At 41.4% G+C, this 143,848-nt stretch overlaps 5 protein-coding genes, 1 long non-coding RNA gene and 1 pseudogene across 15 annotated transcripts in view; 4 read left to right on the forward strand and 3 right to left on the reverse strand.

Moving 5' to 3' along the window:
• Window positions 1–7,458, forward strand: part of ITM2B (integral membrane protein 2B) — a 21,467-nt gene extending 14,009 nt beyond the window's left edge. The window contains exons 4-7 of one of the 2 annotated variants that reach the window (XM_015851794.2): window positions 1,201–1,404; window positions 3,519–3,629; window positions 6,042–6,192; window positions 6,732–7,458. In XM_015851794.2, the coding sequence (XP_015707280.1) occupies window positions 1,201–1,404; window positions 3,519–3,629; window positions 6,042–6,192; window positions 6,732–6,820 (555 nt within the window). In that variant the 3' untranslated portion in view covers window positions 6,821–7,458. Of the gene's footprint in view, window positions 1–1,197; window positions 1,405–3,518; window positions 3,630–6,041; window positions 6,193–6,731 lie in introns of both variants that reach the window. The other variant, XM_015851793.2, reaches the window with a different exon arrangement.
• A 2,856-nt stretch (window positions 7,459–10,314) lies between these two features.
• LOC107308154 lies at window positions 10,315–13,903 on the reverse strand. The gene is made up of 3 exons (XR_001552664.2): window positions 13,724–13,903; window positions 12,881–12,987; window positions 10,315–10,658 (listed from the first exon to the last, which is right to left on the reverse strand). It is a non-coding gene; the product is annotated as an uncharacterized LOC107308154 (long non-coding RNA).
• A 97-nt stretch (window positions 13,904–14,000) lies between these two features.
• Window positions 14,001–79,597, forward strand: RB1 (RB transcriptional corepressor 1). The gene is made up of 27 exons (XM_015851795.2): window positions 14,001–14,217; window positions 14,314–14,431; window positions 18,296–18,408; window positions 20,493–20,627; window positions 22,638–22,676; window positions 23,784–23,851; window positions 24,822–24,932; window positions 26,728–26,876; window positions 27,861–27,935; window positions 29,963–30,072; window positions 30,907–30,984; window positions 33,408–33,495; window positions 34,108–34,224; window positions 34,519–34,575; window positions 34,658–34,689; window positions 34,768–34,844; window positions 35,023–35,225; window positions 70,249–70,367; window positions 70,643–70,788; window positions 71,816–71,961; window positions 72,645–72,749; window positions 73,679–73,792; window positions 73,883–74,049; window positions 74,795–74,825; window positions 75,296–75,438; window positions 76,038–76,087; window positions 78,043–79,597. The coding sequence occupies exons 1-27, from the start codon at window positions 14,123–14,125 to the stop codon at window positions 78,114–78,116; spliced, it is 2,760 nt and encodes a 919-aa protein (XP_015707281.1). The 5' UTR covers window positions 14,001–14,122; the 3' UTR covers window positions 78,117–79,597.
• On the reverse strand, window positions 48,192–50,495 carry LPAR6 (lysophosphatidic acid receptor 6). 2 transcript variants are annotated; one of them, XM_015851812.2, is made up of 2 exons: window positions 50,034–50,495; window positions 48,192–49,903 (listed from the first exon to the last, which is right to left on the reverse strand). In XM_015851812.2, exons 1-2 carry the CDS (start codon window positions 50,233–50,235, stop codon window positions 49,014–49,016), a joined length of 1,092 nt encoding a protein of 363 aa, XP_015707298.1. In that variant the 5' UTR covers window positions 50,236–50,495; the 3' UTR covers window positions 48,192–49,013. The 2 variants fall into 2 exon arrangements, with proteins under 2 accessions (XP_015707298.1, XP_015707299.1); XM_015851813.2 differs by having other exon boundaries at window positions 48,192–50,494.
• On the forward strand, window positions 76,412–76,473 carry LOC116652802 (annotated as a pseudogene).
• An 892-nt stretch (window positions 79,598–80,489) lies between the features above and the next one.
• On the reverse strand, window positions 80,490–105,129 carry LOC107308152 (RCC1 and BTB domain-containing protein 2). 8 transcript variants are annotated; one of them, XM_015851803.2, is made up of 15 exons: window positions 105,016–105,107; window positions 102,845–102,892; window positions 101,953–102,105; window positions 98,768–98,831; window positions 96,824–96,982; window positions 96,248–96,398; window positions 95,394–95,560; window positions 94,608–94,766; window positions 92,815–92,922; window positions 91,668–91,810; window positions 89,784–89,974; window positions 89,085–89,211; window positions 87,455–87,591; window positions 86,730–86,860; window positions 80,490–83,466 (listed from the first exon to the last, which is right to left on the reverse strand). In XM_015851803.2, exons 3-15 carry the CDS (start codon window positions 101,958–101,960, stop codon window positions 83,326–83,328), a joined length of 1,686 nt encoding a protein of 561 aa, XP_015707289.1. In that variant the 5' UTR covers window positions 101,961–102,105; window positions 102,845–102,892; window positions 105,016–105,107; the 3' UTR covers window positions 80,490–83,325. The 8 variants fall into 8 exon arrangements, with proteins under 8 accessions (XP_015707289.1, XP_015707282.1, XP_015707290.1 ...); XM_015851796.2 differs by lacking the exons at window positions 101,953–102,105; window positions 102,845–102,892 and adding an exon at window positions 100,314–100,408 and having other exon boundaries at window positions 105,016–105,124; XM_015851804.2 differs by lacking the exons at window positions 101,953–102,105; window positions 102,845–102,892 and having other exon boundaries at window positions 105,016–105,129.
• A 36,197-nt stretch (window positions 105,130–141,326) lies between these two features.
• Window positions 141,327–143,848, forward strand: part of CYSLTR2 (cysteinyl leukotriene receptor 2) — a 9,649-nt gene continuing 7,127 nt past the window's right edge. The window contains exons 1-2 of the mRNA XM_015851814.2: window positions 141,327–141,654; window positions 141,770–141,844. The gene's annotated coding sequence lies outside the window, so the exon portion shown is untranslated. The remainder of the gene's footprint in view (window positions 141,655–141,769; window positions 141,845–143,848) is intronic.

The following is a 143,848-nucleotide window of genomic DNA, read 5'->3' on the forward strand; positions in this document are numbered from 1 at the left end:
CTCTTGCAGAAGCTGTGCTGAGTTGCAGGATTCACAAGGTCAGAAAGGGTGAGAGCATCAGCAGAATTTGAGTCCTTCCAGCCCTCTGCTCAGTGCATGCAGTTTTAAGGTAGAAATTATCTTCTTCCTGTTGTTGAGATCTTCCCCCCTCTATTTTGCTGGTTGCTGATGTAGAAAGCTGAGTGATTGAACATGAGAAACTCCAGTGTAAATTGTGTTTTATAGGCTCTCAGGCTATGAAGTTAATGTGTTTTGCAGGGGAGCAGCGGTGTTGCAAACAACACTCAAGCAGCATAGGGCATCTGGGTGAATTAGCAGGCTAAGAGCAGCTGAAGGCCCACTGCATTGCTAAGTCCTGTTTCATCAGCACTTAGCACCTGCTCCACCTCTCACTTGCTTGGTAGCTGAAACTGAAAGTGCCTCTTAACTCAGACCTGTGGTGCTTGTTTGTGAGATCTGCGTTAAAGGAAAGATTGAGAAACTGAGCTAACTTTGCACCGAAGATGTGCTGGCTTGTGCATATGTATATGCTGAATGTGGTTTATGGCATTCAAGGCCAGGCTGGATGTGGCTCTGGGCAGCCTGGTCTGGTGGTTGGTGACCCTGCACACAGCAGGGGGGTTGAAACTTGAAGATCATTGTGGTCCTTTTCAACCCTGGCCGTTCTATGATTCTTTAAATCACAGAATAATTTAGCTTGCAAAGTACCTCTGGAAGTCATTTGGTCCAACCCTCTGCTCAAAGCAAGGCCAAATGCAGAGTGAGATTTACATTTTCAAGCTGACTTGGATGACCAGTTTCAGTGTCTTATGTTGTAGCGTTTGGCTGCAGTTAAATCATAATTTAATAATAATAACTTGCATGCATGCAAGCTTAAGAATTTCATATCCTTTCTAAAAATAATGCCACGGATAATGGGAACAAAGCAGAAGATGACACTTTAAGAAGTTGCTTTTAGGATCCTGTTTTCCTTGAACTCGAGAGAAGGGCTCCCGCTGGGTTCAGCAGAACAGAGACTTTACCCATAGTCCTGTTGTGGATAGCAGCTGTCTCTGACTTTGGTCTATGCGTGAGAATCAAATCAAAGGGAAAACATTTTGTCGAGTCTGACAAGTTTTTCTTCTCCATGGTGCTTTGAGAATATTAGCTTTAAACTTCTAACAAGGTTATTGATGCTTTTTTGTTCACTATTTTTAGCAGGGCGGTGTATATTTCTGTGGAATAAAATACATTGAAGATGGCTTAAGTTTACCCGAGTCTGGGGCAGAGGCTCAGAGCGCTCGCTACCACACGATTGAGCAAAACATCCAGATCCTGGAGGAGGAAGATGTTGAGTTTATCAGTGTGCCGGTCCCCGAATTTGCTGATAGCGACCCTGCTGATATCGTCCACGACTTCCATCGGGTAAGGAATATCACTGAGGAAGCAGAAGGCATTTAACACCTGAGAAATGCTCCCCTTCAGTCATCCTGATAAATGTACTCCCAAGTTATTTTGGTGGGGGGAGGGAAACAGAAGGCGGAGGAGGCAGTAGAAACATTTTGATCAGCAGCAAGCTGGAAGCAATTATTAACCAAGCATACAAAGTACAGTGTTATACAATCATCATGAGGTAGCATGTAAACCACCATTTCTGTTTTTAGAAAGGGGAAAATCTTTGAGCCGTTTCCTTTCCTCAGAGTGAGAAGATAAAAATGTACTTCTCAACGTGTTAACTCCATCACAGCAGAATGTGACCAAGCGCTGTGGTGGTGAGGAGAGTACGGAAGGACTTTGGCTTCAGGTTGGAAGGGTTGATTGCATCTGAGATCAGTAGGGTTATGTCCCAGTGCCCACAGAGGTGCTCTGCTATGCACAGCTCAAGAACTGTAAAGCTGTGGGACAAAAGGAAAGGAGCTTCCACGTGACTGTGGAAGAGAGCTCATTTTCCAGATACAAGGAGCCTAGCAGCTCCATTTTCCTTAGGCAGTGCAGGCCACCCTAGAATTATACAATCACAAGATTGGAAAGGACCTACAAGATCACCTCGTCCAACCGTCCTCCCATTATTGTAGCTACAGCAAACCACTAAACCATATCTCATAGCTCCTCATCCGGACACCCTGTTTCTTAAAGGCACTGAACCAGGGTAGCAATGTGCTTTGAGCTGTCCCTCCCTTTATTTTTGTAAGAGACAACTTTAAGGGGAGTCTTGGCAATACATTTTTGGTAGGAGAGCTGGCAGGCCTGCAGCTCTCAGTAGTAATGACAGAGCTGTAAAACAACTAGAAGCCCTTTTCTTTTACCAGCTCGATGGACCAGTGATAGCTATGAACTGTTCTGTAGCCGGCTTCCAGGAAGCAAAGTTTCTGTGAACATTTGAATATTTCACTGAACTGATCTTATTTTTTTTAAGCGGGTCTGAAAAAGAATAAGGAAGTGTCCTATTTTTTATGTGCACTTCAAAGTTTGAAGTTTTTCCATGCACGAAGAGTGCTATCTATCAAATATTCATAACCAGATTTGAAAGAAAACATAGCTTGCTTAAGCTGTGTCACTTAAAAATATTCCTGAATATATTTAGGGAGCTTCTGTTAAGAATTAGAGCAAAATCTTGAAGCAGGAAAGACCATCTTGGGGGGAAGTGAATGGGAACAATGTAGTGTTAGAAACTTACTTCTTAATTTAAGGTTTTAGAGTTAACTGTGCATCCTTAGCGCTCTGCTCTAAAGGTCACTGCGAGGAGCATTTGCCATGGGCACATAGTCCCATGTAATGAGATTATGTGCACTAAGGATTGCTGTCCTGGTGCTATTTTGACTGCTGGGCTCGTGGTGCGCTCAGTGTTTTACATGTGTCTGCAGCCTTGGAGCTTTCAGCAGCTTGAGATGTCTTCTTCAGCAAAAACAGATGCAGTGAAACAGAACAGTGAGCAGAGCCCTAGGATTCTTCAGGATAATTCCTGGGAGTTCTATATCTGTTTATTTTCCTCTTAATAAAACAATGACAGATATAACAACTCAGGTACTATGAAGATGATAATTCAGGTATGAATAATCATTAACACTTCAGCTCAGCAGTGTTTTGAACAAAGGGATTTCTATTTGTTGCATTACTTAGAACATTGTATTTTTGTTCCTCCTCTATGTTGTTTTCTTTTTCCTATTGAACAAAATAAAAACGTGAGTGAGTGAGCAAGACTCTGTTACTTCCAAAAGCAGGCAGTAGGGGTGACTGAATGCTGTAGTTCATCTGCTAGTGGTTTAGGTGGACCTTTGTAGTTCCATTGTAGTCATGCATTTGAACTGCTTATTGCCTGCTACCTTGCAATAGTCCCTGTAATAGATGCAGATGCTCATCAAGAATGCCTCCTATCTCTGTGTTGACCTGTCCTCAGACTAGGCTTTGTTGGACAGACTTGAGATAGAACAAAGCAATAACTTGAAGAAAAACATGAGGCAGCAGGAACTTACCAACACTGTTAGATCATTTTTCTGATGCTGAGGTGATTTTGATTAAAATAAATATCTCTTCACCAGAGACTGACTGCTTATCTTGACCTGAGCCTGGATAAGTGCTACGTGATCCCTCTGAACACTTCAGTTGTGATGCCACCAAAAAATTTCTTGGAGTTGCTCATCAACATCAAGGTATGGTTCAGTCTCCAATGATTTGGTCTCTGCGCAACCTATTTGCATGATATGACTAGCAAAGCCTGTTGAAATTGAAAGCTTTTTAGTATAGTCAGATCCCTGGGTCTGTTTCTTGGGAAGGAGAAAGAAGCACCAGACCTTCAGAATAAGGTTTCTGGGCCCTTAATAACAACGATCCCAGAAGGGCTGAGACACCACAGTCTCCGAACAACTGAACAAGAGATTTCAGTGAAATGTCATGGGAACTCCTAATCGCTTCCCAGCAGGGTTTGATAATTGAACAGTGCTGGCTGGCTTGGTGCCCCCACAGGGAAACACTGTTCTCCCAGTAATAGCAACTGGGTGGAACGTAACAGCCTGTGAAATTGAGGAGGCCAAAGTAGATAATCTCGCAGGGTCTTCTGTTTTTACTAATCTAATATGAATTGGGAGAATTAAGTGGTGTCTGTAAAAACTCACTGACCTCGTTGTTGTTTTGTTTTGTTTTATGCTTCGTGTATCCTGTTTAGTTTCCTTTTTGTCGGTTTGTTAACTTGGCTTTTTCAGACCACACAAAATCCCACTGTTAAAATCTGTCGCTTTTCTAGTTTGCGTTTGGTTCTAAATCAGATGTGCTCGGTTTACAAGTAAGAGGATAACCAGGAATCGTGTATTTAATTGAAAATCTGTGCAGAAGCAAACTGTTCTGATCACCGTCCCCAAAGCGAGTGCCCTAATTTTATGAGACATCTGTTTAATTCCCATTGTATTAACAGAAAGCTGTGGGCACTTGATGTCTCAGAAAATCAGGCTAAATGTTTTGCAGCTGAAATGTGGGAAACTGTCTTGCAGATGCATGAAATGAGCAAAATTGTCTTTGCTGTCCTGCAGTCACACTGGTTGCACATGGGAGGAAAAAACCATAAAATTAAAATAGTTGCTTCTTTAAAATGAATTCTGAATATATACAGAGGGCATTTTATGGAGATAGAGGTGTTTTGGGGCTGTTTTGCTTTTAAAAAGCCATTGAAAAGCCGTAAAAAGCTTGAGGGATAACATTTCTATATGTTGATACGGCTTGCTTTAATATGCAAATAGCGAAGGGCTTCCTTTCCTTAGGGAGCAAGGCTGAAACCCAAGTTTGTTTGTTTGTTGACTATAGTTGAGCCAAGTGGCCAATTCTAACCATATGTGACGCAGAAGGCATCTCTAAGATGATTACATTTGTGGCTGTGCTGGATCCCAGAGTTTGGGAATTGCTCCTACAGTGCCTGGGCAAAGGAAATGCCTGCAGTTCTTCCAGTGAGCTCTTCTTCCTATAAACCCAAGGAAGGGCTGAGTAGGTCTGGGGATGTCCTGTAGTTTGGGTGGCACAAACCCAAGAAGGTCTCCCGGAACTGTAGAGATGGGGGTTTAAGTTGCACATACTTACACTGATTCACCTACCAAGCTTTTCACCAAATAACAAGTCACAGAATCACAGAATGAGCCGGGTTGGAAGGGACCTCAAGGATCATGTAGTTCCAACCCCCTGCCTGGCAGGGCCACCAAACATACACCTTTACTAGATCAGGTTGCCCAGGGCCCCGTCCAACCTGGCCTTGAACACCTCCAAGGACGGGGCATCCACAACCTCCCTGGGCAGCCTGTGCCAGCACCTCATCACTCTCCTAGTAAAGAACTTCCCAGTGTGTAGCCTTCTTACTTAAAAGGAGAATATTTGTTGCGGCTTCTTTCCTCACAGTGTACATACTGATGACGATTCTCATAATTTCAAGGCACGTAGAACGTTCACTTTCTTTCTTTATTGGACAATAGCATTCAAGCAGCTTCTTTTCAATGTGTGTTGTTTGGGCTGGAAAGACAGTCGTCTTCTGTAATGGAAATTCCAAGTTGTTTATTGACAATGGGAAGTGCAGCGATCTTTTGCTGCAGAAGATGGGTTTGTTTTCATAATAACCAGTCCTATTTTTGGAAAGCAAGCAGTGCTTCTGTACTGACACAAATAAGAAGCTTCAGGATGTGCACCTGGCATGTTCCAGAAGCAAGAGTACGCTGAGGTAGAACGTGCTTCTGCAGCTCTTGTTTGGGGAGAGCTCCCTCTGATGTCTGTTAATTAAGTGGAGACTTTGTATGAGAGCTGTGGGATTTGATCCATGGTGATGGGTTCTACTGGAAGAAAATGTGCCCATGCTGGAGACTGCTCTTACTGTAGTGGGAGAGTGTGGAAGTTTTGAATGTAAGCATTATGTACTTGCATAGCGCAGTCATGCTTGCACATCTATAATAAAATGCTGTAAGTATTATATATTTTGGGGAAAAAAAGAAAAGAAAATAATGCCATGTTAAAGAATCACAGTGTTCCTTGTGTACTTTGTCAAAAGCCACCCATCCCTTCATCATCTGAGCTGTTACATTTTTATTCTATAGGCTGGAACATATTTGCCTCAGTCCTATTTGATTCATGAACAGATGATTGTTACTGATCGCATTGAAAATGTGGATCAGTTGGGATTCTTTATTTACCGCCTCTGCCGTGGCAAGGAAACCTACAAGCTGCAGCGCAAAGAAGCCATGAAAGGTAATTGTTCTTCCATGTGACCCTTTGTGTTGGGAGGAAGTTCTGTACTGCTCGAGTTCAATAAGTGGGCTTGATTGTATTGAAAGGAATGACTTTGTTAAAACAAGAGTTGTTCGTTGCAACTTTAAGGGCTTTAAGTGTGTCTGAGGTTTTCCATGTAGGCACAGTGATTAGTTTTATTGATGCTCTACTTGAATCTTGTTTCTTGACCCACTCCCAGAAGCAAAGAACTCTTTAGAAGGAGAGAACCCATAGCGTTGTAGTCCAGGACCAGAAGGGCACGTTCTCATCATTCAGATCATTTACAGATTAGACCACATCAACTATTTATATCAGTGCAGTGTGAGGAAGAGTTGTATTCACAAGAGGATTGTAGCTCTAGGTACTCATTCATGGAAAGCTGCTGAGGTTGGCAGGTATCATTGGGTCTCTCTCCAGTTCTGGTAGTGAGGTGTAATGGGAGTGGATGTGAAGCTGTTACTCCTCTGATATACATCACCCCCGTTCTGTTCACCTTCCTTTGTTCTTTACTAACACAGGCATTCAGAAGCGTGAAGCTGTCAATTGCCGGAAGATTCGACATTTTGAGAACAGGTTTGCTATGGAAACGCTCATCTGCGAACAGTAAGGAGAAAAGTTACTGTTACGGGAGACTTTAAACTACAGTATGACCCCACCCTTTGTATCGTGTGCAGTGATTATTTTTTTAAATCTTCTTTTATGTAAGTAGTGGACAGGGCTTTACTGCTCAACACCTTCCATACTTTTCATCTCATGAGACACGTGAAATCAATACGTTTTAGGGTTTTTTTTTCCTTATTTCCAGGCGTGGTGTACTCCTTATCTTTGAATAGCAATTGTATAAAGACTTAGTTGCTAGTGCATTTCATGGGATGAATCTCGAATACTCGGAAGAAGAGAAAGTCTTTGAATTATCCACCAGTTTTTAAGTAAAACTGAAAAGAATTGTTAATGTACAAACGGACTGCAAGAGCTACTTCTAACTGTAATATTACCTGCTATATAGTTTGTTACAGCATATAGACAGACCTGTATTTGACTCCCTAACTAAGTGCAATTTGTTTCCTTTTTAAAATATCGTCACATTTACCTTTTTAGACTTGATTTCTGACTTGATGTTTCCAAATGGCGAGTGTTTGCTGTAACGATCTTTTAGACTATTAAGCAGTAACTTATGTTACTAACTTGTATATAATCCATGTATGTGCAATGGGAAATAAATCTTATAAACCTGTTTGTCTAAAAGACTTGTATTTTCTTTTGCTATGACTGCTTTGTGAAGGAGGAGAGGAGGAGGCTGAGGTTAAGTTCGATGTTAAAATTAATGCTTTTTCACAACTCATCCATGCACAGTGGATGTCCAAAGCTGACTGACGTATCGTGAGAGCTGGTCTCCTTCTGCTTTACTAAAATAAAGTTAATATCCAAAACCCCTGTTGTATTTCCTAAGCTACATACGTTATTAAGAGTGTGCTGTGAGTCAGGCTGTGCCAACACAAAGCGCAGATTATTGAAGCAGGTGATGCACTGGAACATGTTGCCCAAGGAGGCTGTGGATGCCCCATCCCTGGAGGCATTCAAGGCCAGGCTGGATGTGGCTCTGGGCAGCCTGGTCTGGTGGTTGGTGACCCTGCACATAGCAGGAGGGTTGAAACTGGATGATCACTGTGGTCCTTTTCAACCCAGGCAGTTCTATGATTTTGCAGTCAGGCATATATGCAGGTGGATGAGAACCCCTGAGCATCCTCCAAGCTGAACAGTCCCAGTTCTCCTTCTCCTCTCATATGTCAAATGTTTGAGTCCACCTTCATGGGCTTTTGTTGGATATACTCTAGGATGTTAATGTGTACTTGTACTGGGCAGCCCAAAACTGCACTCGCCACTCTAGATGTGCCAACTGGTGCCAGTTCTCCAGCCTTTCTGTCCCTCTGGTGGCAGCACACCCATTTGGTCTCTCTGCGTCACATCTGCAAACTGGCTGGTGGTGCATTCCATCCCCTTGTCCAGGCCAGTAGTCACGATACAAAATGGTACTGGCCTCAGTATTGAACTCCTGGAGTGCTCCACTAGGGACTGCCCTGTGGTCAGACTTAATACCACTGATCACAAACCTCTGGGCAGATTGTTCAGCCAGTTCTCAGTCCACCTTATTGTCTGTTTAGCCTGTACTTCATCGCTTTGAATGTTGGAAACCTTGATAAAATCAGCGTGAACAGTATACGTTGCTCTCCCTTCATCCACCAAGCATTTTGTTGCTGAAGGTAATCGGGTTGGTCAGACATGATTCCCTCATTTGTAAATCAATGCTCTTGAGCTACATATGTTCAGAAATGGCTTCCGGGGGAATTTCCACCATCAGCTTCCCAGAAATTACTGGAACCTCCTTCGTGACTTTTCATATAGTATCAACGTTCGCTTTCTTCCAGTTTCCAGGGAACTTGCTCTATCACTGACCTTTCAAAGATTATCAAGAACCACCTCACAATGTCGTCAAGCCCCTCAACATTTAACAGGTGCATCCCATCAGGTCTCATGAAGTTTAGTTCGAATGCTTTGTAACCTCATCTTCCTTCTACCAAGGTTAAGTCTTCCCTGTTCCAGACTTGACCGTTCTGTTGTGGGAGCATACAGTTCCTGGATGCAGATGTTAACACTAAAGACCAATAAGAAGGCATTGAGTGCCATAGAAACATAGAATATCCCAAGTTGGAAGAGACCTACCAGTATCATTAAGTGGCTCCACAAAGGACTGCTCAACATTCAAACCCTATGTCTGAGACAGTACCCACAGGTATCGTGCCATTTGCACTTAAAACTACTGTTCTTAAAATGAGTTCAGTTTTCTTTATGTGGCTGGGATCTTTGTATGACAACATTTGTGGCGAAGTGTGCAGGTTAAGGTGCATGATATTAACTATTGTTTCGAAGCTGGTTGCTGGAAAAATTATGGGAGAGTTAAAAATAGAGTAGCATTCAAAAACAGGGCTGGAAATTCTCCCCTGAAATCCACTTCTGAGTTTCAGCATAATGGAACTAACCTGCCCTTCTAACCGTTCTCAGTGTTGAGGTATCAGGAAAGTTGAAATGTTGAATAGAATATTGGCTAATTCAAAATAATATGCACTGTGTGTGCCCAAGTCTTCTGTCTTACATGGATTTAGCCAACAGGCTTTGAACTATTCTTATTTTTCATCTTTCTGAAGGATCTTTTGTTAATGTAGTGGGAGAATGCCCTTCTGGTTTTGGAGCTATTATACAATTATAAACACATTATCCTCCAGTTTCCTCCTATTGTGAATGTTTGGATGGAGATAAAACGATTCGCTTTAAAGGAAGTTTCTTAAATACTCATTTTTCCTTCTTCTTTGTTTGGCTTAATTTACAGTTCAGTCTCGATAGAGGTGTATTATATAAAAATTTGGGAGCATAATTGCTACATTCTGAAAGGTGAGCTTATTTATTCTTGATGGCGTATGGCAGTCACGAACAACATCAAGTAGAAACTCACATAGATGTAGGCTGGATGTTTATGTACAAATTGCATTTCTGTGGCTACGCTTTGGTAAAGGTCTAAGCAAGCTGGAAAATCCACTGGGAAAACTTCAGCTGCAGACATTCAGGATGTTGAAATTGTGTGTTCACATAAAGGTCAAAGACATGTCAAGAAACAGTTCCTATTTTTCATGAGTTAAACATGAAGTGTGTTATTTTTCAGTAAGCCTTGCACTGCCCTTGTTTTCAAAATAAAACTCAGTGAGAAACTTTGTGATCTATTTTGATTGAGACACCAGCCAGCCAGGCTGCTGGAGAGGAGAGGTCGGATCGGAGGGAGATAGAGAGTAGGAGGAGATGAGCCGGAGAAGGAGGGAGATGAGAGGAGCGTGCAGAGGAGAGGAGAGGAGAGGAGAGGAGAGGAGAGGAGAGGAGAGGAGAGGAGAGGAGAAAGGGTGCAGGAATGCAGGTTGTGATCATTGGAGGAAAAAAATCAAAGAAGTGCCACTATCCATAAGTACCATAAGTACCACTAGTTATTTCATGCAGAAGGCTGTGTGCTCTTGAATGTGTGCCATGCAGCCTCTGATGTTCAGTAGGTCTTGGTGTGTGCAAGGTTATTGTTCCCTGCTGGTGCGTGTGACCTGGGTTTGCAACATGCAGAAGGAGCTCTAAGTCTTCCTTCATTCTCTTGTTGAAGTGAAGAGCCCAGGGGTAGGTCTTGGTATTGAGAAAGCCTTGAAGGTCTGAATGACAGAAAACACATGAGGTTGGTTGTGTGTTGGAATGAGATGCTATGAGCTTACCTGAAGCAATGACATCTGCATGTGCACAACAAAAAGCAAGGGCAGGATCCAGTTGTTCAAAAATGGTTTCCAGTGGAACCACTACTGTGATGGTTTGTAATGACACGCATCTGAGAGCTGTGTTCTCTGGAAGATGAGCTTTTGTTGCTACAAGAGATTACAGGTAGATTTAATTCAGATAAACATCCATGTCTGTTGACTATAAAGGCTGAAATCACTAATTTTCAGTTGGTATGGTGTTGCTGGTTGAAACTGAGCCCCGAGATACTGCTTTTAGCAGGGTGCTTTCTGTCAGCTTTGGAAATCTTGGAAGAGAAGGCACGAGAAACATCCTTGCTGCAGACAGGGTGTTCCCCATGCCTGAGCACACTTTCTCACACTGAAAGAGGAAGCAGAAGCTGGGACTGAGCAGGATGGGAAGGGAGGGATTGGGATGGGGACTTGAATAGGGCTGCATGGCTGCAATCTAGATAGGGTTGTGGTTTGTTTGCCAGCTGACCTTTATTTGTATTTAATTATCAGTACCAATCAGGATGAGCTGTACTCCAGAGGCAGTACAGGATGCCCAATGTGTCCCAGGGACAGGATGTGCCTGGGGTTAGCAGCAGTTTACCTTCATGTTGGCACACAGTGTCCTGTATGTACCTGTGTAACAAAACTGTGTCATGTAGCTGTGCAGGCAAGAGTATGTTTTGTACTAAGATGATGAAACTTCCACAAGCAAGGAAAACCAGGATCAATTAGTTTCTCTAATGTAGTTGCACTTGCTCTAAGGCTTCTTTTAATAAATTACATCACTTGGGGATTTTACTTTTTAGTACCCTGATCCTCAGTGCTAGCGCAGATCTGTAAAGTAGACAACAACCCAGGGTGCAGTTTTTACTTAGAATGTGCAATACAGGTTCTTTTCCAACCTGGGTAATTCTATGATTCTATACAGAAAGGGTAGTTAGGAACTGGAATAGGCTCCCCAGGGAGGTGGTTGAATCGCCATCCCTGGTTGTGTTTAAGAGCCGTTTGGATGTGGTGCTCAGGGATATGATTTAGCAGAGGGTTGTTAGGGTTCTGGTTAGGCTGCGGTTGGACTTGATGATCTTCAAGGTCTTTTCCAACCTGGGTAATTCTATGATTCTATACATCAAGTCCCTACACGTTTAGAGATTATTGTCTCTAAATAGATACCTGCAATTATCTGAGTAAAAAGAGAGGAAAAAAAACAAGTCAAACTCAGGTCAAAATGCTTGATCAGTACAAAAGCTCTGTAAATTGATCTCAAAGGGAGAGAACCAGAGGTATCTGTGCAACACCTGGCTTGTGGGTTTGCATCTAGGTGCCATTACCTGTGCAGGCACTCAGTGGGGCTCATACTGGCCCAGCTAGAGGTGATTCAAACCTTTTGTGCCCTTGAGACTCTCTTGACACAGGACTGTCATTGAAGTCCATGGATGCTCTTCATGGCTGCTCCAAAAAAGCATCACTTCAGGCCTGGAATATGCAAGGCTGGAGAGGAGCTCCAAAATATAGCATCATATCAGACACTATGAAAGAAAAATCAGCTCCATTCTAGCTGAAACCAGGACACCTGTGGGGAGCTGGTACATAATCACTGGTACTTGTACTGGCTCTCTGAATTTTACAGTCTATGACCTGTATTCAAGCTAATAATCTGTCAGTAATTAGTACTTGGAGCTTCCGCTCAATGGTTTCCATAAATACATTGAGTTCATCCACCTGCAGAAGAAATGGTTTCAATAGACTTGTAACACAGGTGTTAGAGGTCCGCGCTAATGTGGACATAAGCAGCAAGGCTTTGTAGGCCGCGAGGTGCACTCAAGTCAGGTCACTCTATCACAAAAACTACCTCATATATTGTGCACTGGGCAAAAAGGAGCAAGCTTCTATCTCATCTGAGCAGTCAGAGCCACCATAAAAAGGCTTGGCTTCATTTGCAATGAAAGCATGACTTTCCCATTGGCAATGACTGTGAAACTATAGCAACGCTTTTAAACAAAAAAAAGATTCAAATAGCAAAATTACTTCAGGTTGTTCAGCAGCTGGGAGCAATGACTCAGGCCTGCCTGAGTGGGGAACATTGCACAGAGGGCTGCTTGTGTGTGACCTGCAATCTATAAGCTGTTGGAGCGAGATGTTTAGAACCAAATTATGGCCCGATCTGATGAGAAAAAATAATTAATACTTTATTCTTCTTACCTTTGTCATTTTAATCCAAAAGCAAAAGGCTACACTTAAAAGGGGATGTTTTTAAATACAGGACTAAAACACTTAGATATCTAGGGAGGAAAAAAAAGAAAAGCAGCAATTTACATATAGCTTTATGTATGTATCTCTCTTATGAAGTACATACATACCCATTAGATCTTGCTGCATTTTAGGTGTAGTCACTGTAACCGAGGGATGGATTAGAGGTTACTGTAGTTCATCTGCTGCTCCTCTTCTCCTTCCGGTTCTCTGTAAGCTGTAGTGTGAAGTAATAAGGATATTTTTTAGTTGTTTCTGTGTATGGAAGAGAGCCCTGAGTGCCTTGTCTGATGAAAAGCTGCATACATTGACCTGAGCTCAGGCTTGGCACACTGAGGTTAGAAAAGCAGTATTTACACTGACACTGGTTGTCAGCTGTTGAATAGGATACAATATTCCCTAAGCGTTAACACACAGGGAGTTATGAGAGCAACACAGATTCTTTGCTTATCATTAGGGTGATCTAGAGCCTGGCTCCAAAAGCAGCTGAAGCAGCTGTGAGTGAACTGCCCAGGAGGGTGTGTTCCTCCTTGTTGACAGCTGGGAGGGTCATGACCAAGTTTTCTGAGATGCTTTGCTCTGGTTTTGAGCTCCTCTGTGCTCTTAACACCAGTTGTGAGGAGAGGGCAATGTTATTTCACAACGTTATGAGCACACTTGGTGAATATGTGGTTCTGACAGGCTGAGGGAGCCGGGCTTGTTCAGCCAGGAGAAGGCTGTGAGGAAACATCATAGCAGCCTTCTAGTGTTTAAAAAGGGATTATAAACATGAGGGGAACCAACTTGTGTAAAAGGGTAGACAGTGATAGGACAAGGGGGGAATGGTTCCATTTCAGAGAGGACTCAGGTCCTCTCCAGTACCAGTAAGGTTTGGTGTTAGAGAAAACTGGTTTGCAGCAGGTTTGTGCGGTGTGAAGACTGGGATTATGCTATGATGCTGTGTCCTTTAATACCTTCATCAATGATATCAACAGCGGGTTCGAGTGCACACTCAGCAAGTCTGTGGGTGCCATCCAGCTGTGTGGTGTGGCTGATACACCTGAGGGATGAGATATCCCTCAGAGAGACCCACGCAGGCTCGAGCAGTGGGGTCCAGGAGAACCTCACGACCGAATGGCCTTTAGGGGTCCTCAAATGATTGTACGATCCGAATTAACCCCTTCAGGGCAGCACGGAGCCATGTTAGAAGCGGAATAACGCTGACGATTATACGATCCGGAAGTGACGGCGTGTTGCGTGCGGGCCTTGACGCGATTTTCCCGCGGTCTGGGCTCTGGGAAGGGAAGGGAGGGGAGCGAAAAGGAGCGGGGCCCGTTGGTGGCCGCTTGTTCGGCGGGGGCACAACGGTCACTATGCCGCCCAAGCCCCTTCGCAGGGCGGGCGCCGCCAGGAGCCAGCGCACCAGCCCCGAGGGCGGCGGCAGCGCCTCACCGCCCGGCGGCACCCGGTAAGCGCAGCGCTACGGCGCCGGTATCGCAAACACGGCCCGCGCGTCCCCGCCGTGAAGCGGCCGGTGGCAGCGTGTTCCGCAATGCTTTTGTAGGCTGGAAGTGGGGGAAGCGGAGTTCGTGGCTCTGTGCGATGCGCTGAAGGTGCCGGACAGCGTGAGGGAGAAGGCCTGGAGGACGTACGAGAGCTTGGCGGCCGCCGACGGGGCTCCGGTGAGTGTGGTGACCGCTGTGGGGCTGCGGGACGGCGGAGTGACGGAGCACGAGTGGTTCGGCCCTGGAACAGGCTGCCCAGGGAGGTTGTGGATGCCCCGTCCTTGGAGGTGTTCAAGGCCAGGTTGGATGGGGCCCTGGGCAACCTGATCTAGTAAAGGTGTATGTTTGGTGGTCCTGCCAGGCAGGAAGGTTGGAACTACATGATCCTTGAGGTCCCTTCCAACCCGGGTCATTCTGTGATTCCGTGAGGCTGCAGTGTCTACTTTGGATGTGTGTGTGACCCGTTTGGTCGCTTTTCCGTGTGAGCCGCAGTAGGGAACCTGCTTTGGCAGGGGGTTGGATTGGGGCACCTCTTGAGGTCCCTTTGATCTGTGAAAGCAGCAGCCTGTGAACATCTTTATCCAGGTCACCTCCATGTGTGTGTGCGCAGCTGCCCACCGCCTCTCACTGTGCAATAAAGCCTATCCGAGAGTCTCTCAGTGTGTAGGAAAAGGCCTGTGCTGTGTTTTGGCCCAATCTTGTCCATTTTCCTCAGACTTCCTGACAGACCAGCAAGGTGTTGGGATAGGGATGCTGGCAAGTGTGTGCCTCCAGCAGGTGCTGGGGTTGCTGCTTGTAGCTGACACTAATGCAGGCTTCATTATTGATTTAGCAGAGGGTTGTTAGAGTTAGGGTACTATGGTTAGGCTCCAGTTGGACTTGATGATCTTCAAGGTCTTTTCCAACCTGGATAATTCTATGATTAATTTGAGCCTGAAATCCAGCAAATTAACAGCCTGGCTAATTGCTGCTTCTCTTCCCAAGTTGAGCTGTTACCATGTCTTTGCACCACGACTTTTTGCAGTAGCTAGTGAGCATTCAGGGTAAGGCTCTACTTAAATGCCAATCCTCTGAGGGACAACTTGGAGGGCTAATGAAGAAGCAGCGTGGCCCTAATGTAAGATGCTGTATAACTGGATGGGCACTCAGGGTGTGAATATGGGCTTAGGCCTGATCTGAACACCTGATGTATCCTTAATCAGTGAATGGTAATAAAAATAACTAGTATTAGCTGTCACCTAGGGTACGTGTAGCTGTCTGCAAAGAGATTCTGCAATCAAAGCTTATTCATAGAATCATAGAACCACAAGGTTGGAAGGGACCTATAAGATCATCTAGTCCAACCATCCTCCCTTTACCATACCTACAGAAAACCCCCAAACCATATCTCCTAGCTCCCTAAAAGATTATATATATATTATATATATTATTACTGTTTTGGAAAGTGCATACCAAGATAGCTGGGATACAGGGACCTATGAGCCTGGGTGTGCTTGTGCTCCACTAAGATACCTCAGGGTGCCTGGCCAGGCAGGCATCAGCCAGTGTGAAAAAGGCTGGTATCTGCTGCTCTCTGAAATGAACCCTCTGTGAAGCCACCAAACCTGGCTTGCTGTCTTTTTCCTTTAAGGCTTTACACCTTTTCATGTTGTGCTTTTCTTCTTCCCCTTTTGAATGTGAGCTACTAATGATCTTTCTTCTGTCCTGTAATTTTACCTTCCTCACCTTGAGATGTCCACACTGCAGCTTTTCATCCTGCTCTCGGTTTCTTTGTTTCCTCAGCAGTTTGAGTCAAGGTTATGCAGCTGCTCTGTATCACAGCTGAGTCGTGGATCCTTGAACAGCTGAATGCTGGTGAGAGGTTTGCAGAAGGAGACAGTATTGCCCTCTCCTTTTCATAGCCTGTATGAGAGCAGCTTGTAGCTTATAATTCTAACCCTATGGAGAGAAGCCATTTAAAACATTACAACTCTGTTAAATGTGGTAGTGTTTTTCTTCTTCAGTGGGGAATATTAAAGCTGTGACAACCAGAGTTTAACTGCACTATTTTACAACAAAACTGTAATTCAGAACCTCACAGGCAGAATCCCAAAGGTTGATTCCTCAGATGCAGCACTGCTGATGGAAGAAGATATCTGATATGTGACTAGAAATATGATTTTTGCTTTAAATTCTTCCTATATCTGGTGAGCTCCAGTGCAAATATCATATAAACATGGTAGTGCGTATATAGGTAAGTTCTGTGCTAATGTCATCAAAAGACTTTACTTCTTGTCTACCAAACTAAGTTACTTAGGTAAACAAAATACTTGTTTATATATACTCTAAATACTCTAAAGTCATTTTCACTCTTACACCCTGACAGCTGTTGACTCTGGAAACTGGCTTCTTGAATGGACTCTAATTGTAACTGTTCCTAAATCTGTGTTAAGAAGCAGTGATGCCTCTGAGCCTCTAGATGGAGTAAATGGATATACTGGAATTATTTATTGGTCTCTTTATGGGAGAGGACCTTGAGGCATAGAGTCTGATTTCAGCCCATCTTGTTGCAGCACACGGTGCACGGGTGCAAGCTTTGCTTTGTTGTTTGCTGTTCCTCATAGCACTGCTTGAGAAATGTGGCCTACTCTATTCTGCTGCTGTCAGCTCTTTGTACGCATGAATTCCTGAGTCGCTTTTAACTAACTATCTTACACTAATAAGGAAAAAACCCCTCTGAGGAAGGGCCTAGAACCACCATACTTAGTCCTTTCTAGTTTAGCCTTCCATGCCCATTAATTTCTTCACAAGTACTGCTCTAAACTGTTTTCATGTTTTAATCCAGGACTGCAGTAGTTATTTTGTAACCAGTGAATATGAGAATCACAGAATGGCTTGGGTTGAAAAGGACCACAATGATCATCCAGTTTCAACCCCCCTGCTATGTGCAGGGTCGCCAACCACCAGACCAGGCTGCCCAGAGCCACATCCAGCCTGGCCTTGAATGCCTCCAGGGATGGGGCATCCACAACCTGGGATGGGGCAACGCTGAGCTCTGCTCTGTGTGAGGGCTTTCAGGGCTGAAGGAACGGCATGGAGCTGTGTCAGGGAGGGGGAACTGGGGGGTTGGGGACAGGGTCTGCAGCAGAGGGCGGTGGGCATGGCCCCAGGCTGCTGGAGTTCAAGGAGCATTTGAGCAATGTTCAGTGTTTGGATGTTGAGTGGTTCTGTATGGAGCTATTAGGTTTGTATGGTGCTGTATGGTTGGACTCGATCCGTGCGGGCCCCCACCAACTTGGGATATTCTATAAATCTAAGACTATAACTCTTTATCTAACTTATCGTACAAACAAATGAGGCTTTTGGCTCTTTGCAGGAGGCCCCAAACGGTCTTCATTGACTTATGAACACTGATCTCCAGAAAGAAGCAGAGCAATTGTAAGATGCTTATTAGCAGTGTTAGTAGAATTGTTCTTGTATCGTTTATGGGCATGGCAAGATATTGTTTGCCAAAGAGGGCCAGATGCCTTATTTACAGACTGAGCTGTGTAGACTCACTGGTAGTGGGTGTGTTCAGGGTTTAGTTCTCTTTAGGAGAAAGCAGTGGGTCTGCCATGATTATTTTTTCTTATGACTGCTTTATTTCTAGGAAAATCCATCTTTTTCTCATTCCTTAATCTCCTGTGTCTTGTTGTGGTCAGAATTATTTTGTGTCTGTAATAGTATAGAAGCAAATGAACAGTAAGATATGCGCAAGGAGAGAGATGGTGGCTTCCCTCAAGTAATCCTGACTAGGAAACAGTTACTTTTACCTTACTGAATTGTACAGGTAAAATTCATTTTGCACTCTACGGTAAGATTTGAAACGCTTGATCTGTCATCCATGATGTACAACTTGTACCAGCTTCCTTCACCCTGTAATTGGCTGTCATGGATGAATGTCTGCTTGAAGCTTTCTGGATTTGTCATTTCTAATATTCTGTGAACAAATTAATGTTCTCTACATACCACCCGCTTGTATGGCATAATGAAAATAAAACTCATTTTCTCTTTTTTTCAAAGGCTTACAACAAAAAGAAGAAGGAGACATGGGGAGTCTGTATCTTCATTGTAGCAATTGATCTGGATGAAATGACATTCACTTTTACGGAGCTGCTGAAAAGTTTAAGCATAAGGTGGGTCTTTCTTTGTGAATTTAGATTTCCACTGTTGTGAATGCAGCTTAGTGCATTTCTGTGGTCTTAACGTGCCTGGAGCCATTCCATAAGTATGTGGGAGATGGGCAACTTGTACCAATTATAATCGTGTTCCTTGTCTTTGTGATAGCCAAGGGATCAACTTGCAAGGGACTTTTTTATTCTGATGGGGGGAGAAACCTTCACATCTGCAGACCGTGTTGCATGAGCGGAAGAACTAAACAAGGTCTGGGTATCTTGCAACAAGGGGTTAAGATTTGCATTCCCTTCACACACAGTACTGAGGATGTCAGTGAGGGTAGGGGAAGATTTGGAGCACATCACAATAATAATTCCAGGCTTGGAACAGAATATTCACTTACTGCCAGTCATCAGTTGGGGTTAGACTTCCCCATGCTTCTTTTACTTCACGTAGTCTCCCAGCATAGTGGTCAAGTCTTGTGTTTTGACTTAATTTCTTCAGTCTTGACTGACTTGGAACTGCTTCTACAGCCATGAAATGTAATTGCATTTGTTCAGTGACGTTCAGTGCGTTCCTCTTGAGTACAGAATGCATTCACCCAACCAATGCACTCTGCGTTCTGAAGGAGACTTCTTCCCTTGGGGCTTCAAAAAATAAGCTATTACTCTGATGACTTTGATTTTAGCAATACTCAATTGCTTGCTAGCCCTGGGCTTTTCAGCACTTATAAGGGCAATCTGGCAGAGATTTATACTGGTCATCTTGCCCTCTGGAGCCACTGAAATGGATGTGAAAGTTCACTTCATTCTGCAGTAAAAGAAATTCTAAGTGAACTACTCTTCTTTATGAAAACAAAGAAACCAAACCCCACTTATAATAAGTATTTTTATACAGGATCAAAACATTTGATAGCTTCCTCCACCTTAATTTTTATCTGTCTGCTCACTTTGATCATGAGCAAAAAGCTTTCTTGACGACCACAGTATTAAATGTTTACTGGGAGAGCTTTGATCCCCTGTGCAGTAGTATTTCCAACAAGTAGCAGCATCCTTATCCTCCACTCCCAAACACTCACTGTAAGACATGAAATTCCATGTAATTCAATGCATTTATTGCTACTGTAATTCCTGAGTCTGTCTTTAGTATGGATGGAGCTGTAGTTCATTTTAATGCTTGAGAGCAGCTCAGCAGCGAAAGACCTGGGGGTCCTGATGGACGAAAGACTCAACATGAGCCAGCAGTGCGCTCTGGCAGCTCGAAAAGCAAATGGGATCCTGGGCTCCATCAGGAGAGGGGTGGTCAGCAGGGATAGGGAGGTGACTGTCCCTCTCTACTCTGCTCTTGTGAGGCCCCATCTGGAGTACTGTGTCCAGGTGTGGAGCCCTCAGTACAAAAAAGACATGGAGATTTTGGAAAGGGTCCAGAGGAGGGACACGAAGATGATCAGGGGGCTGGAGCACCTCCCCTATGAGGACAGGCTGAGGGAGTTGGGTTTGTTCAGCCTGGAGAAGAGAAGGTTGCGGGGTGACCTCATTGCAGCCTTTCAATACCTGAAGGGAACCTACACCCAGGAGGGGAGTAAACTCTTCAAAAGGGCTGACAATAGCAGGACACGGGGAAATGGATCCAAGTTGAAGGAGGGAAGATTTAGGTTGGATATTAGGGGGAAGTTCTTTAGTAGGAGAGTGGCTAGGCCCTGGAACAGGCTGCCCAGGGAGGTTGTGGATGCCCCGTCCTTGGAGGTGTTCAAGACCAGGTTGGACGGGGCCCTGGGCAACCTGATCTAGTAAAGGTGTATGTTTGGTGGCCCTGCCAGGCAGGGGGGTTGGAACTACATGATCCTTGAGGTCCCTTCCAACCCGGGTCATTCTGTGATTCCGTGATTCCTAGACTATTAAAAATATTATAAATGTAGAACTCTTAGTCAGGATAAGAGTCGAGGTATCAATGTTGTGTATTTCAGGTTTTCAGTAACTGCTAGTGTAAGTAAAAATACACTGAAGTCTAGTGAAGTAATGTTTTATGGTGATATTTTTTTGGCGGAGCCATTTCAGAATAGTCATTTTCAGAGTGATGTTAATCTGTCATCTTTGTTTTTCAGCGTGTGCACTTTTTTCCAGTTTCTCAAAGAGGTGGATGTTAACATGGATACTGTAAGCACTAAAGTTGATAGCACTGTATCAAGGCTGAAAAAGAAATACGATGTCTTACTTGCACTGTATCACAAGTTTGAGAGGTAGTGTATATATTTTCATTTCAAAATGGTGAATTCTTGGTGTGTCAACATTTAGAGCTTTGTATTTTTCAAGCTGTGTATGAGAAGTGCCTGTTTCAGTTGTTTGCTTTCACAGATCAACTAAATGGAACTGTTTACATGCGCCGAATAAACACATCTTATATTCTGTTTCCTAACTACTCCAATGCTCTGTTGAACATTCCCATTGTTGTAGTGTAAACAGAAGTAAGAGCAGCATGATGAATGTTTGCTTTTTACAAGTATAAGAAGGATTGTTTTCTCATCTAATATTTAATGGACTCTCCATTTTTGCCACACCCTACCCTCCAATTCCTTACAATTCTTTCTAAAGAGTTTTGGAAAGGAGGGGGAAAAAAGTGGGTGGGGATGAGTAAGATTTTCTGTCTCCTGGATCTGGAACTGAAGACAGTTTATTTCAGTCTAGGGGCACTGCAGATACAACTCTGTAATCAAGTCAGACCTTCCCAAGTGGTTCAGTTGACCATGTAGTCAAAACTGTGGGATTTGCTTTTCTTTTAAATGGGGGTAAATTGAGTTTGCTCATGTCAGCCTGCAAAGAGCTTTAAAAATCAGGAGATTCTCCAGTGGATACTTGTTTGGGGTCCTGTTACTCCAAGTTGATGAGCTGCCACTCTGTGCTTTAACCTGAAGTCAGAGATAATAAAAAGTCTATTTTTGTGCCTTTAACAGGCTACTGCTTGCTAGCATAGGATGCATATTGGCAAGATGTGGTCTGCTCTGAGGCAGTTTATGATTAGTCCATGAAATTCTAAATTACATATTCCAGTAGAAAAACCTGTTTATATCATTAAACAGTGTTGAAGCATCATTTAAAAAAAACACAGTAGCCTTGTGGGTGCCGTTACTTCAGAATTCTGTGATATTTTTCATTCACATGGGATTGGACTAAGAGTTGCATTTTTCTCTCCTTGACCATAAAGAGGCACTCAAATATACCCCCAAATGACCCCCGAGAGGGTCACTAGAGTATAGAATCAAGTCACAATTGTGATTTAAATTATTATTCTTTTCAAAGGCCATTGTTATTAACTTGGTAATATCAGTGTTTTTGTACAGTTTAGGGTTGACTTAAAGCTGTTCAGTTCCACACAAGTTGTAAATATTTAGTTTTTATCCATTACAAGTCTTTCCTGAGCTATAAAAACATAGTTGCTTATTAACATGGGCACATCTTGTTTTTCTGTCCCTCCTCTCGCTCTTGAAAAAGTGAATAAACAAATGAGAACTTGTTTATTTCTTCAGAACTTCTTTTTGTCCAGCGCATCACTGAGGGAAGGCGTCAAGAGGCCAACTGTGCAGGGAAATGGTTTTAAGTTAAAAGAGGGAAGATTTAGGTTGGATGTTAGGGGGAAGTTCTTCACTAGGAGAGTGGTTCGGTCCTGGATTTAAAAATGCCCTTTATTTTCCTGTCGTTTTTACACTGCTGCAGTTGAATTGCAATAAGAATATTTTAACGAGAAGGGTTTGAAATTTGTGTTTCAAACAAAGTTTCATTGTTTGGAAATGCCGTATTTATAATGGTAGGGAAGAAACATCAACTGTCACAAGGCACACAGTGACAACTGTGGTGAAAGTTAAGGTTTTAAAATGCCTTTGGCTTTTTGCAGAGCAGTGCGCACAGCTGTGGCCATGCTTTACTGAGGTTTACAAGCTGCTGGGTAACAATGTACACACATCCATTCTTTCTGGAATAAAATAGTAACAAATGTTATTAAACCAAATTAAAGTTGTTCTGCTGTTAGAGCTTGGACATAAGCTCTTTTGCAATAACATGACTTCAGCTCTGAAAGAGCTTTCATTGGGTCTGTTCTTGTTTTCTCCAAGAGACAGAATTAAAGAAATAAAATAAAATTCTATAATGTTTTTGGTATTTTCTTACTGCACTGAAGTAAAATATAATATATAGTTTCCTTTCATAGAAGTATTGTAAAATAATGCTTTTTTTTTTTTTATTTTTTTATTTTCTAGGACTTGTGGCCTTATTTATCTGGACCAACCCAGTAGTGAGTAAGTGTGACTTTACAAATTGTGTTTTTCAAGGTCTTCTAATTCATTAAAATTGATGTAAGTTATAGTATGTGGTGTTTAATTTAGATTTAGTGAGGGCTCTGGATTTCATTGAGATAGAATCATAGAATTGCTCAGGTTGGAAAAGACCTCAAAGATCATCAAGTCCAACCACAACCAGACCATACTACCCTAACTAACAACCCTCCGCTAAATCATGTCCCTGAGCACCACATCCAAATGGTTCTTAAGCACATCCAGGGATGGTGACTCAACCACCTCCCTGGGGAGCCTATTGCAGTGCTTCACAACCCTTTCTATAAAGAAGTTTTTCCTGATATCCAACCTAAACTTACCCTGGTGCAACATGAGGCCATTTCCCCTCATCCTGTCATCTGTCACCAGTGAGAAGAGACCTGCCCCACTCTCACTGTAAGCACCTTCAGATACTGGAAGAGGGCGATAAGGTCTCCCCTCAGCCTCCTTTTCCACAGACTAAACAGCCCCAGCTTCCTCAGCCTCTCCTCACAGGGCTGATTCTCCAAGCCCTTCACAAGCCTTGTTGCCCTTCTTCGGACCTGCTCCAACACCTCCATGTCTTTTTTGTACTGAGATGATGAAAGCTGCAGAGGTGGTCTCGATGTATTTGATCACTTCCTGCATGAAGCATCGCCACCTGGTGTCTCAGCATGGTGGAAACGAGCATTTGAAGAGCGAGCTTCCTAATCATAGCAACAAATGCGTGGATTAAAAAATGCCTTAGCAACTCCCTAATGGGATTGAGTTCATTCTGTGGCTTGAGAACAGGGCACTAGTCAAGGGCACGAGAGAAAAACCGTTTCTAATACTTAAGTGAATTATCCGCATTCACTTTCTTTTCTAAGGGTGATGCAGATGTTGCTTGATTCTTGAATGGCCTTACAGAGGACTTAAATTTTTTTTATATGTGTAGTCTTTATTATGTAGGGAATGGAATGAAATAAGTAATAAGTGTAACTATATGTGGAACATGGCATGCTGTTTAAAACAGTTCCACAGACTGAAGCATTTTTGTGGAAAATTATAGTTTTGTTTTACTCTTAATGAGGAATCTTTGCCAATTTACAGGATTTCTGCTGAACTCACTTCTGTGTTAGTCCTGAAGAATTACTGGATTACTTTTTTGCTGGCAAAAGGTGAGTTTTGATTAAACGCCATTTATTTTAAAGAGCATTGTTGAACTGAGTTTGTTTTACGTGTACAGTGTGGGAATAGCATCATTTGTACAAGCAGCCATTGTAGAGCTCCAGCATTTTCTGACTGTGAGACCTTTCTAATTAGTCGTATTTCTATGCAGTTTAGCTATTCCTTTAGCTGATACTGCTGCCATTGTAAAAATATCTTCAATAAATTTTTCAGCGAGTTTTTTACTTGGAACACTGCTATTCTGCACTTGAGATATGTGTTATAGTTTGCCTGTATTAGCATATGGCTGACTACCTGAAAAGACAGGCAGATCTTTTTAAAGTAATTCTGTGAGATTATATTCTTTAAATACTATGATTGTCCTTGAAGAGGCCGAAGTCCCAGTTAAAGCTGAATGATGAAGCTTGGCTTTGGTAATACATGAAGTCCCGTCTTATACTGCTCCTGTTAATTGGAGTGCATCATGTCTTAACTGCTGCCCTCTTCAGGTCTCTTTTTCTCAGCTGATCCTAAACCAATTTCAGTAGCAGAGATAGTGGATCTTTTTAACTGGAATTATCCAAGCATAGGCGTAATCCAGAAACCATGAATGGAAGAATGCAATGGAAGGACTGAAAGTACAGTCAGCATGTTTTGAATTTCTCCTGACTGTATACTAGGAGCTTATTTATTTGAAGGTTGCTAAGTATTCAACAAAGCAAAGTTTTAAGGTCATAAAAAGTGAGGAGGAATTGCAGAGAAATGAGGTAAGTGTTGATAGAGGTTTGCACAGCTACTCCACTGTGGCGAAGTGAAAAATGTATGAGGGAGGGCTACTGAGAGCTTTAAAGAACAGACATCTTGTATGATGTTTTCCTTACTAATCACAGTGTATTTTATTAAATAAACTCACACATCTTAATTTTTCAGATAACGTCTTTAAAGTTGAGTATCTCACATCAACTTCTTAAATGTTTGCAGGTAAAGTGTTGCAAATGGAAGATGACCTGGTGATTTCCTTCCAGTTGCTGCTGTGTGTCTTAGATTATTTTATCAAACTGTCACCTCCTGCTATGCTCAAGGAACCATACAGTAAGACTCTGTGTTTTTTGTTTATTAAATCAAAGTGGAAAATAAATGGGTTAACTTTCCATTGGAGTCTTGCTAACATTCGCAGTTAAACTGCCAAAGTGTATTGAAATTGATTCTTTTTTTAGTATTTTAATTCAATTTAGATGATGATGGATTTGAATTAAGTTATTTTAATGTGGCAGTGTATTTAACATATTTCAATTCCTCTATCTCTTTCCCATGTCCCCTTTCCATTTGAGTTGTTCAGAAGCTTGTGAGAAGAGTAGTCTTGGCTTAGTAAAGTAATTTAGGTTCTGGGTAGATGGCAACGATTGAGTACTATTATTTAGGTTTGCTTTGAAATACAAAAGGAGAAGGTGGTGCTGTGGTTCTTGCTTCACTGATTCCTAGCAATATGATGACAACTGAAGTGTGCAAGGTACTGGACTATGCAGGCATTAAAAAGAAATACGTGATGGATTAAAAAAAACGATTGCTGTGATAGCTCAAAATGGTAAAGAAAGAGGTGTATATTTTAATATATATATTTAATACATTCACTTTCTATTAGAACATGTTTCTTCCTTATTTTATACACAGATGTAATGGATCTTACCTGTAGAACTCCCACTCAACATAAACTGTTGTATGTCCAACTTTTGTACTCAAAGCATGGGAAATGTCAATCAAAAGTCAGAGAAATTGTTTACTTTTCACTTGGAAAGACAGAACTCCATTTTTGCTCTTTGTTGAGTACTTTATTCCACAATCTATGGATTTGATACTCTATAGTATTTGCAGCCCTAGGAAGTAGAGAACAGTTTTTGATACTACACAAGTTTATCCGGTGTTGGATTTGAATGAGATATTGGAATTAACAGCCTGAATCTTCCTGCTCTTCTGTTGCTTTCCAGCTAAATATCCATAGGGAAAATGTAAAGACTAACACCTCATTATTTAAAAAACAGGCTGTGTGTATTTTATCGCTGTCATAATTGTAAAGCATATTTCTCACTTGGTACAGGTACTCTTGAAACTGTCACAAACTGCTTCATTCCTTTAGCAAGTAGCACCATTATTCAGGAGGCTTCACATTATGCTAAACAATGTCAAGCTTTGTGATATTAAGAGTGTGGGGATTAAGATGCAACCACCAGAGCAGTGTCGTTTGTCAGAATTACTCATAGAACTGTTAACAAATGCAAATGTAGTTATAATTGAGAACAGCTCTCTGATAAAGAGTATCAGTTTTAAAGCATGTAATTGTATTATCATGTTAATATAATTTGGATATTTCAAGGTGATGATATTGAGGCCATCTGCACTGGAACAGGTTGCCCAAGGAGGCTGTGGATGCCCCATCCCTGCAGGCATTCAAGGCCAGGCTGGATGTGGCTCTGGGCAGCCTGGGCTGGTGGTTGGTGACCCTGCACATAGCAGGGGGTTGAAACTGGATGATCATTGTGGTCCTTTTCAACCCAGGTCATTCTATGATTCTGTGAAAATGCAACATTTTTACCTCATTTGAAGTAAGCAGTAGAGCAGCTGCTTATTCACAGCTGCTTCTAAAAAGTGCTATTAAGTGGCACTGAATACTTGTAAAAACAGAATGTCCAGATACTGATAAAGGAGTTGAAAAATTGGTATTTTTTTGTAGAAGTTTTTGTAATGGAGGTTGCTTACCCAGCTGAAGAGATGAAAAGGGAAAGATTTAAGACTGCCTGAGAAGTCATAAATATTTAAATCTATGAAGTTACCGTAGTTGTTTTTCCTTAAGATGAATGTAAACTTGTGATGGTTCTGCTTGTCTTTTCAGAGTCTGCTGTGACTGCACTGACTGCTAATGGTTCAACTCGAACCCCACGAAGAGGTCAGAACAGGAATGCACGCGCTTCAAAGCAAATTGATACAGATACAAAAGTTATTGAAATCCTTTGTAAAGAGCATGATTGTAATTTAGATGAGGTAATGCCTGTGTTTTAATATATGTTGGATCTTGCTGCTAAACCCCTACTGGGATATGTGCTTATTTAAGCATTTCGGTTTTAAAAGACTGCTTGTGTTTACTAATTATTCTCTCAAGTTCAATAGTGAAGGTATTGTGCCATTCTACAGTTCTCTAGTAGGTAGGTTAACAAAATTAAGTCCCTTCTTATGATGTGGGTGATGAGTTTCCTTGCTAAGGTAAACTGTGAAGAATGCTGTGTTAAATTTCATACTGATCCAATGTCTGGTATGTGGATGCAGACCTGCTCTGATGGGGGGTCACAGCTGTATCTCACAATATGAAAATAACTGCTACTAATGCACTCCTGTGTGGGATCTTGAAGGCCTCATTCGCCTTTTTCTCTGCTGATAAATATCTTTCTGTGTGAAAATGACTTTATTTCTGAATATCTGAGCAGATGACTAGAAGAAAGAGGCTGAAAAGTGGGTAAATTCCTTCCCATTTTATTTCCAGCCGTGGATAGTATGCTGAATGCTTACATTTGGAGTGGATCCAGAGGAGGGCCACAGAGATGATCAGAGGGCTGGAGCATCTCCATTATGAGGATGGACTGAGGGAGTTGGGGCTCTTCAGCCTAGAACAGAGAAGGCTCCAAGGGGAGCTTAAAGTGGTCTTCCAGTACCTGTAGGGGGGCTATGGGAAAGTTAGGGGAGGGACTTTTTATAAGGGCACGTAGCAATAGAATGAGAGGAAATGGTTTCAAAGTGGAAGAGGGTAGATTTAGACTAAATATTAGAAAGAAATTCTTTACTGTGAGGGTGGTGAGACACTGGAGCAGGTTGCCCAGACAGGCTGTGGATGCCCCCTCCCTGTAGGCATTCAAGGCCAGGCTGGATGGTGATTTGAGCAACCTGGTCTGGAGGGAGATTTTGAAACATGAAAGCAGGATATGCATGCCTGCCTCTATACATTGTTAATGTTGTTCTTTTTCTTATTTGTAGGTAAAAAATGTGTATTTCACAAGCTTTATTCCCTTCTTGAATTCTCTTGGTGTAGCCTCAAATGGATTACCAGAGGTAATTGAAGTAATTTAAGGTAGTTTAACAACAGTGCTTGACTTGACCCCAGTTTGCTTAAGCTTCACTTTTTAAGTTATTAAAGTTCTAATAGGCTCTTCTGAAATAACATAGCAAAAACACATTGTTTTTCAGGAATGTAACTTAACAGCGTTCCAGGATTCGTGGATTATTTGTAATTGAATCTAATAAGTGAATTTCCTGAGATTGAGATAGTGTTTTTTTTCAAAGCAAAGCATGAAATAAGATTTGAATATGTATGATCTTAGTGAAGCCATTAATCTAAGTTAGAACCATAACAATGTCAAATCTCTAAAGTTCAGTCTATAGATGCACTTGATCTTCCTGTATGCAGCTGTATGCAAGAGTAAGCTTTAGTAGGTAGCCTCTTGTAAAGTAATTATGTGCATTATTCTTTAAGGAGTAGGTTTAGCTGTGGTAATATGAGAAAAGACAACTGTGACAATAGGAATGCCAAGTGTATCTTCTGTTCAGTTTCACAGTATCTTGGGTAGGAAATATAATACAGGACCCACTAAATATCTTAATCTTTTTCAATATGAATTTTAGGGGTCAATGCAATATCATGTTCTAGATAAGCAGACAGATGAGGTTTTATACGTGGGTAGGCATAGTTTGGAAGCCCTGTATGAACTACCATGCAAGGATCATTACAAAGCTTATTAGCCAATTAGTGCTGCACAATTTAGCATAGCATCAAAACAGTAGTCTAAGACTGCTGATAGAATAATCTATGATATGTTATGTGAAAAGATGTCCTGTATCACAAGTCTTTCTGCAGAGGTAGTCAATCCGTGTCAGTCATAACTGAGTTACTTGGTACAACTGCTATTAATATGAGATGATTTTCATTAAAAACAAACAAAACCCCCCAAACAAACAAAACCAACAAAAGCCCACTGAGGTTCTATTAAAGTTTAATGTTGTTTCCAAAACAATAAAAAGCTTTTGGCACTTGCTGTTAGTATTTCAGTTGTCTTCGCTGCATGCTTGATGGTCAGGCTTTATGAACTAATGGATGAATTGACTGAAAACTTGTCTTCTTGACTGGTGATTTCTTCCTAGTTAGCACAGCAGAGCAGTTTGGTCTAGGAGCAGTTGTTTTTTGCAGTGAAAGAATCTGAAGTATACAGGAGTTAATAGAACACTGAAATAGTTCAGACAAAAAGAACATGTAAGCCATTAGGAAGATAATGAAAAGATAATGAATGTTTCCTAATGAAAAAATTAGAGGTGATAGGAATTTAAAGAAATCTAATAGCAAACTTCTCATCAAGTCAAATCAATTCGGTGCAGTTTTGTTTGGCAAAGATAAAAGGAAGGGATGAGGAGTAAAGCTGTGGAGATGCCTGAAGCTTGCTTTTGCTTGGGACTGTTACGTGACTCATTTGGTTTCTTATGCACTGTAGCCTGTCTGTAGCTGGAATATGCCAAAGTGCAGCATCATGTGCTGTGTTTGAGTCTGGGGAACGGATAATGGAGATGACTGACTGCTCCTGCAGGAGCACAACAGCAGACTTGGAAGTGGAGGGTGGTATCAGGCTTTCATCTCCACACCAGCAGTGTTGGAGGCCTGGTGGGTTGTGTAGCAGCTGTTCAAAGGACACTCGTTTGACATTTCTTGTCCTTGGAGACACTTTTTTTCCTGGAAGGAAAGACTGAAAAGCTTGGAAACCTTAGTTTGATTTGCAAGTCTACACCTTCTACTCCAAATATTTGTAGCTCTTTTACAGTATGAAGAGCTGTATATCTTCAGAGAGGTCTCATGATCTTGGATTGTTTTCTCTTTTAAAAGACTATCTTTGTTTGAACGTGGGAACAATAGTTTTTCCTCTGGTTGTGCTTCAGCTTTTTGTATAAAAAGTGACTTTGTGGGTTCCAAGTTTACTCTGAGTTTCAGCATTGTATTCATTTCTATTGATGAGGTAGTAGTAGATTATTTTATTCAGTAAATTGTCGGTAAATTTGTTCCTATTAAATGTTTGTTTTTTTAAATATTTTTCAAGGTCGACGTTCTCTCAAAACAATATGATGAGCTTTATCTCAAAAACAAAGATATAGATGCAAGATTATTTCTGGATCATGATGAAACTCTACAGCCTGATGTGATAGCATGGTAACATTTTCACCTACTGCTTTTGGTTTATAGTAGAAAGTGTGGATTCATAGATCTGTGCTCTAAATGATCTTTGCATCCTGTTGATATCTTATGTTTGTACTTCAGCTAAGATATTTTTGGCATCACTATCATTGCTTTATATCACAGCTTAAATAATCAGAAAACAAGCTGTTGCTTGTCTAGCTAAAATAATGTGAAAACTGTTTTTGTGCAAGCCTCTGTAGTCCAAGGAATCACAAAGAGAAGGAGGCTACATGCTAGTTGTTACGTCCAAGAACGTGTTGTGGCTCTGGGGCCAGCTGGGTCCTTGCTGTCATACTCCTTCCTAAAACTGGCTGTGGTGTATGCAAGCTGCCTGCTGGGAGTGCACTCTGTATGTAATACAGAACTACAAAATGGCTGAGGCTGTTAGGGCCATCTAGGTCCACCTGCTCCAGCAGAGACAGCCAGAACACAGTGCCCAGGGCCACATTCAGCCAACTCTGGAAGATACCTAAGACCCCACAGCCTTTGGCAGCCTGTGTCAGTGCTGCGTCACCTGCACAGCACAGAAGTGATCCTGGTGTTCAAAGGGAACCTCCTGTGCTCCTGTTTATATCCATAACCTCCTGTCTTGGCACTGGGGTACCACTGACAGAGCCTGGCTTTGGAGGTCATCTAGCCCTACATCCTATTCAAATGAGATCTCCTTAGCAATATGAATTACATTGTTCTAGATCTTCATAAATGTTTCAGAACTTTGTTTTTGGTGCTGACCAATAAGCTTTTTGCAGAAAGCATATTTTTTGTAATTACTTTAATGCTTCATAAGCTTATTTTCCATTTCTGTAGCTCACAGTTGGAAAGAACACCACAAAAAAATATTCCAGATGAGGAGGTGAATCATGTCCTTCCACAGACTCCTGTTCGGTATGAATTTTTCACTTGAGCTGTGTTGCGTGTTTATTCTAACTTGGAATACCCCAAGTGTAGGTATTTCATAGAATCATAGAATCACAAGGTTGGAAAGAACCTATAAGAACATCTAGTCCAACCATCCCCCCTTTACCATACTGACAGAAAACCCCTAAACCATATCTCCTAGCTCCCTATCCAGACACTATTTGTTTGTTTGTAAAAGACAGAACCTAGTTCTGCTTACTAACGAGTAGTGAGCATGTACTTAGGGATGCCTAGAGTCTTCAGTTCCTGGTTAAGCTGTTGGAAAGCATAGGGTGTTACTGAACTCTAGCATATGGTATGTATAAAATAGTTCACTGCATTTGTTAATATGACAATGCAAGTTTATACTTTCAAGCTAGTACTTCTGTAAGTGATATTCTCATCTTTTCTGTCTTCATTCTAGCTCTGCATCTTCATACCTATGTTTCCCTATACAAAACTGTATATGCACGTGCATTTCTTCTCTGATGGTCTTTTCTTTCAAGTGTTCTTACCTTTCTATTTAGGAAGATTAACATTTGAGTACTAACATATTCTGGTCTGTTGGGGGAAATAAACAGATATGGTAGAAACGGGGTATTGATTGTAGTCCAGTACAGAAGAACTGCAAGAGTCACAGAATTACAGGGGTTGGATGGGGCTTCAAGAGATCAAGTCCAACTCCCCTGCTAAAGCAGGTTCCCTACGATAGGTCGCGTAGGTAGGCATAGTATTTTAATTTCTCTCATTCTCAAATTACCTAAAATAATTTTGCTTTGTTTATAAAGGAAGCAGTAAACTTCTACAGCGTCTATGTGCTTTTGAAACAATGAAGTGGACCCTGCATCTGTGCAAAATACACTACATACTGTCTTGACTTCAGTTGCATTTAACGAGAAAGTCATTGACAACAAAGGCTGTTCTTCACAAATAGCTTGTTACTAATATTTTTGGTTACACTTGCTTAAAGAAAAAAACCTCTATTAACCAAACATTTTCATGGCATTAAATTCTTGCTGTGGAAATCTTTATTAAAGTCCAGAAGTAACGGGTTTCTACATTAAGAATTTGAAATGTGCTAAACAAACACTGATCATAGAATCACCTGAGTAGGAAGGGACCCATAAGGATCACTGAGTCCCACCCCTGACTCCACACAGCATCGCTCAACAATCATACCCTATGTCTGAGAGTGCTGTCCGAATGCGCTCCTCGATGTCCAGCAGCTCCGTGCCCACTGCCCTGGGCAGCCTGTTCCAGTGCCTGACCACACTCTGGTGAAGAAAATTTTCTTAACCCCTGCCCCGACCCTCCCCTGACACAGCTCCACACCCTTCCCTTGGTGCTGTCACACAGAGCAGAGCTCAGCGCTGCCCCACCACTCTCTGTGAGGAGCTGCAGCCACCATCAGGCCTCCCCTCAGCTCCTCCTCTCTGAACTGAGCAAATCGTCTTTGTAGCCCTCCTTTGGATACTCCCCAATTGTTTTATGTCCTTTCTATACAGAGCTGCATGCAGTTCTCAAGGTGAGGCTGACATTCACGTTCGCTTTATCCAGATTTCCCCATGTATTCAAAAAATGCTGCTGCTTAAGGCAGTCCAAGTGGAGGCTTGTTAATCAGCAGTGACTGTGGCTGTAGCAACCTGTTTTTAATAAAGCATGGGGCTGTCACTAGATGGCAGTAAACCTTTGATCACCAGTACAGAATAGGAAGTCTATGAAGAATAGAATCATAGAATGGCCAGGACTGAAAAGGACTGCAATGATCTTGTAGTTTCAACCCCCCTGCTATGTACAGGGTCGCCAACCACCAGCCCAGGCTGCTCAGAGCCACATCCAGCCTGGTCTTGAATGCCTCCAGGGATGGGGCATCCACAGCCTCCTTGGGCAACCTGTTCCAGTGCGTCACCACCATCTGAGTGAAAAACTTCCTCCTAATGTCTAACCTAAACCTCCCCTGTCTCAGTTTAAAACCATTCCCCCTTGTCCTGTCATTCCCCTGTCCACCCATTCCCCCTCCTGTTTATATGTTCCCTTCAAGTATTGGAAGGCCACAATGAGGTCTCCCTGGAGCCTGCTCTTCTCCAAGCTAAACAAGCCCAGTTCTTCCAGCCTTTTCTCATAGGAGAGGTGCTCTAGCCCTCTGATATTCTCTAATGTTCCCTCTCTAATATTCTCATGCCATACCCAAATGGGAACATCTGAAGCTCTACCTCTCAAAGTTGTGCTTTTTCTTTTTTAAATGAAGCAACATTACTTTAAAAAGACTGTGTTGTCTCATGAATAGATGGCAAGTGCTATATTTCAACACTTCTTTCTTACTGTACCTATGAACTTAAGAATTGAAACAAAAATCATCTTAATTCACTATTCTTTTGTATTATTAATGGGTATTTTTTTGTATTTTTCAGGGCTGCAATGAATACTATTCAGCAATTGATGATGATTTTGAACTCAGCAACTGATAAACCATCAGATACTCTCATTGCATATTTCAATGTAAGTGATTTGAAGAAACACTTGTGAAAAATTCATGGAATTAACAGTCATTTAAGACTTACGCATAGAGATCTCACGCATTTGGTAACTCCTTTATTACAGACAGTTCTGAACAAGTACATTTTAATTAGGATTGCTTAAATGTAATTACTTTTATTTTTGAAGACATTTGTATCTTAACTGATGTGCTCTGGAAACTTGTAGATCCTTAAATCTTTCTGTTACTGAACTAAATACTAAGGCTTATGTATGTACTGGATGGAAAAACAGAGAAATATGAAGAGGGCATAAAGAGGAGGAGGATATATTTGTAAAGATCTCTTATGTTCCCAGTCAGAGAATTAAAGATATTTTTAACTTGAAAGACAGTAACATACTTGGTTATGTATTGGATGAACAATATATATATCATATACTCTATATTATGTATGTGCATATATATATGTATAAATCTAATATTATATATGATACCTTAAATACTCCACTTTGATTTATGCTGATGAGGTGACTAAGAGAGATGCTACAAGGTCAAGCAGGACTAATTGAGGTGTTTGGAAATAAAATACTTTCCTTGCCTTTCCTTTCCCTCTCCTCTTTTCTGTACTTGACTAGAACTGCACAGTGAACCCTGAAGACAGTATCCTGAAAAGAGTGGAAAGCCTTGGACACATCTTCAAAAAGAAATTTGCTGAAGCAGTTGGGCAGGGATGTGCTGAGATTGGCTCACAGGTAAGTAGCATTTTGATTATTACTTGTTATAAACTTGATGCTAGCTAATGTGTGACCTGACTTACTACTTTGTCTTCAGTGCAGATTAACAATAGAAAGTACTAATCTTTTCAAGGAATGGATATGCTTTTCTTTTAATGCTCTGTAAAGATAGCATTAACAAGTGGTTCTTGTTAATGCTATGCTAATACTAATGCAAGCAAAAACAAAAAAGCAAGCCAAAAAACATAGGATTCTTAATTTTTTTTCTTTCTTTTTTTTTTTTTTTTTTTTTTTTTCCCTCCTTTCTAATAGAGATACCAGCTTGGAGTACGGCTGTATTACAGAGTAATGGAGTCTATGCTGAAGTCGGTAAGTTTCGTACTGATAGCTGTGTACTGGCATTGCATTTTTGATGGCTGAAAATAATCAAAGCTTCATTTATATACCTCAGGAAGAAGAGCGTCTCTCAGTGCACAATTTTAGGTACGTACCAACCACTGATCATTATTACCTGTTATTTTATTTTTGGGATAAGTATTAATGATTTCGTTTTCCCTTTAGCAAACTTCTGAATGATAACATCTTCCACACATCTCTTCTGGCGTGTGCTCTTGAAATTGTCATGGCTACATATGGCAGTAAGTTGAATCCAAAGTGCTAAGGAGCACTGTTAGTGATTGCGAATTATTGCTATTTATTCTAATATGTAAAATGCAGTAAATAGCAAGGAAACTAGCAATGATTTAATAAATACCAAACATGTGAGAAGTGAAAGAATGTAATGCTCTTGGTAATCGTAATCTGCTTCCCTTACAGGAACTGCTTCACAAAGTGATGGTACCAGTACCGAAACAGACTTGTCTTTCCCGTGGATTCTCAATGTATTTGATTTAAAAGCTTTCGACTTCTACAAGGTGATTGAAAGTTTCATTAAAGTGGAGCCAAGCCTAACAAGGGACATGATAAAGCATCTAGAACGCTGTGAACATCGCATTATGGAATCTCTTGCTTGGCAATCTGTAAGTAATGTTTTAAAGCAGTTATTTGTCCTTGTATAACATGCAAATCTAGAAAAAAATACACCTAGATATATAAAAGAAGTTGAAGTCTTGCTGAGATGTGTTTCTGGCAAAGAGCTAAAGAAGATCTTTAGTGTGTCTTCAGGTTTTGGGAAGAAAGAGAGAGATCAGCTTAGCACTGCTGAATTATGTGCCAGCATCTTTCAATAGTCTGGCATGGATATTAAGAGTAGTAATGCCCATACACAGTATTTTGGTGCCAGTAGACAAGGCAGTACATTCTATGCACTTATCTCTAAACTTCATCTGGTTTTTAGTCCTGCTTGACTGTAAGGCATTGTGCATCTGATGTGATTGTTAATAGTATTTAAAATCCCAATTCTCATTGTAACTTGCACTGAAATTCCTTCAACTTTTTTGAATGGCATCAAAAGCATTCTGGCAGGTTGGGTTTTGTGTTTCAGGGTGAATCTTCGTAAGTCAACAGCTGTTTCTTTATACTGTGTATTAGTTATGTACCAAAAATGCTATTAATGGTACAAAACAGGAGACTATAAAGGCTGCTGACAGAATGACATGAAGTGACCATTTAAGAACCCATATGATATCTTGTAGATCTGGGAAATTTAAAGAACATTATATGGCATAACTAATATGATATTCTACTGTGAACCAAGTTTGTATATGATTTTGGTTAGATCTTGGTGAGATGCACATGCCTCTCTGCTGCTGAATGCATAGAATTTCTTTGAAAAAGACTGCCTGAAAGCACTTGAAGATTGAGAGCTTTGTACCAGAGCTTATAGTAGCAGAGAAGATGAAGAACTTTGCTCAAAATGTTTAAAGAATGCTTTGCTTATTTGAGAATTTTAATGCTTGGAGGGTAATGACAGAGATACAAATACTTAAATTTTACTCTCCACAAGCAGAAAATGGCTTCTGACACCTCATGCAGACTGGTTTGATTCCAGCTTAATCATGAGCAGGAAGGCTTTAATCTACCAATTTCTACTCAGTAATCCAAGCACAACATGCAGATAATCTGATTCAGATTTGGGCTTTCAGACTGGAGAATCCAAAACACAGTGTTTTCAGTATTGAATCTGTTGTCTTGAGTTGCCTGAGGTGTTTGGCACTGTCTTGGAGTGGCTTATGCAGCTTATTTCAGAGGCTGTCAGTAGGTATCTGTAGAATTGCAAAAGCACTTACTTTGTTCCCTTCTTATATAATGCTTGGCCTGTACTTAAAACACAGCTAAGCCAACATCCTCCTCCTTGATACAGGCAGGCTCATCACTAGAGGGCACAGCAGGGCTCTCAAAAATGGAGGGTAACGTGCTGACAGCCAGCTATGTGCTGGCTGCAACTGGACTGTTACTCTCCACAGTTACCCTGTGACTCTGTGGCCTCCTCATAGGAGGTCCTCCCTTCCCTCTAGAATTACTATTACAGTAAATAACTTACATAACTGACAGTTACTATGTTGTTAAGGCTAGCTGGTTAATTAACATTTAGATTTAGACTACCTCAAGTACTCGGGTGCAGTTTGGGTTTGTAAGAAATTAGTGTCCAAAGGACGGCTATAAAGATGGTGAAGGGTATGGAGGGCAAGTGGTCTGAGGGGCTGCTGAGGTCCCTTGGTGTGCTCAGCACAGAGCAGAGGAGCTGATGGAGGCCTGATGGTGGCTGCAGCTCCTCACAGGGAGCAGAGGGGCAGCGCTGAACTCTGCTCTGTGTGACAGCGACAGGGCCCGAGGGTAACAGTTAAGCAAAAGGAGGAAGTATTTCAGTGGTAGAAGTCTGCTAAAGGCTTTGGATTTCCTCAAAAGATTGAGCTAGTGAATGAGTGGGTGATTTATTGTATTCCTCTGTGGTTTATTCTCTGGATGCTGTCTCCATGTACTGATGTGCAAGATGAAAAAAGTATAATCTTAATTAGTAATTTCCTCAGTAAAGGGTATGTAAGTTGAGATGTGTACTTTGTAAATGTCTCTTATCTCCAGATGCTATAAGGGAGCAGAATGGGTAGGTAACTTATGCTTAGTTATAATGCATGTCTTACAAGTGATTGCAGGCAGAATGGTTCATTAGGAGGTTTGTCTGCTCTTGGGAAGTCAAGTGTATCGTCTGTGTTAATCCAGTTTTTCTTCCTTCTGCTGACTGCTTTTGGAAGCAAGACTATAATGTGAAATTTGAAGGGATGGGGAAATTGAAGGGAGAATAGCTGATTTTATTGTAGTTTTACTTGTTTTGAGAGTTTTCATAAGAATGCTTTACATAATTTCTCTGAAGATAAACTCATCTAAAGAGCTCATCTAACCCTTATCTGACACTGGAAGCTATATGCAGTAAACGTGAAAGACTGAAGATAATACATTGCTTCTTTGCTAGTCATCATGAATACGCTTATTGCTTTTTGCATTGCTAGTTGATTTAGTTGTCTGTACATGAGGAAGGAGATCAAACAGCTCTTTTCCATTAAGGAAAAAAGAAATCATAAAAACAACAAACCAAAAAACCCCACCCCCAAATAGTGGAAAAATATGGAAAACTCTTCCCAATAATACTTAATTCTGAAAAGGGGCAAATGTTGACACTAAGTCATGCAGAAAGTATGGCATTTTCTTTAGATCTTAAATGAACCCTGAAGTTAGAAGCCCCTTTTATCCCAGTAGAAGTTATCCACAAATGAATTTGTGCTGCTTCCAGATGCAGATTATATTCAGACCAATTTGCTACATATTTTTTATTCATAAAGTATACCGTACTATCTGTATATTTAACTGTAAAGCATTTGTACCTCATCTCATTGAAGTATTTAGGGTGCTACTTACATTTGGTAACTTGATTTAAAGGGCCTAAAATTACTTCAGACTCAAAAATAAAGGTGTCTGTACCCCTTGATTCATTTTCACCTTATTGATGATATAAGTACATTTTAAACCTTGGAATGGTTGGTCTGTTTCCTATGAGAAACACTTTTCTATCAGATCGATATCTCTTGTGGCCAGTTTAAAAAAGGAATTGTTTTGAATATCTCAGATTAAAGCTATATGAATGCATTCCTGGATCTTTGAGTTTCCCTTTGAGAAAGCCCTGTTAGCTGCTGCACTGCATGTTTCACATTGCTGCTGTCTGCAGTGAATTCAGAAGAACCAGGGAGGAAAATCCATCTGGTTGTGTTTCCTGGCTTCTCAGCCATGAACAGAGCAGTTTTATATTATATTTGGCATACCTGAAGTCATACTTTAGTGCATCTACGTAAGCATGAAGAGTCCAAAGGGTATTCCTAGCAGGACCATGGTTTTATAAAGTTACCTGGTAGCTTCTGTGGTTAACAGACATGGGAGACCGCTGGATCGCCCTCTGCAGCCCACAGCAGCCCAGAGGGAATGGGGAAGCTTATCCCTGCAGCCTTGTGAGCTGGGCTAAATGGAGTTCACTCTCAGTCTCATTTTGAGTGCTAGGTTTTGTTTTGTTGTGCATGAGACAGATGAACTGAAGCAGTGCACTGCGCTATAGGTGGTGACACCATAAACCTCTTTAAAGGTTTCTCTTACCAGGTTGTTCCTCTTAAGAGTTAAAATAAAATCCGAAATAGGATAGTGAACTTGATGGTGTGCTGCCAGTCAACAACTGAACAACTGAATTCCTCCATGTGGAATGAGAGGCACTCACTGACATTCACCAACACTTGGTGAACGTTTATGGAGACCAACCATTGGATGTGAGCAGAGTGAGACTCACAGTGTTTGGTTATTGTGCTCTTCCCATCTGCTGTAGTTTCCATGGAAATAATTAGGAGGAATTAGTTTCAGAGTAACCTTCGTAGATGTGGCCCTGGACAATTCCTCTTGCGCTCAGTGCAGCAGAGGCAAACCAAATGGTTGGACACTCATGACTTAGCCTGATCTGTGACTTCTTCAGTGTAGTGTTGTCTACTCTGTGCTCCATAATTCTTCTCCTTTATGTGCACCTTCTGTGTGGTTTCAACTGGCCAGCATTTGCAATGATATTTGCAGTGCTGTTCTGTCACGTATCACAGATTTAACATAATTTGATGTTTGCAATACCTATCTGTCAACTAAATACGTAGTTAATGCTTGTATTCAGCTGCCTCATCCTACAGCAAAGGCTTCTGTTGGCTTTAAATTATGCAGCTCATTGTGGAAGAATTACCTTCCTGAAGAAAACAGCATATTCCCAGAGAATATATTTATGTTATAAATATGACACACTCCCTGAGCTGGAATAACAGCAGAGCGACTTTGATCACGCAGTATGGAGACAAACGTTAAACAAGCATGTCTCAAATTTATTTAAACGCTGTTAGACAAATCCAGGTTGAGGTAAAGCTGCAAGGAGGGACAGGTTAAGTACACATTAGTATGTGGTAGTGGATAAGCTTAGCTATGCAGCCTCTAGTCTTTGATTCCACAAGGACAGGGTTATTGTGCTGCTCCCCATACTCCAGTGCTTGGTTTCTTAGATGCAGCATACAGTTTCAAGCTAGATTTCTGTGCTCCTTGTAAGGAGGAACTAAACATCTAGAAATGGAGGTTAGCTCATTATCTGGTGGTATGGAACCTTCTCAGCAATCCTTTCTGCTAGGTTTGTCTGAAGTCTTATACCTCTGCCTCTGGAGGTAGATGTCTGCATGCAGTTAAGACGACTTCTCTTTGACTTCAGTATCTTAAGTCATTCCTGTTAAAGTTGGAAGGAGAAATAGGAGTGGCCAATACCATCAACAATTTGGATGAAAGGTTACTGGATAAATCACGTGCTGTTGAATTAGTAGACTGACCCTAAAACCTTTCTGATGGGCAGCCAAGCAAGGCCAAATGGTGAGAGAGGGAGTTTGGGCCTGTATTTATATGAACTGCCTGAAAGAAGCTGTGGTTCAGGCTGGAGCACTGCATGGCAGCCATCTGCAGTGCTCTGCTGGTGACTTGTTCCCTGGCTCGTTCTGGCTTTGTCAACCCTGTTCTGGGCAATGCCCAGGCAAGGTATGGGGCATGATGCAGATCACAGACTTATTTTCTACTGGTGGTACGGATTACTGGGTGAGGAAGCTTCAACTGTGTGGGTGAAAGCCATGCTTTGCTGCTTGCCCTCCAGGCCTTAGGACAGGCCCTGGCTCGTTATGTGAGCGACTACAAAGGTAGATGTGGATTCAACCACAGGAGTGACCTCAGCGCTGGCACTGAGTCACACATTCTCACATCGCATCTCCTTCAGGTTCCAAGAACTGTACGTGTTCCTGCACAGCAGTTGGCCTTTTTCTCAGCAAATCCAATCTATGTCAGACATATTCTTTTTTCACGTCTGATACATTTTACCTTTCAAAGACTTCGGGCGTGGGAATATCTGGTTGCTGCTATAGGCACAAAAATACTTGGCTTATCCAGAATGGCAGCTCCTCAGTGGCAGGAGATGACTTAGTGTGCTGTACTGGTGTATAAAGGTAAGGCTGATGTGAGCTTATGGATTTTAGATACCCAAAATACACCGTGAACACTGTTATAGACAGTAATTTCTACCTTTGAACCTTTGAGGGTTCTTCTTAAAGATTGAAAACTCTAAATGCCACCAAATGATGCCATCCCACATGCTTGTCATGCTTAACGTTGTGTTAGGAGGCTGCAACTTTAACCTTAAAGAAGGAACTGAGAGTTGATTTGAGGCTTCCTGTCTCTACAAACTAAATATATTTGTTGCATCATGCCGCATGTTCCAAAAGTGTGTGTGTGATCAGAGAGACATCACTGCTGGTTGGCATGATAGCACTAAGGAATCATAGTGGTTGTGTTGCATGTGCTTATTTTGCTTTTAAGGTTAAAAATCAGCTCTGACGCTTCGGTTGTGTCAGTCGGGGCTGGAAAAGCTGAATTACAGGTTTCAAACCAAACACGAGCTTCTGAATTCCTGTCTTTATGATACTGGGCACATTCTTAGAAGTCTGTGAGATGGCTGCTTTTTGTGTGTATATACCATATATACCATACCATATTGTGGTGCTCAGGGATATGATTTAGCAGAGGGTTGTTAGAGTTAGTGTACTATGGTTAGGCTGTGGTTGCACTTGATCTTCAAGGTCTTTTCCAACCTGGGTAATTCTATGATTCTATGATTATGTGTCTGTATTACATGCTTTTTTAGCTTTTGCAGATATAGAAAATCATTAATAACTGTGTGATATACCTATGCATATATAAAAGTGGTTTTTCTCACCTTTCTAGCAATCTAAAGCGTTGTCTTCTATAGAAACTAATGCTGTGCTTTTATAGGCTTGAAACTTGCCTCACCAGCTGAAGGCAAACTGAAAAACCAGGAAGACAGTTTAATGGTAATCTTCACTCCAGTGTCTGCACCATCACTTTGAAAATCTGCTCTGCCACTCCTATGTATCGTGAGGATGACTCAAGCTGTTATTCATGCTTGGGTGTTCCCATCCAGCTAAATCCTCTAGGCTACTGGAATAAAAACCAGGACACCTAAAGCTGAGGTCTTGCATCTCCTGTTTTTGTCCATATTGGTAAAATGCTCAATCCTTGAAGGCCCTTAAAAAGGGTATGAAGTGCTCACTAGGGTTGGGAAGTATTGGTTATGCTAGCACCGTATTAATGGATTTATCTGTCGCAGTAATACCAAAGCAGCCCAACCCTTAAGATGCAATTTAGATTCAAGTACAAACATGGCCAAAGGGATTACCTAAGACATAGCAGCTATGCAATGTTCTCATTCTCTGAAGTTTGAACGCTGTTCCTGAACAAAGATTTCAGTTTTTCTCTACTTCATCTACTGCCTTAAAGTGTAGAGGTGGCTACTGGGCTGCATTTCGCACTGACGCTTGTGGTTTCTCTTTATGAAAACCATGTGCAACTAAATGAGCTGCGTACCATAACCTTGCGGCTCCAGAAGCAGGGGTTAGGTGACAGTCTGACTCAACTACAGCTGCAATAGCAAGCTGGGTTTGTGCCCCATGCAGCTTGCAGCTTGATTTGTTGCAGTATGCAGATACCCTGCTCTGACTGTTGTGATCCCTATGCAGTTGTAGCCACAGAAGTAAGACTTGGTTAACATCACACCATGCTTTTTAGTGGTTTTGTTTTTGTGTTTCCCCCCCTTAAGGTTGCCCCGATTACTAGTAATGTTTTAACCAGAAAAAGTGAAATAGCTTTCTGGGAATCATTGCTTTTCAGTTGTACTATTTCTAGGTAGTGTGAACTTAAGTCCTTCAATCTGCAGCACCACAGTATACGCACTGCAATGACTGTCCAGGGAGGTTGTGGATGCCCCGTCCTTGGAGGTGTTCAAGGCCAGGTTGGACAGAGCCCTGTCCTGTAAATGTGTATGTTTGGTGGCCCTGCCAGGCAGGGGGGTTGGAACTACATGATCCTTGAGGTCCCTTCCAACCCGGGTCATTCTGTGATTCTGTGACTTGTGTGTCCATCTGGATGCTTACCTGTGTGACCTATTGTAGGGTACCTTCTTTAGCAGGGGAGTTGGACTTGATCTTTTCAGGTCCCTTCCAGCTCAGAAATTCTGTGACTTTGCTGAGATTTTTAAAGGTTGCCCATGAGGAAAAATACATTAAAATTCACAGAGATGCTCAATGTTGTAAACTCTGGCTAAACTGGGGGAAATGTAATGGTGCTGTCACATAGAATGCAGGAGTAAATAATACACGGATTAAATTCTGCAGCTGTGTCCCTGCTGCTCCCAACTTGGACAGGGTTATGCTCTCAATCTTTGTAGTTTTGTAAATGTTTTGTCATTTGGTAGAACAGAGATTTTCTTGGCTTGCGTGTTTTATGTGAGTCACGGTCTTCCATAGTTATCAGAAGCTGACACTGCTCTTTCTATCCTTATTTCTGTGTCCTTTGAGCCATCCCATAGTTCACTTTTCTACAGGAGATAGTTTTGTTCTCATTAGTAAGCAAAGTACATAAAATAACCATTTGAATGTCTTTTTTTTCCATCTGTATGCTCAGTTTTCAAGCTCTCAAGGGGCTGATGGTATCTCGTCAAACTCAAATTACCACATAACATGTCGTTAGAAAGAGGTTTTTTCTTCCCACTCGTATTTTCTGTGAGTTATTGCATGCATATATGAATGGTGTGTTCTGTTTGTTGTGTGTTTTTTTTGTAGGCCAAACAGGTGCTTACCTCTATTATGCTGTGTAAATATATGGTATTTATTATGCATCATTGTGTGCACCTTACAGTAATTTTCCAATAATACAAAGTCTTTATCTGTGATGAGGATCCCACTCTGATGACACCTGTTGAGTATACGTAGTGTTCATAGCCCCAGTCCTTCAGGAAGGTGATTTGCCTGTGTTTTGTTGGAGCTTTTTGGTCAGATTGGGTTTGCTTGTCAGACTGGATGAGAGAAGAACAAGCTGCCAAAGGCCTGTGGTGCATTTGTGATTAGAGATAACGTCTGGACCTGTGTGCTTCAACCCCTACACAGCAACTTCAGGCTCACTCAGTCAAAACCATATCTTGTCTGAACTTGGCTCCGGGAAGTCCCTGACCTGCTGTCACCCTGTCCTCCCAGTTTGGGAGTTTGCTTGCACATGACATGCTGTATTCATGGTATATTTCTTTACTATGTGAGTGGTGAGGTGCTGGCACAGGCTGCCCAGAGAGGTTGTGGATGCCCTGTTCCTGGAGGTGCTCAAGGCCAAGGTTGGATGGGGCCCTGGGCAGCCTGGTCTAGTATTAAGTGTGGAGGTTGGTGGCCCTACTTGTGGCAGGGAATTGGAACTTGATAGTCCTTGAGGTCCCTTCCAACCCAGGCCATTCTGTGATCTGTCTCTGCTAGTTCTTCCTTTCAGACCAGCTTTGAGTAGCCCAAAGGAACTTGTAGATCTTATCTAGACAGAACAAACTGTTTTGATGTTCGTTTGTTTGGTTTTTTTGGTTGATAGGGTATTTTTCTAAAGCACTTCACACATAGAAGCTTGTGAAACAGGCTATGAGCATGCGGTAGATAATGCTTCTGACATGTGAATGAAACTTGTGTAGACAAGCAGACAAAAAAAGCTGCTGAATTTGGTTTTCTTACAGATAATTTTGCTTAGATTGAAAATGGCAGATTTATCTAGACGTTATTCTCCATTTATTGTGTTTTGCTACCTCATTCCTCTGTTAAGAGACACCTGCAGTGCTATGAGAATCATTTCTTCATTATTTGATGAGAACACCAAAGTTAGTTATTATAAATGCTTGTAACTTCAGTCAGGTGTAGTTCTCAGTGCTGCAGTGAACGGTGAATTAGCCCACTATCACTCTTTAACAAGCACGAGGATGGTATTTTGGTGGTTGTTTTTTTTCACAGTTTCTTATTACATCAACAGTTGCTTTTATAAATATCCTGCCAGGACAAAGAATCAGTAGATCTGATGTGGCACAGCTTTACAGGAGGAAGACTTTCCAATAATGATCTGTACTTCCTTTCATAAAGAAGCACTTTTGGCAAAACACATCTGAAAAGCAAAAGAGTGGGCCTGGCTGCAGTTGTTTTCATGTGAAGCAGGCTTGATATTATTCCCCAGATAATGGCATTAATTCCTGGTGCCTCCCGTTAATGGTGTCTTTCAGATGTTTTTTCTTTAAGGCATCAACTCGCTGTTTGAAAAAGATGAGGGTAGGGCACATCTTAGAGCTGTGTGTGTGGGAAGTTATTCTTGTGAAAAGCTGCCTCTTAATAAAAAGCTGGGAACTTTTTTGCTGAAGGCTTCCCTTTGTTATTCCTCGTGCTTCGCTTTTTCATATTTAAACAAAGAATTCTTAATAATTCTTCTAGTTTTGTTCTAACTGGAGCAGGAAGACGGCTCACTTCATAAAGAGAAGGATTTGAAGTCTTAGTCCTGAGCTTGTTTTCCAACAAAATGATAAGTTTTATAGGAAGACAGATGCTGTCTATTTATATGTTTTAATTTTGCGATCAGTTTTCTTGCAGGAAAGACTGAGCTTATTTGGTAAGCAGTTGTATAAGGAAGCAGGAGACAGAGGGAGATGATAAATGCAAAAGGCTGCAGAGCACTTCAGTGCCAAAGCAGAACTGGAGGACAAGAGAAAACTTCTCATTACAACTTCTTGCAGAAGTATCACACTGTTGGCATGGCTTTCTAGATTTATATCCATCTTCAATGAGCTCTATTGAGCGTGTTCTGAAAGCACGTTAATTCAGTCATTGTCACTTGTCTTTATACTTAACATTTTCAGCACTGGTAACTGGATACAAAGTACAGCCCAGGCATTTGATTTGAATACATATATATATTTTTTTATATTTAAATTTCACAGTAGCTTTGAAATGTATCCTTCTGCATTTTGTCAGTGATGCTTAAAGGAAATTGTCAGGACTTACAAGTCTGCCCAGGTTTCAGAATCTTATATTTACTGCTGGAAAAATATGAAGACACTGCTCGTCATTGATAAAACTCCTGAAGAATTAACCTGTAAGAATAAATAATGCCAGGATTTACCATGGTCAGGTGGGATTTCTGAAATTACCTCTGGGTTCACTGTAGCTTTACCAGAGTTCTTCACGTAATTCCTAAAATCTCATCTCTGGTTCCAGTGCTGTTTGCAGTTGCAACCAAAAAACCACTTGCCATTTGCTAGACATGATACCGGAGTATACAATGAGGAGTGATACAGAAAGACCATCTGGCAATCAAATGCTCCTTGCCTTTTCCAAAAGAAACTAGGAGGTAGTACTGAAAACAATGGATTTAAACCAGGTGGTGGTTTTGTTTTGCTTTGTTACCCACCACAACACCCAACACAAACCTGCTGCTGCAGAATGGTTTCTCACCACACGTACCTAACGTGAACCTTTTGCTGCAGGATGCTGTGGATGTTTAAAGCTGGCTGAAGTTGAAATATAAACAAATATTAAAAGTTTAAAATGGGAAATACTTTGTTGTTGAAGTAATGATACGCTAAATGTTATTTTTGATGCTTTTTTCCCCTTTTCTTTTGGAACGGATGGTTTCTTGTCCAGTTAGCAACTGCTTTTGCCATAGATCGAAAGAGTCAACTCTAAACTCTAAACTTTATTTGCTTTTATTTTCATGCTAAGCGGGCAGTATCCGCACTCTGTATGTGAAGAAACTAAAATACAAAGAACAAATCTCCGTGTTGTGGCTCTTAAAACAGACTCTGAAACTCTGCTGTGTAACCATTCCAGTAAAAATACAGCACTTTCAGGAAGTGCTGCATGCAGTGTGTTCTAAGATACTCGGGAGCCCTGTCATTGTAAGCCATTTTTTATTGGGATGCCTTGGCATGATTTAGGAGATTAACTCCTCATCTAGATTTAAATTTTGGCATGAGCTCCTACCAGCAGAGTTGATATCAAAGGCAGGATTAGACCGAAGGGGTGCAGCTGTTCAGGAAAGTACCCATGGAATGTTGCTCTCTAGGATAATCTTCCTACAGAACTGGAAAAGGAGGAGAGCTGCATTCAATCCTGTCGAGCTGGTAGCGTGGTCTTATATCAGCTTTTCCAGGGGAAATACAGGTTTGTTCCCTCTCTTCTCAGTTGGTCAGATCAGGAATTTCTCAAGTAACAGATACTCTAAATTTCAGACCTTCCTCTTTTACGTGAAGAATGCAACTGACTACAAATACCAGTAGCAAAGCTTTGTTTTGTTTTGTTTTCCCAGTCATTCCTAATATTAAACGCGCTCTTCAAGACATTTGGGATGTGTATCTGCTTTCTGAACTCTGGGTTTCTTGGTGACTTCTTATGTTAGAAACATAGAAGTTTTCTACACGCAATGTTTTTTCTCATGCATTTTTTTTCCATAAGATAAATCAGAAGATTAAGGTTTCCCAACGAAGAGCACTGCCCATCTCCGACTGTTAGTCTAGATTTATATGCTTATCTCTGTAGTTTAGCTCACAGTATTTGACTTTTCCTTTCAGCAGTCATGGAGAATGACCACAACAAATGGAAAATTCAAGTTACTCATTCTACAAGAAATGAATGTTGCTGAATTAGTAATTCAACGTACAACTTATGATAATCATGCAAAAGCGCTGCAGACAAAGTGTATCTATAATGTGCTGCGATAGCCCAGTATGCGTTTTGGCCAGCACTGAGTCATGTTTCAGATACTGCCCTGAAAAGTGCCTCAATTAGAGCATTGTGTCTGTGCATTTAGTAGTACTGTAGCTGTATTGCAACTGACTGCCCTAAATCAACAATGTAATTTAATTTGCTTTTTCACTCCATTGTCCGTGGGGAGGAAAACCCAACGCTTACTTCTACCTTTTAAGTATTTATTGAATGTAACAGGGATGTTAAATTAATTTCGAGGAAAGTGCACACAGTGTTTTAATAGCCAGGAAACGTATGTAGCAGAACATTAAAAAACACTCCTGTGTATACACTGCTGTTTGTAACATTATAGACTTCTCTCATTATATTGGCTTTGACTTTTCAAAGCATCTCAATTAATTTTGCTCAAGTAATTAATTTTTTATGCTCTGTAAGCTTGCAAGAGAACAGCTTTTGAGATATTAAATGCTAATGTTAATGATCAAAGTTTTCTCAGACAGAGACTGAGAAAAGTTCATTCTGAACACTACTGTGCTTGAGTTGCTTTGAGAAACTAAATAGTTTCTTGAAAGAAATACTTTGGCTAATGCGTATACTTATTTTTAGTTATCAAAGGTCGTATTTTTTCTGCTAAGAGATTGAATTACCTTACTTGGGGGATGTTATTTTGCTTAAAACTTGAAGAACTTCTCACAGAAGAGTTTAATTAGCTTGTATTGTACCTAAAGCACTCGCTTCAGTCATCAGAGGTTCCTGTAGTTATAATTGCACAGACATCTGAGACTGAGACGAGAAGAAAAACCAGTTTTTCTGACATGTTTCCAGAAGCCCTAAACTACCTGAAGATTTAATTTCTTTATGAGGGCAAGGCTTGTGGAGGAAGAATATTTCTATCAGATAAGTGGAAGCACAGAACAGTCTTTTTCTTTCTAGTTTTGAAACAGAAACAGCCGTGTAAAGCTGAACGTGTTGAGAATAACTGTTCTTGAGGTTAAGGTAGGCATGTTAATTTAGATAATGCAGGAGAAGGTGTGGTTTGGAGCTGTGAAGAAAAGGCATGTTAGTGGAGGGGAAGATACCTATTGTTTTTTTATGGGAACAGCAATAGGGACATAATTTACTGCTTATGGGAGGTAGAGGGCAGGTTCAGGAGGAATTAAGATCTTGAAGCACAGCGATTGAAGCTCCTCACAACCACAATAAGGGAGGAAGCTACTGGGTGTAATAGGGGTTTAGGAGCAAGGGAGGGAGAGGGGAGGAGGAGACTCAGAAGGAGGCATGTTAGCTGAACTTACATGACCAATATGATCAGTAACTGGAGTCTAGTGTAAACCAATCAGTTTTCACCCCCCTGTCTTCAGTAACTTGGGAATTGATGGGATTATTTAAAAACAGCAGTTTTAATTTTGGAAAAAAAACAATATTTTCCATCTCTCTGACTTGACAAACCAGTCTTTGGGCTTTCGTAACAGAGGCTGAAACCAAAAGGTTGGTTTTTTTTTAACATAAAAAAAAACAAGTCAAAACAGACATCTGATAGAAATTCTTAAAATACTTTCTCTGTGTACTGTTAACACTTTTACAGTCTTATCATAAACATTTTCTAACGTGAAGAAGTAACGTTTACAGACCAGCGTATATTTTCACAGCTGAAGAGACGTGCAGGCTTCTAATTCCAGTTCAGTCCCAACAGTCTCCTAATGCAGTTTATCTTGGAGAGTCACTATCGAATATTTTCATTTTTATGGTCTGAAAGCTGTGTTGCAGAAAGTTGTCTGACAGTGGCGTTTCAGAGAACCTGTTATCACGTGTTCTGGTGAACCTGTTGTTTTTTATTGAGTTTTGAATAGTGTCTGAGGTGAAGTAATACACTATAGGGTCAAAGCAACAGTTTGAAACAGCGATGCACAGGGTGACAGGGTACATAGTCCTGACCGCTGTCACCACCGAGCAATTAACCCATGTCTGCGTCCTCATCAGAGAGTAAAGTATCAAGGTAATGTTATAAGGCACAAAACAGAAGCAGAATATCACCAAGTGGACAAAAACCATTTTGAGTACCTTTTTCTTGCTTAATTTATTCCGACTTAACGTAAGCGGTTTGTTCAAAGTCCGTAAGACCACGGTAGAACAGGTGACATTCAAGATGAGGGGAATAAAAAACCCCACGATTTCAATGAAGATAACGATCCTGGATAGGTAGGTCTTCCAGGTGGATTCAGGGAAGTTCTCAAAGCACGTTCTTTGTTCCGTGTTGTTTTGTCTGTTTGTGGACTGGAAGAAGCTCGCCGGCGTGCTTCCTGCCAGCACGGTGATCCACACCGCCACACACACGATCCTGGCGTTCCTTTTGGTGCGAAGAGTCTTAGAGCGAAAGGGGTGCACTATGGCTAGGAAGCGATCCACGCTGATGCAGGTCAGGAACAGAATGCTCCCGTACATGTTGGTGTAGAACAGCGTGACGGAGATCTTGCACAGAACGTCTCCAAAGGGCCAGTTCCTTACCACGAAGTAATAAATCCTGAAGGGCAGAGTAAAGACGAACAGCAGATCCGATATTGCCAAATTCAGCATGTACGTGGTGGTCTCGTTCCGCACTTTCAATGTAAAAGTAAAAATGTAGATAGCAACGCAGTTGGCTATGAGGCCGAGAACAAAAACCATGCTAAAGACACAGCCATATAAAGTGTATTTAAAGGAGTCCTCAGTGGAGCAGTTAGAGCTTACCATTATAATGGTCTATCAGAAATCCAAGCCTCAATTGCTGTGATGCGCAGCTTTCTCCAGTGTTTTCAGGGCAACTTTTACAAGCTTCCAGCACTGCTGTAGATGTGCTTCTGCTCCTCCTCAGAGCTTCAGAGAAGCGCTGTGTGTGCTGGGGTTCATCTCCAGGAGCTCGCTCCTCTCTTCCCACCGCTGTTGTAATCATACAGCACGTTGTTTGCGGCACACCAGGTAAGCGCCAGCCTTGCTTACTTCATCTTTCCTCCCTCGGTCGGACGGGGCCGGCGAAAAAAACTTTCTGCCTTATTCCGAGCTGCATCTCACGTCGTCCATGTTTTTTTTCCCTCAGCTCTCTCTGCACAACGAGCTGTGCAGCCCGGCGCAGGGCTCACCCCGCGGGCAGGAGGCAGAGCGGCTGCGAGGGCAGGGCGGCGCCGCGGCGTGTCGGCTCCTGCGGGAGGCGGGGATGGAGGGGAGGGGAGGGGGCAGGCAGAGCTGGGCTCATTCGTAGCGTGACATCACGGGGAGGAGAGGCTGCCCTGCTCTCTCTGCCCTCCCGGGGTCTGTGGTGTGGCTGCAGGCTCGCCCCGCTGTGAGGAGACGTGTGTCTGAGCGCCTCTCGCGCCTAAAGGTTAATCTGTTTCCTCGTTGGGGTTTCCTGTTCTATGTGCGGCTGAAGTTAAGCTTACGCTCTTGGGAAGGCGTGTTTGCTTGTGATTACACGTTAATCGCACCAAATCAGCTGAGGTGCTCTGTGTTGATTCCCCCGATACGCCAGTATGTTCTAAACGAGCGACAAAGTAAAACTAATGGATAGTTAATTTCACCTCATGATTTACACAGAGGGTGAGGCACAGGGATGGCGGACCTGGGACAACCCTGGGATGTTCCCTCAGCTGAGGTGTGGGGCAGTGGGAGGAGAGGCTGTAACCTGTGCTAGGAAACGTATAGAACCATTAGGATTGGAGAAGACCACTAAAATCATCTTGTCCAAACCATCAGCCCATCACTATTCCCACTGAGCACGTTCCTCAGTGCCACAGCTACACGGTTCTGGAACACCTCCAGAGATGGTGACTGCAGCCTGTCTCAATACCTCACTGCTCTTTCCAAGAAGAAACTTTTCCTAATATCCTGCCCTCGTTCAACTTAAGGCCGTTCCCTCTTATCCTTTAATTCAGCTGAATTGACTTGATTCCTCATATTATAAATATTATCTTATATGCCAGATTACTCCTAATCAGTACAGTGGCACTTTTTACAAAGCATGTTTCACACACTACACTGTGCAGTTGGTTTTGATAATACAGTGGGGCACTTATCGTACGTGCCCAAAATATTCCCATTAGTCACTGATTAATGAAATGAAAGCATGTTGTAACTAATTAAATGATTAAGTAATACTTTTCCCTTTTTTTTTTTAAAGCAGCTCTTATGCCTTCAGGGAAGGCAGGTAGGAGATGCATCCCTGTTTAGATAGAGTTGTGTATTTAGTATCAGCATGGACAGACTCGCTGACTTCTGGCAACAAACCCAGCATGTTTCAAAGTCTTCAAACAACAAACCTTTTCATATCTGGCTGGGTGGTGTGGATCTTTGAACAGGATTTTAATCAGCTGTGTGCAAGCAAGGCTCTGGTAGCCAGAAACCATCCAGTCTGTTGTAAAGGAGAGTAAGTAATATCAGCACAGGGTTTGGGAATGGTTTCTTAATGTAGGATATCTCAAACAAAATTCAGAAACGTTAAAAAAATATATATATATCATTTCAGTTTTCCATCTGTGAAACCACTTCACCTTGATTTGGAGGTGAAGTCAAGCAGTTTTCTTCAGTGGTGCGTAATCACTAGAAATACATATATATTTTAATATTTCTGAAATCTATAACTAAGGCAGAGCAGTGAAAAGGTGAATATGGCAGAGTCTTTATTTCACTGAATTTGTAGCTTAACATAAAGATGCGTTTCTTGGCTTTCCCTTGCAAAAGCAGATGTAACGTGTGGTTAAATATTATTTCCCCAACAGACTCTTGGGGCTAAAGGGGATTTTTAAGCTTTTTTTTTTCTTTCTTATGCATCCTGCATTGGGTCTCAGGAGAAAGATTTCACATGGTAATGACCTTCCTTACACACCACACCTTTGCTGCCAGCAAACCTTCCTTTGGAGTGGGGAGGTGGGGGCAGGCAGGAGGAAACAGCTGCAGGGTGGGCCCTGCAGGCCTGGGGGGGTTTTCCTGCAAAGGAAGTGATGATGCTGCTGAAGGGTGATGTGTATTAGAGTCTGCCTGTTCTTCCAAAGACAAGAATATCTTAGGCTTTGTTGCTAGTGATAGGTGAGCTCGTTTTCCGTCAACAAGGGAGGCAGTAATGGGAGAGTGAGCATGGGCTTCTTGAAGCCAAGAGCTGATGTAATGCTGGAAATCATCTCTCACTTCAGCAGTGAGTGGATTTTGTATGCTTCTTCAGTTGGGTGTCCCTTAGCTCTGCTTGCCAGAGTTTAGATATCCAAGCTGGGAGATAAAGAACTCTTTGCACCCTTGAGGATGTTGAATTTATATGGCAGATCTGTTCTAGCACTGCATAGAAGGAAGAATCCTTGTAATTCTAGTAATTTGCAAGTAAAGCAGCTGGAGGACCCTACCAGCAGCAGCTGCTGCTTCAACTGCTGCCTCTTTGTGGCCCCAGATGTCCTAGTTTGCTCCCAGTTAGGACACAGAGGCAGGAGCTTTTAGCATCAGTAGTTCTGCTTGAGTTGCAAAGAAATGTGCAGCACCGCATGCAGCTCTGTTACAGTGTAAAGAAATGGATGTTCTAATTGTAGAGATGTATCTGCAAGACAGCAGTCATTTGTTCCCACTTCAACAAGCTCATGCAAAAGAACTCGTGCTATTTGTTGCCTTGAAGACAAACCCAGGCAGGATTGTATTTTTTTTGCCCCAAATGTTATTTTTACATTTTCATAGGTAACGATGACTCCTGAAGTGTTTTTAGTCTATTTATTCCAGTTCCTGTTTGAGTGTATGTGTCTGCATGTACAGGAAGGGATTTTTAATGGTTGAAATGGGGAGCCAGGAAGTCTGTTTCTGGTTGTGTCACAGATATTTTCTTCCAATATTGGTAAAGTTTTCTGTGATATTGTTCCTTCTGTCTGCGTAAGAGTTCGTTCTCTTCTTCTCTGTGATGTGAGGCCATCTGAATTGTTAAATGAGCTGGAAGTTCTTGGATGCAGAACCCTTTGTTAAATGTGGGATTGTAATAGTTATAAAGCCTAGACTGTTCTCCATGTGGAAAAAAAACGGCACCCAGCAACTCCATTGAAGTGCTCACTGAATGCTTATGGAGACCAGTCAGTGGATGTGAGCACAGTGAGGCAGCGGGTGGTGCATTTCAGCAGCGGGTTGCTTCCACTGGAGCCTGTTCTAGGACATCTGGGGCCACAAAGAAGCAGCAGTTGAAGCAGCAGCTGCTGCTGGCTGGGTCCTACAGCTGCTTTACTTGCAAATGAGGCTCTTACTCATTGCTGCTGAAAACGTGTAGCTCATGGTGGTGACTATATTGAAAAAGAGTGTTTTGGAGCTGGGAATTTGCTCTATCAAAGTGTTTTCGTGCTTTTTGTATCTGTTGTCATTTCCATGGAAATAGATAGGAGGCATTACTGTCAGAGCACCCTACGAAAGCACACTAAAAATTGCCTTTTTCCTTAAAAACAAACAAAATAACAATAGCAAAACCCCAAGTGTAGCAGACAGGTCGTAAAATGAGTGTTCCATGTTTTGTGGTGAACAGACAATTGTTACCTAGCCAGACTAATACCGGATGACTATTATTTTGCCAGTAAAAGACTCCTACATATCAGGAAATGTGCTGGCTTGATGCAAATGAAACTGCACATACCAATAACAAGTAAGAGTTAAAAGAAAATGTAAGTATTTTCCACCAGAAGTGGAGTTTGGATTGACTTTCTATAGCCAGTTTTCTGGATTAGTTATTGTTTTACCATCTGTGATCTAATTCATAGATGCCCAAAATCTTTCAAATATTTGTTTAAAGGATAAACAGGTAATAAAAGCTGAAGTTTTTTGTGTTCTTGAAGTTAAAACAATTTGTTTAATTGCTTAAAAAGGAACAAAAGGAAGCCCAGAACAAAGTAAGAGTTCTTAATTCCTGCACATCTGAAATGCTTCTCTCTTCTCTTCAGAATTGTTTCAATTTCCTTTATAGGAAGCACAGCAGTTCCTTTCCTGCTTGCAAAAAGAGGAAACAATTTCTCTCCTTTTGGTTAAATTAAAGTTGCTGGAGCCCTTTCCCCCCCACTCCTTGTTTTCATGTAGAGGCAGTGTTTTAGATGCCAGTGTAGCAAAGATGCTTTGTTGGTGTCTCTGAGCAAGGCAGGCATGAAGGATCAAGCTTGAAGGACTGATTTAGTTCTTTGCTCTTAAAAATATGTGCAATTAATGTGGAAATCTTAGATTGAAAATGCCATTTTTAGTCAAGTTCTAAGATTGTGGGGTGGTGTATTCTGAAACACTTCTTTCTATAGCTGTTGTATGTCCATGTATCAACGAGCAGTTTCTTTGGACCACTTTAGCAATAAAAAATCTCTTCCTTGTTTTTTGTACTGTCCCTCATATCTAATATTATAATAAAGAGTACAGAGAGTATATGTTTATTATGGAATGCTGTGTCGAAGTTGATAGAGAATCATAGGATGGTTTGGGTTGGAAGGGACCTTTAAGATCATCTAGTTCCAACTGCCCTGCTGTAGGCATGGATGCTTCCCACTAGAGCAGGTTGCTCAAAGCCCCATCCAGCCTTGAACACTCCATATATGATTTGAGAGGAAAATGAACATAAGTTGATTAATCACTTTTAAGTAACTAAGAGGCAAATAAATATATTCTGCTGCTTTTCTCTCCAAGCTGAAACTCCTCTTTTGAAGTGGAACCCAGAAGTGCTGCTGTTGGGAATGCGTTCAGGGACTGCAGTATCCATTAGCATAATGTAATCCTTAGTAAGACTTGTGGGTCTACTTGAAGTGTATAAATACTCTTAATTTACAGGGGAAATTCTTGAGAGACTTATTAAGAATCTTTAAAATGCTACTGATTTGACTTTTTCTCTTCTTGTTTCATTCTGTTTTGCATAAAAGGAGCAGGATTCAGGGAAGAATTTCCTGCAGTGATGGGGAAAAGTGCAGAAGTAGGTCCTGACGTATGTCATACAAGATACTTCTAGAATATTTTATTTGAGAAAGTATCATGTGCTTCTGTCTTAAAGCTTATTCTTGGTATTTGTTGGTTTCTGTTGAGTTTGGATGCAACCTTAAAATACGGGGTTAATCTTTTTTTCAAGCACAGAACGGCAAGTTTGGAAATAATTCTTGTAATGGCACTGATAGGAATATGCAGCGTCTAACAGTGAAAAGAGCTTTGTTATTAAAGTTCCAGTTATATTAATTAACACATGAGTCTTCCCTAGAAGTATGTAAATGGCATAGTGGGATATGCAGATTGGGCATTTGCATTATAAATACACATGGACAGTTATAGCAGTGTTTGATGCCACAGAGATGACTGATAAATATTTGCATAAAGATTCTTGGTTTGCATTCTATGTGCAACTCATGGAAGTCCTAGCAGAAGTTCTTTCCCTTCCACAGCAACTGTGTCTCTGGGTTATGGAATGCCAGTTTTACCCTCTTACCCCTCTATATAGTCATGCTTATGGGGCAGTGACATTGTGAGCAGGCAGTTTAAAATGGGTATCCAGATACAACTCAAGAGGATGTTTAGACTGTGCTTTATCAATTAATCAAGGAAGACTTCTTCAGGTGCAGTGCAGTGTATTTTGTAAAGGGGTGGTGTGAAATTGTCCTTCGAAATGCATTGGACATCAGACAGTTGCATCGTAGAAGCAGAGTAAAGAGGACGGTAGGTTAGTTGGTAGTTGGGTAAGATACGGTATTTTCAGGCTTTAAGCTTTGAATTGAGTGATTTTAAGTGAGCTAAAAGGTAAAGGATCACAAATATGAAAAGCTAAAAAGTGTGCAGGAGGAAGATGTTTCCATTAGGATTGGTAAGCAGTCTTAGCAATGTTACTTAGAATGGGTAGGAATAGGATGAAGCTAATTTCTGAAATGTTGAGTAGGAAGAAACATGCCTTAATAAGAATGAGATACCTGAATTGTTTGCAGTTTTGAAGTCTTTTTTTAATTAAAAGAAGGCATTTATTCAACCATTCTGCAAATGTGATTGAAATATTTACTAGATGTGAAATTTCTCTCAAATTTGTGTATATAAATATAAATAAAACGGCCTTCCTTAAGACCGGTATATTCAGGCTCTACTTAAGTTTGTAGTTCCTCAGTCATAGTATTAGAAATTCAGAGTTTAAATGAAATGGGCAGAATAACGCAGGTGTAGAAATGTGACTTTTTCACAAAAGAACTGAAAACTCAGGTAGCATATGAAGAGAAGACGAGGAATTCTGAGAAGAAGATTGAGGGCACTTCATTAATTATTTTGGAAGCCATTCCAGACATACGGGATGAAATGGGGACAGTCAGAACTTAGAGAAAGGAGATTATAATTTGTTTCGTTTCTGAGGTAATTACTTGTTGTTTTTTTAGGCCTATAGTCAAAACTTGTGCCCAACATCTATTCCCATTCTTCTTTTCCCAGAACTGAGGTGGGCTGGTTCCGTGTGAAGATAAGTGCTATTTATCCACGTAGGTCTTTAAGACACATTTCACTTCCATGCCAAATTACTTGCAGCCACCACATCAAGTACTTGCAGCCTCTTGCAACTTTGACAAAGTAAAGCCTCTGCCTTTATACGAGAGGATTTTAACCTCTGCTTGTCAGAGATCACACAACCACATTCCTGTTCTCTTCCCTATAAAGGACAGCATGACGAAGCTATTGAAAAAAATTACTGTAGTCGTTCTCTAAGATTTATGTGTATTCACAGAGTTGGGTTTTTTTTAAAACAACCATAGTATTACTTTGGTTTCCTTCACAAAACGAGAATGTAAGAAGAGTTAGGAAAAAACTTTCGTAAGAGTTGTTCAAGCTGCTGAGCTAATTAGCCAAGATAAATCCTGACATGAAAGTGCTTGTCTGGGGAGAACCGCTGCCAAAAAGCAGATCTTGGACTTGATTAACGCGAAGAACTATTACTTGCTAGAAGTGTCAGTCAGCAAATAAACCTCTTTAAGTTCTGCGTCGTAAGATCGCTGTGAACGATTATGTGGCGTGTTGTTAGTACCGGTAAACAGCCTTATAAATACTTCAGCTGATTTTATCCCTACCGTGGCTCTTTCCTTCCAGCCCAGTTTGCTGAAACACAAATTCAGCGCTTCATTCCTTTTTCCGTTGTGTTGACCACTTTGGGCAGTTACTTTTCAATCAGGTGCTACCTAGAAATTAAGAGCATAATGTCCAAACTTTGGAGGAAGGACGCAGGGCATGCTTCTCACATGACTATTTCTTCTTTAATTTTCTGCTGAAATCTTGGAAATAATGGAGTAGGACAACCCAAACCAACCAAAGCAGCATAATTCTAAAAAGGAGAAGCAATTATTTTCCATCAGATAAGCTTCTTCGGGGTTCTTAATCTTTATTGAAAAGACATCTTTCATGACGGAAATAGGTTCACCACGTGAATATTTCTTAGTAGACTTTTTGGAAGAGGTGAGCCATTCTGGGAGATAGATGTTGGGGTGGCCCTGTCTAAAGAGACGAGGCTGGAGTCTCTCCCCGTGGCCTCAGTGATCTCCACCGAGCCCTGAGATCAGAAGCCTTCCTCTGCAGTTTCCAGTGAGCCATCCATGTGGTGTGGTTATGTTCCCCAATGTAATTCTAGGTCATGAAAGTGATCTGAATGAGGAGAATTACTTAGTTTGAAACTAATCCTAGCAAATGCATAATTTCCTTGGTCATATCAGTGCTAACGTCAAAGACTGCAAAGGTCACAGTGAGATCCAGCTGGTGGCTGGCAGTGTACACTGTCATGCATTCCATTTGCTCCCTTTTCTGGGTTTTGTGAAGCTTTGTCAGCTGCTATCTGTGACAGTTTGGCAGCACACTGATAGAGGTGGAAAAAATTAACTTCTGGCTACACGAATCCTTCAGTTCTGTGGTAAAAGCAGGAGTTTTGAAAGCATCAGAAATTATCTGTAGTTACCAGTCATACAAGTTTTGAAAGAAAAAAAAAAGACATTGGTTGATATGGGGACAAGGGATGAGACCGAGTGCATTGGTACCTGTTACTTAGTGAAGACCACAGAGTTCCTACCTCTGTTTACAGATATTATTTTGACTGTGTACTTCTGTGTTAAAATAGAGGACAGATCTCAAGGCGCAGATGCTCAGGCGCCTTTAGGGACGTACCAGTGCACATACACCGATTTAAGCCAACGGTGAAATTTTACAGTCAGCATCATGGTCGGATGTTCAACTTTAAGGCTTTCAAATTCTATCTGTGTTGACACTTGGCCTGAGATTAACTTAGCGTTGGCCGTGTGAGGCTTAGAAGTGTCTGCTAAGCTCAAGACTGAGTTCACCATTTCTGATGTCGCAGCCTATAATTTATCTTAACGTAAATGGTTTGAAGTAGTGGCGCTACTAATAAAATAGAACCATGTATACTTGAGTAATTTTTTCATTAAGGACCATAAGGATGGGTGGTAACACGCTGTGCTTTGCTGTTTGAGATCCATAGGGGTGTGATGCAGCGTGACAGCCTAACACTCAATCGGCACTGAAGATGCTGCTTGTTTTCTTATTGCAGTGTGGCAGATGCTTTGAGCTGCCAGTCTTCAGTACTGGCATCAGTTTCCATTTTCCTTGTCACGTTAAGATCTAGTGACTCATGTCAGCCAATCTAGATTGTTAAAAAACCACAAACAAACACGCCACAGGTACCCTGTGTAGCGTGCAGTTAAACAGAAAGACAAGGAAGTTGGGTGCAGAGAGGGAAATTCAGGTTGCGACTGTCAGTTGTGTGTCTGACTTGAATTGATTCGCACCCACATAGTTCACTGGAAGTTAGTGGTAACATCTGTCTGCTGCTTTTGCTATGGCTGAATCACTGGGTGACAAAAAAGGAGAGTTCAGAATATACAGAAATCTACTTGGCGGGACAAGTCCTAAGTGATTATTGCATCCGAATTGAGGTGCCTCTATGAGATTCCCTTAAACAGACATTGCCATGTAAGGCTTCTGCCTGCTGTTCTCACCCACTTGTGAGTGTATCTAGGACTGTAATACATTGCAGATATGCTTTGGTTTTATGTTTGCACTGATGACAGTGGAGCTGCCCATAACAGATATGGCAGTAGCCAAAAGCAGAAATAGGCATTTTCTATAGAGTAAAGGCAAAAGCAGCAGAGTAAAACTGCATCCCAAAGAAAGTAATTCTTTACATTTGGTAGCTGTTTCCATGTGTTATTTGTCTATCTTCCTTTGAGAGAGAGAGAACAACACTGGAATGCACAGAACTTTATATATATATATATATGGCTAAGAGTGAGTTGGTGTGAAAATGCTCTGTTTCCTTACCACATCTTTTATTCCACATCTACACAGCTGGAACACACGGAGCTTCAGTATTGAACTGCATGTTTAAGGCTGTAAATGGAAAGTATGTGAAGGGTGGGATAAGGAGAAGTGGTGAAGCTGCAGTTACGGTTTGTCTTTCAAGTGCAAAATAATAAAGAGAAGCTGTAAAATTCAACAGACATTGGATTGCGTCATTGTATAATGTGCAGTCTTTACGCATTATGGAATTGGAGAACGAGAGGGAAATGTTCTGGGCGACTTCTATAAGGCTGGTGAGATGCTTTCTGTTGGAGAATGTATTTCCAAGGTCTAAGCTTGTTGTGGGAATGAATTTCAATGAAATTTCTTCCCAAAAGGCTTTTCAAATGGTAATAATCAAAATAAGTTAAAAAAAAAAAAATCTATAGAAGCTAATTTCATTTTCCTGAAATTTCAGGAAGTAAAACTTGAAGCAGAACACTTCAATTTTCTCAAAATAGGACTTGTAAAATGCAGTGATTTCATCAGAAACGTTGAGACTTTGGGTTTTGCTCCATTTAATAATGACTGAGAATTTCTGGCAATTAAAAAATCAGAAAGCTTGAATAAAAATATATGTCAAAAACACACTGTTACTGAATAATGTGACATTTTTCTTGTGTAAGCAGCAAGATGTTTATTATCTTAGAATCATAGCATGGCCTGGGTTGAAAAGGACCACAATGATCATCCAGTTTCAACCCCCTGCTATGTGCAGGGTCACCAACCACCAGCCCAGGCTGCCCAGAGCCACATCCAGCCTGGCCTTGAATGCCTCCAGGGATGGGGCATCCACAGCCTCCTTGGGCAACCTGTTCCAGTGCGTCACATCTATTATTTAGTTTATGATGTAGTGTGGTCAGGGGAAACGTGAGCTTTGATCATTTGATAATTTCATATTTACTGTTTTGCTGATCGTTGTACTTTGTGTATCGTGTGACATCTCTGCTCCGTTACCTCAAGGAAGGTCATAACATTCTTTTCTGTGTGTGTTACTGTTTTTTAATGAGATGCCAATAGAAATAGAACCTGAGGGAACAGCATGGAGCTGTGACAGGGGAGGGGTAGCTGGGGGCTGGGGACAGGGTCTGCACCAGAGAGCATTGGACATGGGACAGCCTGCCCAGGGCTGCGTGCACGGTCCTCAGCTACCAGAGGTCAAGGAGCATCTGGACATTGATCTCAGGCATAGGGTCGGATTATTGGGTGGTCCTGCATGGAACCAGGATTTGGATTCAATGAACCCAGTGATCTCTGCAAAGCAGAGTGCTCTAAGTGCAGGCTTGTGTACTTCATAGGCATCAGCAGAGTTTATCTCTTGATCTGACTTGCTTTTGTCACAGCATTTCAGTGCTCCAGCGCTTCTGTCCGCTAACATGTTTTTTGCTAAAGTCACTTATCTTTACATGGCAGTTCCTGTAATTCAGAGAGCTAAGAAAGAACGTAGCATGGTATATTGTTTTGTTAACTGCCTCAAAGAAGCTGAAAAATGGGAAGATTGACTACTTTGTGGTACTGTCACCTGACTGCTGCAGCTGTCTGCAGAACTGTTCTTTGTTAATCAAATAATTCAGAATGGCAGCATAGTTTCCTCCAGCCATTCTTTGTACCATCAATCAAACTGCCAAAGTGAGTTGAAAACCATGCATGTTATATGGAGTAATAATTAACAGTTATATCACGTGATATCAAGTAGTCAAACATTATATCTTAGTTGAGGAAGCCAGCCAAAGCCGTGCATTGGTGAAAGTGCCCTAATGAGGAAGGGGAGAAGTGAGACAACAACCAGAAGGAAGCCTGGGTGGCAAGCAAACAAGTCCTGTAATATTAGAATTAGTTCTACAGCATTGACTGTAAAACTTCTGGAGAATGCAGCAGGAAAAATACATAATAATGAATGAACATAAGTGAAATGAGTGTAACATTAAAACATACATATATAGTTTGTAGTGCCAGGTTTTTGTCCAGACAAATTATTGACAAGTTTGGAGGCGTCTTTATGATTTTCCTACTGTTCTGTGTCATACTGTCAAAACTGAGTTTCTTATTCTCAGATTAGGAGAAATGTGTTTTTAATGAAGGCTGATTAATCCTAGAATAGTTTGGGTTGGGAAGGACCCTTAAAAGTCAGTCCAACCAAGAATTCCCATGCACTGCTCTCTGTCTTTATGGTATCACATCTTATCTGACTGTTACCCGACTGCTTCCAAGGCAGAAGCGTTCAACTGGAGGCAGTATTTGCAACTCATGGTACCGATGCACGTTCTTGGCAGACTTTTGTTGTATCAGGTTTTGTCCAATTGGTAACTCAGCAAATCCTTGGCTGTGTTAAAAGATACCGTTGTGCTTCTTTAAAGAGGGCTGTGTGCAGAGTTTTTTGGCATGCTTACTGCTTCAACTGGATTAAGAGATTTCTTGGTGATGTATTATGCCTATGTTTGTCCAGCTAACAAGGAACTAGGAAGAAAATTGGACTTGAATCCCAATTGTTGACTTAAACCAAAAATCCAAGAGATGCCACCTTGTTGGTACTTGAAGGAAACTTACATGTAGTGTTTTTTCATGAGATACATGTTGCCAGTTGAAGTCAGAGGTTTCAGTGCTTTGAGTTCTTGCAATCGATCATGCAGGGGCTGAGCTGGTGCACCATGACCTGCATCACAGCACACAGAGCAACAAAAACAAGAGGTAACAGGCTTGTTTCCTGCCTGATGTAGGGGCAGGCAAAGTTGCTTGTTTTCATCCACACTTAATGCTGCCTTGTAATCACATTGGAGTGTTTTGCCAGGTGGAAGAAGAGAGACTTGAGGACAATGTTGTGTCTACACTTGTACTTAGGAAAAATAATTCCTGGAACTCTTGATTTGTTCTGGGAACAGCAACTGTGTAAGTCAATTAGAATAGAAACAACTGGAAAGAGGGAGCTTAGTGTGATATGGTGCTGTGATGATCTGCTTGGTTATTACCACAGTAATTACCTAAATTCATCCTCTTTACCAAAATTTAGTGACACACACTTTCTTCTGAAGAAGGTAAGTGCTTCAGTGCTATTTTGCTCCTGCATGCAATGATTTTTCATGTATGAGAATAATTACAGAGGTACTGTTCTTAATACTTTTGGTCCTCTAAAGCATCTCTTCTTGCTTTGCTGACAAAGTCTTCACACTCGGTAATGTTTTCACAGTTTAAGGTTGTTGATACAGTTCTCAGCCTCGAGATTTTTGGCAGGACATTTTGTTGCTGCCTGACGCATCACCATTTCCGACAGTCCAATGGCTCACATGGAGAGGGTTTTAGTTTATGTATTGTGCACAGTTTCTTGTGCTAAGAAGGAAAAGACCGGTTGGAGTTCCCTTTGTCTTTGAGACTTTTGGCTTTTGCTTAAAAGCCTTGGCAAGTGAGATGTGTCAGAGATGACTCATACTGAAGCCCGGCTACAACTGGGAGCAAGGTAATAAACATGCTAATGACTTCAGATAAGGTTGTTTCTTTAGCAGCACTACCAGTTCAGACCAAAGATCTGTCTGGAAGAGGCGTGTGGAACTTCCTGTGGGGAAAAACTATGCGCAGGACAGGCCTACAGTGTAATTTGCATAGATAACGTTCAGCAAAAATACATAGCAAGGGTTTTATTGTGTTCTGTAATGCTTTGTAGACCTTTGTGCATGGTTGTCTTTAGAAGCAAAGTGTTTCTTATGTTGGCAGTGTTTTGTGCTGGCTTCTTCCATGGCTGTACTTTCAGGCTGTATGCAAAAAGAATAATTGGTTTTTTTGGCTTTCAGTTTTGTTGCCTGCTAATTTAGTTCGATGACTGATTTTGCTACGCTGTGGGTTACAGTACAGGCATAACGATAATTCTATTTTAGTGCTTTGCTCATAGTTCTTTACACTTGTACTTCTGAGCCATGAGTTGGCATTTTCAGAATTACTCACACCGACTCGAAATATCTCGCCTAAAATTAACAGTGACTTCAGAGCCCTCTGGATTGTAAACGTAAGGTCATTTTTTCCCTTTGGTTTTATTTTTGTCATCAAGTACAATGGCTACTTTATCATCCAGTCATTGAAAATCACCAGATCTCTTTGCATTGTCTTCCATTTCTTGATGCTGGTGCTGCCACTGAAAGATGCTGGCTCATGTCATCCTACAGCTGCTTGTTTGTCTCTTTATTTGATCTAGCGTGCAAACACTGGCATTGCCATAAAGTGCTGTACACAGGGAAGCTGCCCAGAGTGTAAAGCTGAGCCTGAGGCCTCCCCTGTCAAATGGGCTCAAACAAAACAAGAAACCCTCACCCGAAAGAAAGAAAAAAATCATCAGAACAGAAAAAAAATCACAGTTCTGTGGTTTGAAACTGTGTCTTTTAGTGCAGTACTGGCTTATGCTGACTTAGTTGTGTAGTGAAGGCTTGAACGTGCTGAATATTAACTCCTTAGTTACTCAGAGAGCCTTGTTTTGAATTAAATAGTGGTTAAAGCCATGCAAACGTTGAGCAGAAAAGCTGCTGAAGAAACTCATGTGGGAACCTACTGCATGTCATGTAGCCTTCCCACAGTCATCCTGAGTAGTTTAAACACAGAAGGAGCTGAATGAAAATGTAGTCCTGTTTGTAGGCTGGTCTTCAAACTCCTTTTGAAGTAGTTCTTTGAAAAGGTAGTTTCGCTGTCATGGCAAATGGGAATGGTCTTAAAGGCCGTGGTTCATTTTTCTCTTCAATATTCAACTGTGATTGGGTTGTAGATGTGTCAGTTGCTTCATTGTGAAAGACCTTCCAGTGCCCGAAGGGAGCTTGTAAGCAGGAGGGAGACCACTTTTTACACAGTCTAGTAGTGATAGAACCAGGGGAAATGGCTTTAAGCTGAAAAAAAAAAGGGGGGGGAAATTCCTAGATGTTAGGAAAAAATTATTTGCTTAGAGGATGGTGAGGCCCTGGCACAGCTGCCCAGAGGAGCTGTGGGTGCCCCATCCCTGGAGGCATTCAAGGCCAGGTTGGATGGGGCCCTGGGCAGCCTAAGCTGCTGGGTGGCAGCCCTGCTTGTGGTTGGGGGTTGGGTCTAGATGGGCTTTAAGATCATTCTAACCTAAACCATTCTATGATATATCTTGTAGTGAGATGATCCAGGATCTTCAGCTTAGAGACCTTGTGAAACATAGGGGGTTGGTTAATACAGAACCACCTGATGAAGAATAGTCTTGGGAGTGGAGAGAAGCTGTAAAGATAATGGATTTACAGCCTTACTTAAAGCAACACTAGTTTAAAATGCATAGCCTGGCTGTTAGGACCTGACCTGCCTGCTGTTAACTGAAGAGATCTGAACTCATTTCTCACTAAGCTTTCAGATGTCTCTTTCTTTTTTTTAGGAAACTGTTGTTTCCCCTATTAGAGTTGCTTGATTTCATATTAATACCTTCGCATATATACTTGAGACAACCTAAAACAGGGTCTCTAAATCAGCTATGAAGGGTCCTAAATGTCAGACCAGAGAATATTTGCTCTCTTTTTGCTGCAGTAACTGTTTCGTATTTTATAAGAAGCTGGAATGTGAGAGAACTGGACTTGAAAATTCCTAATAAGCTTGGGGCTAGGACATCCACATTCATATCTGCTGTTTGCATGCTTGACTTCAAACCTTCATTGGAGTTTACATGGTTTTAAATGTCATCGGTATGTGCTTGTCACTTCCTTGGTAGTTTATGACTTTCCAAACCTTTTGTGTGAGGAGGAAAACCTTTCAGGTGACCACAACTAGTTAGCATTGGTTTTTCTCTTCCTTTTTTCTTTCTTCCTCTGCCCATTACACATTTAGATAAAAGGAGATTATCACAAGACTTGATGACAGCATTATGTTCTGTAAGCCAACATTATGGTGTTTTTTAAATACCAGAGATTACTAGGAGAGCCTCTTGTACGAAATATACAATTGCTCTAAGGAGTTAAAAGCAGATTGGACAATATTCTTATATGAGTTAAACCATTAGCACTGTAATTGTTAATGTTTGTTTTAATGAACAAAAGTCCTAACAGAATCATAATTGAATTAACACAACTCGTTTAGTAGGAGATATGTACATATATGAAACAAAAACGTTGTCCTTAGTCTTGTATTTCATGGCTAATACCTTAAGACCATGAAGTATGTTTTGCTGTGACAGACCTAACCTAAATAAGAATTCTCAGTGCCATTTCTTGTGTAACATTTCTGAAATACAACCTCAAACAAGAATCTTCTTTCCAAGTGTGTAATTCTGTCCTGGACAAGAGAACTGGAAATTGGGAGTTCCCATGCAGTCTTTGTGCTTTCATTCCAAAGTTGTCAATTCTAAATTGGCTTTGTTTCGCCTTGCAAAAATCACAACTACCTTTTATCATACTGTGAAAAAACATGTTTCTTAATGTGGTGTATTGCACCGATTGACTCAGTAATTTGTGGTGGTGTTAATTATTACAGGACAAAACCCCACAGTGTTACTAGGCATTGAGACACACGGTTTAAGTGATAAACATCATACTAAAATGTAAGGTGGACAAATAACTAAAAATTGAAAATCAATTAGAAAATTACTATAAGGAATGGAAGTGTAACGCATGCAGAAAACAAAAGCAAAAGCAGATTTTAGAATATTATGAACTGTCAGTTAATACTGCATGAGAGGAAAGCTGCTAAGGGACTTCCTTTATAGTCAGTGGAGTACACCCAAACCCAAAAGGGCAGTTGTCCTCTCTATTTAAGGCTATAGGTCATTTGTTTATTCTTCTCATGGAAACCAAAGTCCGATTAAACATAGAGTTGGGACAGAGCTAATGTAAAGATGAGGAAAGTGGGAAGCATCCATGTATCCTGTAGTTTCATCATAGCCAAATAAGGATTAGCCAACAAGAAATTCAACCTGTTTTGTCCATAAAAGGAGCTCAGAGGTTGGGGCAAAACAACTGCAGATGTTTGCAGTGCAGGAATCATTGCTCCCTAATCTGCCCCCCACATAATTCCCAGTTTGGTTTTGCAGAGTTATTGCTAGAGGGGAACGAGTCACGTTTCTATCTTGTTATTGATTCTACTGCCAATGCTTATTTGACTGTGAGAAATTTTAGCTCTCATGTCCTTCCTTTCTCCCTTTTTGCACCTCTTGAAGTGGAGCTTGGCTAGCTGTTGCATGGAAGACTCAAACGAAAAGCAGCATTTCATTTTATTAGTAAAATTTATCCATCTAGTATGCTGAACCACTTGCTTAGCACTGAAGTAAAAACTGCAATTCTACTTTCATGTGAAAGGAATGCATTGGAGGTGACCTGTTGACCTGATGTGTTGCTTAAAAGCTTCAGAAAGCAATATAAAATTTGTACTAGATAGTGTGAATAATGTCACTTTAAAAAGAAGTTACTGATAAACATTCCAGCAAGATAAAGCTGGACCCGAGGGTTAAAGTTCTTTTGTGACTTACTCAGAGGACTGGTAAATTATCTGCTTATTGACATTACGCTTCATTGGTTCAAGCAAGATGTGGAATCTTGAATAGCAAATAGCGTCACTGAAGCCAATCAGAACTTGCACCAATAAGCTCTGGTGAATGCATTTCCTTGAAAAACCACTGCAAGCTGCAGAACACACGACAATAAGTAGAAGAATTTTCATGTTCTAATGTAAAGGAAGAAGGCAGGGTTATAATTAAGCCCGTCAGTAGCTAATGAGCGTTGTATGGTGGAGGGTAGGTGCATTATCAAAACTTACTTCTGTATGTTTCAACATATTTAAACAGTATCTGCTTTTCATTTGATCATTGTGGCCGTGCATTTGGAAAGCTACAAGTAATAGTGGTCTTTCTCCCTGGGAGAAGAGCACATATGGTTTAACCATGGAAATTGTGATCATCATGATGCTCACCTTCCATTTCACCAAGTCAAAAACCTAAATAACCTTTTCTAACCATGTACAAACCCCATCATAGACACGGTTTCTGCAGACTCTTCAGGAAACCAAAACCAAGTTTTGCCATAGGTCTCCCATTGAGTCCTCGTTTTAAGATGTCCAACCATTGCTGGGAACCAATTGGGATGTGACAACCACTTATTTATGATCATACCATTAACCACCAGCTTAATGAGAATTTTGGGGAGCCAAAGAAGGCACATTGGACTTGCTGTGTCTTGCGGATTTTGCAATGCAGTGTATGTTTTTTTGCTTACTGTACTTCATCTGACTGGTGGAAAGTAGGACATGCCATAAACTCTTGTAGGGTAAAATTCAAGGTGAAAATCATCTGGTTTAATGGGTTGTTGTGAGTAAATGCAGAAATTTCATACTTTCTGTTTTCTTCTCTTTCCTACTTGCTCCCAACCTTAGTGTGGTTGCTGCCATGACGTTAATGCTTGTTCTGTCTCTTTTGGCTCAATTCTCTGCAGATCTGATTTAACTCAAAATGACGTTTGGCATTTTCTATTGACTTTCTGCCATTTTGGCGCATCGTATTGACTTATGTGGAGGTTGAATAAATGTCAACACTAGCAAATAGGGAGAAAGGAACAGGGAAAATGATGTAAGATCCCTTTCATAGGTAGCAAGCTGCCGTGTCCTTTCCCACTGTCTTGTTATCAGAATGTTTAATGCTGGAGTTCCTGGAGTGTTTGGACAACGCTCTGCCATTTTTGGATGTTGGGTGGTGCTGCCTAGAGCCCAGAGTTGGACTTGGTGATCCTTATGGGTCCCTTCCAACTTGGGGTATCCTGTGATTATCTGTAGTGAAATCACACTCTGCGTAGTAATAGTTGGAGCAGGGTTGACAGGAGGACCTGGAACTGGAAGTGTTAACTTCAAAAACTGCAGCTTCTGCTTCCATTTCTTGACCTGTCCCACCCTCACCCTCCATCAATTCCATTCCCTTGTACTGATGTTTTATGGAAAGCAATACTATTCCAGTTATTAGTAATTAAAATGTGGATCAAATGAGGTGGGATTTACTCTTAGTTAAGAGAAGGAGATATATCCACCATGAATTAGTAGCAGCTCTTGGAAAGAAACTTGGGTTCTTCAGAGCATTGCGACATGCTGGTGGGAATAATAAAAAGGAAGAGACACAGTGGCCAGAAGAATGAGAAGTGGAGAAGGTCATGTCTGTGCATTTCCAGCAAGAGCAGCGCTGAAAGAAACAAGTGAGGAGCACGTGCACTCCTAAATACAAGGAAAGATGATGCAAATCAGTCCAAGGTCAGGTTGAGAAATGATGGAGAAATAACTGTGGTCATGAGTCAGTAACATATGTTTTGTTCTATTATGAATGGAACAGCTTCAGTATTGCCCAAAAGCATAACTTGTAAATTACACAGTATGAAAAGCTGTGAATCTCAAGTCACTCTCATCTTATTGATACACTTCAGAAGCAAAGTGCTTGTGTTTTTTTTTTCCTACAGCAAAGACTTAATTAAGAGGATCTTCATATTGATTTTAATACTAATAAAACGGCCTGGTTTTGCTACTTGTTTCCTTACTGCCTTCAGCCAAGTGATGCAACTTGCTTGACTGCTTGCTGCGTACCTGGCTGTCATTGTACATAAAGATTTGTCATTGGTGCTGTCATATTTTAATGTTAGCACCACATGCATTTGTGGAATCAGACTTTGGACAGCAGAATGATGCTTTATGTAGGAAGTGTTGAGCTGATCGATTTTGTGGCTTTTAAGGGACTGTTGGAAGGAAAATGTTGCATTTCTGGCTGTGCCCCCCCCTTTGTCTCCTGTCTGTAGGAATGCTGCTTTCCACTCTAAGGAAGCAGCTGCTTTTTATAAGCTGTTCTTCTGTTGCTTCAGGATTTCTCATGCTGCTTTCTTGGAAAGCAACGTTATCCTCAAGGATGAGAGTCATGTTTAAAGAAAATGTAAAGAACAGGAGCCAGCAACCTGGTGTTTTCAGAGTTAATTATAACTATGGTGCCAAAGTATTTTCCCTTGCAATCTTGATGTCTCAGCAGAATTCTACTGCGTACGTGACACACAAACAATAGCCTGAGACACTGTTTCTGCAGGACCACAGCTTATTACTATTGTCAGCAGTAGTACTAATGTTACTTCAGCCAGGACCATCCTCATTCCACTTAAATCCTCTCTTCATTGCTTCCTACCTTGAGTTCTGAGTAGGTTCAGGCTTATTCCAGCTGCCTTGCCTAATGTCCAAGTAATTGACTTTACAATTAAAATGTGTGGATTCTTGGAGGGGAGGCAAAAGAAAAAGTTGAACATGTCTTATAATATCAAACTCTTTTTCCTATGTCTCTCTGTCAGCATGCCCACTGAATACAGGGACAGTAACCTACCAAAGTAGGATCAGGTCACTGTATTTGTCTTTTAGGGATCATGACTGTTTGTAGTCTTTCTTGTGCTTTTCTCTTTAGGAATGGCTATATATTAGGAAGTGATAAGAGTTTCTAGAACGTTTCATACTATATCAAATAGACTGCTATAGAAAACGTTTGGTGTATTTTAATAGTTACAACTGATTGATACTCTGACAAGAAATATGAAGTATTTCAAAGCATTAAGCTTCTGTTGAGCTGCGTATTTTGGGTGTTATTTTTCAGAAGAAGGAACAAAGTCTGTCCAGTGTGGCTGGCTTTTCTCAGTGTAATGTGCTCTTACTGGGATTTTTTTTCTAGGACTCACCTCTGTTTGATCTTATCAAGCAGTCAAAAGAACGAGAAGGTCAGACTGATCAGCCTGAGCCCACTTCCACCCTAAATCTGCCTCTCCAACATAACCATACTGCAGCAGATCTGTAAGTGCTGTGCATCTTTGATGTCTGTGAAATGTATGTTGATATCCCCCTTAATATTTAAATCCAAGCCCCATCAAACTTGTATTTGAGATCTGTTTTCTTCCTTGCCTAGGAATAAATAAATCCTCTTGTCAGAAAAATGTTCTTGGCTGGGTCTTAGTTGAAGCTGAAGTGAGTGAAAGGTTGTGAGTTTTGAGAGGAGAAGGGAAGGAGGAGAGAAACGTGGTGCAGCTCCATCGTGTGCTCTCGCTAACACATTTGTGTTAAATCTCCAGGTATCTTTCTCCTGTGAGATCTCCTAAGAAGAAAGCATCTGGACACCCTCAAAGTGGTACTTCTAACCCAGATGCTCAGCCATCTGCGACCTCACAAACACAGAAGCCTCAGAAATCTACCTCCCTCTCTCTGTTCTACAAAAAAGGTTTGTTGCTACTGCGCATCCTGAAGTTGCAAAGTTTCCTCTTGTTATTTATCTTTTTCAGGTTTTGGATCTCAGCATTACCAAATAGATTGTCACAGATATGTAGCAAACACAGTACAGACTCTTAACTGCTGTTGAAAGAAATAATAAAAAGTTACCAGAAGGTTAATACTTGCACTCTACATAGGATCATAGAGAGATTAAGGTTGGAAAAGATCTCTAAGATCATCTGGTCCAACCATCGGCCCATCCCCCATACCCACTGACCATGTCCCTCAGCACCACATCTACAGAGGTCTTTAACACATGCAAGGTTGGTGATTCCACCACCTCCTTGGGCAGCCATTGACCAGCACTCTCCGGGCCTGGCCATCCAGACAGTTTTTCACCCACGTAAGAGTACGCCTTTCTAAGCCACAAGCCACCAGTTTCTCTAGTAGAACAGTGTGGAAGACAGAATCAAAGGCTTTACTAAGTCTAGGTAGACTTCATCCACAGTCTTTCTCTCATCCACTAGGCATTTTAAGTTTCAACTGAAAGTTTATCTCCTGTTTGAAAGAATGACCTTATCAGTTCCGATGAAGGGTTCTTCAATCATCTTTTTCCAGTGTTGACCACCAATAGGTGTCGTGGGCAGCTTAAGAGCTGGGCAAGCATACATGGTGCTTCCCCTGAACACTTTCCTGAGCTTTGGCTTTATCCAGCTCAGAGTATTCCCGAGCTTTCTGCAGTATGTCTGCTTAATAACTCATAATAGACTCATTTTCCAAACCTTTGTCCAGACTTTTAATCAACATAGACAATACATGTGCAGCATGGACAAGTATGTGTGTCCACATGCATGTGCAGTGTGGACTTCCAGATGTCCACTGTCTGTTGTATCGAGGTTTTTCCATTAATTTTGAACCTGGCTACTTCATTTCATGAGTTGTAGTTTTCATAGTGGGACTTGGTAAACACTGAATTGCTGCCCATTCTCCATCACTTCCCTCTTATTTTGTATACCTCCTATTTTCTGTTTCTCAAGTGTTTCGACTGGCCTATCTCAGATTGCATACCCTGTTCTTTCGGCTTCTCTCTGAACATCCTGACCTGGAGCCATTGATCTGGACCCTTTTCCAGCACACACTGCAGAATGAGTATGAGCTCATGAGAGACAGGCACTTGGACCAGGTAACATTTTGAAAAGATAAAAACAAAATAGGAGGTTTGAAAAGGCTTTCCTGAGCAAAAATGTTCCTTACATGTTCCTGAGGTGTCAGAAATTATGAGTTTTTATTCCTCCATTGAAGACTCAGAGCAGAAATTCATTTAGTTACGTGTATTTTTGATCATCTCAGGTTTGCTTCTGTTAGATTCTTTTCTACCAAATATCCAAAACACCATTTATAGTTATGTTCAAAACAATGAACAGAGGCTGCTCATTTGTGTAAGAAAATACTGATTTTCCTTGTGAAGGTGTTTGGCTGGAGCACCTTCGTTATTGTAGCCTGAAGTTGCAGTAAGCAAAATGAGTTTCAGAAGTCATTTTCAGCTCTGGTTAGCTGATCACCATACAGTAATGAAAGGAAAAGTAGGTGAAATATCGTCTGGGTGCTTATGAAGTTGAACTGAATGCTGGTTTAGAGAGCACAACCAGTAACAGCTTATAAACTGAGCTTTTGCTTTTGTTTCCTAATGACAGTTCATGGAATACAGATTAAAACCCAGTGGCAAAGCTTCACAGTGCTGGAGTTTCTTTCTGTGTTAAAAGCACAGAAGCATCAACTAGAAAAGAAAAAAGGATTTCTAAACTTGAAATGAAAAACAATCATATTTACTGCATTTCCTGTTGTCTTTTCCTGTTTCGTTAACAGATCATGATGTGTTCCATGTATGGCATATGCAAAGTAAAGAATGTGGATCTTAGATTTAAAACAATAGTTTCTGCATACAAAGAGCTGCCCAATACAAATCAAGAGGTATGGAAATCCCTTAATATCGTCCCTCCGTAGAATTGATATAAATTGCTTGCTTCTTTGTCTAAAGAAAAAAACAACCCACAAAACAAGCTACACACGAGGATATGAATGTTCATTACGAACTGTCCACGTGATTCATAATATTCTGGGGAGATCTCATGGTGGCCTTCCAGTACTTGAAGGGAGCTTGTAAAGAGGAAGGGAAACAGCTGTTTACGAGGGTGGATAGTGATAGGACAAGGGGAATAGTTTTAAAGGGAGACTGGAGATTTAGGTTAGAGATTAGGAGGAGGTTTTTCACACAGAGGGTGGTGACGCACTGGAACAGGTTGCCCAAGGAGGCTGTGGATGCCCCATCCCTGCAGGCATTCAAGGCCAGGCTGGATGTGGCTCTGGGCAGCCTGGGCTGGTGGTTGGCGACCCTACACACAGCAGAGGGGTTGAAACTGGATGATCTTTGTGGTCCTTTTCAACCCAGGCCACTCTATTATTGCATGTATTTGCCCTGGAGAGTAGAAAATTAGTTCTAATACTAAGTGTCTCTGTAAGCATCTTGCAAAATAGTAAATATCTCACAGCAATTGTTTGTTAGCTTTCAGAAAGCAAATTTCCTCCTGCCCTATTAATTAAAGATACCAAGTAACAGTTCATTATTCTATTTGGAAACTAGATGAGAAGTTAAGGTGTAGTACTGATAGGATTTTTCAAAAGCAACTTAAATTCCTTTAAGAACTACTTAACTTTCCTGGAATATTGAGGGGGAATAGACAGGTTACTTACTTCAGCTGTCATCAGTAAAAAAAATGGTCATGTGTCAAACAGGTACATCAATGGAGAGGCCTATTACAGTTGCAGGCTTGATTCTAACATGAAGTACCTTATTAAGGTGCTTACAAATGAAATAACTTAATTTTTATTTCTCACTGCAGACTTTCAAACGTGTTCTTATCAGGGAAGAGCAGTACGACTCCATTATAGTCTTCTACAACTTAGTGTTCATGCAGAAACTGAAGACAAACATCCTGCAGTATGCCTCCAACAGGGTAAAGTGTTAGTTGTATCCAGGACTGTTCATTTAATAGAATAGGAATTTATAGACAGTAAAACCTTCTGATGCTGTTGTTATTTTCTAGCCTCCTACGCTGTCACCTATCCCACACATTCCTCGCAGCCCCTACCAGTTCTCCAATTCTCCTCGGCGTGTCCCTGCAGGCAATAACATCTACATCTCACCCTTGAAGAGCCCTTACAAATTCTCTGATGGGTTTCAATCTCCCACAAAGATGACTCCAAGGTCCAGGTACGTTGGTTATAAACATCTCACTGAGTGAAGTGAAGTGAAGTGAAGTGAAGTGAAGTGAAGTGAAGTGAAGTGAAGTGAAGTGAAGTGAAGTGAAGTGAAGTGAAGTGAAGTGACTGGGAGTTCACTGCAAGCAAGTTAGCAAACTGTGGTGTGTAGTTCATTAATAGTCTGTGGTTAGTTTATCTTTTATGGTTAAAGTTTGTGTCCTGTATCTGGTCCCTTCCAACCTAAGCCATTCTATGATTCAAACTGGCCACTGGCTCTTAGCAGAGGATGACAGCAGATGAATCATGTTATCTTTAAACAGCATTTCCATCTCAGTATTGAAAAGCCCGTGCAAATCTGTAGTGGGCTTTTCCAACTAGGAAATGCTATCGGATGTTTTAGGTTGACGTCTTGCGTGGGTTTGATTAGCAAACATCCAAAAGAAATGATTAAGGGCTGATTATCAGGTCCTCAGCATTTCCTGTTGATAAGGGTTGCATTGTGTGGACCTTTCATTCTTCCAAGACACAGCTTTTCATGTATCGGTGTGGGATGGCAGATTTGGCAATTAGGCTTTCACCGGTCCTAATGGAAATGTGAATAATCTGAATACAGCAAAGCACAGTCTGGGTTTGCACTGTTAAAGAGGAGAACACTTCATTAATGCCTTAAGAAAATCTGTGCAAGTTAATAGATGCTTCTCTGTCTTGCTGTGGAGGGCGGCTTGACTGAAATGCTTGTTTTCTTCCTTTGGCAGAATTCTGGTGTCGATTGGTGAAACGTTTGGGGTGAGTTTTACAGTTCTTATTGTCTGCTCTTGAATGCGTGGTGTTGGAGCCACGGCGTAGCCTGCTGGTAGCCAGAGAGCTGGCTCATGGTTCCCATCTAATATAGTCATTTTATGGAATTTGTAAGCACAAAGATTACAGGGATGTCCTGTTCACCTCTTTCAGTTATCCAGGCTTAGCTTTTAAAAAGTTTAGCATTCTATTTCAGTTGTTGTGGAAGGAGGTTCCTCCCTGGAAGCATTCAACGCCAGGCTGGATGGGGCTGTGAGCAACCTGGTCTACAGGGAGGTGTCCCTGCCTACAGCAGGGGGTTGGAACTGGATGATCTTAAAGGTCCCTTCCAACCCAAACCACTCTATGATTCTAAGGTTAGAGTTCTTAGATTGTAACGTTGTAGTGGATCATTGGGGAAGTTTGAGTAGTTTCAGGATTTATTCACTAACTCTTTAACTATTTTCTTGTGATTTCAGACTTCTGAAAAGTTTCAAAAAATAAACCAGATGGTGTGCAACAGTGAGAGCCACGTAAAGCGCGGTGCAGAGCCCAGCGATGCCCCTAAGCCACTGAAGAGGCTGCGCTTCGATATAGAAGGGCAGGACGAGGCAGATGGAGGGTAGGAGACTGATGGTGGCTTTCTGCTCAACTGCTTCAGGAGTGGTTTTGTGGGGCCTCCAGAATGCATCCTAACTTCTGTTTGAGGGTGGTGATGCACTGGAACAGGTTGCCCAAGGGGTTGTGGATGCCCCATCCCTGCAGGCATTCAAGGCCAGGCTGGATGTGGCTCTGGGCAGCCTGGTCTGGTGGTTGGTGACCCTGCACATAGCAGGGGGTTGAAACTGGATGATCATTGTGGCCCTTTTCAACCCAGACCATTCTATGATCCTGTGATTCTGTTTATTTCTGAACTTCCATAAATACGTTACATGAGGGACGGTAGCAAAATACTTAATTGGGCATTTGGTGTTTAAAGCAAGGATTCATTCAGTGCCTCATACCCAGGTATTTCTGCTAAAGGCTAAATTGTACTGCAGTCTTAAAAAATATTATTTTAGAAGTATGAGAAATGAAACATCTCTTGAGTGTGCTGTGGTGGAAAACACAATTTGTATTTTTATAAGATGAGGCAGTAGCAATGAAATGAACTAGCTGTGATTTGTGTGTTGCTGTTGTTTGTTTTTAACATCCCTTTAATCAAATGCTTTCTGTCTGCAGCAAACACCTACCCCAGGAGTCCAAGTTCCAACAGAAGCTTGCAGAAATGAGTGAGTATTACTCTTCTAGTAACTCCTCAGCACTGAGTACCTTGCATAGAACACTTTGTGTCAACTCAGACAAAAACATCGTTCAACACCACTGTCATTTCAGTGCTTACTTTTTTTGTACTTGCTCCACTGAAACACAAATGATTAAATTAAAACCCTCCAAAGCATCTTTGGTGCTGTTAAATGGCAGAGAGGCACAGAAGTGCTAGAAAATGAGCACGACATGTTCATCCTTAATACCAGGATTCTTGAAAGGGAATTAAATGATTTGCTGTGCTCTGGGGTGTGGCACTGCTCAGCCCATGGGGACTGGAGCAGCACAGCGCTCGCTTTGGTAGAACATATACTAAAATTGGAATGATACAGAGAAGATTAGCATGGCCCCTAATTTGGGTGAGACCACATGACACATGCATGGCATCCAGGGGATCAGGCCCAGCCAGCACAGGTTCATGAAAGGCAGGTCATGCTTGACCAACCTCATCTCTCCTTCTATGACTGGGTGACCAGGCTGGTAGATGAGGGAAAGGCAGTTGATACAGTCAGCAAAGCCTTTGACATGGTCTCTCACAATATTCTCCTGGGGAAACTGGCTGCCCGTGGCCTGGACAGGTATACCCTTCTCTGGGTAAGGAACTGGCTAGAGGGCTGTGCCCAGCGGGTAGTACTTAATAGAGTTAAGTCCAGCTGGTGACCTGTTACAAGTGGTGTCCCCCAGGGGTTGGTACTGGGGCCCATCTTGTTTAATATCTTCGTTGATGACCTAGATGAAGGGATTGAGTGTAAGTAAGTTTGCAGGTAACACCAAGCTGGGAGATGGTGTTGATCTGCCTGAGAGTAGGGAGGCCCTACAGAGGGATCTGGATAGGCTGAATCGCTGAGCTGAGGTGAATGGGATGAGGTTCAATAAGGCCAAGTGCCAGGTCCTGCACTTTGGCCACAATAACCCCATGCAGCACTATAGGCTTGGGGCTGAGTGGCTGGATGACTGTGAAGAGGAAAGGGACCTGGGGGTGTTGGTCGATGCTCCACTGAACATGAGCTGACAGTGTGCCCAGGTGGCCAAGAAGGCCAACAGCATCCTGGCCTGTATAAGAAATAGTGTGGCCAGCAGGAGCAGAGAAGTAATCATCTCTCTGTACTCAGCTCTGGTGAGGCCACATCTTGAGTACTGTGTTCAGTTTTGGGCTCCTCACTACAAGAAAGACACTGAGGCCCTGGAATGTGTCCAGAGAAGGGCAATGTAAATGGTGAGGGGTCTGGAGCACAAGTCTTATGAGGAGCAGCTCAGGGAGCTGGGATTGTATAGTGTGAAGAAGAGGAGGCTCAGGGGAGACCTCATTGCACTTTAGAGCTTCCTGAAGGGAGGTTGTGACGAGGTGGGCCTTGGTCTCTTCTGCCAGGCAACAAACAGGACCTGAGGAAATGACCACGAGTTGTATCAGATGAGGTTTAGATTAGACATAAGGAAAAACTTTTTCTCTCAGAGAGTGGTCAGGCACTGGAATGGCTGCCTAGGGAGGTGGTGGAGTTGCCATCCCTGGCAGTGTTCAAGAGGTGTCTGGATGAGGAGCTGCAAGATATGGGTTAGTGGTTTGTTGTAGCTACGGTAATGGGAGGACGGTTGGATGAGATGATCTTGTAGGTCCTGTCCAACCTAGTGATTCTGTGATTCTGCATGAAGCTGCCCACTGCTTGTCTGAAGGTTAAAAAGGCAAAAGGGAGGACACGGTGCAAGGAGAGCTTCAGCACATGGGTGATTTCCTTCTGGTGTGTGAAATTCAGCAAGAATTGCTGAAATAACAGTCAGGCATTTACTTAAAAGTGCAGGATTTGTTTCATTTAGAAGAGTGTATCTCTGTTATTTCTTGGGTCGTGACCAGTTTGTAGAGAAAACAATCACATCCAGAATAGCTGCAAAGGAAGCACTGAACTTCATTCATTTTTCTTTCCAGCTTCTACTCGAACAAGAATGCAGAAGCAGAAACAGAACGATGGAAACGATACCTCAGGCAATGAAGAAAAGTGAGATTCTCCTCAGGACCAGGGGCTGCTGCAGGCCCTCACAGCTTTCGTTTTACTGCCTTCATTCATCGAGTTACTTTTTCAGTTGCTTTGATCCCAAACCAATAGTTGAAAACCCTTGGACTTCTGTATTTTTTTCAAGGTTTTTCTGATACTTTGCCTTAAGATGTAGCATGTATCCCATGTAAGCCACTGAATTTAATTTAATATATTTTCAGAGGATTTTCAAAACCAGCTTGGAAAGTGTCTTAGTTTGCTATTGCAGCGTTACCGATTGAAGCCATTTCAGTCTACCTGGGTGGATTTTTTTCCATCTCAAAGACAAAATGTCAGCTAGGGATCTCAAGTGCACTAATTTCACTTAGGTTTCATTTTAATGTCAAATCTCAAAGCATTACCTGCAAATATTGAGAATTAGGGGTCAGATATCGCAAGGATTTCTGTCTCTGTGTGTATTAACTACATCTAGTTCCCATTAACTTAAGCTGCACAGCAGCCGTGCAGGGTCAGGGTCTCCTTGCAGTGAGCTGTGCTGCACCTCAGGTACGTCTCATTCTGCAGTTCCTCAGCTCTCACCCCACACATTTCAGAGGGCCCAGGCTGAATTTCATTGAATCTCATAGAGATGGAATCTACACGTGTTGATGTGGCTGTGGCCGAACGTCACAGCACAGAGCCGCGTGCCTGAGGTGGTGCCTTACCCAAAAGGCAGCTTGGGAACAAATGCTTTTCAGTGTATTTATAAGGTATGGATTCAGATAGTGGATTCTTCTTTTTTTTCCTGCAGTGATAAAAGCTCTGCAGAACAGCCAGCTAAAGGAAAGGATGTTTTGCTTCTAGCGAATTAAATACAATAAACGAGGTGCCACTTTTTTAAATGACCCGTTTTAATGAGATCTGGCTCATGCAGCTGCTTAAATTAAAAGCGTCAGGGTAGCAAAGCATGCTGCTCATTGCACAGCAACACGTCTCTGCATAGAAAGTGCTTAGAAATGGTGTGGTGAACCTCGAATGCCTACAGTGCTACCCGCTGAGGACCAGTTCTGGTGCTGACCAAAAGCTGAAGCTGGAGCTGGGAAATGCTCCACAGACAGCTCATTGATTGGCCACTGAGTTTGTGAAATGAAGCTGAGTTATTTTTTTACTCGCAGTACGGCTTCAACTTTCATCCTGAAGAATGTACGGAAGCATTAAGAGTATGTGATGTTTATTTTTTCACTTTTAACAAGAGTTTTACAGTGCGAATGTGTGTTACGATGGGGCTTGCTGGCCCCAAGCTCTCTTACAGCAGCTGAAGTTGTTCAGTGATCCTCGGGTGAGAGACACGACAGAGCCCCGCACATAACAGATCTCCTAGCGCTTGACTGTGACACTGTGTGTTTGTTCCAACAGACTGAAGGCTTTACATCAAATGTATGGCAATATTTTATACAACTCGTCAGTTTATCTCCTTTCAAGATGAAATAAAATAGCTTTTAAAAGATACTTAGTTGGTGGCTTTATTAGATGAGAAGGCTTTTCTTCCATGATTCTGCAGCTGGTACGAGCAGAAGCTGCTCCATCACGAGAGGGAATGCCCTCAAGTTGTGACAGGGGAGGTTCAGGCTGGTTATTAGGAAGGCTTCCTGTGCTTTATGAGTCCGTAGGTGCCTGAGCCTCTGGGCTCTGCTGAGCTTGCAGTGCTATTTGCGGAACCGCCGGGCATGACGTAACGTCCAGAGCACAAAGAGCACTCGAGCACTCATTAACTCGCCAGTCCCCACCCCCTCTAAAAACATGTCATCAGCCATCCTGCAATTAGCAGCTTTCTAATCAGGCACGGAAATCTTCGTGTTCTCCAGTAGGCATCTCACTGCAAGATCCGGCTTCAGAATGGCACAGACTGCTCAGCCCGCTTCCCAGGATAAGAGATCAGAGCAAAAGAGATGGATGGAAAACGTGACAGCATTTTGTGTGCCTTCATGGGAAGGATCAAACTCCATCTGTCATCACTGTGGAGGAATGGACACCACGGAGAAGGCCTGGGAATGGGCTGCTACCCTCCATTGGGGCCAAGGGGAGTTCAGTGCAATTTATCAGTCGTGAAGTCATTATTAGGGTGTGAATTTACTTGAAAGGGGGAAATAAATACACTTCTTAGGCACGCTCTGCAGCCCTCCTGCTTTGCACACTCCTCGTTCTGCTTACATCACCTCTATCTGGGGACAGATAGTCTCCTTCAAACACAAAAATCTCTCCCAGAAATAGAATCTATTTCTTTTTTCCCCCTCATGACTTACTTACAGTCAATTCAGTTCACCCATCTGAGCTAAAATCACGTCAGACTTTCTTCCCTTTTTTATGAAAGAAAAGATACACAAAAGCACCAACCAGCCCCTTGCACTTCTTAAATACGATGGTGTTTTTATTAATGGTCTGTTAAACCCGGGCAAGTTTATAAACAAACAAGAGATCAGAACCTATTTGTATGTTCAGGCTGCACCATGAGGAGGTACCCAGCGAGTCGCGGCTCTGTGGGGCAGCTGAGCTCTTGGTTGTCCAAGGAAGGCCAATGGAAGTGACTCAGCAGCTCACTCACTCAGTACCACGACTACCCACAGCACTGCAGTGCTGACTATTCAGCAACTGAACCTGGAGGCGATCAGCTTCTTGTCTTGTCTCTTCCTTGCAAGTTCCACTCTGTGTTTCCCTTTCTTAAGCAAAGATCCCTACAGGATCCACAATTTAACTCCATTGCAGACCATGGTACAGTGGCAAAATCCATCTTGCATTTCTTCCAGGATGTCCCACAAGAAGGTTTTAAGCACATCTACGCACACGCAGCCACGTTTAACCACTTACGCCTGTATGTTTCTTAAACATTGACCATTAAGTGCCAAGGAAAGTGCATGCAAACAAAAGTTAGCAAATAAATAAACAGCAGTCTCTATGAATACAATGCCATCACATCCAGGACCAACGGTACGTGTGGCGTGAGGGACAGCCAACGCTGCCATCATACACCCACAGTCACCTTCGTTCAGTGCAGAGATGCCTTCTCTCAAGATGACGACCTTTGTCAGACACACTGAAGTTCCTAACACCTAACGTCTTTTAGTTTTCCCCTCGTCCTATCACTATCTGCCCATGCAAGTTGCTACCCAAAAGCAGGGCTGCAGCAGTGTCACCTGATTCTGCGTGCTGCCAAGGCCATGCTGGCAGGTGATGCTGGCAGTTCTCAGGCCCAAAGGACTGAGACTTCATGCTGTCCCTGGCTCAATCAAACAGGTTGGAACTCCCCAGCCTTGGCTCACAGTGTTGCCTTTTATCTGCTCTCTGGATATTATTAGTGTTGGGCTACAGCACAGTGAACTTGTGCCTCACCTGAGAACAGCCTCATCTGTGTGCCTGCAGCAAGTACTTTTAAAGACGGGATTACCACAGCACATCATTTTCCCCTCCGGGAAGTTGTGGTTTTGATGAGATGGCAATATGTAGTAGAAAGTTTTGACCAGTCCTATTTGAAGATGAAATACTGACACAGCAACTGAAGTAAGGTTCAGTGCTGCTGGAGGAAGCTGTATGACCATGGGATGGCAAAATAAGCTCGTTAGCAGTAGGCCATACAACATATTCCTAGTGCACGCCTTACCCATCCAATCACCACTGCAGAGACCAATGTGACGAGAGCAACTCCTTGCTCCTCTTCTCTGAGAAACTGTTTCTCCTCTTCCTTCTCCTCCAGGAATACAACAGCTTAAGAAACAATTCTCTGATATGACCAAGGACAGTAATTTCCACTGCAGAAAGGAGGAAATGAGGCTGAGATCATTTAAGGGAATTAAGTTCTTAGAAATCACATTTGAAGCCTGGAATAAGTCACCAGAGGACTCTAGCAGGGCATGAGCCTGAGTGAAGGTGGCATGACATAGACCAGCACACTGAACCTGGCCACCCAGTTTTGTACAATACCACAGTGGGCATTTACAGCTGCCCCTCCTGCTCTGTGAAGAGAAATCATTTCTCAGAGTTAATTTACTGTTAAAGTTCCAAGGAACTGCTCCATAAGCTCAGCATCTTCTGTAAGAGGGCAACCCTTCATATGTGTAACACAAGGTGGGATTTTATCTCAGCACATGTCAATCAGTTAGAAATTAATTAAGTACCTACTGCGCCTCAGCCATCCCACCCGCCTCAATGGCCAGCAGACAACTCGTCTCATCTGACACAGGCACGGAACACAACTGGTGGTGTCACCTGGAGAGGTGCTGCAGCACTGCCAAAGGAGAACCTGAAACAACACACTCAGCAGGCTGTCCTTACTGCCATGTGGGAAGTAGCTGAGTTCTGCATTTGTGAGTTAATTCTAAGGCCCATTTTATCACCTTATCTTCTTTTCCACTTTTATAAGATGGCCTACTGGGGGACAGGCAGTGAAACAGGATTCAATGAGCAAATCTCAGTGGAACTTCCCTTTCCTTGAGGTTTTGTTTAGGTTTCTTTTTCCTTCTAATAAGCAACGAGATGGTTTTCTGAGTGCTGAAACACACAGTGCCACAATTCACATCCGGACAAATCCTGTTTGCCATCCCACTGGGATGCCAGGGAACGTGTCTGGTGTAACGGAGAGGTTTCTTAATGGTCCAAAACAGTGGCCATAATGGCCAGCAACTTCATATTCTAATATCCAGCTGAAGCTCTTCACAGTTTTGGTATTTACACTGCAAATAAACATACAGTGAGACAAAACCTCCTACCACTCAGCCTCTCATCCTAAAGAATTTATAGCACTTCTTCATGTGCTCAGAAACCAAGTTCGTCCCTAATCTGCATAAGCTGGCACAAAGCAGCCCACTATGGCCTATTAACTTCGTTTGGTGATAGAAGTGTGCTATCAAAGTTGTAGCAGCAAGGTTGTCACTGCTCCATAAAATCCAGTTACAGGTTGTTTACATAAAAATAATATACTCAAAATAGCCACAGTAATGACAGCTTAGTTTGCTTGACTTAAAGTGGGAAAGGGTAGTTACTGTGTTAGATTTTGCTGTCAGATTCTGAATGCTGGCTCTCCCTACACGCCTATGCTGCTCTCATCTTTTCAAACCAGTATGTCAGCAGACTTCAAGGCATTCCCCAAGCCAGCAGACGCCGAGTCTCTCTTCAAAGCCCTCCAGTGGAGAAGGTATTCCCAGGAGCAATGAGGCCGCGCTCTTCAGCTTGGTGGTGGGCAGCTCTCAATTTCGGAATGCTCCCACTCTGCTTGCTTTGCTAATGAAGCTTTTCAGGAGATCGTGGTCCATCTCTGCAAAGCCTTGAGTTTGTGTTACAACAGTTAAGTGGTTTATGCAAAATCTGAAACAAAACTCTTCCAAGTCCTGAAAAGAAAGAGAATTTATTGAGAATATGAATGACTGACAGCAAATTTATCATCATTCTCCCATTCCAAACGCATCATTTAATAAACAGACAACATACGAGCGACCAACCCTTCTTTGATCAGCCTCATTAGATGGCAGATGATAGGATGAAATTTGTAAATACAAAGTAAATACTTCAGAATACACTTACACGTATCTTTAATTAAAGATACAGATTACACCAGGCTTCTGCCAACACAGCACACTGAAACCACAATTCCTTTCTTTGGTCTCAGTTGTTCATACCTTCTGTTACTGCTTATTAGCCTTGATACCTTGGTTAAGACTGACCTTGTTACTCTACCAGCAGCTGGTATTCTTATAGTCTACTAATCAGATGTTATTCCTGAGTGCCTTCTGAAACTCAATGTAAACTTCCAGCCTCCTCTTTGCAACTCCTACACACATACACCTCATTATTACACTGCTGTCATACTGCAATATTTCATCTCAGTTTTTGTTTCAGTTCCTTTTTCCTACTTGCTTCCTGTGCCTGGAACAGTCTATCAATGCATCTTATGTAAGCATCTGCTTTAAACACCATCCTGCATCTTACAACCAAGCAAAAGCAGGATTAAAATGGATACAATGAAAAAATATATATATATCAGCTACATCGAATCATAGAATCACAGAATTGCTCAGGTTGGAAAAGAACTCAAAGATCATCAAGTCCAACCACAACCTGACCACACTACCCTAACTAACAGCCCTCCACTAAATCATATCCCTGAGCACCACATCCAAGCAGCTCTTAAACACAGCCAGGGATGGTGACTCAACCACCTCCCTGGGGAGCTTATTACAGTGCTTAACAACCCTTTCTGTAAAGAAGTTCTTCCTGATATCCAACCTAAACTTACCCTGGCTCAACTTGAGGCCATTTCCCCTCATCCTGTCACCTGTCACCAGTGAGAAGAGACCTGCCCTGATCTCACTGTGAGCACCTTTCAGGTACTAGAAGAGAGCAATAAGGTCTCCCCTCAGCCTCCTTTTCCTCAGACTAAACAGCCCCAGCACCATCAGCCTGTCCTGATAGGGCATATTCTCCAAGCCCTTCACAAGCCTTGTTGCCGTTCTTTGGACCTGCTCCAGCCCCTCCATGTCCTTTTTGTACTGAGGTGCCCAAAACTGAACACAGTACTCGAGATGAGGCCTCACCAATGCCGAGTACAGGGGCAGGATGACTTCCCTAGTCCTGCTCACCACACCATTCCTGATACAGGCCAGGATGCCACTGGCCTTCTTGGCCACCTGGGCACACTGCTGGCTCATATTCAGCCACCTGTCCATCAGCACACCAAGGTCCTGGTATCATTTGCAAACTGCTCATCTTCTGTGACCTGGGGATTGTCAGCTCCTACATTTTAAAATTACTTTCTTAAAGCATTCCCAGCCTTACTGGATTCCCATGCCCTGAAGAACTACCTCCCAAGGGACCTTCTCAACCATGGTCTAAAAGAGACCAAAGTCCACCCTCCAGAAGTCCAAGGTGGCAGTTCTGCTGACTCCCCTCTGCACTTCAACAAGGACCAAGAAATCTACCATCTCATGATCACTTTGCCCCAGACGGCCTCCAACCTTTACATCCCCCACAAGACCTTCTCTGTTAACAAACAGCAGGTCCAGGATTTTGCTTCCCCTTGTTGGCTCCTTCACCACCTGTGTCAGGAAGTTATCACCTCCCACACACTCTAGGAACTTCCAGGACTGTTCCCTATCTGCTGTATTATAAATCCAGCAGATGTCTGGGAAGTTGAAGTCACCCATGAGAACACAGGATAGAGGCTGTGAGATCTCACCCAACCCTCTATAAAGTATTTTATCCACCTCTTCATCCTGGTTGGGTGGCCTGTAGTAGACTCCCACACAGTAATGTCAGTTTTATTGGCCTTCACTTTCATTCTGACCCATAAGCTCTCAACCCTATCATCACCATCTCACATTTCCAGACATTTGCAATTTTTCTTAACACTGAGAGCCACACCACCACCTTTCCTGCCTTGCTTGTCTCTTTTGAAGTCAGTAGCCATCCATCACAGCACTCCAGCTGTGTGAGTCATTCCACCATGTTTCCATGATGGCGACTACATCATAGCTTTCCAACCACACAATGGCCTCCAGCTCCTCCTGTTTATTACCCATGCTGTGTGCATTAGTGTAAATGCACCTGAGCTGGGCCACCTTTTGAGTGGGAGAAGCCCTAATACCCTCTTGACCATACTCAGGTGTTTCCATAGCCACCAACCTCACACCAACCCATGTGTTCTTCCTACAAAAAGGTGTGTCGTCCTCCTCCTTCACCAAGACACAAGACTGTGGGATCTTACTAGCACATCCCCCTCCCACAAGCACTGGCATGTTACATACAGGCTCCTTTGCAGTGACCCCAGTTTCACCTCCTCCCCCTTTCACACCAAGTTTAAAGCTCTGTCTCACCTTTTGGCTCTTCTAACAGGTCAGGTTCCGTGTTTGGCTCTCTTAGTTTCATTCTTATGCAGCAGAAGAAATTTTGAACAGAAAGATCAGGACACCTGAGCTAACTACGCTGCTCCGTTACAACAAGTCTAAAACAAGAATGTGGATTTCTTGCATAACCAAACCCACTGCACTGTTATTCATACAGCGCAGCATTAAGAAGCTGAGGAAAGGAAAACACCTTTCCGAGTATTTGTCTGTTTACAAATAAAGTGCCTGTGACACTGCTGATAACAGGTTGAGTGCTACTGAAACACCCCAGGGCCAAGGCCAGGCCAGAGGACAGGATATGGAGAAGAGGATAATGACAGGTAATTAGTTAAGCAACATGGTGAAAATGGATTTCTGATATAAGTACAAACAGGGAAGGGCTTTTCAGGTAAATTCTCTCACTGCCTATAAAAGGGAGCAGCAGACAATGTGGTGGAGAACTTGAGGAAGTGAACAGGCAAAATCTGAAGGTGGAGAAGTAGATGGCAGTGAGACATGTGCATGCCATGTTGTGCTACATGACAAGAAAGGAAGGAGATTAAGAATCCTGACTCACAGGTGCAAGTCATAGGAAGGAAGATAACGCTTGTAGCTGGAGATTTTATGGCTTAAGTGAGGGAAAACAAATTCCTGGGAAGCCAGAAGGGGCAATTGCAAGTAATCATGACTTGTAAGTTAAACTTGTTATGTTTATATTGAATACTTTCATTTCCCAGAAAACAACTGTTCGCCTGAAGCAAAGTTCTCCCTACCTGAGCTTCATATTTGACAGCAGCAGAAAGAAGAGCGATCGCGTTCTCTTCACAAATGCCTTGTTTGATTGTTTGCTGGCAAAGCTTTTTCAATCTGTTTTCTCTATACAGTGTGGCCAAATCTAGGAGACCTGCAAAAAATCATACACTTTTTAACTATCCTGGTGCAAAAAAATGTGCACTTCTTTTCAAACAGATCAATTGCCCCATTATTTTAGGCTGAACTAATCAGAGTTGTTCTGCTCTTCCTCCACATGAAAACATCCTTTTTTCAAGGTCCTTAGATGACAAATCAGAAAGGAACACTTAACTAGAATGAAAGTCTTCTGTCACCTTGTTCACTGTATTACACCCCATTCATGGTATCGATTAGGGACTCACATTAATGTGGGGAGCAACTACTTTTTCATTTATGGTAAAAATGCTGCAGTTACTCAAACAGGAAAGTATTACAAAGGCATAAGAGCCATTGTAAGGAAAAAGCAGTTCCTCAGATCAGAAGCAACAGAAGTCTTTCTGGACATAAACTTTTGATCTTACTGTATCCACTATTCACTCTCCTTGGACATTTCCAGCTCCACATCCCTTACTCCTGCTGACAAACTGAAGATTTAAGTGTTATCAGAATACAAATTAGCAGCCCTACTTTCTTCATCCTGTCAAAGTGCACAAATTCGACTTTTCAGAAACAGAAACCCAGAGTTGTTTCTGCTTATGACAAATACCTATTGCATCTTCAGGAGGAAGCCTAATACTGTCTGTATAGAGGTACTCCAGGAAGGCTCGGTAAACAGGATAAGAAAACTCATTCATTTCTATAATTTCATCATCATTATTCAGTATGGAACGAAAATGTTCACACCTACAAAAGAAGGACAACAATTGTTATAGTAAGAGTTAAGCTTGAAAGAAGAGCTGCAGTAAGATGTTGATGAAACAGTCACAACAGACCAAACACAACCATAAACACAAGCTATATGATTTCTTGGTATAAACACATCAGTTTCTTCAGAGCTTTTTATATAATTCAGAAATGTATTTTCTTTCTGCTGTTAGTACTTTCTGCTCTAAAATCCTTAAGCCGTAATGAGCATGCTTTTTCATCCTGCTGTGGAACAGGCCTTTGGGAGGGGCAGCTGTCCCAGTGGTACCACACAACAATAAAAAAGGCAGAGAGAAAGGTGGTGCACGCTGCTCCCTTAAAAATAAATAAATCAAACCCAACTGCTCCTCATCCTTCAGTTCACAAAGTACCCTGGAGTGACTCAGCCCAGGAGTGCCTCTGGCAGAGAGGAAATAAGGCGTTCCAAACAGAGATGGTAGGCAATAAGCAACGTGGGTGCCAATGTACATGGGATGAAACCAGTACATAAGAAAACAGTAATGCCAGTAATTGGAAAACTAAGAGGAGGGCAGAAAAGACCAAAAAAATACACACAGACACACACATATGTATATATAGATATATCAAGAATTAACACAGACACTTAATTTATGCAGTAATATACATGAAATCACAAGCATGAATCAGGATCAGAGATAGGAGAGCAAAAGCAGCGATACACAGGATGAGATGATAAAGCATTTTGTGAGAGAAAATTACAAAAAGAGAAAAATAATTGTAATAGAGATGGGAAAAAACAGCTGGCAAGAGAGATCTAAAGCAGTGTCTCATGAACATTCTAGTAGGAGTCATGCCAGCAACTAAAAACTAATTTCTGCATGTTAATAACTATGTGATTAGTCTGTAGATCTGCATATCAAATCTCACTTTAAAGCAGTGTTAACTTGCAAAAAAGCACTAAAAACAAAAAGAGAAGCCAGCTTAAAATTCAAATTTGCTGATAAGGAGATACAAATAGCATAAGGAATGTGACAGATAAGGAAGAAAAAAGATAATCTGAAGAGCATCTGTGGAAGATGCTGGAACAACAGAAGGATCCTGCGGAAGGCAAGAAAGGCAAGAATAAACACAAAAGTCTCAGAGCATCCCAATGGAGAAAGCCAAGCAAAGACAGAAGGAGAAACTGATTACATCTAGGAAGGCAACAGAAAGATGTGAGACTTTATTTCATCTGGAAAAGCAATCAGGGTCAAGGCTGCTTAGGTAGTACAAAGGAGGGTAGATGTCAGACAGAGGAAAGTGTTGAAAAGGCTGGCAGTAAGCAGTGTGTTTGGAACATCTGAACAGCAAGGAAGTGAAGAAAACGGTAACAGTGAAGAAGATCTGGTGCAACTGAAGCCTGAAGGAAAGGATTGTTTGTGCAAAGTACAGATTTTAAGCAGTAATGCCTCAGCATAATGGACTTCACTATACAGTTGACTGTATATTCAACTACACAGTTTGTGCCTCACCTAATTTTGAGAAGAACTTTATGAACATGGATGTATTTTCCATCCACTAGGAACTTCACGTCTGCAGTTTCAGGGTTGTCAAATTCCTTCTTCAGTGACTGGGCTACTGTTAGGTGGTCATCAGGCTCTAGGATAAAAAGGGTAATTGATGGTGAGTGCTAACATTTCCTTCTTAGGATAAGAACATGTATTATTGGTTTACACTGATTTTGTGGATTGGCAATGCTAGGCCTACCAGGCTATAAATAAAACCAGCACTCATTTCAAAAGGGAAACACCTACACCACTAGAAAACACAACACACACACTCCGATACTCCTATACTTTCATTTAGAGGAAAAGAAATTGCTCAGGAATATGCTCAAGAAAATGTACCAATAACAATAACGATACTGTAAAACCACTTTGTTAATCTTATTCTGTACAAGGTGGGTTCAGACCTCTGCTATCTGAGCAAGTGCAGTGACTTTAACGACCAATGCAAAGCTGAAGCTCTACTGTAATAGTTCAAAAGATTCTGCAAGATTTAGTGATGAATCTTCAAAGTCAGATAACAACTGAGATGCCCATCCATGTGCAGCTCCACATGACTTCTACAGTCCAAGGCAAGACAAATAAAATGACCAAAAAAAAGGCAAATAAAAAGACAAATAGTTTTATTAACTTTATTAATATTAAACCAAAAATATTTAAGCTCACCTACTGAGAGAAGACGCCACATAACAGCAGGGGTAGCAAAGCAAGCAAACACATCGTCAGTGCAGGCAAAGTGAGTGAGGTGGGGAAGGACCACAGACTGGCCGCGGCACTGGCCCCACATGTACACCTGGCCACTCTGTGTCTTGGCAGCTGAAGTGTGAGCAGAGTGGCAGGCTGCAACCTCTATAACTCTAGATTTACAAGCAGAAAAAGAACAAAAGCAAGTCACTGTCATAAGAACAAAACACAGTGAAAAAGCTCATACTTCCTGCATTTCCCTGGTGCAAAACACATCTACAAGCATACATGCGCTTCAGATGGTACGAACATTTTCCTATCTTAAGTGGCAAACTTAAAACAGTTGTCAGTGCTTTTTTAAACAGTGTGCACACAGAAAGTTTCTTGGTGAAAAAGCATTTGGGGAGCCAGGCAAGCAGGACAAGACAAGCAGTGCTGCAGCAGAGCAGTAGGCTGCAGCACATGCCCTGCTGACCCCTTGGCTCTCCCAGAGCTCCAAGTCTCTGCTCACCTTCGGTGGTCCTGCACAGCGAGGTGAGCTGTTGCATTAAGCTGGTGGTGAAGAAATATTTGAGAAATGGCCATAAACCAACAACCTAAACAGCTTTCTTTTAATTAAAATACTAAAGTGTCGTTACTCATACGATCCTTAGGGCCTACATTTAACAGACTTCCATTTCGAAAATGAAAAAAATAAAACCAAACTGAGCACTGAAAACTGGTTCTAAATGCATTCTAGTTACAGCAGGCTATCTCTGTAATCCTAAAGTTGATTTAGGATTTCATAAATCCCGCTGCATACAGCACTGCACAATCCTCTGCTTTGCAGTCTGAACTACCACTTGTTGGCTCGTTTTTCCAGCTGCTTGGGGAATGTAGCTGGGAAACAACTTGTTTAAGGCTGCATGTACAAATCCTGCAGGCTTTAGCACCAGGAATATGTATTCTGGCAAACAGAAGGGAAAGGCAATACACGGTATTAAAACCCATATTAAAATGTTGTAACATTTCAACTGCAGTCAAAGTGCCTGGGGATAAAAAAAAAATCAGTTTAATTTTAAGCAAAAGCATAAACACAAAGAAATAGCAGTGTTCAAAATCAGGCCGTGTCTTATCGTCACAGTGGAGTTCCTTCTCTCTTCATTACAGTAACAGTCGCAGATGTCTTTAAAGGGTCATCACACTTCTCTTATCCACATTAGGAGGCCAAAATCAACGCCTCAGCAGCACAGAACAGACTGAAACATCAGCCCATATAAATATATGGCTTTGAATTAGCAATAGAAAGAATTACCCCGCTACCCATCAATGACTGAAGTAAAGTATCTGGTCCGATCTAAGCTTAATTTTCAGCCAGCAATAGCAAGAAGAAACACTTCCCTTTCTCTCTCCCCTGGGTTATGAACTGGGTTTAATAGCAGATATAACACAAATTGCAGATGTCCACTCCTTGCGTGTATTCCTTGTCAAACGTAGCACATTAAAATACAATTTCAGTTCAGAGGCAATAAAGCTTTTATTGTTGACTTCAAACAATGAAACCACCAAAGGGAAACTGCAATTAAGACCTATGAAGTACAGAGTGAGCTGAAGCAGAAAATAGCACATTAAAGTCCAGAACATTCAGTTTCTCTTTCTCAGGGGTGGTTATAGGATGGATTCAAGTACTTTCAGTGAAAATCAAACTTAGATGCACTGATTCTGTGTGTCAGACAGACTTTCAATCTGTTCACATTTAGCATGAATGATAGGTAAAAAATGACAGGCTATTTCTAGCAAAAAAAAAATACATTAAAATGCCGTAATTTTTGTAGCTCTTTTGAAAGTATGACAACTAATGTCTGACTGCTTGAATATAAGTATTACCTGTCCTTATCCACAGTAACTGCAGTAGGGTAAGACTGGTTGCTTTTGTTCCCGGTACCTAACTGGCCGTATGAATTGGCTCCCCAGGCATAAATCTGACCTTCATCTGTTAGCACTAATGTATGTGCACAGCCACAGGCAACCTGTAAGGAATAATAAACAGAAGAATCTCATTTTTATGTAATAGGAATTTAATACAGACAGACATATGTTACGTTATACATTAATATTACTAATTTGAAGCCATTATGAAGGCCGTTGATAAAATGGCAAACAGAGGTAAGATTATTAAAACGTAAAGCAAAGGAAAAAGTGACCGAGGAAAAATAAATCATACAATCTCAAGAGTACAAGAAAGAACAGCTAGGAACTAAGAAAGAAGGGAAGCTACAGGGCAAATAGACAGTATGCTGAAAAAAGACAGGCCAACTCTTACCCTGCCCCTGCCCTATGGGCAATTACTCCAACCTGAACAGCTCACCACTGGAAAAATATGTGAGGTCTCCCTGACTGCTGACTACACAAAAGCAGCTCCCTGTGCCAGCTCTGGTGCTAATTGGACCCTCTGTGGAGATAGTTTATATCACTGGAAGGAAACTCTCAGCATGTGGGCCTGAGGACCACCAGTGCTCACACAAAATAAACAGCCATTCAGGAAGGAGAGGGGGAAAGACAAAACTCCATCGAAAACCAATTTGCCTTCTTCAAAACTGGCTTGTGAATAATAATACAGTCTGCAAAGCAGATATACTGTAAGCACAAGCAGTCCACTGACATCCCTGAATAATGAGATATGACAGATAAGATGGAGTCCTCTGTTTTGGATAAATCAGATTAAAACTTTTAATATCCATTCTGCATTTACTTTAAGTATTTCTAACTGGTAAAATGAAGCTACTGGTTTGCTAGTCACAATGGTATTTTTAAACAAAGAGATAAAGAACAACTTCCTTCACATAAAAAATACGGTCTAGCACCAGATCTGGAGGTTGGTGGCCCTCGCTGTGGCAGGGAGGCTGGAACTTGATGATCCTTGGGGGTCTCTTCCAACTCAAGCCATTCTACGACTCTGTGATGATTCTATAAATATTCCTTAGCTCATTTTCTGTTGTTCCTAAAAGGTTTGAGAAGGGCATTGCACACATACCCGCTGTACACGAATGCCTTGCAAAGCTGCTATTCGGCATGGTGTTGGCTGATTGCCGCTGCTGCCCAGCCCCAGCTGGCCATTACCATTGTAACCCCAGACATAGACCTGAAAGACAAAGACAGGGATTTTAGCTGCTTGTTTGTAGTTCTTCTGAAAACAATATAAATACGGCATCCTTCCAACAACAATAATTTCCTTCAATATTTCAGCTTCCCACACCTGGGAATTTAGGATCTGCACTTCATATGTAGATACTTCTAAGTGTACAATCATCAAAATCTCAATCCTTCCCCTTCACCTTGCTCTTCAGAAGTTATAACAGTGGAAAAACAAGTAATTCATAGGGCTTTTCCCCAGAACAGAGCACATTCAGCAGGAATACTTCCCTTTTTCAAAGAGTTAGTTTCTTATTCAAGATTCCTCTAACACAAAAGAAGACATTAAACCAAGTATAAACTGGAACCTATATGCAACAGTTTGAGTAGACGGTTCAGTTTTATGTTGAAAAAGGAAAATACCAAGAGCTGATCATTTCAGTGACGTTTATTCCACTGCCCTAATTCAAACAGTCAACAGCTTCCTAGGTCTAACCTGAAATGCTTGGAGTGATGAATATGGAGAGCATTTAGGCTGCCCAAAATCTTCAGCTCAAGTGAACTAAAGCAATAGGAAAACTATAATATCCCTGTCATGGAATCATAGAATTACCCAGGTTGGAAAAGACCTTGAAGATCATCAAGTCCAACCGCAGCCTAACCATAGTACCCTAACTCTAACAACCCTACACGAAATCATATCCCTGAGTACCACATCCAAACAGCTCTTAAACACATCCAGGGATGGCGATTCAACCACCTCCCTGGGGAACCTATTCCAGTACTTAACTACCCTTTCTGTAAAGAAATTCTTCCTAATATCCAACCTAAACTTTCCCTGGCGCAACTTGAGGCCATAATTCATATCCTCATTCATATCCTCACAGCTATGGAGATAAAAAGTATGACAGGGGTTTGATGTACTGCAGCAGAACAAACATATGCTATCAAATTCATTTTCTGCTGGCTTGGTTGTTTTTGTCTTCATATTAGAATGTGTCTATACAAAGACTGAGAATTAACATAGCATTCACTGATTGTTCTCACATTTTTGATTGATGTATAGACCAAATAATTAATTTTTCCATAACTGCTAAAGACAGCAGTGACATAATATTACTCAGCATCTTCATTTCTGCAAGAACATAATGCCAACCAGAAAAATCAATAGATCAGTGATAAAAAGTTACCTTTTTATATATGAGAAAATGAAACTAACATGAAATATTAAATACGCATGCAGAGCTTTCATGATTTAATCCCCAAATTTATAAAAATCTCCTGACATTTAAAACACTATTTTTTTTTTCCCCTCCAGAACTGTATTTTTAAGTCAATTCTAAATCTGATAGCTGAATTTCTTCAGGTCAAAGCCAACATCAGTAGCTGATACAAAGTAATAACTGGTCAATTTTGAGAAATCTCATCAGGCAAAATTTCTCTGTTTGACTTCGTTCTAAAGTAGATGGTAAAAGCATGATGGGTAGGAAGATGTGCTTAAGCACACTGTGAAGATATGCAAGTCAATTCATGACAAAGATTTTTACAACCAGTATAAGCAGGCAAGTCAGAGGGACTCTGAAAACAAATACTTTCTTTCTCCGTGGCAGCAAATTACAGAGAGGTTTTAAGTGACCCCAGTGCTATGATACATACAATAAAGTTTAGTCAGAAAATTTACTTAGCATTTCTTACCTCTCCATTTTCCAGCACAGCCATAGAGCACATCTGTCCACAGGCTATGTTAACTACTACTTTATTCTGCAGGCAGCTGGTAACTCTTCGAGGAATTGGTTGATTAGCAGTTGAACCAGAACCAACCTGGCCTGAGTTATTATAACCCCACGTGTATACCTGTTGTAAATGAATTCTCATAAATGAAAGGTATGTAACAGACATCTCTAAGCACATATTCAAGAGAGAAAAATGTGTTAAGTGTATAAGAAACACATACCCAGTTCATGTGTCCTTTTACAGATCAGGGAAGCTACATAAGTTTATAATTTAACTGTTTCTAACAAGAATATGCAACTCCCAGAATTTATATATCCCATTCTTTAATGTTTCTCCTACCAAAGGTAAGAGGCAGCACAACAGTTGCACCCATACCAAAAGATTTCATTGTTAAGTTTTCCAGAATCCAAAGCACGCTGAATGGCTAACTGGATTCAAATAATATCTCAAAGTAAATGACAGAACACTTTTTCCTCCAGTGGGTAAAGCTTCTTATATGTCATTTTTTAACCTGACATCAGCTTTACTGATATTAAGTACCTACAAGTAGGGTATTGCATAGGAAGAAATGGTAATTTCTTTTTATAAGCAGATGTGACACGAAAATCAATGTTCTGCATACACTTCAAAGTAGATAAACTTCCATTTTTCTTTAACATTTTTGTTGCAGCATCACTCCGAGGACAGAAAGAAGGTAGACTAATACACTTCATTAGCAGAAAAAAGATTTACTCTAGCTTTTCTCACCTCCCCATCAGACGTTAACACCATAGAATGATGGGAGCCACAAGCAACTTCAATGACTTTCTTATTCACCAAGTTAGTAGAGACTTGACAGGGAACCAAACCATGATTTGTTGTACCGTTGCCCAACTGACTGTAAGCATTGTGACCCCACGTGTACACTTCTCCTTCTGCAATAAAAACACAAAAAGCTATTGGAAAATCTGCTTTTCCAATGACTATGCAACATGAAATTACAAACTGAGAAGTCAAATTCAGTAACATATTGTACATAGTTTAAGTATATATATATATATGTCCTTTCTGGCTCTTAATCCCAGGGATATACTACTTCAGTCTTCACATAGTGTTTAACACAAATCCAAAGTGATAGCATCCACATAGTCTTCATAAAAGAAATCAGAAAGCCAAAAGAAAGGAGACAGAGCAAAACAGAAGAGAAAAAGATGAAATGATAGTCAGGAGTCTCTGTTTCAGTTCATCCTTTGGTTACTGAGAATGAATCAAAATTTCTCTATAAGCCTTATCCCTGCGTTTCCCATTTTTTAAAGTTCAAATGATACAGTTTTCATCCTATTGCAATATAAGTAAAGATGCTTGTAAGAAAAACAATTACGTAATGCAGCTACATATTACATAAACATATTTTTTGTATCCTGTATTTTGAAAAACACAGTCATAAAATTAAGACTAAAATTACTTACAGTAACAGGTTTCCTCTGACTTTACCCTGACAAAAGCAATTAACATGAGACTATGAATTTCAAAAGATACATATATAAAACAAGTTCACGTAGAAACTGTGGCCTAATTAAAGTGAACCAATCTGAAAAAGTAGTATTTGCATCATACTTTACCTTCAGTAGCAAGAACAACATGAGGGCCACTTCCATAACTCAGACAGGCTATCTTTTTGCCACACAGAACATCTAATCTCTTTGGTTCAATTGTGCTTTGGACGTCTCCTGTTCCTAAACATCCGCTGCAGTTCATGCCAAGCGCAAAAACCTGTTATAAAAGAATCACACAATCATAACTTAGGTGGGAACAGACCACCAGAGGTCAATGAGTCCAACTAGTCCCTTCCTCAACAAAGGTCTACAAACATCGGTTCACTCAAGGCCATGTCCTTTTGAGCCTTGAATACCACCAGGGCCATCAAGCTCTCCAAGATGTAACCACTGTCATGGTAATAAAAACATTCTAATACTGCTCTGAAATTTCCCATGCTCCAACCTGGGTCCATGCATCTCCAATAAATATCTACCTCCATCTTTTCTTTATTCCCTGATCATGGTAGGAAGCCAGTAATTTTAATTGCAAATGTCTTAGTTTTGATGAAAAAGTTCAGGTGTTCAATAAGTAACTCACAAAATCTTGACACATAAATTACAAAATACATCATGTTCACACACACACTCTTGGACAATTACCTCATCATTTTCAGTTACATACAGCACCTCATTACCAGCACTGCCAAATACACAGGCTTGACGAATTAACTTGAGCTCTTCTTGTGAACAAAGGGAAAAAATTGGCCATTTCCCAACATCCAGCATCTTCAGGGCTGACAATAACGTTGCTTCCAAAACCTGATGTTACAGACAAATTATATCAAACAGGTACGTAGAGAGAAATATACCTTTGTGCAATTAAAAAGGATAAATTCAGAGAAACACCACTATCTGCATTCCCAACCACAAAACAGTATTTTAATTCTAATTGCTAAAATAAAACCATGAAAAATCTGCCCAAGAATGTACTTCTCTTGAAAAAGACACATTCGTTTTCATGCATTAAAAACAGAAAGCTGACAAAACTCAATGAACCTCTATCCTTTACTTCTAAAAATGTCTGTGCTTCAAAAGTTACTTTCTAAGAATACTTGTGTCTGTAGGTAGATATATAATATGAGAAGAAAACGGTAATGGAACATTCTCCACATTATTCAAGGAGAAACAACAAGTTTCTAACAAAGGAAAAGAAGAATAATTCTCTCCTGACACTGAAACCAGTTCATGTCTGAATTTCACTCAACCTTTTTACTGCTTTAGCACAGCATGAATCAGAAAAATGTTGCAGTATCAACTTTTAATAGCAAATTTTGCATGGAGCACTCATCAAATTTTATTTTCCTATAATTAAAGAAGTTCTGGATGTGAAAGAAAAGCAGCAGTAATTGGTAGCTCTGAAGATGAGTCTGAAAATATTTTCTCCTATCACTGCATTACATAGTTAACCCTGTTTACCCTTTACAGTTAACCACAATTTACCCTTTACAGAAAGATTAGTTAAGTACTGGAATAGGCTTCCCAGGGTGGTGGTTTGAATTGCCATCCCTGGATGTGTTTAAGAGCCGTTTGGATGTGGTGCTCAAGGATATGATTTAGCAAAGGATTGTTAGAGTTAGGGTACTATGGTTAGGCTGTGGTTGGACTTGATGATCTTCAAGGTCTTTTCCAACCTGGGTAATTCTATGATTCTATGATTCTAAGTAACAGTTAGGACTGCATCACTTGCTTACCTCTAGGAAGTATCAGACTAACAAAATGCACCATCACAGAATATATACATATAAAATATATATATAAAGATATATAAAATCTGTGACTGAAGCAAAGCTGTGAATAGATTCCAGTTTACAGTCACCTGTGTTAGTTGTAAGGATATCACTTTTTTGACTAATGCCACTTATTGTGAAAAAATGCACACAGAAGCATAGGTAGAAATATTTCAAACAAAATAAATAAATCATTAAATTAACTGTGAATTTAAATCTTTAAACAAATACACTTCTAAGGAAGGAGAAGGAGGATTGGTCATGTTCCATAAAGAAAAGCTGTGGTTTTGATCACAAAACTCTACTTCCCCATGTCCTCAGAGCAAATGATTTAATTTAATAACCTGTCTAAAAGCTGGTTATTCAGTTTTGTCATACAGATCACCTTACCAACACATTATCATGAAGCTCAGAATCTAAATGGCGTGTTTCACTAAGTTCTGCAGGCAGTGTACAAAGAAAAAGACCAAAATTTGAAGACTTTTCACCAAATTATGCTCTAAAAATTAATTATTGCAAGTTTGTGTTGTTGAAACAATCAAGCTGAAGAACATAACTTGGAAACTTAATACTAAACTAAACCAATCTTGTAAGCCAAAGAATAGATTCAAACTGATTAAAATGAATGTATTGACATTTTAATAGTTCCTGGATCACGTGTGTAACATTTCTTCTGCAAGTATCATATTTCTACCTACAGTTTTGGTTTTCTTCTTATCTTGAAAGCTACTGGCATGTGCTAAGCTAATAATAAAACCATGCTTCTTTCTCTTGAGTCGAGATGCATGGAATTCTCAACACGAAGCCACTCTCTGACCTTGACACTGACTCCTTGAGAAGGAGGAGGTTCATCTTCCATATGGATTTGTGCTGGTGCCCCTCTGCAGAGAGAGAATTGTGGTTAAAAGCGCTATATCATTTTGCTGCAACAACACTTCATAGAACTACACACATTTCATATTAATACCAAACTACTTGTTTGGGTGAGAAAACAAAAATCATGAAGCTCGGATAATTTTGTTCTTACTTTCAACTGCACAATGATTGGTGACTCAATTTTTTATATTCTTACCAAAATATTAATACTCAGAGAAAACTTTTTTTAACCAAGTAGCATAATTAAGCACTGATTCAAAAAGTTTTAATAAACACAACATTCCAATGTGTTTTTATTGTAGTAAAAGCGAATTAAAAACCTTGCTGATGTAATTTGCCAAGACATTTCTTTCAGCGAAGAAAAAGCAAATGGATACAACTTCCCAATTCTGGCATAACCCTTTAAATGTTTTTATTCTATCTTCATTCTGAATTGCAGTGTATGAAAAACAACACCAAAAACATTTGGACATTTTAAGATTGACTGAGAACTGTTAGAATATTCATTCTGTTTCTGAAGCTGCTGAAGGCAGAATGACATCCAGTGAACAAGTAGTTATCACGTCACTCAGCTACTCTGCATAGGACTACCAGACTTCAAAGAAGTTGTATAAAACTTCTGATTTTCTAATTTAAGCAAACGCATAGCTCTGTATTTCCGCATTTCACCTGCAAGCCATTTGATGCACAACTGATAGCCATTATTCTTCAAGTTCCGATATTTCATTTCAGTTGCTTCTGTTCAGACAAAGGCACATAATTTGACTTTCAAGGCAGCTTATTCGTTAGTATAAATTAAGATACCTTAGGATGGACCATTGCAGTTACTGAATGAAAGGTTCTCCAGCCCACTACTTTTTCAGAGTTCCAGTAATATATATTGAGAATTTTGAGTTAACTTTGTAAGAACTCAGATGACTTATGTGTCCTCAAAAGTTGCTTTATCTTAAATATAACTGAGAAAATTACTCTGCAGTTCCATTCTTCAAGATATTTTGCATATGTAGACATCTTATTCCCAATCAGTCCTACAGGGGTATGTGGGACACCTCAGAGAACATCTAATTATGATGCTATTTGAATACATTTGTTCTGATTCCTTGTAAAAGCCTGTAACTGGTTTAAGAGTACACAGAGACCTCAGGATCCTGAAAGCAAAGAAAGAAAAAATATGCCATGAAGCCTACCTAAGAAATGTTCTTCTTTGTGGACCTACTGATTATTCACATTTCACTTACTCCAGAAAAATAACCACTGCATATAAAGTAAAGAAAAGCAGTACTTTCATCAAATGATTACAGAATAGAGCATGTGCGCATTTGAGTGCTTCAGATACAGAAGAAAAAGTCCAATCTAGCACAGACAAGTTATTAAGCCTGTATATCCATAGCGTTTTAAAATACCCATAGAATCTCTCAGAATCCTTACTTTAAAATAATCACCCATTACTTAAAAAAAAAAAAACAAAAAACAAGAGCAATACTTACTTTTGAAAGTAAATAGGTAAGCAACATATATTTCTCATGTATTAACACTTTATATTCACTAGCTGCTTTTTCCCCAAAAAATCTAACGTGCCGATCTAAAAGAAAAAACATCATTTTTTTTTTGGTGGAAGTACACAGTGTTCCAGTACAGAAATATTTATATTAAACTTCACAAATCTCTTATCTGGAATCCAAGTACAGTTTAAGTATCTGGACGGCATACTCTGGTAGTCTGTGTCAAGACTTTCCCTGTCTCTGTATCTGCTCCAACCATGGCCTTGGCACAACTACGTATGCCTTTGTGGTATAGATAAGATTGTATTAAGGAACATACATGCTGGTTCTATTAGCCAGCTATTAAGAGTCTAACTGCATCTCTTAATTCTCAGTGTTTACACAGGTTCATTGACGCATTCAAATGTAAACACTCCTGCAGATTTTCTCTCTAAGAACTTGGCAAGCCAACAGGTGTTTTTATTCCAGAACTCCACTTAAGTACTTCCTCCCACTTAATCTGAGCGCTTATGAAACTCATCTGCTGAACCAAAGGTCTGTCTGGAGTATCTTGTCCCAATAACTTCAACCACAGACTTTGGGAAGAGCAGGAGGAAAAAGTAACAGGCAAAAAAGTACTTGCATTGACATCTTTAGGACAGGGACCTAACCCTGTCTGATCTTGATTTCTCAGCAGCCACATACAGGAGCAACCATGAAATTATGCTAAACTGTCTAAGTAGTCTCAGAGGAAAGGACAGAATGACAATCACAAAACTAGAGAATCACAGAATCGCAGAGCAGAGGTTGGGGAAGGGACCTCTGGAGATCATCTAGTCCAATCAACTGCCAAAGCAGGTTCCCTACAGCAGGTTGCACAGGAAAGCATTCAGGTGGACTCTGATTACCTACACAGAAGGTGACTCCACAGCTTCCATGGGAAGTTTGTTCCAGAGTGCTGTCACCCTAAAAGTAAAGAATTTTTCCCTTGTGTTTGTATGGAACTTCCTACGTTATAGTTACTGCTCATTACCCCCTTTTCAGCCAGGCATCACTAAAAAGAGCCTGGCCCAATCAACTTGATTCCCGTCCTTTAGATATTTATAAGCACTGATCAGATCCCGTCTCCTTTCTCTAGGCTGAATAGTCCAGGTTTCTCAGCCTGTTGTCATAAGGGAGATTCTTCAGGCCCTTAGTATCTTTGTAGTCCTCTGCTGGACTCTCTCTAGAAGACTCCTGTCTATCTATCTTGAACTGAGGAGCCCAGAACTGCACACAGAATTCCAGACATGGCCTGACCACTGCAGATGGGGAGGATCGCTTCCCTTGACCTGCTGCCCAAACTCCTTTTAAAACCACAGAATCCCCACTGGCCTTCCTGACCACAAGGGTGGTCATGACCTACTAGCTCATGGCCAGCCTGTCATCCACCAGGACCCCCAGGTCCTTCTCCACAGAGGTCATACTGTCAACAGCTACCCCCACTGAAGAGATTACATCTCCTTTCCAGAAATATGTGAGTCTATATTCACAGACATTCTTCTTCATGTACAGTGAAATGTCAATACTCTGTCCAGCACTGACCATAAACTGACAGAACTCAGCTTTTAGTTTATCTCTCCACTGATGCAACACTGTCCATTACCTGTCCATTTCTTAATGGCAGACCCTGAAAAACAGTAAATGATTGGTTGAAGAGCTGCTATTTCCAACTATGTATGGTCTTCTCTCATTCCCTTCTTGCCTCTTGACATCAGACTGTGACTTCTCAGCTCCTGATGCAAGCTCTGGGTGCACTCTATTTTCAAAAGCAAAGGTACAACTAATTTAGTGACTAAATCCATGAACCTTTCAAAGACTGAAATCTTATTTTTAAAGTAATATCATCATCTCCAAAAAGAAATTAGTTGCCAAAAATGAAAGCAGTGAAGAAGCTGGAAACAATAAACAAAAAGGAAACGTGGACACACCAAAAGCAAGGAACACAGGGAGAATATTGCTTTGTAAGCCAGGTTCAACACTGTCCTTTAATACAACTTTATATTTTTATTCCATAAGACTTTTCTAAGTCTTAAATAACAGAGATGATAAAACACACTGTCCATACTAACATTATTTATTTCTCCTATCCCTTGTTTTAATTACTCTTTTTCCCCTTGGAACTGCTGTCAGATGTAGAATGGTGTATTGTTTAGCAGTGAGCAACAAGAGTGGAACTGACTAGAAAAAAATGCATCATTATCTACTAGAGAAAAAATGTTTAAAGCAGAAGAAACAATTCTCAAGTTCTTTTTTCTCATGCTACAAACCCTCCAGCTACCCTGATAAGATCATCTGAAAGCTTCGGCTATCCATCTGCTGGTTTGGAATACCACAAATAATAAAGCCAAGGTCAGCAGCTAAAAAAAGTCTAATTAAAACTGTTAATCAAAAAATATTTTTAATTTAAGATGTTTTCCCTTATTTCTACAACTGCAAAAACACCTTCTGAAGGCAATCGAGTGTTTCTGATTCTGCAATGTGAACGCACAAAGTACCTTCAGTGCCAGTGTAAGGATGCCAGGGTCACTTCCACATACGTACTTCTGCAGTAAAAAAAGAGTATTATCTCCAGATCTTGAAGATATTAAAATAATCGAACATTTTCTTAGATAGCTTATTGGTAAAAGGCTATTAATCCTGTATGTATTTCTAAGCTGAGATGCTGAAGAATTTCTTTTTTAAGAACAACTGATGGAGTTATTAGCTCCCGTCCATTTAAAACGCTGCATAAAATTTAATGTAGTCTACAATTGATTCGGTATAATTGACATATATTGATTCTTCATTCTGACCTTCCAACATGAGAGTTCAAAGAACTAGCTTTCCCCTTACAAGGGGAAACAGCTGTTTATGAGGGTGGATAGTGATAGGACAAGGGGGAATGGTCTTAAACTGAGACAAGAGAGGTTTAGGTTGGATGCATTTCTTATGTTGTTATGCCTCCTCTATGAGTATCTAACCTACCCGAATTGTTATTAGACAGCAGTTACCCGACCCAGCCAAATTCTGATCCATAGATCAGTCTAGCTTATAAGGATCTTTGACTTCATGTTCTCCTCAAGCTGTTAAAGAAAAATGCAGTTTCTATAGTTGTAATCTTTCACCACTTCCTTGGATGTCCAAGAAAGGTCTTCCTACTCCCATTTAAGCCAAAAGCTTCAATTTACAAAATGCACCTTCTACGAGATACAAAATCAAACAAAAAATAACTAAACAAGCCCATAAGCATTACACTAAACCACACCTTTCTCTTCTACATTCCTGGCTTGTTTAGATTTAACACAGTTTTTCAGCACATTGGGTCACCAAGATATGTTTTTTTCCCAGATCATATATAACACTATCACAGCGTGAATCAGTGGCTGTAGTTAAACCTCCCTCTTCTCCCTCTAATACTGGGCACCTGCAGGAGTGTCTCCTATAAATCCAGCATAAAAGACCAGGAAGGCAAAGGGGGCTGGTATATACCCCAAACGTTCCCCCATAAAATGGCAGAAACTTCAGGCTACTTTACCTCAACTTTCTCACTCAGTGGTCTTATTTCTACTCATGTTTTTCCTTACATGATTAAAGAAGCTTTAGAAACTCTTGCCTCTAAGTAACTCAGATTTAAGCCTGTCCATTTTCATTTTTCAGAGTTTCCCCATCCAACATCGTGAATTTCAATACATCTTTATTTATGTATTATGCTATTTGTATTGTGTGGCCAGCAGGGTAAGGGAGGTGATCCTGCCCCTATGCTCTGCACCGTGAGACCTCACCTGTGTGCATGTATGGAGTCCTCAGCACAGGAGGGACATGGAGCTGTTGGAGTGTGTCCAGGAGGGCCACAGAAATGATCTATGGGATGGAACACATCTCCTACACGGACAAACTGAGAGAACTGGGGCTGCTCAGCATGGAGAAAAGAAGGCTCTGAGATGATCTGAGCAGTCTTTTTCTATTTAAAGGGGGGCTGGAAGAGGGAAGGAGACAGACAGAGTCTGTTGTAATAGGCCAAAGGGAAATGGCATCGCACTCAAAGAGGGGAAATTTAGAATAGATATAAGGAAGTTTTTTACAGTATGGGTGGTGAGGCAGTGGCACAGGTTGCCCAGAGAGGTGGAGACACCCGAGGTCAGGCTGGACAGGGCTCTGAGCATCTGATCGAACTGTGTGTCCCTGTTTGTTGCAGAGGAATTGGACCAGATGGCCCTTATGGGTCCCTCCCAACCCAAACGATTCTGTGATTCACACTGAGGACCGAGCTCTCCAATACCAGCCACAAGCAAGCCGTGGCAATACGCGTACATCTCCTGTCTGAGACATTTATACAACTGAAAACACCAAGCGAGGGACCCGCCTGATCAGACCCTCCCACAGCCGGCTGCTGACAGGACCCCACAACCGCCCCCCTCACACGGCAGCTCCCGCCAAGCCGCCCGCCGCCCCGCCCCGCCTCAGGGCCGCAGCCAACAGCAGCGGGCGCAAGGCGGGAAGCGCAGGCGAGCAGCTCCCTCCCCTTCCGTCCCCTCCCCCGCCTCGGGGCGGCCGGCACCGTCCGCTACAGCCCCAGTAGCGGATCTGAAGGCTGCTCGGCCGCAATGCAGCACCTCGTTTTCCTCAGCGGAGCCGCTCTACAAGGGGAAGGGGGAGGCGGTGGAGCGCGCATAGCTCCGTCGCTTACCTTCCCCGCAGGCGGCGGCTCCTCCTCCCCGCGATGAGACAAGGGAGGATGCCGCCGCGCTCAGGCGCCTCCTCAGAGAGGGGAGGGAAGGAGGGAGGGAAGGGGGTAAGCGCCTCCCAGGGATCCACCTCCAGCGGAGGGAGAGCCGGGCAGCCGCCTTCCCTGCGGCGCTGAGGGGTGTAGCTGTCATCAAGCTCACAGAATCACAGCATTATCAAGGTTGGAAAAGACCTAGAAGATCATCTAGTCCAACCAATACCAATACTTAGTGTAGTAACTTTAGTACTGATGGCTTATGTGTGGTACTAGTTTAAATACCTCAGTTAAATTACCAAATGGGAACTCTGATATGTGATAATAAAAGACAATCTGGTAAGGGGGAACGGCTTACAACTAAAAAGAGGAGATTTAGGTTGGATTTTAGGAAGAAATTTTGTACTTAGAAGGTGGTGAGGCACTGAAAAACGTTGTCAGGAGAGGCTGTGGATGCTCCATCCCTGGAGGTGCTCAGGGCCAGGTTGAATGGGACCCTGGGCAGACTGAGCTGGTGGCTGTGAGGCTGAAAGTTACACTTAGAATCAGAATCACAGAATTATCAAGGTTAGAAAAGACCTAGAAGATCATCTAGTCCAACCATTACCAATCAGTGAATATAGAATAGAGAATCAGTGAGAATAGAATCAGTGAAAAAGATCACCGTCTTGACCCACTGAAACAAAATTTGGTTTAATGCACTGATGTCCTTAAGTCTAGAAGCAGTGAATGTAGGTGTACATCAAGGAAATGGAGTTAGAAGCGTTTGATAAAAGATTGAGGTTGGTGAATAACTGGAAGTGTGGACGTAAGGAAGACTAATGTCATTTCTAAATGTATAGAGAGAGACTGAATGGAAGTTAAAAGGTAATTTGTCTCCAGTAAACAGTGTAACAAAACAACTACTGGGACACTGCATATAAGGCTATTATATTCCTTAATAGAAAAGCTGAAAATGGGATGGCATGCTTGAAGATGGTCAGTGGTTTGGAAGTAAGAGATAATGTAAGAGGTGATTTGTGTAGTTTATTAAAAGACAGTTTAAGGGTTTTTACAGTTTATAGTTTCCTTCCAAAGAGAAAATAGAAGGTAATCAGTAGCGTTTTAATTTAATGGAAAAGACATAAAAATCAGTGGGAGCAAATCAAAGTCACACGAATCCAAGGCAGAAAATAAGGACAAATTTCTGACCATAAAAGTAATTTCCATTTATTGATGCCTTCCTATCAAAATCTGATCAAGTTATTTCTGCATTTCCATACCTGCCAGTTGTTCTGTCTCCTTTTCTACCTTTCATTTAGGCTGCCTGCAGTTTGTTTCTCTTCTCCTAAGGCCGGCAGTGGGACTGTTTCATTACTCTAAGAAACCTCAATCCCCTCTGTGCATATGTCTGTGAGTGCTTCAAGCCCATGTAGCCTGCAAATAGGATCAAAGATGTGGAAGCTCATGGGTCCTGTGAGCATGGGTGTAAATACTGGAGACACAAGGGATCTACAAATTGGCTACCAGAGGTCTACTGGGTAAACCACAGGTCCAGACCAGTTACCACTGACATTGATTGTGTCTGTGTGTATAATGGGAAGAGATCCAAGTACCAGTAGGACTGTAAAACCTGGGGATTTGTAGGCCCGTGTGCTGGCAGCTGAGGAAAACAGGAGATCTGGAATCGGCTACAAAGGAACTAAGCGTCCAAGGACACCTGAGTGTATGTGGGCCCCCAGTATAGGAAGGATGTGGAGCTCTTAGAGCGGGTCCAGAGAAAGGATGCTAAGGTGATCAGAGGGCTGGAACACCTCTCCTGTGAAGAAAGGTTGAGGGATCTGGGCTTGTTTAGCTTGGAGGCCCCAGGGAGACCTCATTGTGGTCTTACAGTACTTGAAGGGAGTGTATAAACAGGAGGGAGAACAGTTGTTTATGAGAGGGGACAGAGAAAGGACAAGGAGAAATGGTTTTAAACTGAGGCAGGGGAGGTTTAGGTTAGATATTAGGAGTAAGTTTTTCACTCGGAGGGTGGTGACGCACTGGAACAGGTTGCCCAAGGAGGTTGTGGATGCCCCATCCCTGCAGGCATTCAAGGCCAGGCTGGATGTGGCTCTGGGCAGCCTGGTCTGGTGGTTGGTGACCCTGCACATATCAGGGGGTTGAAACTGGATGATCATTGTGGTCCTTTTCAACCCAGGTCATTCTATGATTGAGCAACTCAGTTTATTTGAAACAGGAGTATGGATCAGATGTGGCTTTCGCATCTTTAAGATAAAGCAAATTTATTTTCTGTTTCTATATCAGTACATCTATCCTTGCCTAAAGAAGTTCATCCCATGCCTAAAAAATACCTTTAATTGGAAAAGTTGACATTGATAACCAACAAAAAGTTCATCAAAAATTAAACTCAATATAAGGCAAACTTGGGAAAGGGCTGAATAAATAGGGGTTATTAAAATGAAGAGGAACAGTCTGAGGTTAAATGAAGTAACAACTGTAAGAGGTTGAGCCTTTGCTTCTTATCCTTGTATGTAACAAATGCCCAGGTTAATTCGAAGGCTTCTTTTTAAGTTTTCTTTTCAAGTTACTTCATAATTTGCACAAAGAAGGAAATGGCACAAACAACAAGTGTGGCTACAACGATTTTCTATAAGTACGGTTATTTAATTCCTTAAAAAAAAAATAATGCTATTTCTAGCACCACATACATTATTTTCACACACAAAAAACAGTTGCAGACAGGAAATGTTTTGGATAGTGTAACAACATTTCCTGATAAACATTTTATCACAGCTCGATAACCATTTCCTGTTGGTTGGACTTGCTATAACTATTGCCATTTTGTTTTCCTTACTATAATTAACACACGTATGTGATCCGGCCAAATGTGCTCATCCTGTCAAAAGAAGCTTTCGGTAAAGTACACGTGGTTGTAATGCAATGCAAGAATTTATATTGTCCATTTCCCATCATTCCAGCTTTATGACAATAAATAAAATTGCTACAGAAATGAGACATTCTGGGAACTGGGAATTCCCAGAAGGGTGGAGGTTTCTCAGTGTTCCAAATGTTTTCTCATACATTGTCAGCTGTGGGCTCAGTAAGCTTCTAAAACAGCTTCCGAACGGAAGGTAAGACTTCATGTAGGATCTAATCGCTCAATGCTGAGTAGTCCTGGAAGGGTATCAGAAGAAGTTTGATGTTTTCTAAGCAGCTTTAAGGCATTGTCATTGCAAACTAGTATTAGAATGAGGCCATATTTAAGAATTTATCAGATTTGTGCCTTCCATCAACAGAACCACCTTTGTCATTTTTTGGAGTTACCTGGTTGCTTTAACAAGAGACTGGCACTTAAATGCAGTTGATCCCCATTCCTATTCACACAAAGGTTTTAAACATGTTCGACTGTGCCTTTACTAAACATTTGGTGGCCAGCACGAGGACCTCCTGGCATAGCCTAGCTCATGTCTGTGTTGTTTATGGCTGTATTTCTCTTCAGGTCAGACTGACCAGTTGATGCTACATACATACATTGCCTCAGAATGTTGATCCAAGTCACGCAACCCAGTGCTGTGTTAACCATAAGCTATCCTGGCATCTGAAAGAGGGTGACATTGATGAAATCATCTGTGTCACTCACTGAAAATGTGAAATTGAAAGTGCTTGTGGGACAGGAAAATGAACTCGCATCCTTGATTTATAATTCCAGAACAAAACCAAATTGATTGCACAGAATCCAGTAATGGCAAGGATAAAGTAGATTGATTTTCCATTACTGGACTCCAGCAATAAATAACAGATGAGGCGGTGTGAAAGCTCTAATTGGATAGTGTATGATATCCATTATTATCATCTGCTTTCTGCAGAGCAGGCATCATAGAGACATTTCCTTTGAACCTAATGGATAAATCAATTTGTGAAAAATATGGTGGCGACAATGTGATGAGAGGTGAAACTTTCAGAGTAATTTGCAAGTTATTCTATAGGCTGCTGAAGAGCTAAAGAAAATAAAGGACTCGCTTTTGAACACGTGTTAGATTAATATGGATGACAGGAACGTCCTGTTTTCTCAGGAGCTAAGAGCAATATTGCATTTACGACTGCTATTAAAATGTGAGCTTGTAAAGCTCGTTGTCAGAAGAACAGAAGGTTTTGTTTTTAATTCACGGCGTTGTAGTTTAGTTCAAACTAAAAGCACTCTGATCACAAAGTGCAGTTCAACCTGCACGACTTCCTCCTGTGAGATTCTGCGAGTGCTGAAAGTTTGCAATTAGCAGGGCTTGCTCAACAGAGAGTCAGGAAGTCTCCGAGATACAAACATTCGAAGGCTGGGACAATGTTTAAAGGAAGTTTCATATTTGCTTACCCTGCTCTTTTCTTGTACTCTCTGCCAGGGAACAGATTTTGCCAGTGCTGGGAGAAAACACGAGGTCTGCTAAAACTTTGGCCTGACCCCCAGTGGCCCTTTTTCATTCTCTGTCCTTATGCAGAGGATGTTTAATTATGCTTTGGCGATAACACAGATATGCACTTTTTTCTTCCTGTGAGGAAATGCTTGGTGCTTTCTGGGATTGCTTTTTTTTTTTTCTTCTGGGTGTTTTGTTTTTAACGGAAGCGTTGTTGCTGTTTCTTGTTTCTCTTTTAAGGTCAGAGGGATGGAAGACCTGGCCTGATAGTAGTCCAGGAAGTGTGATGCGGGGCTGGCTGTGCAGCTGGGCATGCTCAGACTCACCCTGAGTCAGAGATCAAATACTTTTCATATATAATGTACTAAAACATCCAGAAAGGATCTGTTTTAAAAAGAAAACATGTCATATGCTCTGAATAAATTGTTTTGCTTGGGGAAGCGTTACAGTGTAACACTGGATACCTGTCATAGCATCTGTACGGCATATGTAGGTTGTAACATACAGTTAAAATGCTGCACAAATCACTGACGTATCAGCTCTAAATATGACTTACAGAATGCCATACGTAAGAGATATCGATGGGCATAATTATTAATCAAGAGCGATGTCAAAAAAATTTGACAAAAAATTGAGATGAAGTGAAATCAGAAAGTCTGGGCCTATTTAAGGCATCCCTAAAGTCTCTGTCTTCAATATCAACTTTAAAGTTAATATTTTTTAGCTTTTCATGGCCTAATTGACCAGCATGTTGAGAACAGGTGAACTGGAAAAGACTTACCTGCTCTATCACCTTTCTAATTTTATGTACCTTAAGAATGGGCTTGTAATGCATCCTCTGTAAAGATCTTAACATTCCCAATGCCTACTTACGCTAAAATATTTTCTTACCTTCCATTAATGATTTTAAAATCTTTGATTAATTCAAACAGTCCAATGTCAGCACATGGCTGTCGAGTCAGTGTGTCTATTCAATATTTAGCACTCTTTGTAGGGAATGTGATATAGAACTTACTGTGTGTGTTTAAACATGTTATGTTTAACCCTGAATGACCTATAATATAGCTATAGCTATAGCTTTCTCCCTCTCTCTCTCTATATATATACATATATATATATAGTCATATATATATGATTTATAATATAGCTAACCAATAGTTTTCACAGTACACGGGGAAATGAAAATAAAGTTGTTCAGGATAAAGAGCTGGAATGAAAGAGCTGGAGTTCCTTGGAGTAGCCACAGACAATTCAAGTTCTCATTTTCAGGTGGAGAATACCTGTAACCTTCAATCTTTTCCAGTGACAAGGGTCTCTGGACCACCCCAAGGTTTTTGGTGGTTTTCTGTTTGTACATTGGGGATTAGTCTATACTGTGTTTCACAGCTTTTTTCATATATTTCTCTAACTGCAAGTCATGCTGTGTGACAGTTCAATTAATCACCCTGTCAGCTTCTCTTCCCATGGAAAAAATGAGGATATTCTGAACAATAAGATGGAAGCTGTGCCTTTCAGAGAAGCATTTGCTATTGGGACAGACTCAAAAGAATAAAGCCCTGCCCAAATCCTAATTCTGATGTCAAGATATCTTAAGTAAAATTAATTTATTGGAGGCAAGAAACAAATTGAATTTTAATGGCTAGCATTGGAACCACAATTCCCCCAAGCTCATTTAAGGCTGCTTGTGTTTCCCATCTTCCTTGGCTGACAACTGGCTCAGCACTCCTGTCAGAAAGAACTGTAAAGAAGACTCACGTCTTTCTTGTCCAAATGATCTTGCTGAGATGGTTTGGAGAAGGTTTCACACAGCTGATAAATACCTTGAGAACACCTTGTAGAAGTAGGTCTGATTTTTCTTGAACATACAAATTAGACTGCCTCTGCAGATTCCCCCAGGCTATCATGAAGTGGCAGTAAAACCCTTCTGAAGCTGGGTTTAAGTTTGCTTTTGCTGAGCAGAGCTGACTAATGAGGTAGGATGCGGCTTCTCTCACTATTTTGACGATGCTTATACTGCCTTGCTGCTTCTGTCTTTCTGCATCCATCACGTTGAACATAGCTTTAAATCACCTTAGTACTTACCAGATTACAATGCAAATGCAATTGCATGAATGTCACTGGAGTTGAATGGGAGTATGAACAACGTAACAGTGAAGAATGAGTGTAGTTAGGTTGAAGGTACTGAGGCTTTTTTCTGATACTGTGGCTTTCACATCAGGAACCAGTTTGTATAACCTGGTTACCCACTTTGATGTGATAATTCAGTGACCACAGACATCATTATAGAACTCCACTCTGTGAACATCAGATCACATTAATTCACGAGCATGATATGCCAGGAGGCAGCTGCTGTTATTGCTCCAGTGTAACTTCTAACACACTGTACACCAGCATCATGGAACATGCCGCCTGTATGGTGAGATGCTCCTCTCCTCAGGTATGGCAGGGAACAGCAGGACAACAGAGTACTCGCATAGCCAAACTGTACAAAGAAATCTGTGACTGAGTGCACAGTGATCCTTAGATATGACAGTGGATTAGGCTACACATTTGTGTTGAACTATTCATTTGTTTATGAATGGACAACATTCTCCTCAGAGCTATGAATAGACAATTCACTACACAACAGTCCACTATTCATGGATGAGGAAACCTTCTAGAAACATTCTGGTGCTCTTGCATCAGCCCATTGACCAGATGATCAAAAGCAGCAGCACTATAAAGAGTACCTTCCCAACTTGAGCTCTGGGCACCTCTTGTTGGCTGGGCAGGGGCTGCTGCCCAGAGCTCAAAGGAGACATCTGATGTATGAGAGGCTGACAACTTCATCAGTGGGTGTGGGTAATCATGAAAGGCACCATCCCTTGTTAATTTACAAGTGTGCTTTCCCCCTTCTCAAGTATACTCGTGTTTAAATTGTTTGCATTTCATTTAGTGCGCTCATGTTTGAATAGTCTGCATTTTACTCAGTATATTTCACTTAAAAGTAGATATTTGTGCAGCTAAGGTTCACTGCTATAATCAAATCACTGTAACTTGGCATTGGATTTGTTGTCCAGTATACCAAGAACTCCGTTGTCTTGTGACTACCCAATATCCTCTGGCTGTCTTTTGCTTGTCTCTGCTACAGCCTTCTTGTAAGGCCTTCTGCTAAGCACTTCTGGAAAGGTAGTTCTCAAAAAATGGCTGCCAGAGCAGCCATGTGCAGTATTCTGTAACACCAGAATGAGGAATAAAGCCCAGCAGTATCTTCTTCTCTATAATTGCAACAAGTCAGTGCTAGAGGATAGTCTACTTATCTCTGCTAATCCTTCAAGATAATCACCATTTTATGTCTGTGTTATGGTCCCTTCTGTCCTTTCCCTTACAGAAAATATTTAGGGGAAAGAAAGTTTGCTCTCTGGTTCAGTGCCTTGGTGTTGCCAGGACACAGGTCCGTGCAAACAAACGTTAAGCTCTTTAAGGCTAAGCAGTAATTATCCAGCTTTGCCTGCTGACTGGTTGACTTGCTGCCAGAGGGCTGAAGCAAGGCTTGTGACTTCTGAGCATACTGCCTGACAAGCGACAGGACATACATCAGGGGTAAGGGTTGAGATTAGCACATCTCAGTGAACAGAAAACAAGCCAAATGTGGCTGAGTGGGGTGTGGTCAAAATGGCAATAGTTCATCTGGAAGCCATCTGGACCTCTGGGTGCAGAAGCTGGGATGGAACTATTGAAAATTTCATCAGGAGTTTCTCCCAGCTCCAGTTTGCCAAAAATACTTCCTTTGTGAGTCTTTATCCCCTGCAGGGGCTTCAAATGCAGAGAACCATCCTTCAGAAACTCTTTCTTTGCAGGAATATTGGCTTTTCTTTCTTTCTTTCTTTCTGAGGAACTATGGTTGCAATCCTTCTTACTCTGTTCGTTTTTATTCCCTCCGCAGCTGCTGTAAAGACAGCGTTAACCTCTTTTAGTTCTTTCAATCCAAATGGCTAATCAAACCCATAAGTTAACTGTGAAAAAACACGCATGCTTTCCCATCTGCTCTACAGAAAGAAAATGTTTCCGAGACAGCCAAAGATCACTAAAGCAAATGAATATAGATAGAAATAAACCTACATGAGGAATGACAGGCAAGAACTGAGTCTTTGTACTGTGTGACATCAGGAGGAATCTGGCTCTGTTCCCCAGAAGGAAGGGGAAGAACAATTGTCTTCCCTCTTTAATGAATTTATGATATTCCTTCATTCATGCTGTTAAAAGCCATGATCTAAGCAAAAAAATGGTTTGTAATAATGTGAGCTGCAAAGAAATGCCTGATCCTCAGTGAGGTTGGATCCAGTCCTCACACAGGCAGACATTGTGGGTGGGAGCATCTTTCCTACCTACCTTCAGGTGTTTGCAGCGTAGACCTCTACAATCCCTTATGCATTTTCATGGTCAGAAGAGAGTAACTGTTATTTTGAGGGGTCATTTATTTTATTTTAGATATCTACTTTATTATAAAACAAATCCTGGCAATGTTTCCTCCACTCTGCTGACTACAGAGGGAAATTAAGATGGAGTCTGGCTTAGAAATCCTTGTCTGACAGAGTCAATCCATCACTGGCTGCCACTCCGATTTTGGGGCACGCGCCTGCTTGCAAAGCAGCATCATGATAACGTGCTGAAATGTACTGAGCCTCTGGTTGACATTTATAATAATTATGACTTGAAGTTGTCTATTAGGAGATGTGTGCAGAAATCCTGTTGTGAAGCACATAAGTGTGAAGAGAAAAAAATCACTCTTGTGTTTTTTATTTGATATTCATCAGAGCAAATGGCTTACAGTCACACAATTCTTTCTTACTCTGATTTGTACACAGAATTAGACATATCTGTTCTCTGTCTCTATCAGGAAAAGCGAGGCACAATCATAGAGCACTTAAATTTAAATCAGTAACTTTTCTGGACGTTTAAATTACAATTAAGATATTATCTACATGAATAAGTAAAAAGAAAATCTTGATCTCTCTTTAGAACAGTGACATCAAAAATAAAAAAGGCACTGGATATTATTAGTTTCAATATGTATTGGGTTACTTAAAATGCAAATTGCTTTCTGAATCCCCAGACCTGAAAGTCTAATTATTGCTATCTATTCTTGTTACTGTCTAGCTCTCTAATAATGATTCTAGTGCTGTTTCTCTCTGTTCCTATTTTGTGGGAGTTCCTCATCACTTGCATTTTGCTGGGTTCTTAAACCAGCTTTGCTGAATAAAAGAAGAGGTCCATACAATCATTTCCTTTACCCATCTCTCTCCTTTCCTTACCCTCAGTTATATTCTTGACTTGACCAAATTAAACAGGGGGTAAATGTTTTTCATACTGCTGTGCTCCCATCAGATTTGTTAAGGTGGCAGTTAGATGGAGCAGAATTCACATCAAATGACTCTACCCATGCACAAACAAGGAGACTCAGCCCATGATGTATTGATTTTGGCAGCTTCTATGTGCCCCAGTGTTTGCTTTTTTGTGGCATTAGGACAGCACAGGGGGACTTAAGGAGCATTTGAGGTGCTATAGGAGGTGCTATAGGATGAAGTAATTTCTTTGTCTGCCTTATTATTTTCTCCTTCCTGGTTTATTTTTCTCTGCTTTGCCCTCTTCAAATGAACTGATAAGAGCTTTTTAAACTTGTGCAAATATGCAAGCAGACTGAAAACAGGATCATTTTGACCTTGGTTTGCTGTCTCAATAAGCTTTTCGGGGCCCCTTTTAAGAATTCCAGGAAAAGCAATCTGGTCTCAGAGTTTTTGTTCAAACTCCTTGAACTTGGCAACAGGGCATCTATGCCTGTGGAAGATAATAGTACACACTTTGTATGCACCACAGTTAGCGTATTTTTCTTTACACGTGGAAACCTCAAGTGGCATTGTGGCCTTTCTGACCTTGATAATGTACAAATGTACACACATAGGAGACAGACTGAAACACAAACCTAAAAGATAAAAAATCAGGTGCGGAGATCAATTCACTCGCTGGGTAAGCAGTTCCCCTCTCAGAACTAAGTAGTTTTTCTAGAGGGGAAGTGGCTGCAACCAAACACTTCAGGGAAGGCAGGGGTAATTCAGCCTGGGGTTGCACATTCTATGGCTGTGTTATCCTGCTAGTCTGATTGGTCTCCTATCAGATATCTGGCTGATTTGCACTGCCTGTAATTTCATTACTTCAAAGTTTTGGCCTCTTTTCTTGGAGAAAACTTATTAACGCTCTGCAGTAGAACAGTCTTCACCTCATCTTGGCTGTGTTTTTGTTAATCCTCATCACGCGTTCAACCATGGAACATACTTACAAATTTGCAAGCTGGTGTTGGAGTAGACCAAGTTATTTGCTGGGTAGCAACAATACAGTGCTTCAATAGAATCATAGAATCACAAGGTTGGAAAGGACCTACAAGATCATCTAGTCCAGCCATCCTCTCTTTACCATACCTACAGAAAACCCCTAAACCATATCTCCTAGCTCCCTATCCAGACACCTCTTGAACACTGCCAGGGATGGCTACTCCACCACCTTCCTGGGCAGCCATTCCAGTGCCTGACCACTCTCTGAGAGAAAAAGTTCCTTCTTATGTCCAGTCTAAACCTCATCTGATACAATTTGTGGCCATTTATTTGCTGCCAAACTTTTAACTGCCTTTTGCTTGTTTGTTTTTGCCTTACTGATCTTTGTTTTGAGCACGTAAGATATTTTTGAACAAAAAAAGTCTGTATTTTCCTGAATATAAATGAACTTTTCTCTTTCTTTTCCCCATACATTATATACATCACAGTCTCTTATTTTTTAAGCCACAATTTTAAGTCAGTTAGTTGTGTTTAGGCTGACAGAAACCCAAACTTGCAGTGAACCAAAGAAGACAGTACATTGTGTCCCTCTTGATGAATAGATTTCAGACCTCATACATAAGTCTTTGGGATTAGAAGAGAGAGCTGCAGGCAAATTTAGCAGAGTTAGTGTGGGTTGGTGTGGGTCTGTTTAAAATAATGGAAAGGTTTTGGAAAATACTTCCTAATTAAACACCTTCCATTTGTGCTGGCAGTTTTATTTCAGGGAGCTGGCAGAATTGTGTCCCACTCTTGCCATGTACAGCCAACATAGGCTTATTAATGCAAATTAAAGCAGTCAGCAGGCTGCTAATTTAAGATGTGTTGAGAGCAAATCAAAGAATTAGGAAGTTGTTGCTCTCAGTTTTGTTGCAGAGGTGTTTTGTCTTAAGGACATCAGGTTTGGTAGACAAGAGAATCACTGTATTTGTTTATTAATTTGCTCATAGCAAAGTACATCAGATACAGTCAGATATGATATGATTCGTGGTCACCCCCTCTTTTTGTGGTCCTTTATAAACAGAATTCTTGACAGTGAAGAATTACAGGAATTGTTTGTGATGGGATTTATACCCAATATGCCAGACTTATATAATGGATATATGCCAGAAACACCCAGGACTTTTTATGCTTCATTTTGTCCCAAGGACAAAAAGTAGTCATTAACCAAGTTTAACAGTGCAGTTAGGACTAGTTTCTCATGGCTATGGGTGAGTGAAGACAGAAAAGCAGGTGGAGTGTCTTGGGTGTGTTCTTCCTGTTATCTTCCTTCATCGATATACCTCAGCTCCAAATGCCCACTTGCAAGTCCAAGAGAAGCAGCTGCACCCTTATGGTGTATGCTGCTTCCATGAGCAATTTCACTGATAGACCATGGCCTTCCAGAGACACATCTAATAGATTTTATATGCCATAATGTTGTTGGAAACTGTGACTAGCTGCTGTTTCCACACATTTCTTCAAGACAAGAGATACTGCAATGTGTAAAAGTATAATTAGGAACAAATACTGACGAGTTGCATACAAGAGTAGTCACAGGGGAAGTCTTATTTTGGCTGTTCTGAGAACTTTCCTCTTATAATTTTTAATTGGTCCTAAGAATTGGAGCTGATTTGCTTTGTGAAGAGAAAAGACTTTGAACTGATGATTATTCTCAGGAGCTCTGAAGCCAATACCCAGTTTGAATTTAGCAATATGGTATGTAAGAATAAGTTTGAATATTGCTATAATACTGTCTTCCAGTTGTCTTGGAATTCTCAGCAAAATCTGTGTTTAGATAGGTGCTACCACTTAGAATTAAAAGACATATTTAATATTTCCCGTGGCCCTAGCCAATGCCTCAAAAATGAAATCAGATCATGAATGTAATAAGATACTCATTCTTAAGTGACTGAAAACAAGAAAGCAGTGCCCACTTAGAGCTACTGTGGAGGAAGACATTTCAAAGCTGGTTCAAAATGGCTTAAATGTTTGGCTTCTGACCACAAACTACTCAATAATTAGATGGCAGAGATGTATTTTGACAGAACAAGGATAGATTTGGAAAATAAGCCAAGGAAGAAGAAAGCTTTAAATTTCCCTCAATATTGAAGTGTGTAATTGGTTTTGGATCGTTCTCTAGATTGCCTGTAATTAATTACCTCTAGTTTGCAGTGACAGCAAATGTAATTTGATAATTCCCATTGTGTTCCTGAAAGAGCATAAGAAAGAGCATATGAAAGGTTACATGACACCATGCACGTTGTGTTTGCTTTGTGAGACATGACACCGCTTGCTGCATCCACCTCTGGATACTGTCAGTTGTTGGTAGCTGTAAAATGTACCTGTTTGCTTACATACAGGGGGAGATGTAGGAAGCAGGAGCAGAATCATCTTTCCTGAAGTATTTCTATTCCAGAGAAACTTCACCAAAATAACTTAGTTTGACGTGGCTGTTGTCCTAAAATAATGTTAGTAACTCAAAGATTTGAGTCAAATATTCATGCTCAACTGTGTAAATCATTACAGTGGATAATTCTCTCAGTAGAGAGGAAGAATGATGCCATATGCAACTCGTGCCAGAGCCAGAGTGATACTTACATAATTATACTCTATAAATAATGTTTCCGTATATAATTGTGCACTCTCTGGATATGCTGCAGTGTGGCTTTTCCACCAAGAACTGCAGGAAAAGGGGGAGATGAACAGCAGCACCTCATCAGCACCTCCAGCCAGAGGTGTTTTGCTGTGAGGTGCTGCTGCAGGTGAGACTTCTCCTAGGAGCTGCTCCAATGCCTTTCAGAGGTGTGCTCTGCAGAAGCAGCATGCAGACACAAGCTGTGCTTGAATTAGGGGGACTGCCTGTAAACTCTTTTTGAGTCACATGCAGAATATCAGTGTTGCCTTTAGCATGGGGCAGAATAGGGCTTGTTCAATTCACATACCTTCCCGATGTCATTAATCTAGCAACAGAGATATCCTGAATAAGTGAGAGCTATCAATAAGATGTGCTAGAAGATTGTGAAGGCTTCAGACCTCAGCTCTCCAAAGATAGGAAGTGACAGAAGTTCTACTTTCAGGGGACAGTTGTTCAAAGTTCCATCTGGAATCAGTGCTAGAGGCAATTTAAGCATAAAATCTGAATTAGTCTTTGGAGGCATTCCTCTCCCTTCTGCAGAAGAGCATCTGATGTGAACAAGGGGCCTATATTGTGTATCCTGAGTACTTAAATCAGGTGAAATAAGACTGGCCCACAAGCCTTGCCTATTGCAAACTGTTCTGCTCCTCTCCCCAAAGCAATGATTAATTTCCCTGTGGAATTCATCACAATACACACAACTTCAGAGTCTGAAAGCTTCACAGGTTGTAACATTATTTTCAAGGTCCTCTAAGATGGGGGGGATAATGCAGTTCCCAATTTGTCTGTTGAGAGCTGAACTCCTTAATCTGTAATTCTGCCAAAATCATCCAGTCTGATGTCAGTGTAATTTGCACTACACGTGGATTAAAAGAGAGCTCTTGTTGCCTTTACCAGTGGCTCTGTGCTATATCACAGGTTCTGGACAGGCACCCAGTGCTGTTGAAATGCACCCAGCAAGGCCTTGTGCAAGTGAGCATCCTAGGACTTCTCTCCTGGAAAAGGCAAAGTTTCCTCCTCCGTGTCAGCATTAACTCAGTTCATCCACATAACTATCTTCTTCTCTCACTTCATTCATTACTCCAGATTGCAATTTCCATCTCTTCAGGTGCTCCTTCACAGCTCTCCTTTTCTCTGAGTCTGCCATTCTTCCCTCAGCCACCTCTGTTGAGTTTTCCTTTCCCTGAGCCACATCAGGTGCCTTCCCTTTGCTCAACCACCACAGCCTTTAGGAGGAAGCTCATGGGAATAACTCCTTCCAGGAATCTCCATAAGAAAGACTTCTTGGCTGTGAGGAACCACCTTGGCTCCTATGTGAAGCCACATCTGCAGGGTAGCACCTCCAGCACTGAGGTGGGACTGGTTCAAATAAAATAACTTCCCCTTGCATTAGTTTTTCTTGCAGCGTTTTGGCTTTGTTTGTAGGTTTCTCATCCAAGGAAAAGCCTAACCTCATTAAAACGTTGGTCCCAGGGGCTTTGGGTCATGCCACAAGTACTATTACATATGCTTACCTTAGAGAAGAAAACGTGCCAGCCTTCAAAGTTCAGAGGTAAAATCAAACACGATTGCCAACTTTCCTACATTTCAGGTTTTCCATACTGAAATCTTCATTCAAATCTGAATGTTTTGAAAACTCAGAGGCCAGAAAGTCTGGGGTCCACTTTGGGGTTTTAATTTAATCTCGCTGCTGCTGGAGACACAGACAAACTGTCTGATTAGACTGAGCTTGGAAAAACCCCCATAAACACTGGCTATTTATTATAGCTAGGAATGGTTTAAATCACACACACTAAGAATGAAACACTGAAGTCATAAGCTTAGTTAATAGAAAGAGGTAGAGTTAATGTTTATGATTGCTAAAATGAGCACTTGCTGCACTTTTCCTGCTCCTTTTCTGGTCAGAAGAAGAGAATCAACGGATGTATAGGCAATGAACACTCCAAAAACATTCCTCAGTCATTGCCATTTGAAGCCAAAACCATCTAATTAACAGCACATTCTGTTTCTGTGTCCCACCAGTCAAACCTTAGTTGATTGATACCTATGTTGTAGGATTGTTATGCCAAGACCTTGTCAGGTGCCATCGATCTTACACATATCTGAGCAGAGACTCACTTGTATTTTATTTCAATACCACCGAGGCTTGGGAATGGGGAGAACACTCCTCACTGACAAGTGTCCTTGTAATTCATAGGAACTGGTGTTCACAAGAAGTGCTTTACACTTTGCAAAGCAGGACAAGCTGCTCTTTATGTTCCCAGTTAACTTTCACTTGGTGCACGCTTTCCTCTTCTAGATGGCGCCAGTGACTCGCTCCTGAGGCTTCTTTCTGCTCGTGAATGCGGCATTCACGGTTTTATTGTAATGGCTTCTTGTACAAACAGGTATTTGTCAAGATGCAGTTTTGCATTGCTTTCTGCTGACTTTTGAGATCTGATGTTGTTTTTCACACAGTCTTGGCTTTATGGTGTAAGCTGCACTCTGCATATATATATATATATTTAGTATTTCTTTTATACCTATTCTATGCTCTACTATTGTTGTAGGGAACATGTTAATTTAAGCCAAATATAAAGATTAATGACATTATTCAAACTCCTGGGCCAACAAGGAGAGCAGCCCTGTAAGATCAGACACTCTAAGAGCAGAATGGAACCTGTCTGTACCTATGCATCCAAATTCACGTAGCATCACAGATTCATCATAGAGTCACTGAATTACAGAACGGTTTGGGTTGGAAGGGACTTCAAGCTCATCCAGTTCCAAACCTCTGCTGCATGCATGGCTGCCACCCAGCAGCTCAGGCTGCCCAGAGCCTGATCCAACCTGGCCTTGAAGACCTCCATGGATGGGGCATCCATAGCTTCCTTGGTCAGACTGTGCCAGTGCTTTACCATGCTCTGAGTCAAGAATTTCTTCCTAACTTCTACTCTAAATCTCCCCTCGTTTAGTTTAAAGCCTTTCCCCCTTGTCTTATCACTATTTGCCAGTATAAAATGTTGTTCTCCCTCGTGTTCATAAGCCCTTGTGCTTGGCCTTTGTTGAATCTCATTTGGTTCCTGTGGGCCCACTTCTCAAACCTGCCCAGGACTCATTAGATGGCATCCCTTCCTTCCATTGAGTCAACTGCACCAATTAGCTTGATGTCATCAGCAAACTTCCTGAGGGTTTACTTGATCCCACTGTCTATGTCACTGATAAAGATGTGAAAGAGCACCCACTCTGGCTAATAATTTTCTGTTTCTCTGCTAGTCAGAATCTGTGTCTGTCACGAGGCTTTCTGCAGCGTGTGTAATTCAGAAACCCAATTCAGTAGAACCAGGATTTTCTGGCCTTTCAAGTGGGACTGTTGAAGTAAGGAGGAGGATTTGCAGAACACCTGAAGGTTAATCACCATTTGCATCATTTCGGTTCCCTTTGGGATCTCATTCCACATTGGCAACCTTGTACTGAAAACATCTGTCTGTGACTCACTGCTTTGATGCAGAGATTTGTGTCAGCAGAAAGAAGCTGTCTGCATGGTGCAGGGGGGAGGTGCCCATGTTGCAGTGGGTCTTCATGCCCTGGGTCCAATGCTTTTGTGTCCCATCTTGGAGATGGGCTTGGCACCCAGTGCCTTTAACTTAGTAATGCCGTGGGTCTGCTATTTGCAGCCCTGCAACTTGCTTTTAACTCACAGCTCTGAAACCTCTCACCGAAGCCACTGTGGCAGCATTTTCCAAAGCTTCAAATAGCAAATGGGGAAATCATGTGAAAAACAGGCATCCGAAGAACTGCTTAAGAGTTAGTGCAAGAGCAGCTCTCCTTATTCATACAAGACCAGCTCATTTTGGAACTGCTTGCCCTACTTACACAAGACCAGCTCACCTTGAAAATGGCACATGTTGGAGAAGTGATTCTAAGTCACTTTCCAGGTACTTTTATTTTTATAATGCAGTTTCTCATTTTTTGCAAACACACAAGAGAGAAGCCTGACCTTTTCAAAGATGAACTGAAGCTTCATTATCAACAGGTCTCTCTAATAGGGGCTTTACCATCCTCTGGCTCACAGTAAATGAGATCTGTTAAGAAACACTATGAAAACTAGCTACAAGAAACAGCAAGAGGCTCGTGGCTAACAAATTATCCATTTTTATGGGAAGTATTTAAGCTTGTGGGCACTGTGGCTGGATGCAGAGGCATTCTGGTTGCATTTACGCAAGCCCATTATCACACTGTGGGCAGTAACTCGAGGTCAAACCCTCTGCCATCCCTACTGTCCTCATGCAGCCACAAGGATGGGCTGTCCCAGGCAGGACCTGACTAGCACATCTGGCCTTGCTCATACCTACACACTTCTTCCAGGGCATATCCTACCTCTGTGCTGCTTTGGTGGTGCCAAGAGATCCAGATTTACCTTTCAGCCCATATACACACCTGAACAGATTTTCTGTTTGAGTAGTTGCTTTTCACAATCACAACTTGTCCTCACTCGGATGGTGTCAGTGTCCTCCCTTTGTCTTGGCAGAGACAACCTAGATAGACAGGTTTTGCAACACACAGGTCAGATTTTGTAGACATATGGAGACAGAAAACTGAAACAAATGTGGTCTTAACAAGAAGCCCTGCTTTTAACCCTGCTTCTCCTGGAACATGTGTTACCCTGTGTAACTTTGGTGGGGGTACAGGGAGTCAGTATGCTTCTGCATGTCCCATCTATACATGCAGAGAAGGACACATTCCTCTTTGGGAAGCCTTGTTGTGCTATGGGTCCCGGAGCAGTGAGGTTTGCCACAGCCATCATAGCTTCTCTTGATTTTACCTGTCTCTTGCTGAATCAGCCTTGGTTGCTTTGAGTTGGCTTCACCTGCGCACAGAAGGGGCTTGTATTCTTCATCTTTTTTGAGAAAAAAAAACAACTAAATCATGTAATAGCTGCTTATTGATGAGATTAGAGGTCAGGAGAATGAGGGCTTACAGAGCTGCATGAATAATCTATGATCATCTTTGTCATTCAGTTCAATTCATCTGAACTAAATGCAGGTGTCAATTACTTTATTTTTGGTTTCTGGATCCTGTAGAGGGTGTTGAAGTACTTTTTAGTGCAAGCTATACATATATTTAAGTTGTTGGTTGATAAAACTGCACACAATGGTAAAATACATCTCCTGAAACCATAAACCCACCTCCATTCTTTACTCAAATCAACATGGAGACTTGTTTTTCAGAATGTTGTCCTTCACCTATGTGTATTCTCTAACCTGAAATATAAGGAGCGCTGTATTAAGAAGCCCACTGTCCACACTTTGGGCTCTTTAAGTTTGAACAACTGCTGCTCCAAATTCCAATTTCTTTGGAGCTCTTCTGGCTCTGCTGTCCAACATCACCATTGGGCTCCTTTCTGACAGCTGCATTTCCTCAAAGAATCTGTCCCTTTTGACAGTCAGGAATCTGTCACCTCTCAGATCATCCCTGACATATAATCTCTCACCCACAATAAAACCTGAAAAGCCCATCACTCTTCATTAGTACTGGGAAGGAGAGTGAGCAAACACTTAATGAACCTTTGCAACATTGTCCTATTATGGTTTGGGAGCTGACATGCGGGATGTAGAATAACAATTACTTGCAACAGAGTAATTCTGGAAGGACTATATAAGGTGCCATGAAATTTACCAGTTCAGTTAATGACCAGAAACAAGTACTTACAGAAAGAAAATACTGCATTTAAGACTCAGTGTCCCTTTGCCTTAAGTAACATTTATATGTTCTGCAATCCTTGTCTCCTGGACAATTCAGGTAGGGAATAATATTATCAGTTTGAGAGTGTGGGAAGGAAGTACTGTCAGTGTAAAAATGAAAATGTCTCTGAATACTTCCCCAAATATATTTATTTTAGGTTTTCTTTTTATTTTCCAGCCCTGTTTCTATACCTTTCTGAAGGTGGTGTCTTAGGAGAAGTTCTTTCCACCACTGAATTGAAAAAGCAAGATATGCAAAGCCTCAAATATTAATTTAATTTTGGCATATGATCACAATAAGACAAAAGCCTAAACTTATTTCAGAATTAATATCCTTACATTTTATTCACTTTCATGATTTTCTCACTGATGAATCCATTATATCCATATGTACCAGGAATAAATGCATACTGATTCCCTCCAAACAACCTCTGTTACTGCCTAAGTAACTAACTTCGCCTGAAAAGAAGAACCTTTCCTATTTGGCAATACATGCATCAGGTGTATGTAGAGTTTTAGCTTTCAGATTGCTTAGATCAAAATTATTAAACCATCTCCTGAAGGCCTTTTTTTTCTCTTTTTTTCTAAGAAGTTGCTAAGGACAACCAGCCTTCAAACGGGAGCCATCCAAGTGTGTTTCAGTAGATAAAGATTTCATTCAGCATAGTTATCCCAGCATTTCACAGTCAGATGTACTCTAAAATAGTCTATGCGGGTCATTTGCTCCTTTTGAGAGTCCTTCAGTAATTTGTGTACTTAAGAAAGCCATACGCACCTTGTAAACATGTTTGTGCACATATCTTGATGAGTGAAACCTCACTCCACTGCCTGACAGAAGTGCAGTTACAAACCAGAGGCAGAGAAGTGCCAGCCCAAGAGTAGCTCTGGCGTCAAATGGAGGTTATATAAATGAAGTATCTGACCTTCCAGACTGAAAAGACAAAGATGGAATCAAACTGCAGTCATAGTGCTGATGGTGTTCTCCACATAGCTGGAACAGCACTAATATGGCACCACTGTTTTGTCTATTGCTGAGCAGTGCTGGCACAACATCAAGGCTCACTCCAAACACCTCCAAAACTAGTAGGCTGTGGTGGGCAAGAGGTGGGGAGGGGACTTCTCCAAGGCAGCAGATCTAACCCTACCAAAGAGATGTTCTAAACTGTATGCTGACACACTCAGCAATAAAAAAAAAAAAAAAAAAAAGAGAAAGGAGAAAGGGTTGCTCAACCACTGCATGCATTAAAGCCTTGCTTCCCAAGGCGTGGCCAAACATCACTTGCTGATGGGAAGTAGAGAATAATTGTTTTCTCTTTCTTTGCTTCTGAACAGCCTTTGCTTGTGTTTCTCTCTTTCTCTCTCTCTCTTTTTTTTTTCCTTTAAGTTATTTTTATCTCATCCTGTGAGATTTTTTTTTTTCTTGCTTGCTAAATTTTCCATCATATCTTCCATGGAAGTCAATTTTGAGGAGTTTAACTGTCTGTTAGGATGAAAGCTCTGCAGAGTAAAAGGGAGTATGGGCTCACTGCCTAATTCATTCAATTCAGTTTATTTCAGATACAGATTAGTAACATATCCCATCAAAACAGCTCCTTCAACAAATCCACTCTTTTCCCAGAAATCTCCACATAGATTTCCTCTCTTTTGCCTTTTTAGTGGGAAATGCTTTAACCCCAGCTACTGTTGAAGTCACAGTGGCTTCATAAAATCTCTTTGGAACAGACTCCTTGGCGCAGACATTTATGCTAAAAACAGGAACACTTGATTACTCCTTGCTATTAGTGTTGGTGTCTTTGCTTGGTAGTCAATTATTAGTATATTTTTCCATATCTTCTTGCACCAGGAGCCAACCTAAACTGATTTTGTGGCCAATGATCCTTTCCCTCAATTTGGATCTGTCTATTTTCTCATAATCTAATATTTTATTTACTAGGGAAATCTGCTGTTTGTCAGCCAGATCTTGACTCAGCCTTTATCCTGAATCTTTGAAATACAAGAGAAAGGAGATTATTGTTATAATAAGTTTCAGTCATTCCTATTCTTCAGCTCACCTCCTGGATCTACACTACCCCCTATAGCTACAGCTACTCTAGCGATAAATGCACTGAACTGTTAAGACATTCAACTAAACAGGTTGAAAATGCAAAGATTGGACTCCTGCGATCTTTCTTACCATCTGCCTCTTCCAAGCACCTATTCCAGTGTCCCTGGCAACTTCCAAATCATGCATGGAAACTGGGGCAGCCAACTTGCACTACAGTTGTGTAACAACCAGATTGTTTCAATCGTTTCTCAGTGTAGGCAATCTGGGACCATTTCTGATGTCTGAGAATATCTCTGGGTATGCATTATTACCATCAAATTATTGTAGACTATGTTTCTTAAAACAACTGTTTGATGGATTCTTGTTTTTCCCAGAAATCTCTATTTTTAAATTGCTCAGTGGGAAACCTTCCCAGTTAATGGTATCTGAATCTTTTTTTCCTGTAAATACCAGTGCACACTACTCATCTCAAATCTTAAAATACTCAGACCCATTTGTAAATGCACCTAGAACCTCCTTGGTCCCTGGACTTAGAATATCCCAGGGATGCCTTCATGGGGACATAGTTATCAGATGACCCTGTTGTCATTCTCCTGCTGTCTCAGTAGCCAATGATATTTCTTTGTTCAATGAATTCCCCCAGTGTACCCAGTCCTGGCCAGTTTCCTCATACTTCCCCTGCCAGTCAGGATCCAGCATCAGCATGAGGTCAATGAAAAGGGACCATTTCTCAATCTCCAGTGCCTCTGTCTTTCTTTTTCTCCCTGCTGGTACCTCCTTTTGTTGGAGCGTCCTTTCTGTTGCTGCACAACATCTGTCTTTCCCTGCAAAAATTTCTGCCTACCTGCTACTTTCTTACATCTCTGTACCTAAAACAGGCCTTCTTTGATACCCTTCTTACAAACAAATGAGATCTATTATATGAACCATTCTTTACTGTGCTTCTTGATTTAAGAGTTCACCAGAAGTGATTTGCATACCCTGGGTCTTATTCTGCTGAGGGCAGGATTTTAACAGTGCAGTGATCAGACCCCAAACCCACAATAACCTTTAAAAGACACGACTCTTCCTCCTTCTGAATTAACCTGTGCACCAGAGGCCTTATCCTCTCCCAAGGACTATTCAGAATGGTAGCATCCAAGGTTTTGCCAAGCTCTGCTTTACCACCATAGGCCCTGAAGAATGAAATCTCAGTATCCTTTCATAGCTGTGTTAATAGCAGACCACCTCTTTCTATTGCTGTCACAGAATCACAGAATCATTAAGATTGGAAGAGACCACTAAGATCATCTATTCCAGCCATCAAACCATTGCCAGCATGACCTTTTATTCATTCTTTTCCAAATATTTTTAGATACAAATGGACATTGTTGTTATGAATAAACCATAATTCCTAAAAGAGAACACCCCATCTCTCTCAGTTCAGCTCTTAGCATTGATCTATGTGCTTTGCTGTTCAACCTGTTTTTATCTATTGATTAGTGAGATACAAGCAAGAAGAGATACCTGCCTGTCTTCTGAGCCCTTCTAGCTACTACAATAAATGTAACCAAAATAATTATGTCATACTGCTTTAAAAAAAGACAAATTTCATTTCATTTTCAGCAAAGCCCAGGTATCAACATGCTTCTGTCAGAACCAATTCTCGTGCATAAAACATACACATTTCAGGTTAAAATTAAACATTTTGTCATTACGTTAAGGAGTTAAATCCTTAATTAAGATCTTAATTGAATTACTCGTGAGTAACTTAATACTGACACATTTTAATTTTGGGGTGAAAACCACAATAAGTTGAATCTCTATCAAGGGGTGCTCTCATACTATCCAACCTGCCCCCATGCCTCACCACCCTCACTGTAAAAAGACATTTTCTTCATATTCAACCTAAATCTGTCCTCTTTAAGCTTGAAATCATTTCCCCTTGTTCTGTCACCACAAACCCTGCTAAAGAGTAGGTCCTCTTCTTTCCTGCAGCTCCCCTTTTGATACTGAAATACCACTATCAGGTCACTTCGGAGCCTTCTCTTCTACAGGCTGAACAGCCCCAGCTCTCTCAGCCTGTTCTCATGTAGGAGAGATGTTCCATTCCTCTGGACACACTTCAACAGCTCCATGTCTCTCCTGTGCTGAGGGCTCCACATCTGGACACATTACTCCAGGTGAGGTCTCACAGCACAGAGCAGAGGGACAGCATTGCCTCCCTTGTCCTGCTGGCCACACTGTGTTTGATGCAGCCCAGGATATGGTTTAACTTTCTGGGTTGCAAGAGCACATTCCTGGCTCATGTCCAGCTTCCCATCCACCATTACTACAAGGCAATCATGCTATTGACACTTCAACTCAAGAAAGTCACAAATCAATATTTAAAAGGAAGTGCACGTGGTTTGGGATCTGCTACTCACCAGTGGAAAACCCTACTACTGAGTATAGTGCAAAGTAAATGTTAACAACTATTGCAATACTCAAATGGAAAATCATAGAATCAGAGAATGGCTTAGGTTGGAAGGAATCTCAAAGATCTTCTAGTTCCAACCTAAATGTAGAAGAACTGTTTATGTCTGGAAATGGGGTAGAGAAGTAGAACTGAAAAAAATAAATCATGGTATCAGTGTAATAAGTATATCAGAAATCTAATACAAGATAATGAAGTGTGCGAAGTGTCAGACACCACTTTATCAGACTGTCCCTCTGCTGCCATCTGTCACACAGCAACAAAATGTAATGGGATACTGGAAGGAAGGTTCAACCTCTACTCCCATATCACCAGCATCCATGTCCTATTTCCTGGGCCAATATAATAAAATAGGAGGCAACACTTTTGGAGCAGCCCTTCTGTATTTGCATATTGCTGGTATGATTATATTCATATTACATTGTTTTCTAGTATGTTTGTTATTATATACAGCATGTCATTATTATAGCATTACATTATAGAATCACGGAATAGCTGTGGCTGGCAGGCATCTCTGTATTTTTCCTAGTCCAAATCCCTTGCTCAGAGCAGGGTCAGTTGGAGAAGTCTGTCCTTCAGGAAGGAGCAACATTAACATATAGCCACATAAAAGTGCTGTTACCATGGAAGAGCTGTTTTGAAGTGACCATGAGGTACTTGAACTTACAGTGCTTGATTGAAACAAACAAACAAAAAAAACCAAGTCCAGTGAAACAAGTAGAACACCCTTACAGCTGTTACGCTTTGCAATGGGGAACTACACAAAAGTGAGGATGTTTATTAACACAGTGTTTAAAGGTCAAAATTGAATCTCTGCCTGCCATTTTGAGACCTCTTAAATACACCATAGTGGAGGAACAAAGCAAATGCCTTCTACTAATCAAAAAAGGATTTGAGGATGGACAAAAGGAAGGCTGCTTAGATAAACATGGTTGAAATGAATGTTATTCAAAACAAGAAAGCTTCATTTGAAAAGCCAAAGTTGTGGCCAAATAGGGTGAAAGGCAAGAGCTGTAAGATGTGGTTAAGTACAAAAAAAGTAGCGAGGCAGACAAAATACAGAGAATACAGGAAACAACAAAAAAAGCATCGAATTATTAGTAAATCCTGAAAATGCGCAAGAGCAGGAAGCTTATCAGATGGCTGTGAATAGAATAGAAAATAGAATAGAATAGAATAGAATAGAATAGAATAGAATAGAATAGAATAGAATAGAATAGAATAGAATAGAATAGAATAGAATAGAATAGAATAGANATAGAATAGAATAGAATAGAATAGAATAGAATAGAATAGAATAGAATAGAATAGAATAGAATAGAATAGAATAGAATAGAATAGAAAAGAAAATAGTTCAGTTGGAAGGAGCTTGCAAAGACCATCCAATTCAGCTGCCTGAGAATTTGAGGACTCAACAAAATCTGAAGCATATTAACAAGGTCATTGTCCAAACACCTCTTGAATACTGACAGGCATGAGGGCATCAACCCCTCTCTAGGAAGCTTGTTCCAACGTTTGATTACACTTACAATGAAGAAATGCTTCCTAATGGCCAGATTAAACCTCTCCCGGCACAGCTTTGTGCTGTTCCCATGTGTTCCACTTCTTCACCCAAATCACTGTGGTAGAAGGAGATCAAATTACTAAGGCAGGACTTTCCCTTGATGAACCCATGTTGACTATGCCTGATAATAGCTTTGTTCTTTAAATGCCTTTCAATATCCCCCAGGACAATCTTCTCCATAACTTTTCCAGGGATTAATGCTAGCCTGAAAATCTGTAGTTTCCTATGTCTTCTCTCACGTCCTTTATGTACGAGGGTATAATGTTTGTTAGCTTTCAGTCTGCAGGAACCTCCCCAGCCTCCCATGACCTTTGGTGAACTGTTGAGAGGTCTCCATCTTTGAAGGCTTTCTTCTTCTGAGTCTGACCCTGTCAGGCCCTATGGCCTCATAAATGTTGAACGGATATGGCTGTTCCCTTACAACTCCAGTGAATACAGTTGGAAAGTCACTGATCCTTGAGTCGCGGTCCTTCAGCTGGCAGCCCCAGATCAGTCTTTACTGTTAAATACTAAGACAAAAAAAAAGGCACTAATGCCTCCACCTTTTCCTCCTCTTTACTTGTTAGGTGACCATATTCTCCAAGTGTCACTACAATATTTTCCACTGATCTCTTCCTGCTGTTTACCTTGAAAAAGGCTTTTTTGTCATCTGACCCCAAAGTAGCCAGTATCAACTCAAGCTGGGCTTTGGCTTTTCTTGTTTTCTCCCTGCAGATGCAAACTGCAGCTCTGTACTCTCCCTGTGAAGCCAGACCTTGCTTCCAGAGGCTGTGTACTTTCTCTTTCTGCCCCAGTTCCAGGTATTCCCTCTTCAGTCATGATGGTCTTCTGCCCCATTTGCTTTACTTGCCACACAGTGGGATTGACTGCTCCTGGGCTTTTAAAAAGAGGTTCTTGAAAAGAGACTAACCATCATGAACCCCTTGGCACATCAGAGCAGATTCCCAGGGAAACCTGCTAATTAGCTCCCTGAGAAGCTTAAAGTTAGCTCCCTTGAGCTCTGTAGTGGCAACTCTGCTAACCTTTCTTCTTCTTCCAGAAATTCTGAAGTCAGCTATTTCATGATCACTCCATTTATGTTTAGGAATTTGAAGTCTCCCATAAGGATGAGGGTAACCAGTCCTGAGATTTTCCTTAATTGCCTGTAGAACAGCTCAGTTCTTCCATCATCCTGGGCGGGTAGTTGATGGTAGGTACCCACAGCAATATCAGCTGTTCTATCTGCCCTCTTGATCCTCACCCAGAGGCTCTCTACTTCAGCATCTCTAACAACAAGGGCTGTACAGTCAAATCTCTCCCCTACATACGCCTTCATCTGCCCTGTTTCATCCTTCATAAACAGACCATAGCCCTCCTCTATTGCTTTTCAGTTTTTATATTGTTCAGTATTTTGGTGGCCATACCATGGATGTAGGTCTCCAATTTTCAGTTCTACTCTGTTTCTAGGTAGTATGAACTTCAGCTCTTCATTCTGCAGCTTGGCAGTATCTACACTGCAATGACTTGCAAGTCCATCTGGATGCCTACCAGTGCAATGTATTGTAGGTTACCTTCTTTAGCAGGGGAGCTGGACTCAATGATCTCTTGAGGTCCCTTTCAACCCTTGAAATTCTGTGACTTGGTCGAAGCTTTTTTACAAAAGAGGGTGGTGAGGCACTTGCACAGAATGCCCAGAGAAGCTGTGGATGCCCCATCCCTGGAGGCATGAAAGGATAGGTTGGGTAGGGCCAACTGAGCTGCTGGGTGGCAGCCCTGCCCATGGCAGGGAACTTTGGGATCCCTTTCAAACTAAGCCATTCTATGATTCTACAATTCTTTGAAACCTGATGTGTATACCGGGCAAATTACTAGTAACACTGATATGGAAACACTGAGAATTAGTGAATATATGCATAAACCAGTCATAGAGAGGAAGAACTTTTCCAGCGGGAAACTGTACAATGCAGATATATTTGGGACCTCTGAATGAAAAATTGTGAGAATAAGGGAGACCTGGTCTCAGTGTACTTTAATGTTCAAAAGACATCAAGGAAGGCCCCTTGCCAAGGGGACCTTCAGAGTGAAAAGATGTTTCCAGTGTGTTTCAGAGATCCTTGCTAGAACTTCATTGTTTCACATATCAATAAATAATGCATAAATAAAGGTAAAAAGTGAGGAGGTAAAAGCTGAAGATGCCATTAGGACTACGGAATAGCAGAGATGAGGGTTGACTTATGAAGATCTACACAAGCATCTTTGTAAGTCCAAATAACGGAGCAATTAAATAAAAAGTCCAATAGTGACATATAAAATAACACACACTGATAGCTTCCTTGTCCATAAATTCTGCCTTCATAAATACGATGATGGGCTCTGAGCTGGCTGCTATCTTTCGAAAGTGAGAATAGTTGTATGTAGAGCTCAGCTTAGTTTAGAAGCAGAAAGAAATGACCTACAAATGTTACCATGCCAACATAATGCACAAATGTTTTTAATATTCCATGCTATGATGAGCTCCTCTGCTCAGCTTGTACTAAATTGGATGAGTTTTAGGGTTAAAAACAATGTAAGTGTGCAAAAATTAGCAGACACTCCATTCAAAGTTTGAGACAGATGAAAAAGCGTGATTTTTCACATCTGCAACTCCATTATACATCTATATTATATATATATTACACATCTTCAATGGTCACAATCTAATTCTGCAGCAAAATTTTCCATGATAAGTGGTTCTACAGAGGTTCTTTCTGTGTAGTAGTTGCCAGAGATTGCCATGGGCGAATTCACTGAGGAAAAAAATAACATCAGGTGTTGTTATACCTCTTGACAACTCTCCTGCAGCAAATCCTTAAGCAAGAATTATTGACAGCTAAATGACTGTTTCTAGAGAAGCATCACCACATACTTGACTTCTTTATTGAACTGCTCCACAGGTGTCCCTGATTGGTCCCTGCCACATGCCACACACAGGACACCAGGCAAAGTGAGAGTTTTGACTGATTCTGTATGGCCTTTCTTGGCATCTTATTTTCTCTTGTCCACATCCATCTTACAAGCGTGTGTGCACCTCTGTAGGTTTGATCTTCCAAAACTGAACCTGACAGCTGTATAGTGGCTATATCAACTCTTATGCTTTCATCTTCGATAGTTTGTTTGCTTGTTGTTTTTTTCCCAGGCACACAGAAATGGCTAAGATTCAAGATATCCTTAATGTGTAGTTTGTCATTCTGCGTACTTTAAATTGGGCTGCCTTTGTACAGCAGCTAGGGTGGTCATTGTTTTTTAGCTGTGGCCTCTCATGTTGCTAGTGAACACAAGAACGGCATGACAATCACCCAACACTGTGCCAATATGTATTGGCCAGCTATTCATTACCAGATCCACTTTCCACTTTTTTTTTTTGTTGTTTGTTTTCCATTAAATAGCAGCATAAAGGAAAGTAAAGCACTTGTGTTTCTATGGTTATGGCCTGCAAACACAAAAGAAATTGTGTTCTGTATCTCAAGAAACAGTCAAAGATAATTTGGATAGTATCTTTATAAATGGCTGTGGCTCAGATTTCTCATGCTAAAGCAAAAGGATCTTTCATTACTCTATTAGCTTTACTACAGTTTGTCATATCAAACAGAAAATAAGCCTCTATCACTCATTTGTGAACTCTTGGCATGGTAAAATTGTCCTTTCATCTTTTGCCTAATTTTAGCAGTTGGTCTCACAATCCTAATACATTTCAGCAATGCAAGTGATGATGGATCTGTGCACTTAATAGATGAAAAATGGAAAAATAGAAAACATCCCTGAAGTGGGAGTATTTGGTTCCCAGAGCTAATTTGCTTACACTTGCAGATATTTTCAGCATCGGCTGTCAAAGAGGAGTTTTCTATGCATGTATCTGGAGGATGCTGTACATGATGCTGCTGATCCCACTGAAGCATTTAAGCTTTGCAGAGATGCGAGCAGAGAATCACAGTTTTGTAGGGGTTGGAAGGGACCTCTGGAGATCATTTAGTCCTAAAGCAGATTCCATACCATAGACTTAGGACATTTGCTTGACGTAAGAAAATGGCACTGCTATGCTGATATGTGGAGATTACTTCATTATTATATCTTCAGAGGTACTAGTGAACATCATAAGTTATTAAAAAAAAAAAACGAAGTAAAAACTTGATACCATTGTTAAATTAGAACATCTGGGTTATTTGTTAGAATGACTTTGATTAGAAATGAAATGAAATTTTAAATAACAACATGATGGCACTAAAATGATGTAAGTTCTGATACAAATTGGAGAGAAGTAATTTAGTTAGCTTGTAGGAATTATACCTACTATTCTACTTAATTCATTTTAGAGGTGTCTAGGAAATTAATGTGTATAGTCCAGCAAGTGAATTGCAAGAAGCTCATTGAAGTCAATGTTCTTTGGAGCTTTCCACGAGGCGATGTTTTTTGGAGACTGCATCATGTAAATCTGTCAGGTCGAGTTAAGATCCAAAATGTAAAGACCTGCCTTAATTTTAAAGCATATCAACTTTGTCTTGATTCTCTTTTACATAAGCCTGTCACTTTCTCTAATAACTTTCTTATCATAAAATAACCAGGCAAAGCTTATGAGCAACTCAGTCAGAGCTGACAGGCCACAGTTCCACTCCTGAGCCCTGTATATGAGTACCAATGATCACAGCAACATAGAAACACTGCATTTCTCAGCACTGAGCAGTAAGAAATATTGAACTGCTGGTCAGAGACATCCTCCAGCTGACTGGAGATCATCTGTACATGTGAGAGCCTACCTCTCCCCGGCATGGTGCCACATGTACCACTTTTATGGATCAGGGGTTTCCAAAAGACTGGAAGAACATCTTGGCTTGCTGGATCTCCTCTTACCATCTGCTTGGCGAGTGATGTTCTCATCATGGGGAAATTAGTCTAACATGTGAGATTCTTGCAGTAGCAACGCTTGCCTGATTCATAGGAGGATCTCATGGGAAAGCTGTGAGGTTTGTGTCAAAAAAGCTGTGAGATTTCATCTGAATTGGAAATCTGATGACTGCTTGCTGTGTGTTTTGCTTCTTGTCTGTCAGCTAGAAGATGTGTTGTTAAAACCAGTCTAGCATGTGTAAAGGAAGAGCAGGGAGATCTGTTCTGTTGCTCCAGGAAAACACAGCCTTAATTTAGGAGTTCGCATTTGGTCTTGCTGGAAGCCAAGTACAGCATAACTACAAGGAAGACAGACATCTGCTGAAAATGCCACCAGCAGGGCAGAATGTACAGAGTCTTCCAGTGGAAAATATTTCATCTGATTGTGGACATGGTTTTTATGGTGATGGGACACAGATTCAAAACATGACAGAGACAATTTTGTCCACTGTCCCCACTTTGGAGCGGCTTCTGGTATCAAAGTCCCTCAGATACAAGCCCTTGTCTCCACAACTGGACATCCATACCAGCTCTGTACACCCAGGGAAGTGTGCTATCTTAGCTTGTACATTACTGGATAGATGAGAGTAGAATTCCCCTCCATCCACCAAAGTCACTCTTTGTAAACTTTGCTAACACTTAGCCCTGTCGTGGATTGGGAATTGATTGAATGCCTTGTCCTTTAATCAACTATGGCAAAGCTTCATTTCCAAACAATATAGAGTCATAATATAGAATTATTAAGGTTGGAAAAGACCACTAAGATCATCTAGTCCAACTATCAACCCACCACCACTGTGCCCACTATCCATGTCCCGGAGGGAGTCAAGCAGAACTGTGGCACGAACAGTGGGTACTGAAGATAACTAAAGCTACAACAAGTACATTTTCATTTTGTAATTCTTTTTAATGAGAAGTAAAATAAGAGCTGATACAGGAGATCCTGGGCAAGAGAAAGCTTTATTATATATAAAAACTTCTCTGCTTCTTCCCCACTCTATTATGTGAAGAATGAGTCATACTTCTGACAGCAGCGGATGAGAAAAGTTGTGGCAGAGGGACTGCAAGCACAAAAGGAGGCAGATGGGCCAGTGCTGGAACATGCTGAACAAACAGCTTACTTCATTTTGTTTATTCTCTACCAAGGCACTTGGTCGCTGGGTACTGGGAATGTTACATCAAACTAAAACCATTGTGCTAATTCTTCTCTGGTGTCATGCTCCAGATTTCAAAAGAATTACAGCTTTGGTCTTGAAGCAACAACAACAAACTGGCTGAAATATCTCTGCCAAACAAAACTGAATTAAATCATGCATTTGCATTTATTTTCTTTCTCCAGAAAATGAATAATTCGCCTTTACTTCATTTCAGTGAGGACTCTGAAAGCAAAACAGGAGGCAATTTATTCAAGACATAGTGAGCTATCTCCTGGCTTTACTGTAAGAATCCATGCAGACTTGACTGACCGACACCCTTTTTAATAGCTGTCCCACCTCAGACTACTCACACCTTTTCAGGCACAAACTGTATTCGTGAACAAGGTAACTTGGTGGCAAAACACTGCAGAGATGAGTGCTGAGGTGCCTCCAAGCTAGGGACCTGGGCACATGGGGTGGTAGCACACCCCAGGCTTTACATGTCTCCTGCAAAGAAACACAGACTTTGACTGGAATGGGCTGCCCAAGGAGGCTGTGGATGCCCCATCCCTGGAGGCATTCAAGGCCAGGCTGGATGTGGCTCTGGGCAGCCTGGTCTGGTGGTTGGTGACCCTGCACATAGCAGGGGGGTTGAAATTGGGTGATCATGGTGGTCCTTTTCAACCCAGGCCTTTCTATGATTCTATGGCTTAAGATATAAAGACCAAAGATGGCATTAGTTGGCTCAGTGTGAGCAGCTTCCTAGAGCATGGTACGGTGCGATATGTGAGTGACCTCTGTCCTATGAGGGAAGAGGAACCTGGTGCTGCAGTGCTTTCCCCCTTCTTCTCCCATCCTTGCCACCGCCACCTCCAGCTGGCTCAGTCAGTCCTGTTCAATGTATGCCAGTGAAAAGGATTTCACTAAGCATGTTATATGTGGCAGAGATGATTAATTCTCATTTTTACATGGGGGTACACTGTTTGCAAACTTTTTGCAAAAGAAATACATAATCTAAACAGTTTATGAAGCTGGAAATTTCATTTGTTGAAGCGGATATTTTTAACACCCAGTGGTCAAATGCTTAGATGCCTTCCTAAAATTCTGAATAAATACTGTGACTAAAGGTCATAGTATTCTCTCCTTCAAAGGCACACATATATTCTACCTTTATCTGGTATTTTAAAATACAACTTAGAGAGTCTCCAACAGAGAAGGGGCATGAGGATGAAGCAAGGGCTGGACCACATCCCCTATGGAGGCTGAAGGAGCTGGGCTAGTTTATCCTGGAAAAGAGAAGGCTGTGGGGAGACTTCACTGCAGCCTTCCAGTGATTGAATGGAGTTTATGAACAAGAGGGAAATCAACTCTTTACGTGGGTAGATAGTGATAGGACAAGGAGGAATGACTTTAAACTAAAGAAAGAGAGATTTAGATTAGATGTTTAGGGGAAGTTCTTTACTGAGAGAATGGTGAGCTGCTGGCTCATGTTCAATTTGGTGTCCAGTAGGACCTGCATGTCTTTCTCAGCCAAGCTGCTTCCCAGTTGGGTTATTCCCCACCAAGGGTAAGTCTTTGCACTTCCTATTGTTATACCTCCTGAGGTTAAGTTAGCAAGGACTCCCTTGATGTGAAAGTGTATTTGGTGTTGTCTGGTGTTTACGTGGAAAGACTTGCAGGCTGTATTTAACAGCGGCATTTAACCACCAAATGTAAGACATGGAATACCTAAACCTGATCATTCTGACTTTGCAACCCTTACGATATTTATTTGTCCATCTGTTGTGTCATGGTTACTGTAAAACAGACAGTAGAAAGGCATTAAACAATGTTTATTATGCTTCTGGTTTCTATATTTATGTGAAGAAAGATTTCAGCAGAATAGCACAGCGTTAACTACAAGATAAACACAGTCCATAGCAGAGCTTTCTGAGTAGGGAACTTAGGATGTCTATTCTATATAAAAACAACATTAGATGTCTCTTGTCATTCCATTTAAATATTAACATTCATCATCAATATAATAAAGAGGAACACAAAACAGTTAAGAAAAGACTACAGGTGATAAAAAAAAAAATGTCATGACTAATGTTGCAAAAAGAAACAGCTTGAAAACCTGCTGTGTTTTTCCATTCTGAATATTTCCTGTTAAAACTGCCAATAGTCCTTCACCTTTCTTCATGCAGCTGTCACATTCATCTGCCCATCTATCCAGCCTTATGGCTGACAGCAGATGAGCTGCTATCATTCAATGACATTTTATTCCTGGATTGAACAGAAAATGAACATAGGCTTTGCAATTTTAGTCTCTGGAAATAGATATGTGTTAGTAGGCTAAGCTGCTGTGCTGAAGAAGCGCAGCACTAAAATCTTCAATGGTGGTATTTTCTTGAAGGATCCATTTTAACAGAAAAGTCCCTTGATTTACAGAAGTGAAACTCTGTTTGTGTCTGTAGATAGCAAAATATTGACCAAGCAACAGGAAAAATATGCAGACTTCTTCATTTGACTTGCCTTCATCATTTGATAGCTGCCCTGATGCAGCAGGTTGCCCCATCTCCCATGTACCATTCCCACGGCCGTGGTGCTGATTTACAAATGTCTCTTTGTTCCATAGGCACTGGCTGATGAATTTGCATGGGTCTGTCAAGCTATGCGTTGTGTCAGAGACCCAGCCTTGCCCAGGTATATGTAAGGCAGCCCCTTTTGCTGCAGTGCAGAGCAGACAGAACCTGTCCAGAGACTTCAGGGACAGAGAAATGGACCAGGTAGCGGACCATCATAAAATCTACGTGACTGTAGGGGGCCTGCAATGGTTGTTTTTCTTGCCACTGTGGGCTGAATAGAGCAAACCCATCATTCATGGGCAATGCTCCTGCACAGGGCTGGAGAGAAAGTAGGTCTATGGGGAAGGAGAATTAAAAAGAATGAGTCAGTCTCTCGTGAAACTGGGCTGTTGTTGGGAACCAGAAATGCAAAAGGGAAGAGAAACAGAGACAAGAATGCATGTAAATGCAGACCAGATGGATGGCTTGCATTCTGTTGTGCCCTGGATCCTCTGTGAGTTTACCAGGCGTCAAGATGCAGAAATAACTGGAGTTGTGAGCTGTTGAGTATGATGTGCATATGTCATCTTGTAATGAGACTTTGATTCCTTGTGACATTCTGCCATGACTTCTCCAGAATTGCTGAAGTTTTTATTAGTAAGGAAATATAATAAATTCCCCTCAGAAGCTGAGTCATCCAATGACTATACAAAACATCTCAAGCAGTCACCCAAAATCCAGTTTTTCTGGTGCAGCGAGAGTTGGTAGCCAATTCCATCTATCCAAACCCAGGCTAAAAGCAAAACACAGCATTCCTTTACAAAAGAGAGGAAGCAGTACACTCCAGAAAACAGGGTGTATAAGGATGTGAATGTGAGAAATTATCCTGGCAGTGAAGATACCTTGAGTATATGGGAACAGCCTGCCTATCAGACTCAGTGTTTATCAGCACGGGCCATGTGATAGAGATGCTATTTGACTGTCTCTGTGCTGTCTCTGTTACTTGCTGATAAGATGCAGATAAGATTGGATGGGGCCCTCAGCAGCCTGATCTAATGGGTGGCAGCCCTGCCCACAGCAGGGGGGTTGCAACTAGATGAACTTTTAGATCCCTTCCAACCCTAAGTTGTTATATAATTCTATGGTTGTATGATCAGATACCATCTCAGCGGGTGGAGCATCTCAGAAGCCACAGCCCTCCTCTGGCCATGACTTTGATGTCTGAAGTGGTAGTTCCCATGCTGCTCCTTGTTGCGCACCACTGCTTCCTCCCAAAAGGCTCTGACACTGAAAGCTGTCCTTCAAGCCACTTGTGGGATCATTTCCTACTCTGCTTCAATCCAAAGGGAATGAGCTGAGACCTCCTGTTTCAGGTGTCTGGGGTGAATATCTCCAAGGCTAAATAGGGTTTGAGAGCACACATTTGAGCAACTTTGCTGGCAGACTTTGGACTGGGACAGTAAGCAAAGCAACTGGAAGAGGACAACTATGCAAGGCCCTCAGTGCAACGAGAGCAGGCAAGGTCTGAAGTTACTAGTCTAGTTCCTTTATAAGCTGGTTTTCCATGTCCTCCTTCAGGTCTATGCTTTAAAAAGCTTATAGCACTGCTTACAAGCTGTATGTACCTCCTCCCTGGTGCAGGGATCTGTGAGCTCTGGTGACACTCACCTACACAGCCACTGCCTGCTGCAACTCCAGCCCCACATGGGGAGCAATAGGGCTATTACACCTCTTTGGTAGTCCATGTATACAGCTAAAGTGAAGAGCACTAGCAATAAATGACAGTGAAGTGCAGGTGGCCAACAGAGGGGAGATTACAAACAGGATTGTCCAAAGCAATTTGGGATGTAAACGACTGTAAGTGTAGGTGGTGAGGTTTGCTGGGAGACTCTCCAGCTACTGAACTGTAGTACATAGCAGGATTCCTGACCTACTGCCAGCTATCACAGCACAGCTGAGGCTGGCAGGGCCCTCTGGGTCCCTCTGCTCCAGCCCCTGCCCCAGCAGGGACACCCAGAGCAGGGTGCCTAGGGCTGCATTCACGCAGATCTGGAAGATCCCCAAGGAGGAGATCCCACATCACTGGGCAGCCTGTGCCAGTGCTCTGTCACTGCACAGCACAGAGGTATTTCCTGATGTTTATGAAATGAAACACAGCACCTAGAGATACATCTGGTCCTCCCGTGTGTGTTGACAGAACAGAAGAATAAACAGTTACATCTGCCGTGTGTATAGAACCCTATTTCACAACTGCAGTAAACTAGGAGCACTCATCTGTGCCATCTGTGTTTGGATGTGGTGCTCAGGGACATGATTTAGTGGAGGGTTGTTAGAGTTAGGGTAGTATGGTCAGGTTGTGTTTGGACTTGATGATCTTAAGGTCTCTTCCAACCTGAGCAATTCTATGATTCTATGATCCTGTGATCACTGTTGCAGTAAGGCGTTCACTGCAGCTTCTTGTTATGGCCTAAAATAGCAACGTATTTACTCCCTATCAGCGGTCAAAAAAAAAAAAAGCAGTCCCTTGGCTCCACAAACTCATCCTTGAATTGCTTGTGCTGAATATGGTTACTCATTAACCCCTAGAAGCATGCTTATGGTTTCACTCATTTCTGCACGAGAAGCCTGGGAAATAATGCTTCGTAATTCCACAGACTCCAATTACAGTGATCCATGTGAATGACATACGGGAACCTATCCTAAGAAATCAAGCAATGCCAGTTACTGAGAGTGCAGATATTTAAGTGCGGCCCAAACACAGGAATCCAGACAGTTTCCAGATGCTACATTAGCTGCAGGGCCCTTTTTGTTGGGCCAAAGCGCATGCGACACTGCCGTGCGATTGCTAGCAGCCCTCCTTGAGCTGAGAACATTTCTCTCTTAAGAAAACGTAAGATCTACTAATCAGGACCTACTTCCTTTTCTTACTACTGTTTGCTCTTGTGTGGCTTCTGCGTAAACAGCATTCGGGTTTTGCTTCAAGTTTTTGTGCTTCTGATTTCCAGCAACAAAACTGAAAGTGGTAAGCAACAGTGGGCAGAAGAAGGAGACCGAGCACACCAGAAGGCACACCAGCTGAGGTAAGACAAGGCTTGCCTGCTTTTTCTGACATAGATAGAATAGCTGCAGTGAAGAAAATACAATCTGCTTATATATTGCTTGCGGTAAGCTTTGCATATGATAGAAGCTGTGATCGTTAACTAAATTTCTCTATGACAAAGTTGGGCTTGAGAATTTTCTTTGGCAGAAAGGGTGGATTTATGTAACTTGCAGTGCTTCCAGATGGAAGATGACAGTCAAGTAGTGGGTCTGATTAAGTGAGTGCTGGCTTTTAACGAGATGACAAAAATATGTGGTCAATGGCAAACTTAAAATTAAAGAGGCTAGGAGTTAGAGTCTGAATTTATTTATCTGTAATATTGTGCATGCAGCGAGGTTAATAAAGCACTGCATGTTTTGGTGGATGTAATTCACTGTTAATTCCAAATACTGCATTCTGCTACATTTATTCTTGGTAACGCTACTCCTTAAAACACAACACGAAGACAGCAGAAGGAAAGCTAATGGGAACTTTGAGACATGTCAAAACTTTTGGTTTTCTCGAGATACAGAGGCAGATGCAAGCAATCCCAAACATAGCAGCAATGCCATGACTGCCTTAATATTATGAGTATGGGATTGTTGTGGCAGAAGCCTTCTTCTGACAGAGGACTGTTGTGATAGATGCACGGAGCACCTCCTTTTCCTGACATACAAACGGATCAATATATTTAATCTCTTAGGGCAAAAAAGACATGTATTTTGAATGAACATTCTGATACCTTTATTTATCACTGCATGTGCAGAACACCTCACCGAAAATATGTTCTCTGTGTTATAGAGATCTCAGGGTTTCAAAGTAGCGGATGTGAGAAACTTCTCAGTCTGGAAATGGAGAGTTTCCCTTTTACACTTTTAGCAGCAGCCTCTTCCAGCTCACCTCCCCCAGTGAGAGGAGATGACACAGAAAACAGCCCTCTTCTATCTGCCTGACCATAGACTCCCAACAGCCCTGATGAGCACCCCATGTGGGAACACATCAGTAGTGGTACATTCACACTATCCACCTCCTTCAGGAACCTGTAAAGCTTGACTGCATGTCTATCCTGTCTATGCTGAATTTACCCATACTTTTGAGTCCTTGCTCCGTCACCTTGCTGATTTCACTCACCCCTCTCTGCCTCTTCCCTAACTCTATAATGTCTTTTTTTGGGGGGTGCAGAGAGCAGAACTGCATGGCACATTCACTGGGGGAATGCAGGAAGGTTTTATACAAGGTGATTTTATACCAGCTGACCCAGACTTCTTGGTGATGTGACTCATTTTCTTGAAATTCTTGTTGCTTCCGCTGCAGCTTATGCAGAAATGACTTTGGCAAACAGTCGATGATGGGTCTATCACTGATGCCAAATGCCCTTTCCTCACAGTAACAGTTTCAAGTTCTGTATCATGTAAGCATGGTTTAGGTTATTTGCTCCAGCATTTATCACCTTCTACTAAAATGCTCATCTGCCAGCTTTCCAGCATGGCATCAATGAATGTCAGTGGGTGTAATTTTTTCCTCATGGAAGAGCTCTGTGACACTCCTTTGCTTCAAACACACGTCCTTGTCAGACACCATTTTGTCAGATTGTCCCTCTGATGCCATCTGCCAACAAAATGTAACAGGATGTTGTTGGGTAGGTTCCACATCTACTGCCATACCATTGCCTTCTGACTCTAATGTCATGGGCCAAAACAGTAAAACAGGAGGCATTACTTTTGGAGCAGCTCTCATATATATGGAAATCGGTCTTGGGGGTCAGTAGGCTCCCAGGCATCAGGACTGCTGACTCACAGCCCCCAGGCTTCTCTCCCACGCTGTTCTTGTAGATGAAGAGCTGCCCTAGTGATGCAGTGGTCCCCTGGAATGGCACATGATTATAATGGTGGGTTATGTGCCTTGGACAGCAGTCCAAGTCTGAGAGCCTTTGGGGTACTCATACAAATGTCATCTGGTCCTGATTACTTATTGGCCTCTCATCTGTCTATTCAGTTTGATATTT

This window comes from Coturnix japonica, chromosome 1, assembly GCF_001577835.2.
Source record: "Coturnix japonica isolate 7356 chromosome 1, Coturnix japonica 2.1, whole genome shotgun sequence".
Classification (NCBI taxonomy): Eukaryota; Metazoa; Chordata; class Aves; order Galliformes; family Phasianidae; genus Coturnix; species Coturnix japonica.

Bases quoted from the DNA above. Each gene is read 5' to 3' on its own strand.
- RB1 (XM_015851795.2), top strand. From the start codon at position 14,123: ATGCCGCCCAAGCCCCTTCGCAGGGCGGGCGCCGCCAGGAGCCAGCGC. The intron at 30,073-30,906 runs GTAACATTTTCA...CCATTTCTGTAG, and splicing joins CAGCCTGATGTGATAGCATG to CTCACAGTTGGAAAGAACAC. The intron at 34,845-35,022 runs GTAAGTTGAATC...CTTCCCTTACAG, and splicing joins TGTCATGGCTACATATGGCA to GAACTGCTTCACAAAGTGAT.
- LPAR6 (XM_015851812.2), bottom strand. From the start codon at position 50,235: ATGATTACAACAGCGGTGGGAAGAGAGGAGCGAGCTCCTGGAGATGAA. The intron at 49,904-50,033 runs GTAAGCTCTAAC...TTACATTGAAAG, and splicing joins TCTGATAGACCATTATAATG to TGCGGAACGAGACCACCACG.
- LOC107308152 (XM_015851796.2), bottom strand. From the start codon at position 100,351: ATGAGAAATATATGTTGCTTACCTATTTACTTTCAAAA. The intron at 96,983-98,767 runs GTCAGAGAGTGG...CTGTAACATCAG, and splicing joins CTCAAGGAGTCAGTGTCAAG to GTTTTGGAAGCAACGTTATT. The intron at 89,212-89,783 runs GTGAGCTTAAAT...TTTTTATCCTAG, and splicing joins GTGGCGTCTTCTCTCAGTAG to AGCCTGATGACCACCTAACA.